At 38.4% G+C, this 144,179-nt stretch overlaps 3 protein-coding genes across 4 annotated transcripts in view; all 3 read right to left on the bottom strand.

Moving 5' to 3' along the window:
• CCNA2 (cyclin A2) overlaps positions 1-3,225 on the bottom strand; it is a 6,645-nt gene extending 3,420 nt beyond the window's left edge. Inside the window, exons 1-2 of the mRNA XM_079919200.1 lie at positions 2,206-3,225; positions 1,173-1,416 (exon numbers count right to left, since the gene is read on the bottom strand). Coding sequence (XP_079775326.1) covers positions 1,173-1,416; positions 2,206-2,418 — 457 coding nt within the window. The 5' untranslated portion in view covers positions 2,419-3,225. The remainder of the gene's footprint in view (positions 1-1,172; positions 1,417-2,205) is intronic.
• A 2,186-nt stretch (positions 3,226-5,411) lies between these two features.
• On the bottom strand, positions 5,412-47,314 carry BBS7 (Bardet-Biedl syndrome 7). Of its 2 annotated transcripts, none has more exons than XM_079920358.1 (19): positions 47,162-47,314; positions 45,492-45,557; positions 42,728-42,790; positions 41,167-41,342; positions 33,671-33,857; positions 31,191-31,263; positions 30,637-30,753; positions 28,710-28,840; positions 24,638-24,722; positions 23,790-23,892; positions 21,949-22,141; positions 20,651-20,725; positions 17,584-17,649; positions 13,192-13,331; positions 11,005-11,169; positions 7,920-8,029; positions 7,709-7,812; positions 7,434-7,557; positions 5,412-5,635 (listed from the first exon to the last, which is right to left on the bottom strand). In XM_079920358.1, exons 1-19 carry the CDS (start codon positions 47,195-47,197, stop codon positions 5,502-5,504), a joined length of 2,148 nt encoding a protein of 715 aa, XP_079776484.1. In that variant the 5' UTR covers positions 47,198-47,314; the 3' UTR covers positions 5,412-5,501. The 2 variants fall into 2 exon arrangements, with proteins under 2 accessions (XP_079776484.1, XP_079776485.1); XM_079920359.1 differs by having other exon boundaries at positions 22,114-22,141.
• An 8,020-nt stretch (positions 47,315-55,334) lies between these two features.
• TRPC3 (transient receptor potential cation channel subfamily C member 3) lies at positions 55,335-136,240 on the bottom strand (the record flags this gene model as incomplete). Its single annotated transcript, XM_079919072.1, has 12 exons — positions 55,335-56,346; positions 59,052-59,127; positions 82,342-82,425; positions 85,908-86,117; positions 87,439-87,634; positions 91,639-91,903; positions 93,801-94,034; positions 96,111-96,327; positions 99,067-99,231; positions 107,543-107,731; positions 115,999-116,770; positions 136,029-136,240. The coding sequence occupies 12 exons, from the start codon at positions 136,238-136,240 to the stop codon at positions 56,204-56,206; spliced, it is 2,763 nt and encodes a 920-aa protein (XP_079775198.1). The 3' UTR covers positions 55,335-56,203.
• Positions 136,241-144,179: the final 7,939 nt, after the last annotated feature.

Here is a 144,179-nt window from a genome sequence, read left to right as displayed (position 1 = left end):
AAGATTTAACTCTGATTTTAGTACCTATGTCCACTTAGTTTTGGAATGATTTTAATTAACAAGAAAAAGTACTGACAAACCATTAACAGGAAAATGAGTTAGAGGAGCAGGTATTGAAGTATCTTCATCTCCCATGACAGGAGTACACTGGTTTTGCTAGGACAAAGTTAAAATCCAAGTTTGGAGATATCTAGGATTTGTCAAAAGAGAGTTTGCAGACCCCTAAGTCTAACATTCAAAGCACAATCCAGGCAGTAACTAGGAGTAGGGCTAACAAGTGTGCTAAAGAGAAACTCAGATTTCTTATGGGCAGTTCAAACACATTAACACTAATATCAATGGATGATTCTTTTTTGGTAAATTTAAATTATCTTTGAAGGCAAAAAATATCCATTATTCTTTTTACTTCAAGGTTTGAGTTTAAAATTTGTTGCAGATTTTAAATAAAAATACACCAATTATTTTATTTCCATAGGACTTCGCTGCTATACCTCTCATCTACAGAACTAAAGCTGAGATTGAATTTAGTGAGCTGTCCAGTGACTCGATAGCCTGATGGTAAAGAAGCAGCACAAACTGTAGTCAGAGTTGTCTATAGCAGCTACTCTGACTCACAGGAGGACAATGTCCCTCTCTGGTATCAATCACTCAGACTGATTTTACAGAAACAAAGTTTTAAAGGTGGAAGAGATGTTGGCTATCTCAGTATTTAAAGCTGCATTCTCAAATAGCACTCTATTTGAGAATGGTATGTACAAAGTGAGTCTTAACACAACTGAAATATATTCTCCCAATCAAGCAAACATTTCCAGGGTCAGATTAAAATAAGTCTGAGATGTAATGAAATTGATGTGATTAGCAGTGTACCAGAAGGAGCACAGGATTAGGATCCTTTTGTAGGTCACTGGGTCTTGGCTTAGCTGTGAGGCCTGAGATAAGTCACACCCTTTCTAAACTTGTTACATTAAACCTAACTCATAATGTAGTTAAGGATCAGGTAAGATAATGTTTTGAAAAGCAACATTTCATTAATCCAGTCTATTCAATAATTATGATTACATTGATTTGATGTAATCAAATGATGTAATGATGTAATCAAATGATGATGTAATCAAATGATATGATTACATTGATTTGATACAAATTTGATACAAATTTTCTTTAAAACTTACCAAAACTACCATCCATTGGGTAATCAAGAGGTGCCAGTGGTTTTCTCGGTCCTGGTAAAGTAACAGCTGAATTAAAAGCCAAAACATCTTCACTTTCTGGTTTTTTAGATTCAACTGGCCTCTTTTGAGTCTCTTCTTCTGCTTCATCCACATGAATGGTAAATGCAGGCTGTTGACTGTTTGCTTTCCAGGTAGGAACGGTGACATGCTCATCATTTATAGGAAGATCCTTAAGAGGTGCAACCTAAAAAATAAATAACTGGCTTTGAGCCTATTAAGTGGCATTTTGTTCTGCTTTCATCCCCTTATACTGCATTTACTCCCAATTACTCTATCAGGAAAATTAAACTTTAGGGGGGAAAATCCAGACAAGGAAATTTGAGTAGTCAGTCGGAGAAAGAAGGGATGTTCCAATTTGTCACAGGCATTCCTGCAAGGGTTTTAGAGTCAGATTAAGTGGAATTGGGCAAAACTAATCAAGGCCACGAGACGGGTGGAGTGGCAGGGCGAAAAATGCCAAATTTAGGAGAGATGGCAAAAAAGTGGTTTACCTCTTTCGCCCCAGGGTGGAGCAACAGAGCAAATTCGGTAAGATGGCGGAATTGACCAAAAGCAAAGTATTTTTTATACCGTTTCCTAAAGCAGAGGTAATCTCTTAACCATATGGGGAGGATGAAGGAAGTCCGAGCAGTGCCTGGGGCTTAAAAGCAGAGAGAAAGGCGTGGAGGCGGGCAAAGGCCATACTCATGTTGTACGGCTTGGTTTGACTTCGTTATCTATAGAAAAATACTCCCAATGGAGGAGAGCGGACAGGCAGCACAAACGCAGAGTGCTGGCAGAGAGAGTAATGGGAGAAACTAATGGGAGTAATGTGGCATCCTACACTCCAGAAAACCAGGGATCAAGGGACTCCAGATCCTGGCTTCCCGCGAAAAGGCCAGGGGATGCTTTCTCGCCACTCTCCTCTGCCGGCTAAACCCCTGCAAAACTCCCGCTCGGCCCACCCTCCTGCAGATACGGCTCACTGCTTTACCCGTCGCGTCTTAGGCCTCTGCTGCGGCGCTGGTCCCCGCGAGTTCCCGGCCTTCAGTACCGCCAGCCCAGCGCGGGTCCGGGACTGCTGGGTGGGCGCCGCCTTCTCGGGGTTGATGTTCTCCTGGTCCTCCTGGAGCGCCGTCTGCTGCAATGTTAACAGCGCCGAGCCTGCCTCGCGGGCCCCAGGCCCGGGCGCGGAGCTGCCCAACATCACTGCTCCCGGGGGCGCGGCGGGATCAGCCTGCGGCGCCAAGCAGCGTGCACTGCGTCCCGCCGATCAGCCTAGGTACACTCCAGCTGTACCCGCCCGCCGCAGCTCGGGCCAGCCTACCCACCCGCTGGCCCGCTCGGGATCGTGTAGGACCGAGGAGGTTGCGAAAGGCGGAGGCAGGCACTGCCGGACGTGGAGGGCCAAAGACGCCCCCGAAATGAAGCGAGCAGCCCGCCGGAGCGGCGGCTGTTCATGCAGTTCAAGTATCCCGCGACTATTGAAATGGACCAATGAAAAGAGCCGAGGCCCGTGACGTCACTCGGGGCGACGCGGTCGCAGGCGAGTGAAGGCGGTGCGAAGGCAACCGAGCAGGGGCGGAGCGGGGCGAAGAGACGTCGAACGGCGGCAGGAGGAAGTACGCGCGCCCGGCGGGGAGGCGGGGCCTAAGTCTACTGTGACTTTAAATAGGGCCGCTAGGCGGTCCCTGTCTCGGGGCAAGGGCTGTCTCTAGGATAAACTGAATTAAACTTTAGCAATTAGTAGCGGGCCGCCCCGGCCTTCTGCCCTAGGACCTCCAGTTAGCTTGACTGACTAGTTTCTCAAGGTATAAAATCTGATCCGGCCACATACTGGCCTGGTGGTCTTGTTCAAGTTATTCAGTGTCTCCAATTCTCAATTTTCCTATCTGTTAATTGGGAATGATATCTACGCGTTATACAGTTGTCGTTAGTATTAAATAACGTGCATAAATCATTTAACACGCTGCTTATGTAACTGATATAATATTGAAAGACTATAATGTCATCTTACCATTTAGGTGTTTCTTCACAGTCTTATGCTTTTTATTTTTCCTAATGAAGACGCAATTAATTTAAAGTGCCACCTTGAACTACTGTTGATATATGTAACAAACAGTAATGTACTACAAGAAATTCAACTAGACAGTCATTAATTTTTATCTCTTTTTTTCCCCAAGGTGTGGCAGCCGACAAAAAGCTCGGAGTAAAATTCTAGTGACCTAGATATAATTATGTGTTCCATTTAGAAATGAAGGTTGTTTAAACATAGTAAAAACAATATGACCTTATAAAAGTAAAACTCTCTTAGCAATATGTGCCTTTAACAAATTTTCACATTTAATATACAACAAGGCTTGCACATAACTAATAAATATAATGGTATATAATTAAGAAGCACTGTTGTTTTCCAACAAATTCATAAGTGTGCCCTTCTTGAAAACACACAGAATAGTTTATTTTCTATTGTAATCCTTATGCTATTTTAAACAACCTTTAAGTACAATATTCACTTGAATATGAATAAAATATGAATTAAGATTAATGACTTCCATAGCCTTAAAGTCATATTTCCCTCCATTTATGATAAAAAAGAAATCAGTGGATATTAGTGCAGGAAAATCTAAGAAGCTGTCACTATTTCGACACTATTCACATGTAGTATACTTGTATAGCCCTACTGGTTACAGCACATCAAGTTAAGATCCCCCCAATCTGTGCAAATTCTGCTGATTTCCCTGGCCAACTCAAGTATTTTACAAACTGAGCATGGGTCACAAAACATTACCAAGCAACAGCAAAATCAATTGTAAATCAATCTCAATTCCTAAAAAAAATTTATGTTATTTCCCCTGGTTGACAACATACATAGTAACCAGAACGCAATCCAGGCACCAGAACTTGGGTTCCACCTTTACAAAATAATAGCATGTCCTCTTAAACACTTAACCTCACTGAGAATCAGTTTTCTTACATGATTTGACAAAATAATCAATATATGTTGTCAAGATCAAATGAGGAGGGACTTCCCTGGTGGCACAGTGGTTAGGAAGCCACCTGCCAATGCAGGGGACACGGGTTTGATCCCTGGTCCAAGAAGATCCCACATGCCGCGGAGCAACTAAGCCCCTGCGCCACAACTACTGAGCCTGCGCTCTAGAGCTGGCGAACCACAGCTACTGAAGCTTGCGTGCCTAGAACTCATGCTCCGCAACAAGAGAAGCCACCACAATGAGAAGCCCTCTCACCGCAGTGAAGAGTAGCCCCGGCTCGCTGCAACTAGAGAAAGCCCGCACGCAGCAGTGAAGACCCACCACAGCAAAAAAATTATTAATTAATTAATTTAAAAAATAATTAGCCAAAAATAAATTAAAAGAAAAAAGATCAAATGAGGTAACATATGTAAATACATTTTGAAAACCGTAAAGCAGTTTATACATATGTGTGTTAGCTTATTAAATATTTGAATATCTTTTTATTTTCCAAATAATAGTTCTCGATTATTAGAAACATTATAATTATTATAAAATAATTATTTTATACAATGATTATTATAAAACATCCACTTGAAAAAAATTCATTAAAATCCTTTATAATCATTCCACTTGTTTTAAAAATAAAAATTCTCTTTATTTTAAAAAAGTTCCATTTGTCCTCCTATCTCTCTCTCTCTCTCTCTCTCTCTCTTACTCCTCTTCGTCTTCCTCTTTCTCTGCTATGTGAGGACACAACAAGAAAGCAACCATCTGCAAGCCAAGAAGAGAGCTCTCACCAGAGCCCAACCACGCTGGCACCTTGACCCCAGACTTCCAGCCTCTAGAACTTACGTGGACCTCTCACTGCCATGGCCTCTCCCGCTGCAGAGCGCAGGCTCCGGACGCGCAGGCCCAGCGGCCATGGCTCACGGGCCCAGCCGCTCCGCGGCACATGGGACCCTCCCAGACGGGGGCACGAACCCGCGTCCCCTGCATTGGCAGGCTGAGTATCAACCACTGCGCCACCAGGGAAGCCCTGAATGCGGATCTTGATGTTTGAATATGTTTTAACCTTGCACGATGTCTATATTAACAATATATGGGTTGTTTGATAAATAAATATTTTAAAAATTAAAAAAAGTTCCATTTGTCAAAAAAAATAGACGCATTACTAAAAAAAAGTCATAACATATATTTTTAGATAATATTAAAAAACGCACTTGAAATAAAAGTATATAGTTAGCTTGCAATTCTATTTTAACATTTTTAATTTAAACATACAACTTCTTTGGAACTTTACCTTATTTATATTTCATGCAGCATCAAAGAAAGCAATCAATGCATTTTGGTCATAACTGTCCAGAATCTCCAGTAAAAGAGGCACTTTGGTTTTTACATTGGTGCCTTTGAATTTGAACTTATCTATGAAAAGATCGGTGATCATGCCTATAAAGAAAAAATGTTAATTTTCTGTCATTGATTAATTCTATTAATGACACATTATTTAATGAAAGTAAGCGACTGCTTGAGAATCTATTTCTAAGCACCTGTAATTCCATTATTTAACATACAGAAATCTGAAAGGATTGATGCATCAAAAAATATTTGGGGGGGATTTTAAGGCAAGTTTCAAAATATAAATCATTTGGCTAATAACCCTCTTAACAATTGGCTATAAGCTATTAATTCAGACAATCAACTGCTGGCCAGTTTTGAACTGCTATTGGTATATATAAAATTACAACAAGTGGGTTTTTTTTTTTCCACCAGGCTGACCATTTTGACACAGTGTAGACATATTCTGTTCATAACAGCTTTATCTGAATTAAAATATCCCATCTATATGTTGACCATTCTTAGGATTTGACTTGAAGGCAAATATTTCTAGTTTCAAAGATCTGGGCAAATTATTTCACCTTTGAGTTTTTGCATATATATAGTGGGAATAATTCAAGCTATCAATCTTTTATCCAAAACTCTTGATGCAAGATGTGTTTCAGAATTTTTCACATTTTAGGAAGATAATAAAAGGAATATACCATATATATGGCATAATACCCGTGGGAAGTGAGTGGCAGCATCTGATAACAAAACATAACATTTCTGCAACAAAATATATGAATATTCATACTAAGTGGAATAAAAAAACTATAAATAACCTCATATCAGTTTAAGTGAGGTTTTGTCATTAATTCAGATCAAGTCAGATTTATTGCCAAATGATTTATGAACAAAGTTTTTGATTTCAAAGCTCTCTGGACTGTGGAATTGGTGATAAGATATGGTGGTTCTGCACCACCCATCTTCTAAGTTGTAATGGGGATAAAAGATCATGTGTTTGCCACATAGTAAATATTAAGATATTAGATATTATTGTTACCGTTTATGAGCAAGTCTCTGGGCATAAAATAAATTCATTAGGTAGATCTTAAGGATCAATATGGACTGATGATACCAACTGACTCTACAGAAGACTCGGCACAGTGCAAACAGCTTGCATTTGGGGGCAAGGAGGTTCTAATGAAGGCTTTGCCACCACCTACCTATGTGACAACACATTCTTAAGCTCAGATTTCAGTTTACAGATGTGAAAACCAGAGATAACACTATCTACCTTGCTGAGCTGTTGTAAGGATTAAATATCCCCCCTAATTATAAAGATGTTATAAATAAATAGGCGTGCTATGCACAATAGGTCTTACATAAAGATCACAAAAAATGTTTCCTTAAGCTGTTCCTTCCTTCCTCCCTCTTGCTCTTGCTTTTTCAATACAACTGTGAAACATTCAACTTCTCACCACCAAAGCAGAATGAGTTTTAAACATAAACTGACACAGCACATATATACCCCCTATTAAATTCTGCATAAAAATATTAAATGCTGCATTTTGGTATTTCAGAATAGCAATAAAAACTGAAAATTATTTGTGTGAAATATAGCTTAAATTGTAATGCTTCATAGGATACATTCATTTCACACTGGGTTTCTTCATATATATAGATTAATTCATTGCATTAGACTTATTTCACTTCTTAATATTTATTTGTATTTTATCTAGTAAAAATATTAAACATTAAAACCAACTTGACAAAATAAATATATTGGGCAGTACATGGGTTGTTACTGGTTCATGACTGCTGTAATCTTTGCCTGTCTCCTTCTGCCCAGCTTCTCTCATGTGATCCTTTGCAAACAGCCAGTAGAAAAGAAATATGACAAGGTATTCTAGAATAGTTCACTAACCATAGAGTCTTTCAAGATGTGCAGGTTGCTTTTTGTATTCTTCCTGTAGGTGATCTGCCTCTTCTAGGATACAGCGATATTCTGGTATCAGAAAGTTTGTGTTTCCCTCATGAACCTGCAATTCCTTATTTAAAATTAAAAACAGAAGCACTTAATGTTCAAAATTTAATCCAGTGTAAAGTGGATTTAAAGTGGAAAACTTTAAGGTCTTTACAATTTTAGAAATCCCATCACAATAAAATAATGATCACGAGTCCCGTGACACAAATACTTACTTTTAAAGCATCAATTAATTGCACTTTCTTAGCCAAAAGCAACTGGTACTCCAGCTTTGGGTGGATTAGCTTTAATGTGTGTTTGACTGATACTTCATTTATCTCTATAAGAAGTTAAGTCAGGCACAATTAGATAAGTCACTTTGATCAGGAACATTCTTATTGTAACAACAACCCCCCCCAAAAACAAAGAATGATTCTTTTTTTTTACCGTATAATATGTTGAGGTTAATTTTCCTTTTTGTAGCTTCTTTAGAGAGCACATCTTTTAGGATGGATATAGTAGAAATGTTGTCAGATTTAAAAACTCCTTCACCTTTTCTATAAAATTAATATTTTTAAAAGAACAGCTTTAGAAGGAAATACATCCAATAAATATGTCCAATAAATACATATTTTGCAAATAGGACCTTGTGTCTAGACTTCATTTAATTTTAGATTTCTTTATATACACATCTCATTATTAATGTAAAACATATTTAAACATGTAACCTTTTACTGTTGTAGTGATTCAAGTTCTAAACATACTTGTAAAACTGAATAAAAGATGTTAGACACATGCCTCCGAAAGATATGACAATTTATATAAGTTCTTCATTTAAAACAACTTCTTTTCATTTTCACTAATAAAATTTCCAATAGCTAACCCCTATGTATAGAAAATGCATTTAGAATTGCTTGCTTTCATATAAGTTTTTTTTATGTAATCACATAAATTACAGCATGACTATACGCTTCATCCTTAAAAGAAAGCTAATATCAAACCTAAGAGTAACATCTTCTGTTCTTCCATGCCCAGCATCCATTGCCACTTCTTACGTTCACAGGACCCTTCTTTTTCTTTATGGAACCCCTCCTTCTCTCTCTCTCTTTCTCTCTCACCCTTTTCAATCCATATAGTTTCATTGGCACTGGCCCCAACCCCATTTCTGGGACTTCAGGAGGAAGTTTTCAGCAGCGTATTCCATACCCCTGAGCACAGTGGTTCACGACTCAACGATGATACTCAATCCTGGGACTTTTATTGGAACTAGTGGGAAAGAAAGGCTATGGTAGCTGAAAAGATACAAAGCTGGATGGAGCTGTTGGTGGCCACCATGGCACTACATAGGAAAGCCAAGAGAAGACAAAAACAGCTGAGCAATGGAAAGGGATAAAGTCTTGACAATATCAGTTAAGCCACTGATCCAGTTATGCTTGAGGCAGACTACTGCTAGTCTTTTAAGTTATATGAACTAATAAATTCCTTTTATTTGGTTAAGCCTGCTTACGTTTGGTTCCTTTTTATGATGACCAAAATTTTCCTAATTAATATATACCATCTTTTACATATTCAGTGTTGCCTTTTTGTTTGCTTTTATATTGACTGCTTTTTTTTCTTTTTTTCTAGAAAGATGAATAATACACACTTATTTTGATCCCAATTATGTGTTAGAAATCATGAGATTTTTTTCACTAGTCTTCAATTTTAATTAATAATATTTAACATTAAATACTTATGCAGTACCTGGCACTGCGGAATGACTCACGTGGTTTATCTTCCTTTAAGCATCACAATTCAGTGAAGTAAGTGTTACTATTTCTATTCGTCAGAAAAGAAACTGAAACCCAGAAAGTTAAGTAATGTAGCTAAGAGCAAATAGCTGGTGAGTCACAGAGCCAGATTCAAACCTAAGTATGTCTGTCTCCAAAGTACACGCTTCTATACTTCTTCCATATATATGTATTTTATGGAACAAAAAACCTTTACTGTGTACCACTATGTTCAAAGGCATGTGTTAGATACTTGGAGGATACATACAAAGTTAATTAAGAATAAACTCTGCCCAGAGCTTACAATCTGATTTACAGACAAGCTTACATAAAAATTATTATATACTTCAAAAAAATAACAATAAAAATCTAAGGCAGGTAAGAATAAAATGTTATGGGAACAGAGAATAGAATCAAGGAAGACTTAAAAAATGTACCTATTGAGTTGGGCCTTGAAGAATAAGTAGAGTTTTGACTATTAAGGAAAGAATATTTAAAGACACAGAATGGTAAAAAGCAAAGGTATGCTATTATAAAAATATGTAGTATGCCAGGGGCCTGTCAAATTGTCTGCTATGATTAAAACGTGAGGTTCGCTGTGGTACTTCAAAATTGAAGTCATGATTCCAGGTTTACACAGGTAAGATCCCCTGGAGGGTACAGTGAAACACCCCCATAGAACTGATGCTAAAACCAATTAGATTTCTGGAGAGTTCTTGGTCCCAAAGGCTATATTCAGAGGTAATATTATGTGCTCACTGTTGTTTCCAGAACCTAGCATCGTAAAGTCTCAGCTAGGAAGCAGAAAGTAGAATACCTCAGTAAACTGCTTAGGGAGAGAAGCTTTAAGAGACAGAGATACAGAGAAGATAAGAAACCTCCTCCCCTCCAAACAAACAAAATCAAAAAACAAAAGATCAAACAAACAAAAACAACCTGCAGATGTGAGAGAATGAGAATGCAAAAACCTTGCAGAAGTATGAGGGTACAAGCTCAAAGCATATGTAGAGAAACCAGCTTTACCCAACACATTCAGAAAAAGAACAAAAGAGAAGGAAATTTTAGCCTCTACTATATTCAGAAACAGAAATTAGGGGAGCCTATGGGAGATGAGTAGGGAGTGACAGTGAAGGGGGCAGGAGGGCAACTGGGAGCTTGAGAAGAGTGTCAAGGAATAATGACCTTCACCTCAATGTGGTCACTTCAAAAGCCTGCATGTTCTAAGCTCTCAAGTTCTTGAGCCATTTCCTATTTTTGCATAAAGAAATTCAATGGTAATTCTTCTTGTAATTCTTACTGGAATTAGGATAAATGTTCAAATCAATTTGGGAAGGACTTGCATGTTTACATTGTCTTCATATTGATAACTATAGAATATATTACTCCATTAAATCAAGTCTTTAATGTCAATAAAATTTTAAAGTTTTCTTCATGAAGTTCTATGTATTTCTAATAAAGGATATTCTTACAGATTTTACATGAACATTTTGTTATTGTTATCGCTGCTCTGAACGAATCTTTTTAAACAATTTATTTTCTAACTGGTTATGGCTGAGAATTGGAAAGGTATTGCTCTTTCGTATTCATCTTTAGTCAATCATTTTTTAAACTCATTAATTCCATTTGTTTTTCAAAGATTCTCTTAAACAGTATAGTTTTTCAATCATATTATTTGCAAATTATTACTGCCTTAAAACTTATGAAAATTTAGAAGTTCCATTTATATAAAAAACACTTGTGAACCAGGAATAAGTTTTATTTACCTGTAGGTACTTTCAAGTTGTGTATCCAGGAAGGTGTTCTGAAAGTAAAATGTCACACATTCTCCTGCTGGAGGTTTTTCAGGAACTTCAGGCAGGCAAAAAACCACCCAGGAGTGAAGTTCAGCAAAACTGAACTGGCCTGTCAAAGTCAGTGTATTCATGGGTCTGCAATTAAACAGTAGAGGTACACATATTTGTCTGGGAATACACAGAGGTATTATATGTACTCAACACATTAAAAAACAGAATTTTGCAACAGTAGTTACAAATAGAAAAGCAGCCATTTAATTTTTCTCAGATTTATCTTACCCATCAGAGAAACATTTTGATTTCAAGGGAAAAAAAAAAAGAATGCTTACCTATACCTGTACTTTTAATATTCAGTTAAGTGACATAAATAGCTTGTTTTCATTATAACATGCCTTCACAAATACAATTCAGTTTACTCAGGTAAATTCCATTTTTTAAAAGTTCATCTAGTGTTTATATTATAGGAACTACAAAACATAAGAATCTCCTAAAGGAAAAAATCAGCATAATGTGAAGGCAAAGAATTGGGTTTTTAAGTAAGATGGACATGGGTTTGAAACGCTAGCTGCACGCAACTGGGAAAGTTAGGGAATGATACCTTCTATTTTGCAGGGATATGGAATTAACTTTCTATCTGCAAATTACACATACACACAAAAGGTTGTAAACTAAATCAAATAAATTTAAAATAAATCAAATGGATAAAGAATTAAGAAAATGCAAGTTTATGGAATTAAAGGTACAGAAAGAATTTTAAGAGAATACAGAATAGAAAGGACTTTTGAGATTGCCACACCAACTCTATTTGCAGATGAGAGAACTAAAGCCCAGAGCTTAAATTATTTTCCCAAAGTCATGTAGGAACAGATATCAGGCTATATAATCTGAGTCTCCTGAGTCCCAGTTTGCTGTTCTTTCCAGAACACCACGCTATACCTCCTTTAACAACTCTGACTTTTAAGCAGGAAGACACCCTCAGAGAATCCATTCTCTTTAATGTTTTCCCAAAACCTTCCTTAGGAACTTTTCTCCTTACATCTTATTTAAATTACATACCTTTAAAATTACAAGCTGCAATAGAAAAATACATAGGCTTTGGCCTCAAATCTTCACTCTGTTTCTCATATCAACAAGTTACTTACTTTTCCAAACATTACTACTTGTTTTGCCGTAAGACTTAAATGGTAACACCTAAGCACTGAGCACAATGCATGGCACAGGGCAAGTATTCACTAATTGTTCATTTCTTTCCCTTCTTCATTTAAGGCCATGGTCTCTCATTTTCAGAAAAGAAAGTGAAAAACTATAACCAGGAGGATAATTAAGTTGGAATGGAAGTTAGAAATAATAGGGACTATCACAACTAATTGCTCTACCAGTATTCCCTGAGGTGAAGTAGAAAGGAAATATAATGTTTGAGGCTAACACAATAAGGTCCTGTTTACAGAGAACTCAAATGCTAAACAGTATTTTCTCACGATAGATGTTTGAGACAGAGAACTATTACTCTACTGATTTCAGAATGGTAAATATATGAGAAAGATAGGAAAGTCCAGCTCAAATCAGCCTCTAAAAGAAGACAAAGACGCTTACGTCTATTAGAAATAATACAGGTATCCCCTGCTTTTTGAAAGTTCACTTTATGCCACTTTGTTTTTACAAAAGGCCTACACGAGTGCCTATTTTCGGTAACCAAGAGAAATCCAAAGAGGATTTTTGCTTTTACCAAGAAAAGGTGAAAAGCAAAAACAGCCTCAGCGTTTGTTCTGCAGCGGCTGTTACCGAAGCAGCAAGTACCCCAGCAGCACTGAGAGCAGCCCCGCCGAGTTCCTTCTCCAGGAACTACACTCATCAGGCCACATAGCTTTGAACTGTCTGTGAGCATCTGTGCTTTATCCCAATTTATTTTGAGCATCCATTATCAAGATGTGTCCTACAGTAACTGCTTCTTCACTTTATGCTATTTTGGCTTATGAAAGGTTTCATAGGAACACGCTACTTTCAGATAGCGGGGGAAACCTGTACACAGCATTTAAATATTTATTTAATTTTTAAAAAGTACAACAAGCTACCAGAATTTACACTACTAAAATAAAAAGCAACTTTATCTGCATCATGTAATATCCTAAAAATAAACTTCTCCCTCCTTTGTCCTACCTGTCATGATCAATAAAGTGAGTTCTTTGATGGAGTGAAAGGGGTTTGATAAGGTACTGGCGGACCTGACATGTTTTGGGTTGAATTCTTGGAGTCACATATGCTTGAAGTGTGCCATACTGGCCTTCAATTGAGCGAATCTGAGCACAAAAGAGGAAAGAAAATAAGAATAATCTGGCAACATAAAGGCTATCTTTAAAATGTTCAACACAAGCAAGCAGGCACTCAGACCGTAATCTCTTCTGTAATATGCTGAAGGAAATAAGGACATTCTATGAAACAAGAACTTTTTACCTCTACCGTAAAAGAAAATTTTAAAAGATTTTGGAAATCAAAAGCAAAATTAATCCATCTATGAAAGTCATCCCCACCACATATTTTTTAGGTCTGTCATTCCAAAAGACAGACATTCTCACACACCACCCTATCACATCTAAAAGTGTAGGTGTATAATATATTGTATAAGATTCACATAAAAAAAATGGTTAAAATGTAGATATTTTTGTTGAAGGGATAAGTGGGTCAATAACTAATACTTCATTTTCTCAGAAATAGGGGTATTATAGCATATGGCTATTGTTATAAAAACCTACTGACAGAAAAAAAAAAGTTTCCAAGAACTTAATTCTTGACTTTCTATGAAAATAGAGAAGCATACTCACAATTTACTTATGACATATTTGGATTAGGAAATTCTTTTTAAGCTATTTTGAATATGGCTAGTTGGATATCCTGAGAATTTAAAACACTTACAGAAAACCCTAATTCATGAAATTATGAAGACCTAATTTTAGGAGTTAGAAAGCAGTCATGTTTCTCTCTCCTGTCCCTTTCAGCCCTTCTCTGTTCCAATTCATGAAGTGGATTGTAGTACCTGTTGTATTACAAAGGCAGCTTCTCTAATCTAACTGATACATCAGCTCATACTTTTCCTGGCATGTGAGGGGGGGGAAAAAATCAATGTTTTACCTAAATGGGAAACATAAATAAAAGTTTAAAGCAAGATTTTTTGCGAACTTTATACTGAAAATATTGTTCTGAATGGGAAGAGAGAAAAGATAAGGAAAAGAATAAAAATACAGAAGGAAAAGAAAAAATCGATCTGATAAAGCTCTATTTTAGGGTTTCTTTTTAAAGGGTAAGCTTACACTGGCACATAAATTTTTCCACAATAAGTTCACAATTAGTACAACATGGGGAATATAGCCAATATTTTATAATAACTGTAAATGCAGTATCAACTTTAAAAAAAGAATATAATTGTTCATAATATTAAGAAAAGTCATAATGCTTTCTCTGATTATATACTTCATATTCATTTTTTACAAACCCACACAATGAAGAAAAATTAGGATTAACATATAAGTAATCTGAAATCCTACCACCCAGAGATGATCATTATTGCTATTTTGATAGTCAACCTTTCTTTCATACATCTCTCTATGCAGATGTACAAAAATAAATGCATAACTTCACATGACTAAATTCTATTTATATCATAGACATCTTTGTTTTTATTTCTAATAACCAGATTTTTCCCTTATCTCTGCCTCTCCTAATACCATCACCTCCTTCCCACTCCCATCCCACCCATACCTTCCCCCTATTGTATGACCTATCATATCAGAGAGGTATGTTTCTTTTTATACATTTCTTCATATTATAGATAATATATATATATATACATATGTAGGACTTTTATCTGCATTTTGTGTTTTTCATGGAATTTGCTCCATGTTAACAGGAATTGACCAACTCATTCTTTATTGCAGCTCTGCAATATTCTATGAAATGGATAAACAGCTATTTATTCAAACATTAAATTACTGAGTGTTCACTTTGGTTCAACTTTTCTGCCTCTACAAACAATGCTGCAGTTAATTATATACATATCTGTGTGTACAATACTGTGATTTTATTGCTATGAAATAGATTCCAACAAATGGGATTATAGCCTATTTTACCAAAGTAGCAATAAGAATTTTTATTTCCTTCAGCTATGATTGAGAGTGTCCTTTTCCTCATCCTGCCACCTGGTAATTCTGCTTTTTCAAAATTTTTGCCAATCTGTTAGACAAGCGGAAACTGATTTTTGTTATTTTGAGTTTCCCTAACTGATAATGAGGTAGAATATGTTCTTTTAGTATTTGTTAGCTATTTTGATTCCCTCTTCTGTGAACTGCCTATCCACATTGGCCTATTTTCCTAATTGGGTAGTCTTTTTTTTTTTTTTAAGGAACAAGATTCTTTCTTTCTTTGGCTGCGTTGGGTCTTAGTTGTATGTGGGACGTTTCATTGCAGTGTGTGGGCTCAGAAGTTGTGGTGTGTGGGCTCTCTAGTTGTGGCACGTGGGCTTCAGAGTGCATGGCCTCAGTAGTTGCAGCACGCGGGCTCTCTAACTGTGGCACACAGGCTCAGTAGTTGCGGTGCACGGCCCTAGTTGCCCCGTGGCATGTGGGATCTTTGTTCCCCAAACAGGGATTGAACCCGCGTCCCCTGCATTGGAAGGTGGATTCTTAACTACTGGACCACCCTGGGTAGTCTTTTTAAACAACTTATAGGCAGTCTTCATATTCTGATATTTACCCACTATCTGGAAGACAGCTTCTTTTTGAAAATAACTAGGTACTTAATTCATCTGAATTTATCTTTTATAATATATGGCATAAGAATCCACTTAATATTCTTCCAGATGGATGTCAGTTGTACCAATAGCAATTTTTATTTTTTTAATTAATTAATTTATCTTTGGCTGCATTGGGTCTTAGTTGCTGTGGGTCTAACCACTGTGCCACCAGGGAAGTCCCACCAAAAGCAATTTTTAAATAAAAATAGTAATTTAATAGAATTTTCCCTATCTAAAAACGCTGGGCATTAAATTCCCATAAATATGTGCTGGGCTATATTTCTAAACTTTATTTTGTTGTGTGACCTATTTATTTAGGCCTTGTAAATACCACACATTATTTTTATTATAGTAGTTTGATAGTACATTTTACCATAGGGCAAGATAAGTTCCACCTTTTCTCCTTTTTCATAGTTTTGTTGGCTCTTTTCAGGCATTTACTCTTTCCTCTGAACTTTAAAGTTATTGTATCCAATTTTAAAAAAGAACATAGGTTTTTAATATTTTTAGGCCTACTTCCTAATTTATTGGCACAATCTAGCTCAGTGAATGTAATCTAAATGTTTAATTAGGTTACATAAATATGCTGAAGTATATTCCTTTAGAACTTATACCAGTTTTCAATTTTTCTTTCAAAATACATGAAAGGGAACTTATACAGATGAAAATAAATTGTTTAGAAAAAAATTACATTTTAACTGGAACTTCCTTAACTAGATATGAAAAAGTTATTGTGCAATAGCATCTCTCTTGAAAAAAGCATACTCTGATTTTCAGAACATCAGGAAAAAGTTATAGTGCTTAATTTTTGGATCATAAACATATCAAAAATAATTTTTTTTTAAATTTCACACTAAAAATTAAATAACCAAAATAAACTTATATGCTACAATCAGTATTTAATTATAAAAGTGATTATGTTAGTAAATTGCAAAAGGAAACTTCAAAGATTTTCCCTGGAATAGTTGGTAATGACATCACTGGAATGCAATCAGAAAAATCCAGATAATAGGAAAATATAGGACAAACGCTCAGATACTTCAATAACCAAATTACCTTATTTGGACCATGATTGGATCAAACAAACTAAAAAAAACACTACACTAAACACTTGATAATACTAAGGAATTATTATTATTTTTCTTAGGTGTGATAACAGTATTGTGGTTATGTTTTTAAAAAGAGTTCTTATCATTTAAGTAGAGATATGTATATGCATAACAGATTCACTTTGCTGTACACCTGAAACTAACACAACATTGTAAATCAACTATACCCTAATAAAAAATTTTTAAAAAATACAAATTTTACATAATCGCTTAGAAAAAAGAGTTCTTATCTTTTAAACATATGTACTGAAATATTTACTAATAAAATTATAAAGTATTTCGTATTTGCTTCAAAATAATTTGGAATGGAGAGTGACAGCATAAACAGGATTGTCATGAGTTGATCATCGCTAAAACTGGAATCATTACTTTTATGTATGTTTGAAACTTTCCATAATAGAAAATTATAAAAAATATTTCCAGTTAGAGGAAATTTAGGATTGGTAATTTTACAGAATGTGACTGGTTGAGTGCTAACAGAAAAGAGAGTGGTTTGGGCTGAATTAAAACGTAATAGGTCATTCAAAAGACATTATTCCAAAATGCTCATTTCAGGGAGAAATTTAATGCAAAGAAATGATATCATATTTTGCAAGATTTACCAAGGAAAAAAGAAAGTTCAAACTTTCAAGTAAAGGTAATCTCAAACAGTTTTACCTTGAGTTCCAGCCTCGTGGTATTTGCCTGGCACCGATAAGTGGCGAGAAGAAAGTTGTCATTTGACTAGGAAGAATTCAAAGTTGAGGAAAAGGATGAATCTATGTTTTTAACAATAACAACAGCACCAACAGTAATAATAATATTTATTTTTACTGAGCACCCATCATTTGGGTGGGACCATGCTATGAGCTTTATGCTTATTCCTACAAACAACCCTATGTGGTAAGTTTTAACAGATGAAGAAATTGAGGTTTGAAGGGTTAGGTAAATTTCCTAAATGCCAGTAATAACACTGGTATTCAAATTCGTATCTTTAAGACTGTAAAGCTCAGTGCTCTTTCCATATTAAATCTCTCCAATAACACTTTAAAATATTAATTGTTCTCCCAAAAATTTAACTGGCAGTGCAAACTCCTAATGTTTGTATTATAAAGGTAAAAACATCAATGTTCAGTGTTGAATGTATTTGATTTTCACACATACTTATAGACAACTGAGAAATATCTCATCTATGCATTCCCAGCAAATAGCATAGTGTCAGGTAGGCTGTAGGCATTCAACACATTTGTTGAACAGAATTGGAGAGGTTACTTCAAGTATGATAACTTCTTAAAATTGAATAATAAACTACTAAAAACAGAAGAGTATATCTGTGTGCATGAATTGCAAAATCAGACAAAGCAACGTGAACTATTTGATATGAAATTTTCAGGCACTGCTATTTCCCTATTTTTAATAAATACTGAAGAAATAAAAAGAATGCTAATGTTAAAAAGAAAATTCAAATGTTTTAATTTCAAATCATTTAAACTCAGCAAACACAGAGGATCAGTCAACTTAAAAATAAATATACTTGTGTGTAATTAAAAACAAAGGTTATATATTTAAGTATTTATGGATAAAATTATGTGTATTAATTAAAGGCGATAAAATGTCTGGAATTTGGTTTGGGATGGGGAGGGAGAGGGTAAAGAACATAAAACGAGACTGGCCATATGTTAAAGTTAGTGATGAGTACATGGAGGTTATTACAGTATTCTTTCTCCTTCTGTATATACTTGAAATCTCCATAAGATTTGTTTTTTAAGCCATCATTCTAGAAAATAGGTTTTAAATTAGTATGAAATACTCATTTCCAAGAATCCTGCAGTGATATAAACAGGTTAATCTTTCACTGTAACTTAGGAATTAAAGATCTGAAGTTCATACTAACTTGATTTTTTAAATGATCATAAAAATGTAGTTCTTAATCCTTTTATGTTTTATTCTCAAACAGGGATGACAAAGCACATATGATAAATAATACAACTGCCATAAAATCTCTTATCAAAAAAAAAAGCTTTACTCTGAAATTATTTTGAAAATTATTCCCTAATATAACTATCAACTTTGTTCTTTATCTACTCTTGTTATCCTTCCTTTTTTTTTTTTTTTTTTTTTTGTTTTTTTGTTTTTTTTCGGTCCGCGGGCCTCTCACTGTTGTGGCCTCTCCCGCCGCGGAGCACAGGCTCCGGACATGCAGGCTAAGCGGCCATGGCTCACGGGCCCAGCCGCTCCGCAGCATGTGGGATCCTCCCGGACTGGGGCACGAACCCGTGTCCCCTGCATCAGCAGGCGGACTCTCAACCACTGCGCCACCAGGGAAGCCCTATCCTTCCCTTTTTAATGCCAACTCCAGTCACCATTTCCTGCTCTGGCTTGCCTTCTCCAATGCAGCTGCTCCAGACCTTCTCTGAACCCTAACTTCTCTTCAGGAGCCACACCTAAGCTCTGAGATGCTAGTCAGCCAGTACCATGCAGAAAGAAGTGATACAGTAAGCACGTCCAAAAGCTCTGATATGGTCTCATCCCAGGTACTTTGCACACAGTAAGTGTTCAATAAATGTCTGTTGAATGAAGGTTAAGCAAGAGTCAACAAGAAAAAGTGAGGAAAGACAGGCAGATGGAACAGATCATGTTTAAATGTAGGAATGTGTGAAGCTGTATAGCATTTTCAAGAAATTTTAAGAACTTCAGTTTGGCAGAAATCATGTGCATGGGAGGGAAGGTAGCAGCTGGTGAGAGATTAAGTTGGAGATGTAATCAAGAGCTGAATTACAGAAAGTTTTTTATGCTACAGTGAGGAATCTTGACCTACATGCACCTCAGGAAATAAGGAATCTTTAAAAGGTTTTGAGAAAAGGAATGACACGGGGATGTTTGTCTTTTAGGAAGGCCTCTCTGGTGGCAGTGCACAGCATAACCTGGAGGTGACAGGCAACACTGGAGGCACAGAAACTGGCAGACAAGGAGTTCAAGCAAAAGCATTATGAGGGCCTGGAAGGTTAACAGAAGTGCAAATGAAGCAGAGTAGACGTAGAAGAGCAAGGAGGTGGAAATGACAAAAATTAGTGACTACAGCAGCACCCCCCCTTATCTGTGGTTTCGCTTTTCAGGGTTTCAGTTACCCACAGTCGACTGTGGTCTGAAAATATTAAACAGAAAATTGCAGAAATAAGCAATTCATAAGTTTTAAATTGCACACCGTTCTGAGTAGTGTGATGAGAACTTGTGACATCCCATTCCATCCTGTCTGGGACATGAATCATCCCACATTCATGCTGTATATGCTACCCGCCCGTTAGTCACTTAGGAACCATCTCAGTTATCACATAGACCAACCTTCATGGTATTGCAGTGCTTGTGTCAAATAACCCATGTTTTAGTTAATAACAGCTCCAAAGTGCAAAAATAGTGATGCTGAAAGAAACACCGTATCATACAGAGGTTCCGTACTATTCTGATTTCAGGCATCCACTGGGGATCTTGGAATGTATCTCCAGCAGAAAAAGACGGAACTACTGTAACTGGATTTAACAGATCAGAGAGAGGAAGGAATTTAGGACAACACTCCAGTTTCTGGATTTTCTGAGGATAGGGAAAGAGAGTAGAAGCAGATTTTGAGGGAAGGGTTATGAAAGGAAATACAGAAGAAACATCAAACACTAGTAGCATTTACAGGCTTTATACAAAATGGCATAATGGAAATGAAAGCATTTGAAGAATTTTTTATATTTTTACTCACCTCAGAATCACAGCTGCTAAAGCTGACAACAGCAGAATTTTTATCCACATCTAGTAAATCTATTGGAACATCACTCTACAGTCAATATTAAAAAAAAAAAAAAAGGTTTAGATGAAAAACTAAAAATTCTCACAACACATATTTTCTCTAAGGGTTCTCCTTAGCTCTAGTTTACGTTTGTCTCTAAATTTGACAGTATGAACTCTCTTAACTTGTATTTGATAATATGCACTTCTAGAAAATAAATATAATAAAGAATAAGAGTTATATTACAATGACCTATTTTTTTCTAATTTGGATTAATCAGATCACAGAATTTCATCTCTCATCACTCTCTTTAAAGTATACTCTTCCTACTTTTTTTTGTCAGTGCTAAAAATGTTACCATGGGCTGCAAATAATCATATGACCATTCTTGCTATATCAGTTCATTTTTATCATTTCTTACTTCACCTGTAACACAGAAAGGGGATAATTTTTGGTCTCCTCCAGAGAGGTAGCTTCTAGGACAATGCTGTTGCACTGTGTTCTGTGTGAATGGTGCTTCTGGAGTTGTTCAATGCAGTAGCCCTTGAGCTAGCATTACCTGAGAGACATTTCTGCCTCTAAGTTTTAATTAATAATCTGATCTCTCCCCCACATCTTTTAAAACTTTGTCTTCTTCCTCTTTATTCTTTTCTCATTTTCTGATGGGTTTTCCATCTTGCTTATTTCCCATTCATCCTACTATCATCCTTTTCCACTCCCTGAATATCTTCCAATTTAAAGAAAAAATAATTGTTAGGCACCCATACTCCAATGTAAAATAAAAATTTAAAAAAACTAATAATAAAAAAAGAAAAAAGAATTAAATACATTGATAAATGGAGTTATACATTATTATCCCTAAGTTTCACCTTTTGAGATTATCTACCTAGAAACTGATGGTTAATGAGCAGGCTGTATTATTTTAGTAGTTGGAGCTTAAAAAAGGTTCTAATAAGGATATAAAATACTGGAGTTTTCTAAGTCACATCTCTGTTAAGATTCTCCTAAAGGCTAACCAGAGAACAAATCTTTAATGTCCTTTCTAGGTCTTCCTGAAACTTAAGTCCATTGGTCTTTTGTTTAATATGTAGGGGATAAATAAAAAATAAAGACATAATTTAAATAATCTATGAGCCAACTGATTAGCTAATGCAAGATTAAGATAAACATTTAAAATCACCGTTTAAAAGTGTTCAATAATAATTAGTGCATATGACTTGTTTACAAAATAGATCCAGCCATAAAACAAAGAAATTAGACATTTTGCTTACTTGTATTAAGACATTATCTATCGCCGTCTGAACCTCTAAGATAAGGCTGTAGCTGGCATCATCTTTATTTAATGTAAACTTGTCATTTACACTAAATGAAGGTACTGCTGATTTTGCTTTGCTTGATTGAGAAGACTGTTGATATTTCTCTCTTTCCTGTAGTACCTTATATTGCAGATGTTCCAACTCACTCCTAGAGGAAAATATATACAAATTTGTCACCTATGAGTATAAACATTTGAGATCCTTAGAATATTTACAAAAGTCTGAGACATTTACTGCTGCAAAATACATTTTTATTGGTTGAGTCAGAACTATAACACTAATAGGAACAAAATTTTTACTTCTATGACTGACCTAATGGTTCCACATTATTTAACTCTGATCTAAAAATTAAAACATCTACTCAGCCCCACACCAGCAATATTAATAAGGCATTGTAAGAATCAAGGCAGGCTGCAAATAATCAATCTTAATACATGAATCTGGTTACAGTCACATATAGCACTAATCAGAAAAGAAACTGATTGTTCTGGGGTAGAGGAACATATTAGATTTAATAAGAAGAAACAGAACGTGTGAAATCAGTAAACATGTACCTTTCAGTAAGACATTAGGGGCAAAAGACAAAATAAGAAGGCTGCTGAGTATGAATATTTTGGAGACCACAAGGATAAAGACGAGCCAGAGGTACAGCTGAAGTTCTACCAAGTGTTGGAGATTGAACTGTGCAGGCATTGCTTAGAGCTGCTCCAGTTAAAGGGAAAGGAAATGAAGTCAATAGTAACTAGGGTAGAACAACATGAGGTTTAGCTACTAGCCCCAGTTGAGGGGGAAAAGTCTGGGAAGGCGCTTGGAAGGGATTTGTGCACTAAACGAAAGAAAAGATTCATTCGCCCAAGAAATATTTACTGAGTGACTCTATGTACTTAGGATCCGGGTGCTGAATGAACAAAAGAGACATAAGCTTCTCGTGAACGTACATTCCAGTGGAATCAGGAGGGGGCTGACTTGGTTATAAATATGAGGTATTGTACTGAGGACATGAGATAGTAGTTCATTAACTCTCCTTGGTGTCCTTGCTGCATGAACATTAGAGCTTTCTCTCTTGGTGACTTTGGTGAACTGGTTTGTGGTGAACTGGTGGTGTGGCTTTAGTGAACTAGTACTTGTGGCATTTGGTTGCCTCAAAAACTTCTGTAGCCATCAACTACCACCAAAAAAGGATCAGCCCTCACTCGTGAGGGCTGAGGGCTGAAGGGCTAGGGTAAGGAGAATAGTCATTAAAAGTTTCAGCGACTCCCACTTCTTCACTGTATGCAGCAATTTTCCTTGAGGCCATTTTCACAGGACTTGTCAAATTGAACAGGTCATGAAAGCAATCCCTGTGTCTAAGAGAGTCAACATTACTCATTTCCAGTAAGAAAACTTATAAACCAAAGTTACAGACTCAGAAGGGTCCACAAGAGCAGTAAACATGAGAATTAATGAGGAACAGAGCCATCTGTGTTGGTTTCTTTCTAATGTCTATGAAAACAAACAAACAAAAAAAAACACTGTAACTGTTTATAATAAATGAATGAAAAAATACAATTCTTGAGCTAAGAAAAAAACAACATAGAATAAAACATATAAAAAGTGTATTTCTAACTCCAAAATATTAATCAGCACTTACTGCTAATTTTCTCAAACTGATAAGCTTTTATTTAAAAAGGTCATAAACTAATTAAATGTATAATTCCTTCCAATAAAATATACTGCATTTATAAATAAGAAAAAAACAACAATCACACACTTTATGAAATGAAAAAAAAAAGAAGCAAACAAAAATCCAAAATTACCGTAATGAAGAAATTTTATTCTGCATCTCCTGATTAATTTTTAGTTCTTCTCCTGGTCCACTTTCCTTGTGAATAGGCTCTGTCGTCAGACCTGTAACCCAGCCTGCAGAGATGAATTACAATCGTGCACCGTTAAGTGCTGCTAGTGTTAAAAGAAACCCAAGATACATGCCCCTGTGTCCACCAACATCAACCTCACTTAGTCTTGGACTTATTCCTTTTCAAACAACAAGACAAAACAAAACGCAAAAGAAATCAAGCTAGAAGATATTCAAACCATAAAGAAATTACTTTGGATACCTTTTTTGTTTTGCCTGAAATACTGTAATACTACGATTAAGGAAATCTTTCACTTCTCAATTTAAAGTTTTAGTTTTCAAGTATGGAATAAGTCAACACATTCTAGGCAAATGCCAAAAACAGCTGATGAATAAAAGTTGTCTTTCAAAAATTATTTTCATGGCAAGTTAAACTCTCATATAACTATTGTGAGAATACAAAAATGACCTACTCAAAAGCAAGCAAGTTTTATAAGAAATGTACACAGTAACAAAACAAACTAAATTTCAGTAACTATTCTTTTTAAACCAAAGGATATCATTTAATTTTCAAAGATGCTAGAGATATACTAAGTACTTTTAAAAAGTATTATTCAAATATTAACTGTTTTATAAATCAATACACCTACTCCTTCCTTTCTTATTTTTTAACCATTAGAGCTTTTAATGCTGTAGGTAAGAGTGACTTACTAATAAACATTTTAAAAAGCAATCATCAAAAGCAATTTATTAAATTTATATTTTTTATTATTGATTCTTTCTTCAACTAGCTATTACCATTTACCTTACCTGAATATGTGGATACCACGATTTCATCATAGCCATCTTTCCCTACACAACCACCCTGGATAGATGTGACACTCTCAGACAACGTCTAAAATAAATTTAAGATCAAGCACGTCATTAATAAAATTTCACAGATATGTGAAATAATAAGCCACAAAACTTATTTTGCTGTCTCCCAACATTCAACATACATTTATTGAATACTTATTATGTGTAGACACTGAGATTGGAAAGGTGAAAATCCTACACAAATGGCTGAAAATTCCAGTGCTTTTTAATTTGGGGAAAGAAGATTGAAAATGATTCATATATTTGTGTGTACCACTCAGCTACAGTAATCATCTAATGAGCAAAATCATTTATTTATATAAAGAAATAAGTTTTTTTAAAAAAATGACATAAGCGGGAATTCCCTGGCAGTCCAGTGGTTAGGACTCCATGCTTCCACTGCAGGGAGCCTGGGTTCCATCCCTTGTCAGGAAACTAGGATCCTACAAGCCACGTGGCAAAAAAAAAAAAAAAAAAAAAAATTACATAAGCAAAACTCTCAATACATTTAGTTTATTACCTGAATTCCACAGACCACCACTCATGTGTTTTCTCCAAATAGTTTTTTAGAAGAATAAAGAAGACGCTAGCTTACGTGGAAACTTTAGACAACTTGCTACTATGGAGACCAAGTTTTTCAGATGCTTCAGGGTTTATATCTCTTTTAAGCAATACTTCCCAAACTTGCCTGACAATAATCATTTGGGTGAGTCAACTAGGAATCTGTATTTTTAACAAGCACTCTAGGTCAGTGGCTTTCAAGCGATTTGGAAAGCAAGCAATAAGTTTCATATTGCAATCTGGTATAATTCACACATGAACATACACAACAACAGATATAACTTAAAAGGTTTGTGTTGCACTCTGATATATTCTAATCTATTCTCTTTCATTTAAAAAAAAATGTGTTGGCAACCCATTAATGAGTTTGACCAGTAGCTCTGCCAGGTAATTATTATCAGGCAAGGCCCAGAACCATTGTCCTAAAGGGGAAGGTACAGGGAATGGACACCAGCATTAAAAATGCTAGTTCTCTTCATCCTCCCTGTAAGAGGCAAACCTCTGAGCTATTCTGCAAATCAGGCTATCTTAGCTGTTCCTGAGCTAATTACCTGAGAGATTCAAGTGACAAAGGTTTGATTATACACTTGCATGAAGTTAGGTTCATAGGTGCATTTTTTTTTCTTTTTTTTTTTGGCCGCACTGCACATTTTGCAGGAATCTTAGCTCCCCGACCAGGGATGGAACCTGTGCGCACTGCAAGGGAAGTGCAGAGTCCTAACCACTGGACCACCAGGGAATTCCCCAACAAGTGCATTTTTAACAAGTGTCCCACTGGATTTCATATACACTAGAATTCTTCAAACTTTTTTGTTCATGTTCTCGATAAAGTTAATTCTGAAAAAACAAACAAACAAAACTGCATCCATCCCTGTGTACATTTTTAAACTGACTTTCAGATTTTCATCACCACTTTAAATAGTTACAAAGAATGTAATATCTGGAAGTTTTAGAGATTATAATTTTAAAATAAAACTGTCACATAATCACACCCCAATCATACCCAATGAATCTAAATATCAAGACAAATTTATACACACAATTGACTTAAAAATGAAAAAACAAATCGTTCTTTCACAGCTGGAAATTTTACATTGTTCCCTAAACTTCTATTTTCACTCCACTTCCCCCACATACATTTATCTTAATGTAATGTACTCATATGCTTGAAATTCTTTTATACTTCTCTGCAACCAAGAAAAAATAGAATTTTTTTATCTTCTGTGATTAAAAAACTCTAAGAATTAGAAATTTCTATTGTCTAATTATTAGTATTTCACAATTGATCGACAAATATATGTTTTATATTTTTAACTAATAACTAACCACTAAAACAAAATTCTACAGGAAATGTATCTCATGAGACAATAGGACAGTTTTTCCTTCTAAATTATTCATGTACCACAATGAGTATTAATTATATATTGGTAGAATGAGACTGAGTTCAACATCAGTCCTATTCCTTTTTTTCATTTTCATAGATAGAAGCACTAATCGAGCTTAGTCCCATAAAGATATTGATGAGACTAAAAGAAATTTTGTTGTAGAAAGTTCACTCTATTGTATAAATATCTTCCAAGTTACATACCTAAAATCATCTGATCTACCACTGAAAATGTTTAATGATGTATCATCTGACACCTTGATTAGGTCCTCCTTCTATTTATTGAAAGCAAAACACTGGAAACCAGCTGACTACAGAAGAATGTTTTACTGAGTCAAAAGAGTCACACACATTCTCACTTTCTGAGTGGTTTATTGAGTGACTATTAATTATAACTTACTCTTTCACTTACTTAGAAGTACCTTATTTAACCTAATGTACTCAGAAAAAGTTATAAAAATTAAAAAACTTAATTTCTACATTTTTTTTGTCAATACAACATTTTAATGAAATTCATTTATCTTATGTACTTCAAGTACCTTTTTATAAAAGTCTTGGAGTTGTAGATTTAGTTAATTCAACTTACACCTTAAAAAAAACAGTCATAGAACCATAACACAGGAGATCATAGACAACATAGTATAGACATGCTTTATGTAAGTAACAACATGGAATGCCAATTAGGGGAACTCACAAGAAAAGACCTTGGTCACTGCTCAAAATATTGGTGAATAAATATATATTTATAAGTTTAAATTAAAATGTGATGTTTAAGGTATGTACATATTGTCTTTTTATGATCTGCTCCTTAACTCTTTTGATTAACCATCAGTCCAGACTATGTCAGATAAGAGGACTTCTCCTGATTAGGAAAACAATAAAGAGAGTGACGTCATGAATCAAGATGAGGCAGCATATTCGCAGCCTTAACACAACATGGAAGCAGTACCTCTATCATCAGACAAACAGAAGAAAGATTGGGAAGACAGGAATTCTTAGTGCCACACCTGGCAGAGGGGAGACATGCTATGTCATTACTGGGGTTTGGAATAGAAGTCAAAGAGGAAACTTGGGGTCTATATAGGAAAGTTTCTCAGGGGTCGATGATAAAAAAATGGGAGATCACCAACACAGGATTATTATGTACTTTTAAGCCTAAACTATTATTTGCATCATTAGCAAGGTAACTTTGTGCACCAAAGAAAGATGAACAAGTACAAAATAAATCCAGAAAATAAGTTGTATAATGTTTTTATCCCCATATTATCTAAATAATAATACACCTTATCTATGTACCAAAACATCTGTTATTTACTGATATGCAATTAAAGTAGGTACTGGGAGAAATTTACCACTATTAGAGAAATTAGACAAAGAAAGAAAAGTTCATACTGAGTTGTGGTTTTTTGTTGCTGTCGTTAAACAGCCTCAATACATCATGCATGAGGCAGGATGGGGAAACCCTGGACAGGAGAACACCACTTTATGAAAATGAAAGATTCAGTTTATGCCAGAATGCTTCTCCATGTGACTCTGCACCTTGGGATAAACAAGCTTAATTACACTTAAAATTTGTGAACTAAAAATTACTCTTATCTAGTATTTCTTCTCATACTGTGGATCTTGGGTGGCGAGAAGTGAAATTGCTACTTTTCCCTCTCTGCTTAAGGATATTTTTGATATTGTCTTAACAATACAAAGTTTATTCCTAAAACCTGATTACTTTAAAACAACACAATCTCATTTATGCTACCTAAACATATAAATGTTACTCCTGTAATCTATTATGCATTATAGAAACTAAGGTAATACATATAATAATTTGGATATACAGTATTTAGAAATCAAATAAAAAAGTAATTTATTGTTCAGCTTGAGGGCAATAGTCATTTATTCAAACATAAGAGTAGTCTAGAGAAGATTTTGATAATGCAGAGATATTTTAAGCCAAACACAAGCAGAGATATTTTAAGCCAAACACAAGATTTTAATATATTTCATTTAATAAAACACAAAGTCAGTCATCTCTATAATTGTTTGATGAATAATAAGCATATATAGTCTTTTTAAAAGTGAACTTACCTGATCAAATCGTAGAACAGGTTCATTTGCATTATCAAAACTATACACTTCCACCATTCCATCATCTCTTCCAACAAGTAAATCTTTAACCCCATCACCCACAATGTCAAAGCTGTCAATACACAAAATACCTTTAAAAAAGGTAAATGATAAGTTATCAATAAAATTGATATTATAGTAAAAAATATACCAAGTATGAATGAAAAAAAAATATATCAAATCAGAGTAGGAAAAAAAAACTAGGGTAAATTAAAACAACTATAGGGCTTCCCTGGTGGCGCGGTGGTTAAGAATCCGCCTGCTGAAGCAGGGGACACGGGTCTGAGCCCTGGGCCAGGAAGATCCCACGTGCCGCGGAGCAACTAAGCCCAGGCGCCACAACTACTGAGTCTCTGCTCTAGAGCTCGCAAGCCACAACTACTGAGCCCATGTGCCACAACTACTGAAGCCCGCGCGCCTAGAGCCCGCGCTCTACAACAAGAGAAGCCACAACGAGAAGCCCACGCACCGCAACAAAGAGTAGCCTCCGCTCGCCGCAACTAGAGAAAGCCTGAGTGCAGCAACAAAGACCCAACACAGGCAAATATAAAAAAACAAATAAATAAATAAATAAAAATTTAAAAAAACCAAAACAAAACAACTATAACAATAACTTCCCAATTGAACTCCATGCCTCTAATTTTGACCTGCTTCCCTACAAACCCACTCTCCACGGAGTGTTTTTGTTTTAGTTTGGTAAATTAGATCACATCATACCCTCACTTACAATTTTCCAATGACTCCTCACTACAGTTAGATTAAAATTCAAACCCCTTTACCAAGGCTCATGAGGACCTACATGAGTTGGCCTTATTCTACCTCTGTGACTTCATCTCATGCCATACGAACGTATTTAGCCACACTGGTCTTCCTTCTTCTCCTCAAATGAATCGAGTTTACCTCTGCCTCAAGTCCTCTGCCTTTATTTTTTCCTCTTCCTGGACATTCTTTTCCCCTAAATCTTATACATTGTTAACACGTTTTCTTGTCAATCAGATCTCATGCTGTACTTATAAATAGCCATCCAAACCTACCAAGTCAGATATAAATTCCCCTTAGAAAGGTGTAAATTCCTTAGAAAAAAGGAATATTCCCTGACCCAACTGCACTTCTTTGCCTCATACCAAGTACTCCCAAATTCCAATTAATTCCCTACAGCAAAAAACGAAAAATGGATTTGAGCATAGGTTAATGTTATAGATAGACATTAGTGCATAAAAGCCTATCCACCTCAATTTACTATTAGCATATCTTACTTTAAAAATTATGGCAAAAGTATGATAGACCTGCTAAATAAACAAAGAGTAAATAAACCTGAGGCGGCTCTGTAAATTGCTAAGTCTGCTATACATTATGAATAAATAAAACAGAATGAACTATATAATGTAGGTTGACCTATTTATCTATCTATCTATCGAACCCACACCCTTGGAAGTGAAAGCACAGAGTCCTAACCATTGAATCACCAGGAAATTCCCAGTATATTTTATTTAAAAATCACTGAAATTCAGAATCTGAATTACATCAAAAACATACCTCCCGACTTCCCTGGTGGTGCAGTGGTTAAGAATCCGCCTGCCAATGCAGGGGATACGGGTTTGAGCCCTGGTCCAGGAAGATGCCACATGCCACAGAGCAACTAAGCCAATGTGTCACAACTACTAAGCCTGCGCTCTAGAGCCCATGAACCACTACTACTGAGCCCACGTGCCACAACTACTGAAGCGCGTGCACCTAGAGACCGTGCTCCGCAACAAGAGAAGCCACCACAATGAGAAGCCCGCACACCGCAACAAAGAATAGCCCCCGCTCGCCACAACTAGAGAAAGCCCACGCGCAGCAATGAAGACCCAACGCAGCCATAAATAAATAAATAAATAAATAATACCTCCCCTCTTTTTCTCATTTCGAATTTCCCATTTGTGTATTGCTTTGGATGTAGTGATCTGAATAAGCCCAAGTTTTCCATCTGACGTTCCAAACAAAAGGTCTTCTCCAGAGTCACCTAGTTATATTTAAAGTCAACATATTATATTTACCCCACAACTCATACTGTTTCTTTAAAATTGAAATATTTTCAAATGTATTGTCTTTCATGTAAAAATCTCATTTAAAATATTAAATGAGAAGACAGATTTTAATTAATTTACTTAATTTAGAAGGATGGTTATACATTCACAGAATGTATAACCATAAGAGATAAGACCTTTCCTCATCAACTAATTTTAAGATGAGGAAACTAAAAAATTAAAGTTCAATAACACATTACTGTTAGCAACTGGCAAGTTAGAAGACAATTGTCTCTATTCCAGTTCATGTTCTTCCTACAATTTCCCATTTTCACTTAATATATAGTTAAATGATTAAAAACCCTGAAATATCTAAACTTAAATAACGTAACTCACTCCCTTATTTGATTGTCAAAAATAAAGCCCTGATTACCGCCATTTCCATTGTGTAGGGCTAAAACAGTAGGTGGGCCAGGAACTTCAATTTCATACATCACATCAGATCCCTGAAGGAGAACAAGTATTTTAAAACTAAAACAGAAGACAAATTTAAAATAATATAGGTATTCATAAATAATATCAATATTCATATAAAGAACCCTGGAATAAAACTACTGAAAAAAACTAGATTGTGAATATTAACTTCTATTTGTTGGCAATTCTGCACATGTCGACTCATTTTATAATAAAAATATACATATATAAAATATAAAGAGTGAGGAAATAAATATTTCAAATATTCTCCACTTTGTATACTTTTCACTTTAGGTACTTTGTTTGCCTGAAAACTTGACACTGGTAAATTTCCCTATCAAAACTTTCCATGAACAAGTTGTTTCTTCTGTCCTCTCTAACTCAAGGGCTTTAACTTAGAGCACATTCAAACAGACTCAGAAAACTCTGGCCTTGCCGTTGGGTATTTCGGAAACCCACTCTAGTAAGAGGCAGAATGACCTGCTTTTTAGATAAGAAAACAGTTAAATCCTTTTATTTGTCTTTTTTTCAATTTTGTCACTTATAATGCATAGTATTTGCATAGTATTTGTGAATAGTATTTGTGAGGCTGTTAAAGAATGAGGTAGAAGTATTAAATTCACATAGAAAAAATATGATAAATCACTCAATGAAAAAACATTGGCAAAATTACAGTAAATCTGGTATACCATTATTGTTTAAAATTTTTAAATATATATAGAATATATAAGAGCCATATGCTTTATATTTTATTTAGAAAAACATTAAAAATTCACAGATATCTACATGTAACTATATAAACACAAAAGAATACACACAAAACTGTTTTTTTTAAAAAGGCTACCTTTGAGGTAACGGATTGCCTACAAAGGCAGACAGAGAGTAGGGGAAAAGTGTGCAGGGCAGAGGAAAGACTTCAACTTTTTACTTTGCACAAATACTTAGTGATTTTTTTTTTTTACAATTAGCATATGGATCTCTTGTTAAACAAAGCAGAATCCTAGAATTCAGCCAGATCAATTTCTAAATGGGTATGAGCCAACTCGTTAAAAGCCTTATTCAAACAACTCATATTTGAGCAAAGGCTAGGGGAGAAATTAATCGTTCACCCCCCTAGAGTGAACCTTGAACATTACTTTAATTCCCCATAGAGGAAAAAAAAAAAAGAACTTCATAGAACCACTTGATTTCTTCTATAAAAGGGATGGTGCCGAGACAAGCCATCTAACTATGAAATTCCAAAGAGTGAGATAGCCTTTGGTGGCACAGAATAAACAGCTAGACTTTTTGTTCAATTGCACTATCATCCTAAATTTTGATCCAATTAATCCACTTGTTATACGTTATTTACATCTAAACTTTGTTTTATGGGTGTGTGTGTGTGTGTGTGTGTGTGTGTGTGTGTGTGTGTGTGAGAGAGAGAGAGAGAGAGAGAGAGAGAGAAAGAGAGAGAGGGTATGTCTATTTTATTGAAAGTCACTTTCGGAAGTTCCTGCTGGTCCAATGGTTAGGACTCAGTGCTTTCACTGCTAAGGGTCTGGGTTCAATCCCTGGTCTGGGAACTAAGATCCCGCAAGCCGTGTGGTGCGGCCAAAAAAAAAAAAAAAGTCACTTTCAAGAAGACAGTTGTAATTAGTACTACTAATAAGAATGGCCTTAAGTAGTTGTTTTAGCCAATCATGGTTTTTAATAGAAATATAAAGATAGTAGATGCTTTTTCAAATATTTACTGAGTGCTTATTCTGTTCAACATACTGTCATAAATGCTGGGTAAATTCAAATGATACAACCTTGATCTCAACTCTCTCCTGTTAAAGCCTAACACCCTCTCCCCAACCCAATTTCCTCCTTTAATTTGATTTTTCGGGAGAGGGGAGAGCGATAGAAGAAATAAAAAAAAAAAGGGGGGGCTTCCCTGGTGGTGCAGTGGTTGAGAGTCCGCCTGCCGATGCAGGGGACACGGGTTCATGCCCCGGTCTGGGAAGATCCCACGTGCCACAGAGCAGCTAGGCCCGTGAGCCATGGCCGCTGAGCCTGTGCGTCCGGAGCCTGTGCTCCACAACGGGAGAGGCCACAACAGTGAGAGGTGAGAGGCCCGCGTACCGCGAAAAAAAAAAAAAAGGAAAAGCTAGGAAGGGTTCCCTATAGCAAAGGCATTAGATTCTTATTGTACTAACTCACATATTATGTGTGGGGGGAAAAGTGTCCTTTCTTCCATATATGCCTCTCTAAAAACTTGTCAAAGATTTCTACACATTTGCCTCAAGGAAAAAAAATAAAAGTTTGTTAATTAAAATATTAAAAAAATTTTTCAAGATATAATTTTAAGATATTTAAAGTGGTAGTAGTCACTAAAGTAATTTATCTCAAGTATACACTGTTCAGCAATATTTTTTTACCTAAATTATGAAAAACTATAAAAATGCAAATAACAGCAACCTGTAAAACTCTGAGTACTCTGTCCTGGCAGGCCAACACCGGTACCTCACGAAGTACTCTTTCCACTGGAAGGCAGATGACGTCATTGATTTTGTCTCCAGAAAGGTAATAATGTTGGTCTTTGCAGTCACAATAATGGTTATAGATATAACTTGCACTGAGAAAAAGGTCTGAGCCAGATATGTGCCTGAGAATATTAAAAGTAATTTAAGATATCAATTTAAGATTCAGGAAGCTCCTGAATTATTTTCAGAGATGAAAATAAAAGTTTATTTATATACAGTTTACTATCATTTTATCACAGACTCAGAGGACACTTTTGGTTTGTTTTCGTTCCCCCCACTTAATTTCTAGCCTTTTGGTAAAGCATTGATTTTGAAAGCTGAAAATGAGGTCCTACAGGCCTCAGGCGTCTCAAAAATTGAGCTCAGAAAAACTGAAAACAAAGACAAGATAATGGTAATATTCATTGTCTATATCTGAAAACAATTACTATATCAAAAAGTAACTTTTTTGAATGTGTAATATGTGCCAAGCACTGTCCTAAGTGACACATGTATTAGCTCAATCCTCATAACTTTATAAACTAGGGACCATTATTATCCCTTTTTAAGGAGAATAATAAAATGTTAAGTAACTTGCATAAAGGCACGGAACTAGTAGACAGTAGACTGGATTGCAACTCAGTTTTTAACTCTACAGTTAGCTTTCTTACTACCACATTGAATAGAATAAGGCTATTTGAACTGAATCTACTTGAAACTAAATAACAAACAGTGGAAAAAATGACTTCACTAGAATTTTAACTTGAAAAAAGAAATAATAACTTCATCTCAAATTATATTTAACAAAATTTAGATAAATAATCTCAACTATGTTATAATTCTTATAATGAATCAAGTTTCCACTGGGGAGCTAAAATTTTTGACAAAAATTATATACTAGTATATTATCTTCACTTCTAGATAGCTATCACCATGTGATCATAAAGAGGGTATTTATTTGATGGTTTCACCTATTTTTCCACTTCTCCTCTAAGGTCTATTTAAAAAATTTTTGATACTAAAATTATTCCTTATCCTATAATGATCCTCATTGATTTTCTCTTCTTCAATTATTGTTCAAATGGCTTCACTTTGTGGCTCTGCATATGATTTCAGAAGTTCTCTTAATAGAGGGCAGACAGCAGAAGCAAGAAGAACTACAATTCCACACCCTGTGGAAGGAAAACCTCATATATAGAAAGATAGACAAAATGAAAAGGCAGAGGACTTTGTACCAGATGAAGGAACAAGAAAAACCCCAGAAAAACAACTAAATGGAGTGGAGATAGGCAACCTTCCAGAAAACAAATTCAGAATAATGATAGTGAAGATGATCCAGGACCTCAGAAAAAGAATGGAGGCAAAGATCGAGAAGATGTAAGAAATGTTTAACAAAAACCTCGAAGGATTAAAGAACAAACAAACAGAGATGAACAATACAATAACTGAAATGAAAAATACACTAGAAGGAATCAATAGCAGAATAACTGAGGCAGAAGAACACATAAGTAACCTGGAAGACAGAATGGTGGAATTCACTGCAGCGAAACAGAATAAAGAAAAAAGAATGAAAAGAAATGAAGAGAGCCTAAGAGACCTCTGGGACAACATTAGACGTAACAACATTCGCATTATAGGGGTTCCAGAGGAGAAGAGAGAGAGAGAAAGGACCAGAGAAAATATTTGAAAAGATTATAGTTGAAAACTTCCCTAACATGGGAAAGGAAATAGCCACCCAATTCCAGGAAGCGCAGAGAGTCCCAGGCAGGATAAACCCAAGGAGAAACATGCTGAGACACATAGTAATCAAATTGGCAAAAACTAAAGACAAAGAAAAATTATTGAAAGCAACAAGGGAAAAATGACAAATAACATACAAGGGAACTCCCATAAGGTTAACAGCTGATTTCTCAGCAGAAGCTCTACAGGCCAGAATGGAGTGGCACAATATATTTAAAGTGATGAAAGGGAAGAACCTACAACCCAGATTACTCTACTTGGCAAGGATCTCATTCAGATTCGATGGAGAAATCAAAAGCTTTACAGACAAGCAAAAACTAAGAGAATTCAGAACCACCAAATCAGCTCTACAACAAATGCTAAAAGAACGTCTCTAAGTGGGAAACACATGAGAAGAAAAGGACCTACAAAAACAAACCCATGACAATTAAGAAAATGGTATTAGGAACATACATATCGATAATTACCTTAAACGTGAGTGGATTAAATGCTCCAACCAAAAGACACAGGCTTGCTGAATGGAGACAAAAACAAGACCCATATATGCTGCCTACAAGAGACCCACTTCAGACCTAGGAACACATACAGACAATGTGAGTAGATGGAAAAAGATATTGCATGCAAATGGAAATCAAAAGAAAGCTGGAGTAGCAATTTTCATATCAGATAAAATAGACTTTAAAATAAAGAATGTTACAAGAGAAAAGGAAGGACACTACATAATGATCAAGGGATCAATCCAAAAGATATAACAATTATAAATATATATGCACCCAACATAGGAGCATCTCAATAGATAAGGCAACTGCTAACATCTATAAGAGAGAAAACCGACAGTAACACAATTATAGTGGGGGACTTTAACACCTCACTTACACCAATGGACAGATCATCCAGACAGAAAATTAATAAGGAAATACAAGCTTTAACTGACACAACAGACTAGATATATTTAATTGATTTTTAAAGGACATTCTATCCAAAAACAGCAGATTACACTTTCTTCTCAAGTGCACACAGAACATTCTCCAGGATAGATCACATCGTGGGTCACAAATCAAGCCTCGGTGAAATTAAGAAAATTGAAATCATAACAAGCATCTTTTCCAACCACAATGCTATGAGACTAGAAGTCAATTACAGGGAAAAAAATGTAAAAAACACAAACACATGGAGGCTAAACAATACACTATTTAATAACCAAGAGATCACTGAAGAAATCAAAGAAAAAATCAAAAAATACCTAGAGACAAATGACAATGAAACACGACAATTCAAAACCTATGGGATGCAGCAAAAGCTGTTCTAAGAGGGAAGTTTATAGCTATACAAGCCTACCTCGAGAAACAAGAAAAATCTCAAATAAACAATCTAACCTTACATCTAAAGGAACTAGAGAAAGAAGAACAAAAAAAACCCAAAGTTAGTGGAAGGAAAGAAATCATAAAGATCAGAGCAGAAATAAATGAAATAGAAACAAAAAAAACAATAGCAAAGATCAAGAAAACTAAAACCTGGTTCTTTGAGAAGATAAACAAAACTGATAAACCTTTACCCAGACTCATCAAGATAAAGAGGGAGAGGACTCAAATCAATAAAATTAGAAATGAAAAAGGAGAAGTTACAATGGACACCACAGAAATACAAAGCATCATAAGAGACTACTACAAGCAACTATATGCCAATAAAATGGAAAATCTGGAAGAAATGGACAAATCCTTAGAAAGGTATAACTTTCCAAGACTGAACCAGGAAGAAATAGAAAATATGAACAGAACAATCACAAGTAATGAAATTGAAACTGTGATTAAAAATATTCCAACAAACAAAAGTCCACGACCAGATGTCTTCAGAGGTGAATTCTATCAAACATTTAGAGAAGAGCTAACACCCATCCTTCTCAAACTCTTCCAAAAAATTGCAGAGGAAGGAACACTCTCAAATTTATTCTATGAGGCCACCATCACCCTGATACCAAAACCAGACAAAGATACTAAAAAAAAGAAAATTACAGACCAATATCACTGATGAATACAGTACAAAAATCGTCAACAAAATACTATCAAACAGAATCCAACAACACATTAAAAGGATCATACACCATGATCAAGTGGAATTTATCCCAGGGATGCAGGGATTCTTCAATATATGCAAAGCAATCAATGTGATACACATTAACAAACTGAAGAAGAAAAACCATATGATCGTCTCAATAGATGCAGAAAAAGCTTTTGACAAAATTCAACACAGATTTATGATAAAAACTCTCCAGAAAGTGGACAAAGAAGGAACCTACTTCAACATAATAAAGGCCATATATAACAAACCCACAGCCAACATCATTCTCAATGGTGAAAAACTGAAAGCATTTCCTCTAAGATCAGGAACAAGACAAGGATGTCCACTCTTGCCACTATTATTCAACACAGTTTTGGCAGTCGTAGTCACGGCAATCAGAGAAGAAAAAGAAATAAAGGGAATACAAATAGGAAAAGAAGTAAAACTGTCACTGTTTGCAGATGACATGATACTATACATAGAGAATCCTAAAGATGCCACCAGAAAACCACTAGAGCTAATCAATGAATTTGGTAAAGTTGCAGGATACAAAATTGATGCACACAAATCTCTTGCATTCCTATACACTAACAATGAAAGATCAGAAAGAAAAATTAAGGAAACAATCCCATTCACCACTGCAACAAAAAGAATAAAATACCTAGGAATAAAGCTACCTAAGGAGGTAAAAGACCTGTATGCAGAAAAGTATAAGACACTGATGAAAGAAATTAAAGATGCTACAAACAAATGGAGAGATATACCATGTTCATGGATTGGAAGAATCAGTATTGTGAAAATGACTATACTAACCAAAGCAATCTACACATTCAATGCAATCACTATCAAATTACCAATGGCATTTTTTACAGAAATAGAACAAAAAATCTTAAAATTTGTATGGAGACACAAAAGACCCCGAATAGCCAAAGCAGTTCTGAGGGGAAAAAAATGGAGCTGGAGGAACCAGACTCCCTGACTTCAGACTATACTACAAAGCTACAGTAATCAAGACAATGTGGTACTGGCACAGAAACAGAAATATAGATCAATGGAACAGGATAGAAAGCCCAGAGATAAACCCACACACCTATGGTCAACTAATCTATGACAAAGGAGGCAAGGATATACAATGGAGAAAAGACAGTCTCTTCAATAAGTGGTGCTGGGAAAAGTGGACAGCTACATGTAAAAGAATGAAATTAGAACACTCCCTAACACCATACACAAAAATAAACACAAAATGGATTAGAGACCTAAATGTAAGACCGGATGCTATAAAACTCTTAGAGGAAAACATAAGAAGAACACTCTTTGACATAAATCCCAGCAAGATCTTTTTTGATCCACCTCCTAGAGTAATGGAAATAAAAATGAAAACAAACAAATGGGACCTAATGAAACTTAAAATCTTTTGCAAAGCAAAGGAAACTACAAACAAGACAAAAAGACAACCCTCAGAATGGGATAATATATTTGCAAATGAATCAACAGACAAAGGATTAATCTCTAAAATATATAAACAGCTCATGCAGCTCAATATTAAAAGAACAAACAACCCAATCCAAAAATGGGCAGAAGACCTAAATAGACATTTCTCCAAAGAAGACATACAGATTGCCAAAAAACACATGAAATGATGCTCCACATCACTAATTATGAGAGAAATGCAAATCAAAACTACAATGAGGTATCACCTCACACCAGTTAGAATGGGCATTATCAGAAAATCTACAAACAACAAATGCTGGAGAGGGTGCGGAGAAAAGGGAACCCTATTGCACTGTTGGTGGGAATGTAAATTGATACAGCCACTACGAAGCACAGTATGAAGGTTCCTTAAAAAACTAAAAATAGAATTACCATATGACCCAGCAATCGCACTACTGGGCATATACCCAGAGAAAACCATAATTCAAAGAGACGCATGCACCCCAATGTTCAATGCAGCACTATTTACAATAGCCAGGTCATGGAAGCAACCTAAATGCCCATCAGCAGATGAATGGATAAAGAAGATGTGGTACATATGTACAATGGAATATTACTCAGCCATAAAAAGGAACGAAATTGGGTCATTTGTAGAGACGTGGATGAACTAGAGACTGTCATACAGAGCGTAGTAAGTCAGAAAGAGAAAAACAAATATCGTATATTAACGCATATATGTGGAACCTAAAAAAATGGTACAGATGAACAGGTTTTCAGGGCAGAAATAGAGACACAGATGTAGAGAACAAACGTTATGGACACCAAGGGGGAAAAGTGGCGGGGGGCTGGTGGTGGTGGGATGAATTGGGAGATTGGGATTGACATATATACACTAATATGTATAAAATCGATAAATAAGAACGTGCTGTTTAAAATAAATAAATAAAAAGTTCTCTTAATGTAATTTTTATCAACTTAATGAAATTCTAAATCTCTTACAAGATTTGAAATTTCATTTTCAAATCCATCTGCATTATAAGCAGGGAAGGATTAATGAGTGGTAATTAATTTTATAAGTGGTCAATTTTCTTACTGAATATTGTCAAGTTATAATCTTGTTTTCCCACGCAACCTTATCAATGTGGTGATTCAGATAATAAATTTTCAAAAACTGAGTAAAGAACTTTTCCATCCTACCTCTGCCACTCCAGTAAAAACATTTAAGAAACTAGCTAAAGAGACTATTGGCTGGGAAACTCCTTTCTGAATGTGGAGGTATGCTAATAATTAGCTACTTTGGTTTTAGTATTTCACAGTTATCACTGGCCATGTCTATCTAGAAAAGCGTTTCTAGAAATGAATGATATTCTTATTAAGCCACTGAAATTACTTCTACTTGCCATTGTTTAATTCTTATCTAATCTCATCAAACCTAAGTTTTACAGCCCAGACATCAGGACACATGCTGTGCATTATACAGAATTACACAGTACAGCTATACATTAACAGAACTCTGGATCAGTAGTTTCCAAACCAAGGTCTGACTGCTTATATAACATGGCTGCATAGGATTCAAATGAAAAACTGTTCTTTTCACCCACTCCTAATAATTCTGATTCTGCAGGTATGAGGTAGGACAAGGAATCTATAGTTTAAGTCTTCCAAGGGATTCTCCTAAGTAGCAGGTTTAAAGGACAGTGGATAGATAAACTTTAAAGCCTCTTCCAGTTCTCCACGATTCAAAAACTAAAATTTTAATTGCAAAATTTCACATAGCAGGAAGCCATTAAGGAAGCTATTTTTCACTTAGAGTCTTACCTGACTCACCTCAAATTATACCTTTTTGGTAGTCATTAACTTTGATGGCCAGGCTTTTAACAAAATGATGCTACCTCAAAATCAGAACTACCAGAGACAGCAAAGCAACAGGAACCTAAATATCTGGAGATTTCCTTTCACTTCTTTTATACTTTGATCATGAATCATAACAGAACTAACTAGTCAAAAATGAAGCTATAAATACTATAAATGTCTTAAAAAGATAAGATTTCAACACCCAATTGATTTTGTATTGACTCCAGGTCAAATTTAATTTCCGACTAATAAAGTATCTTTAATTATTTCCCAGATAACCTACTAAGATGTGATACTTAATCTGATGTTTGTCACCTATCCAAAATATTGTAAATGGATATGTAAAAATAAAAAAGAGAATAAACATACATAGCTTTAATGCTTTCAGTGAGGTTTGTTTCAAAAGAGAGAAACTGTTTTCCTCTCTTTGTGAAGCCTCTAATTTCAGATCCTGCAGCAATAAAAATTTTCTCCTGGGGCGTGTTAAGAACCCCTCCTAGTTCCAATCTGGCAATCTTCTGCCCAGGTAAAGTCTTGAAGACTGTCTGCAAAAATCATTGAGGAAAAAATTAAGTACACAAATTTATTCTAAGTATTTTCTTTTACCATAAAAAATGCTGTGATTTTAAACTTACAATATATTATAGTTCTAAATAGGAACACCTTTAGATACAAATGTATCCAGTGGCCTTCTGGGTTTTTTGCTAAATATCTTCAAACTTTGCAACGTTTATTCCCATACACATTGCATTTCAGTGACATTATTAAAATCTAAACTCTTGCAACTCACAGTAGGGTTCGCTAAGCAGCAGCACTAGCATCACTTACCTTATTAGAAATGCAGACTCTCAGGCTCAACCCGAGATCTACTGAATGAGAATCTGCATTTTACCAAGATTCCTCAGCTGGTTCCAGTGCACATGTTTCTATACCTTAATCATCTTTTTAAAACTAATCTCTCCTGGTTCCCTTACAATTTTATAAATTTTAGTAGTATAAATTAAGGACTGTAGAATTTACTGAAAACCTGAGCATATAACTTCATATCTCTCTATTTAATTGGAAATATTTGCATCCTTAGTTTATTCCTCGTTATTTTCTATATTATTATTGGCATCAGTTTCTTCCCTTCACCGCCAATGACTTATACACAGAGAATAAAATATCTGGAAGGATATATGAACAATGGAAACACTGAGTTTCTGATAGTTTTTACCCTCTTCATCTTTTTGCAAATTTCATAGAATGTAGAATGAATATAAGAGTTCACATCTCAGACCCATCACTTGTAAACTATGATCTGGGAATAGGATGACATAAAACTCACTTCCTTGGTTAGGCTATATTAAGTGGCAAAGGTGATGTGACGGTCACGTCCATGTTACCCTGTTATATAAGACTCCATCTTAGCAGACTGGACAGATTTCCCTGTTGGCCTGAAGAAGCAGTTCACCATGTTGTGCGAGGGCCTGGGAGAAGAGCGCATGGCAAGGAATTGTGGTGGGCCTCAGGACGCTGAAAGCAGGCCCTGGCTTACGGACAGCAATAAAGTGGGGACCTCAGTCCAACAACAGTAAAGAACTGAATTCTTCCAACAACTACCTGGGCTTGGAACAGGACCCTGAGCTCCAGAAAGAAATAGAGCCTGGCTGCACATGTGTTGCAGCCACGTGAGGTCTCGAGCTTGGACTCCTGCCCAGTGAGATAATAAATGTGTTTTGTTTTAAGCCCCTAAATTTGAGGTAACTTATTACACAGCATAAAAAACTAATATATCACCCTAGGCTGTCAAAGATGTTTTACAAATGGCTAGCAAATGACTCTCATGCTGCCTGTAATCTCATACTTCATATGACTACTTCCCTCAACCTATTTTTCATTATGCTTTAGAAAAAATTTTAATGTAGGAGTATTCAAAAGGTACACATACCACTGCTTCTCCCTTCTTCATGCCAAAGCACATAACTACTCCATCATGATCTCCAACAACCACCTGTAACAGATTGAAGAGAATATAAAATTACTGTTATTATGCCCTACTAACTTATATGGGGAAAACAAGATTCTCAATATATAAATTATGATTTTAAAAGTAGAGACCAGAAAATCTAGTAAAGACATCCCCACAAAAAATATCCACCAAAGAATTGTAAGAAAGGGCCAAAGAGAAGGCTATGAAGCGTTGTTATGGAAGTAGCTGGCTTTCTGTTCTGTTCCTACAAGGTAAACAGAACAAGAAAATAGAGACAGAAATGACAAGGAGGCAATTTTCTTTCCTTTAACTGGAGCATAAGAACATTTTAAGATTAACTTTTAAAACATTATCAGGCACTTCCCTGGTGGCGCAGTGGTTAAGAGTCAGCCTGCGAATGCAGGGGACATGGGTTCGAGCCCTGGTCCGGGAAGATCCCACATGCCACGGAGCAGCTAAGCCCGTGCGCCACAACTACTGAGCATGAGCTCTAGAGCCCGCAAGCCACAACTACTGAGCCTGAGTGTCACAACTACTGAAGCTTGCGCACCTAGAGCCCATGCTCCGCAACAAGAGAAGCCACCGCAATGAGAAGCCCGCACACCGCTGCGAAGAGTAGCCTCTGCTCACCGCAACTAGAGAAAGCCCACACGCAGCAACAAAGACCCAATGTAGCCAAAAATAAATAAATAAATTCATATATTAAAAAAAATTTATCAAAATGAGGTTGTGACAGACCTATCTAATATTTTTTAAACTTTTTATTTTTATTGACGTATAGCTGATTTACCTAATTAAATTTAAAAGCTTTCAGGGCTTCCCTGGTGGCGCAGTGGTTGAGAGTCCGCCTGCCGATGCAGGGGACGCGGGTTTGTGCCCCAGTCCGGGAGGGTCCCACATGCCGCGGAGTGGCTGGGCCCGTGAGCCATGGACGCTGAGCCTGCGCGTCCGGAGCCTGTGCTCCGCAGCGGGAGAGGCCCGCGTATCGCAAAAAAAAAAAAAAAAAAAGAAAAAAAAAATTCAAAAGCTTTTGCAAAGCAATGGAAACCATCAAAAAAACGAAAAGACAACCTATCGAATGGGAGAAAATATTTGCAAATAATAAGACCAATAAGGGGTTAATATCCAAAATATGTAAGCAGCTCATACAACTTAACATAAAAAAAAACAAACAACCTGATTAAAAAATGGGCAGAAGTCCTGAACAGACATTTTTCCAAAGAGGAAATGCAGACGGCCAACAAGCACATGAAAAGATGCTCAACACCGCTAATCATCAGGGAAATGCAAATCAAAACCACAATGAGATATCACCTCACACCAGTCAGAATGGCTATCATCAAAAAGAACACAAATAACAAATGTTGGCAAGGATGTGCAGAAAAGGGAAACCCTCGTACACTGTTGGTGGGAATGAAAATTGGTGCAGCCACAGTGGAGAACAGTACGGAGGTTCCTCAAACAACTAAAAATAGAACTACCATATGACCCAGCAATGCCACTCCTGGGTATATATCCAAAAAATCCCAAAAACATGAATTCGAAAAGGTACATGCACCCTAATGTTCACAGCAGCATTATTTACAATTGCCAAGATATGGAAGGAACCTAAGTGTCCATCAACAGGTGATGGATAAAGAATACTACTCAGCCATAAAAAAGAATGAAATTTTGCCTTTTGCAACAACATGGATGGACTTGGAGGGCATTATGCTAAGTGAAATAAGTCAGACAGAGAATGACAAACTGTATGATAACATTTGTATGCAGACTCTAAAAAATACAACAAACTAGTGAATATTTTTAAAAAAGTAGCAGACTCACAGATATAGAAAACAAACTACCAGTGGTTACCAGTGGGGAGAGGGAAGGAGGGGCAACACAGGAGTAGGGGATTAAGAGATACAAACTACTATGTATAAAATAAGCTAAAAGGATATATAGTATAACACAGGGAATATAGCCAATATTTTATAATAACTAAATGGAATATAACCTTGAAAATTATGAATCACTATATTGTACACCTGTAACTTATATAATATTGTACACCAACTATATTTCAATAAAAAATAAATAAAATGATCTTTTTAAAAAGTGTAAAAGAGTCCTGAGACCAAAAAGTTTGAGAAGTGTTGCTCTAGTTGAGTGAATACAATAAATGACAACCAAAAATCTGTTGATTTATCCTGATAAAATGTTAATATATAGGAATATTATATTTATTTTGCAGCTATTAAAATATCCTACTAGTCTACCAAGAAATTATAATTGTCTTATGGAAATCACAGGATTAATATTTCTATAAAAATAATCAATATTGTTAGTTAAATGTAAAGATTAACATCAATATATTTAATTACTCTTAAAATTATGATAAAGTTTTTAAAAAGCATTTTCTCTACAGTCTATTGTGTTTTTTATTTCTTTTTTCATATACACAATCTGGTACACACAGGGTAAATTATTACCAGAAAAATGGAATATGGTTTTCAACTAGTTTGCTTATACTATTTACTAATTGTACATAATAATTATAATGTCCAAGAAACTTACTGTCTATAAATGTCCCTTGGTATTCTAATCTCTGTTCAAATGAAAAGAAATTCATTTCCATTTTAGCCTTGGAATTAAAAAAAAAACTTATCAATAATGAAGGAAATGTAAACCTCTCCTCTGTCAGAGCTAAAGAGATATGGAGAAATCAGTATCTCTACGTTACCTTTTGTGTGGCTCTATATCTTGAAGCAGGAAGTAGCTTCATAGTCTTCTGAGAGGTCACTCCCACCTAAGGAAACACATCAGCTGCCTGGTGAGTGATTTCTGATACACTAATTTGAAGTTATTAAATCAGAGATTAAAAGGACCCGCAGATTCTAATCATAGTAAGCCTCAGTTTTTTTATTGCAATTAATTAGTGATATGAAATAATTATTATCAGCAATGAACTTATTTTCTAATGAAATATACTACAAAAGTCAGAATACAGGAAACAATCAAAAATAGTAAAATTTATGCTATAAAGTCAAGTCAAAAATAATAACGTGGCATTACTGGCAAGATACTTCACACCAAAAAAATATTTCTATAAGCCTTCTTTTACAACTTCATACAGTTGTTAAAGTGTGTTTGTAATTTAAAATCTTTGGTGATAGATTATTATTGAAAATGCAACATAAAAGATTTTAGCTAAAATACCACCATGCTGATGAAGATTATTTTACAAAAGTTACAGAAGTTGGAAACAGCATGGTTTGCTCAGCAGGGCACTGTCACTAGTGGTGCACGGTTAGGGGAGGAGAATGGGACCAAAGAGAGAGAAACTGGTGGAAACAACAGACAATGCAAGAATTTACATATAGTATAGGTCTATCCTTTAATTCTGTATTCTAGGGGGTAGTATTAAAGTTTAATCTGTTTAGATTCGTATTTTTGAAACATCAATCTAGCAATGATATGAAGGATGTCTTGGAGGGAGGTAAGCTGGAGGCTAGGAGCTATTTCAATTATCCAAGCAAGAGAAGATGAGGACTGAACTAGGGGTAAGAGAGATGGAGGGAGCAAATGGGACAGATTCGTGAGATATTTAGGAGATAAAAGCAGCAAAATGTGGTGACCAGATGGATAGGGAAGATATTAAGGTGGGAAGTACCTAGCATGACTCTCAAGGAAAGTGACAGGACAAACATTTGTACCATTAACCAAAATAGGATTACTGAAAAAGGAGATGGAGAAAGAGAGAAAGTCTAGGGCTGAAATATTGAGAGGCAGGGTGGTGTACCAGAAAGAACACCAGCTCTGGAGTCAGAGGCTTTGTTTCAAATAGGAACTCCATCCTTTCCGCTATCACGTAAATCACCTTCTCTGAGCCCCTTGATCCTCATGTACCTACTTTAGGAATTTTTATGAGGATTAAATATATGTACGTGTGTTAAGATCTGAGAATAAACTAGACGGTCGAAAACGGCTGTCATTGCTTTTATTATGATCTGGCTCGTGGGGTCCGGCTCACAGTAAGAAACAAGTATCTGGCGCTCGGCAGAAGGGACTGGGTACAGATGGAGATCAGGGAGTTAGAAGCTGCAGCCGGGGAGGAGGAGAAGGGCCGCGGGGAGGAATCCGGGAGCGCATCAGGACATTCGGAGCATCTTCAGGACCTGGCAGACGCCAGCACCGCGGAGGCGCGTGCTCCCTCTTTCCAAGTCCCCGTGGACCGTCACCAACAAGCCGGAGTTGCCCGTGAGCAAGGTGTTTGGAGGGTGGCACCCAGATCCGCTCCTGTGCCGCCGCGTCGCCGCCGAGACACCCCAACAGACGCCAGTGGAAGGATCGAATCCCCTCAAGGAGCGCAGCTCACCCCGCGCAGCGACCGCCCCAACCCCTCAGGTTTACCTGTAAATAATCCGCTCGGTTTAAATTCAGATCCATGACGGAGGCACGGACGCGCTGGGCAGCGCCAGGCCAGGCCAGGTAGGATAGAGGCTGCGGGACCCCTGGCCTCCGAAGGGAAAAAGCCTGCTTCCCCACTGAGGGCCAACGCCAGCTACTAAGGGCTCAGTGGGGGATGCAAAGGCGGAGCGTCAGGGCAGCGGCGTCCTGCGTGACGTCCGTACGTTCCTGCGAGAGGGCCCCGGAAGGAAATGAAGCCCCACCCCCCTCCCGACAGACCGCCCACTGACTTAACCCGCTCCAATGAGAGGCGGAGAGGAACGGAGGGCGAGCTCCAGGAGACCTGGGAAGGGTGGTTTCCAGGGAGACCGGAGACGCAGTCTTGGCTATGCCTCCGCCACCGCCCTGAGCCCCAAGTCGTAAGTCTTTTCTGTGTAGAGCCTTGACTTGAAGCCCTGGTAGATTCTGACCTGTTTCACCGCCACTAGAAAGGATCCCTCAAAGAATTAGGTTTCACCGCCATAAGAGTTAGCTTACAGCAGCATAGGAGTTCTCAAACTTTTGGCCCTAGGACCCCTTTACAAAACTCTAATAACTGTTGAGGACCCCAAAGACCTTTTGGTTATATGAATTATCTATTGATATTTACCATATTAGAAATTAGAACTAAGTTTCTAAAAAATATATTGAAAAAAATGAACTCATTATATAAATATTTTAATGAAAAATAACTATTTCCAAAATAAAGAAAAGTAAAAAGACTGGCTTTGTTTGCAAATCTATTCACTGTCCACCTGAACAGTGAACAGGGGAGTCCCAGATCTACTTCTGCATACAATCTATTGGTATATGTTGTTTTTTGTTTCTTTGTTAAGTATATGAAGAAAATGTGGTCCAAACTCAACAAGTGGTAGTTTTTGAAAAGTTAGTTGCAATGTGGCTTCATTATACAACATCTCCAGAAGTCCATTTGTTAATATCATCACAGATTCCATCAGAAAAGTTTTGAAGTGTTGGAAAGTTGTCAACCTCAGATGGCGGATACAAATTTTTGAAAAATTCTAATTTGTGCTTAAAAGCTTGAATTTGAAGCATTGGCAACAAATGTCAATTATTTTCCTTGAAATGATAGTTTTCCTTCTTGAATTTACAAGAAAGTGTATGCCAGGTATCCAAGTCTAAATAATCAAAATTTGTCAGTCGTGCTTTCAAAAAAAGTTCCATGAAAAAAAACAGTGAGTTCAGCTAGCAATTCAAATAATCATACAAGTGCTTTTCCTTGAAACAACTAATGTACTTCCGTATTCAGTAGAAATGCTTCATGCATACTTCCCATGTCACCCCACAGAGTATTAAAAAGGATATGTACTCGGACTTCCTTGGTGGTCCAGTGGTTAAGACTCCACCCTTCCACTGCAGGGAGCCCAGGTTCGATCCCTGGTGGAGGAACTAGGATCCCACATGCCACGTGGCATGGCCGAATTAAAAAAAAAAAAAATGATATGTACTACGAGTAGAGGCTTAAAATCAACAATTTTCACTGCTTCATAAAGAACATTTTTACATGAAACTTTGTTTCCTGTCAATGTGTGGCCTTGATCCATGCTTAAGTACCAGCAGTATTAACCAACCTTGCTTTTGTACCATTAGTACAAATGTCCACACAGTGAAAAAGGCAAGTAGCATCTTATTGTTATGAAAATACCAAAATCACAGACCCCCCGAAAAGGCCTCAGGGACCCTCTGACTATTGCTGGCCTATAGTGACCCATGATCTGATTGAGAGCTGACCTTACTTGACTCACTTTCATCAGTCCTTCCTTTGTGCATACCACACTCTGCCTACAGAAATACTACAGATGAATAAGTGGTTTCTGTGGTCTACTGGGGAGAGTTCACAAATGATTTCTGTGGTGAACTAGGGGAGAGTTCACAAATGTTTGTGAAACAAGAATTAAGTCCTTGAGAAGAGGTTCTTTTTTTTTTAACATCCTTATTGGGGTATAATTGCTTTACAATGGTGTATTAGTTTCTGCTTTATAACAAAGTGAATCAGTTATACATATACATATGTTCCCATATCTGAGAAGAGGTTCTTAAGAAAAGAAATTATTTCCTACACAGAGATCTGAGAAGGTTTTGCCTAGGTCCCAGGATATTCCAGACAATTCTTTTTTTTTTTAATTTTTTATTTAAATTTTATTTTTATTTTTGGCTGTCTTGGGTCTTCGTTGCTGCACACGGGCTTTCTCTAGTTGCAGAGAGTGGGGGCTACTCTTTGTTGCAGTGCAGCGGGCTTCTCATTGCAGTGGCTTCTCTTGTTGTGGAGCACGGGCTCTAGGCATGCGGGCTTCAGTAGTTGTGGCACGCGGGCTCAGTAGTTGTGGCTCACAGAATCTAGAGCGCAGGCTCAGTAGTTGTGGCGCACAGGCTTAGTTGTTCCGCAGCATGTGGGATCTTCCCGGACCAGGGCTTGAACCCTTGTCCCCTGCATTGGCAGGCGGATTCTTAACCACTGCACCAACAGGGAAGCCCCAGACAATTCTTTTGCTGAGGCCAAAATAACTCAGTATTGAAATAGACAACAATGCCTGAAGATGGTTTAGCTGTGTAGAAATTTGGAGAAAATATCCATTAAGACTCAACAAAAATACAGATAAATTTTAGAAGTAAATTGAAAAAATAAAGCCATAGAGGAGATAAAATAGAATTGTAATAGAATTTTATGGAGTTTAGGGGGTTGGAAGGTGTATTAGTTAGATAGAGCCACTATAATAAAGTAGTACAAACTGAGTGGCTTAGACAACAGAAATTTATTTTCTTGTATGATCTCACAAGCTAGGATTACAAAATCAAGTTGTCAGCAGGGAACCAAACCAATCCTCTGAGGCATTTCTCCTGGGCGTGTAGATGGCCATCTTCTCCCTGTTTCTTCATATGGTCTTCCCTCTGTGTTCATCTGTGTCCTAATCTCCTCCTCTAATAAGGCCATCAGTCATGCAGGATAAAGGTCCACCCTAGTGACATAACTTTAACTTAATTATTTCTTTAAAGGTCCTTTCTCCAAATACAGTCACATTCTGATGTACTGGGGATTAGGATTTCAACATATGAATTTGGCGGGGGCTGGGGGTGGGGGGGAGGCACAATTCAGCCCATAACAGAAAGGAATTTGTTTCATCTTAAAAAGAATAGAAGAAACCACAAAGAAAAAACAGATATGAAAAACAAAGATTAGACATTTCAATATGTCACAAAAATTTTAAAACAAAATAATTTAGGACTTCCCTGGTGGCACAGTGGTTAAGAATCCGCCTGCCAATGCAGGGGACACGGTTTCGAGCCCTGGTCCAGGAAGATCCCACATGCCACAGAGCGACTAAGCCCGTGCACCACAACTACTGAGCCCATGTGCCACAACTATTGAGCCCACGTGCCACAACTACTGAAGCCTGCACGCCTAGAGCCTGTGCTCCAGAACAAGAGAAGCCACCACAATGAGAAGCCAGCGCACCGCAACAAAGAGTAGCCCCCTGCTCAATGCAACTAGAGAAAGCCCACACACAGCAACAAAGACCCAATGCAGACCCAAAATAAATAAATACATTCATAAAAACAATTTAGGATAAATATGTGTAGTTAGTATCTTAATAAACAGTTCATACAAATATTAAAAAAAGAAATATAATTATTCCAATAAGAAAAACATGAACAGACAATACACAAAGAAGGTGGCTACTGAACAAACATATAGAAATTTGTTACCTTCACTTGTAATCAATAATAGTAAAGCAAGATACATTTTTTGCCTTTCAAATTAGAAAATAAATTTAAATGATACCACTATATGCTGTAGAGAGAGCGCGTGCTCATCATCCATGATGCTTTAAACTAGTAATAAAAACCCTTTTCAAAAGCAACTTAGTAATGTATATCCAAATCTATAAAGTATGTGGTGATATTTTTAACCTATAACCCCAATTCTGGATATTTAGTCTATGAAAACAACACAAAATAGGTTAGAAGCCATGATCAAGGCATTACTTAAAGTAGGAACCTACGTGTCCAATAATAGGGGAGTATTGCATCCCTCCACTTTCCAGGCTATTATGCAGCCATTGAAAGTGAAAATAATGAAGGCTGTATAGCAATGTGGAAAGGGCTCAGGACAATTTTAAAAGAATATCAAATTGTGTGTATACTATGACTTCAATTATAGGAAAAGACTGTTAAGAAATATACCAAAATAACTTTAGTCGGTTATAAATTGAAGAATTATGAGCTTCTCCTCCTGTTTTTTTGTTTTCCATAAGGTGTTTAAGAGTCATCTGTTTAACTGGGCATAGTTTCCAAAGTATGCAATCCGCTGTCCCAGTGATTGCAAGTTTCTGATAAAGGGTATTCTAAGACGGTGAGTACCGAATCTTCCCACCGTCTTTTTCTTGTTTCCCTTTTTAGGTCCTGGCAGTGCATGTTAACAATTTAAGGAAAATGGTACCGATATCAATATTGTTATGTTTTTGTACTATAACAAACCATCAAAATGTCAAAAACCTGGTGCACAGGCTTAGTTGCTCCATGGCATGTGGCATGTAGGATCCTCCCAGACCAGGGCTCGAACCCGTGTCCCCTGCACTGGCAGGCAGATTCCTAACCACTTTGCCACAAGGGAAGTCCTGAAGATCAACTTTTAAAACATAGAAATGAGGCTATAACATATTATCAAAATTAAATAAAAAGAGCTTGTATGATATGTCACTTGGAATTCTTTCATTCTGCATCTAGAAAAGGCAAGGGATGTATTTTTTATTTTTAAGTACTGTGTTCTGTTTCAAAATGATGAGCAAAGGTTTCAAACTACTAATTTTAAGCACTTCTCAAATAATTAGCAGGGTGGGGAGTTTTTATTCACAATAAATGAAATACAAAGTTAGACAAAATTGCCACTATATTTTCACTTTTTAAACATGTCTTAAGGTAGTTGCGACATCTTGGTGGGCTACATCAAAAAGAAATATAAGTCAAAACAAAACGAAACCCCCCAATAGAACACAACACAACAAAACCCCAGATGATTGCATCTCAGATGTGATAAAAATTGCCATGAGACAAATTTACTGAATTACCATGCACTTCAGTAACTTATAACCTTATGTTGTGGTCTTAAAGCAATCATTGTAAGCATAAATTAAAGAACTCATTACTAAGAATAGGAGCATTAAATTCATTATTCATGAATTGTGTTAAAACCATCAACACAGCTAGCGGTGGTTGGCTGAGTGACTGAGTCATGAGTATACATATTGGTCTCCACTAATATGTGGTACCAATTTGGAAACTCTCAAACTCTTGTTTTAAAAGAAAAAAAGAAACATACAATGGAAAAAGAAAAATAACAAATAGCCCTTTTAGGCTGACTTTAAATAAAAGCAAGATATGGAAACAGAGATCATTACCACCTTGGAAGATGATATTAACCTTCTGAAACACCTCTACAATGCCCAGAGACCAGGAACCCCTGGTGTAGCATAACCCTGTTTGACTGGACAATGTATGAGACCAGAGAAGTTAAGTGATTTGTTTCAGGCCACACAATTAACAATTAATGCGGCTTCAGTTTCCTTTAGACATTGGCCATATGACACTTTACCATCCCATTTACAAAAGCTGCTCTCATTTGGTTTACACATTTGAATTGAAATATGGTGGACATGATGGGGAAAGAGAATTATCCTAAATTATACTAACTTTGCTTTTTTTTTTTTGGTTGGAGCAGTGTGGCTTGTGGAATCTTATTTCTCTGACCAGGGATCAAACCCAGCCCGCAGCAGTGAAAGCAAGCATGGAGTCCTAACCACTGGACCGCCAGGGAATTCCCTAACTTTGCTTTTAATAATCACAACATATTTATGTCATTTCTAAGTTTCAGTAGTGCACAGAACTTTCTGAAGACACTGGATACTATTTTGCATAGTCCCTTCTTTGATTTCAAGTCTATGAATCCAAGGTTCTCAACATATTGTGAATTCCAGCAAGTCAAGGGTCCTCAGTAAGTTTAATACAGCAAGCACTTACAAAGTGCCAAACTTTTTAAACAATAAGCCTAAGAAGCCAGTTGAGTGTTGTCTCCTTTCCTTGATCTTATCTGTAACAGAGGAAAAAACTAAGCATAGCAAAGAGGTCAAAAAATAGGAGATATTGGACTTTGATAGTCCTGTAATCAATCATAAGCACCTAAATGTCTTTTGCTAGACTAGTTGCTTTTGGTCCTGTTAAAGTGTTCCCTTCTCCAACTTCTTTGAACTTCTCCCTCCACCAACTTCTTTGAACTTTACTTTTAAGCCCAATGTGCCTGTTACAATAGTAAGTGGGTCAAGGACTTGGTGGCCCAGGCCTATCATTAACCTCAAAGAAGTATTAATTCTCACGGTAATCCTCTAAACTAATCTTCACCTCACCCTTAAGTTACCACAGTAATACCTACCTCTTAGGGTGGTTCCCTAGACGCAAATTCTAACAAGATTTGGACGTGGTGATTTATTGAGGGGATGCTCTCAGGAGAAAGGGAGGGAGGGAGGAAGGATAAAACAGGGAAGAAGCTAAGAAAAGATTTGGTCTCAGCTGGAGTCTAGCTGCAGCCTAATCCTATCCAGAGCTCTGAAACATGAACTGCACCAAAAGAGTTGGCCCTACCTTGACACAAGGGGACAGCTTTTTGTGCGACCACGCCAGTTGGTCGTTTATTGGTGTGAGGAGGGGAGGTCATAACGACAGGGCTGCTTTCTTTCAGCTGAGGGCAGTTCCCTGGGGAACAGGATAGTTGGGAACTGTTAAGGAGCCGACACTCTGGATCTGAGAGATGCATGCCCTGGTCCATTCAAGGCAATGTGGGCAGGGCACCCATAGTATCAATAGCACCTACCACACCTTGGTATCACATCTTCCTCTGGACTACCACCCAGAAACTATAAAAAAAGAAAAAATGTGAAATATCAAAAACATACTAGTTTTACACAAGCATAGTAAATAAAGGAGAAAAAACCCTATGTTGAGAGCTCTAGAGTTGTGAAAGGTATGGACTGAAAAGATGTATGTACTCACGTGGCATAGATGACGTGAGTTTTATCTTCACTCAAGACTCCAAGAATCCTAAACCAGCTGCTTTTAACACTTTTACATTCAACATTTTTCCAACCCCAATCAAAAATATTACTTATTATTCTGCTCCATAGCTATAAACAAAAATACCCACACTTGGAATCCTAGACAATACTATGGATAAGACTGAAAGTGTTGTCTATTATGGACACTCCATATCTTTACTGCTGTAATATAAAGTATAGTAACATATAACAATGAAAAATTCAGTCTTTCATTCTGTTCTGAGGTATAACATAACATACATAAAGTTTGAACAATGTTTAAGACAAAATACTATTAGCATAGCACAAAAGCTAATGAAATATCCTACAATGGTAGCAAAAAATGTATAAAGTTCTTTTCTTAATTAAGTCCTCAAAAGTAGAAACTAAGAAATAATCTTTAAAGAGCTTTATGTAGTTCCATTTAATGTTCATTTTTGTCTTCATGTCTAGAAAGCCTTCCTGTGTGATAGCAATGACTCAAAGTATTATGTATGTAATTGGCTTTTAGAACCTATAAAACTATCTATGATCTATGATCATAATTTGTATTCTGGTAAGATTTGAGAGGAACAGACTGAAGAGAATTAGGATGGTAAGCATAACTCTATGAGAGATTTAAACCTAGCTGGTTAAAACAAATACTTTGACGTTTTATGGTCTGTGAAGAGAGGAGGGAACTTACCAGTCTGTATCCCCTTTCCTAGTAAAGTCATGAGGCGTTGTGGATATTACCAGTGTTCAGCTCAGTTATATAGTAAGTCATACACATACATCACAATCTATTTTGTGTAGCAAGTGTAAGTGAAATCCCTTGATAAGGAAAAGGATGTCAATCATTGTAAGCAATGATGGCAAGAGATGCCTCAAAGGAAAATGAAACCCACCTGGTGATGCTTGGACATGGCTTTCCAGGTACACAGCCATTGCTCCTTCCTATTCCTCCCCATAGCATACCCTCCAAAACTCAGAGTGGAGCTAACAGGCAAGATATGAAGTCAGTTGTTGATAACTTATTTAGCATTAAAGCACCAGAGGCAGAAATTAGGAGGTTATAACAAACTAACAACCCTGCATAACCCCCGACCCTACAAAATTCACCACCCCACTGACTAAAGTCACATTACTTAAAAAAACCAAATGAAAATCTAAGACAGTAAGCAAAAAGTATATACTTTAGAAAAATCTTTAATGTGTTGTTCTGAACAATTCTATGAAACAAATATGTAATGTAATTATATTTTCTATTAACCCATTTCATTGTGAAATTCTTCATTCAGGGCTCAAAGGTTCTAGGATTATCAGTGATGTCAAAAATTCTAAGAAAATCTGACCAAGTCATAGCTGTTTGTAAAATTTTTTCAGTTTATATTTTTCAAAAAAAAAAAAAATCTCTTTAGCACTTGGACGAGGGAATATATGCTACATAGTGATGGCCTTTTAATTTTTATTTGTATTTTGTTGGCAGTTCAGTTCAGTTGGTTTTGACAACATTTATTGAGCACCTACTATGTACCAGGCACTGTACTAGATGCTGGAGACACAAAGATGAATAAGACATGGTCCCTGTCCCCAAGGAGCTTACAGTCTCTTAGAGGCAAACAGGTAGTGCAAAGACACAGAGTTTATTCTAAAATGGACAAAAATATCAATAATGTAGTAATATCGGGCCTTTAAATACAATGGCACGTCATTGTTTGTAATGTCAAGGCAGACAATTAAAATGAAGACCATTTGCATGTGATAAAACAGTAAAATCATTAAGACCTAACTTTTAAAGATTCACATGATAAAGGTAGTTAACACTAAAAATTTACATCATAGTTTTTCAAGTATTTCATACTTAGAAATATTATTGCCCACAATTGTGCTACAGTCAAAGCCATAATTCCAGGTTACTGAATCATTCACATCTCAGCACGCTGGGATTCAGTTTCTCACTGAGTTTATGAATTAGAATGGCTAATTCCTCAGTCGCTTGGCTCTTGTCCTCCAAAAGTTCATAGCGAAGGCTGGAGATATCTTGCTTGATTTCTTTTAATTCACCTACGGTATTTGTATTAAAAAACATATAATTGGTAATTTGCCCTTCGTATTTAGAAAAAAACAAAGAGTGAAATTTATACATGAATGCATTTGTCTCATAACATCTCCAACATAGTTACTTTAGGTGTTTTCCTTTAGAATGTTTAAGGAATGTCTGCCTTTAAAAATGTACCGGCTTTTGAAAAAAAAGCTATAAAAAGTAGTTCAGCTATGTTTTAAAAGTAAAACTCAGCTAAAGTATTGTCCTGTGGCTCAGCCGATTTTTAACACAGGGTGATTTCTCTGTTAACTGGTCTATAATCAGAGTATCTCCTTTCTATCTTCAGGGAGTTTGTCTGGTTCCCTGAGCCATAAGGGTTGACACCTATATGGATCATCTCCCATTGCTAGGCTGGAAGGAAATCCTAGTAAAATGAAACATTTCTAAAAATGAATCAATCTATATAACAGGCAAATACTCACATGTAAGAAGTAAACTGAGGTCAAGTTTGAAGTAAGGGAAAGGAAGGAAAAAGAGTAGGGGTATTTCTTAGGGAAGGCAGTGGCAATGAACATGGAGCTAAGGAACAAACAAATTAGTTTCTGTGGCACAGGGGATGATGTATAAGGAAATAACAAGCAATGGTGAAATTAAGGAGTTTAGATGTAGTACCACTGGCAATGTTTACATACGCAGAAGTCTCCATAGGAAACTTCTGGCTATTAAAACACAACTATTCCCATAATTTAGCTTGGTAATACTTTGAGCGTGTGTAGATTGCAATTAACAACTGGATTCTCTTGCAAATAATTGTAATGTAGATAAGCCATTGACTTTGAAAGGTAAACCTTGGGGCATGAATTTATCTTGAATCCAAGAAATGATTCTTTAAATCACTGGCACTTTAATAGCTTTCTATAATAGAATCATATGTAAAACATATCTTTCATGGTATTTCCTGGTATCTTTATGATGCTTTAAAGTATAATCTATGTTCTTTTATTATATAAACGTCAGAACCTTTTATTTTAAAGAATTCTAGCTCTTCCTCAAGAATACACACAAAACATTTGATTCTTTTTGTGGCAAAAAAAAGGTGTGGGGGGGGCTTTTCCTTTCACATTTGGCAACGTAGAGGAAATAAACTGATCAAATTAGAAATCGCGAGGCCAGTCTTTGGTGGAAGAAATGGATTCTCACAGCATTTAATATCATATTTGGACCATAAGCCCAGTGGGCCCCCTTTCACCTCCCTACTACTACATTCTTCTTCCTTGTTTTTGAGTTACGGGAAGCCTACACACTAAGTGTTGTACTTAGTTTGCCAATAGAGGAAACACAAATTACTCAACCTCTTTGGAATTTAGCTTCTTCATTTATTCAGTGAACAGGTTAAATTATATGATATACTTTCTTAGTTAGAACTTTGTTCAAAACTCCAAATTTTCCTTAATTCACTTTCCTCTTTTGTATAAAAGGACTTGGAAGATGACTCCTTGTTTTTGATGCTGTCATGGTGGCCCATTGCCCCCTTCACTTAGTTTTTTTGTTTGTTTTCAGGGAGGTTATGGTACAACAGATAAGGTTTCTGCTTTCTAAACTAAAACTCAATTCCAATCCTGTCTCTCTGAGACTGTTTCTAGGTCGACATGATTGGGTTTTTGCTGGTTTCCAATCACACATTCTTAGATTTCTACAAACACATACCATTGTATTGACTCAGATTTGTAAGAGATTCCTTGTATTAATCAAGTAATGGCTTCAAAGCTCAACAGTTTAGTTTAGCCTTTTCTTATCAGCGTAGCTCTATCTAGTAGCATCTCACTGGTGTTGAAAGCTATAGTTTCTATTTTTAGGGCAACTTATTTCTCCCTGGTTGAATTCTTTCCATCTCTGGACCTGTACTTTGTCTTATACCCCAGCCTTTGATGAAAAAGTGTTACAGTCCAGACAGACGTGCTGCCTAGGATATGCCTGGAAAACAGGTGCCAAGAAGAAAAGTGAAAGGCGAAAGAGAAACACCAGATGAGAAAAATGGGTTAGAGATTTCTTTCTGGACAACAAAGTAAAGATTTTTCTACAGAAATGTGGATTCTGTTTGAGCCAACGTTATTCTATCTGCATCACTGGAAAAATGTTAACACTCAATGTGAACTCCCTGAAACAGAAGTGAAACTACAGACAACTTATGTAATAGGGATTAAAAACTCCTAGAAAGATGGCAGACTTTACATTCTAAGAAATCAGGGCATTCTGTAGTGATAAACTGTCTCTGATTGACAATTTAAGTGACGGTTTCTTTAAAAAGAAAGAGTTTTAGAAATGTAGCGTAAGATTCTCCTGTCAATCTTGGAGGAACCCAGTTACCTGAGATTGGATTTTTTTTTTTCACACGTTTTAATTTTAATTTATTATTAAAATGTTTTGTACTGAAATCAGTAATGCCCCCGTCTTTCCTACTGGGATTAAGTGGCTTAGTCTTGCTTTGATATATTATGATGAGTCAAAATACAAGGCAACTCCAAAATCAACTTAAATTTGTTTTCTTTTTTTTTTTTGAAAGCAGGGTAAGAAGGAATTGCACTAACAATAGTTATTTCTGGTTGACTTTTACTTTCATTTCTTACTCTCCCATATTGGATTTTTAAAGTATCCTTCAATATGAAGTTTTCCAAGTTTATTAAATTAGTTGTAAAAGGATGTTTCTCAAGTTGAAGGTGCTTACCTTCATTAACTTCATCATTTTCTTTGTCTACTTGTGCTTTCAAAACATACCGCTTTATAAGTCTTTTCATTATCTGCTGTTGGGCCAAAAAAAAAAAAAAAAATTGTATCACCAATGATACACATAAGTAATCTGGATCCTATTTCCCAAAGAGCCTTACATACCTGTAAAGCAAAGAACCCAGGGGAGAGAAGCTGTATGTAACTATTTACAGAAGACTCACCCAGATTTCAGAGCCTCATCCCTTTTCACCTTGTACTGAGTTTTACTGAATGATCCACAAACATTGCCCTGACCCAGCCTTCATTCACCCTCACTGCCACCCCACTCCGGGGATGCAAGAAGCTTCAAAAGAAGTTAAGCTAAAAGACTTCAATTCATGGCTTCTCTTTCAAATAATGATTTCTCTTTAAGGCGCATTGACACTAAATTATCATCTATAGATACCACCTTATTTCTCACTGTTTAAAAAATATATAAATATATGTTCAATACGGAGAATTTGGAAAATACAGAGAACTAAACAATAAACGAAAATCATCAATGATCCCACCGTCCAAAGATAATCATTGCCGTTATTTTAGTGTATGTCTTTCCAATATCTTTAAATTTTGTATATATACTAATTACTATATGTATTACATTTTATGTTGTCTAAATACCATATATTCTGTTATATGCTTTCCTCTCATAGCAATATATATTGTGAATATATTTCAAACTAAATAAATGCTCTTACAAGATAATTGTTTATCCATATGGAAAAAATTAAATTGGAGCCCTACTTCACACCATGCACAAAAAAAGGAACTCCACATGCATCTTAAATATGAAAGACAAAGCTTTTAAATCCTTTAAAAGGAAGTATAGGAGAATATATTTATAAATTCAGTGTATAACTGGATGTTTTTTAAACAAGATAAAAATTCTAATTATAGTATTTCTACTATAATTATAATTCTATTATAATTTCCACTTTTCAGATTTATAAACTCAACTTCATTACAATTAAAACTTCATTAAAACTTCTGTTTATAAAGGTACCATAAAGAAAGTAAAAAGGCAAGCCACACATTGGGAGAAAATATTGATGATACTTACAACTGGTAAAGAATCTGGATCCAAGATATATGAAGAACTTTAATAAGAAAAACTCAAATAATCCAATAGAAAAATGGGCAAAAGACAAACAGACACTTCACTGAAATGGAACTGTGAATGGCCAACATGCATATAAAACAGTCTCAAAATCTTTTCTTGGGGAAATACAAATTACAATTAAAAGGAGATACATGGGGGTGGGGAGGGGAATTGGATGAAGGCAGTCAAATGGTACAAACTTCATTATAAGATAAATAAGTACTAGGGATGTAATGTACAACATGATAAATACAATTAACACTCTTTTATATTATATATGAAAGTTGGTAAGAGAGTAAATCCAAAGCGTTCTCATCACAAGAAAAATTTTTTTTCCATTTGTTTAATTTTGTATCTATATGAGATGACTGATGTTCACTGAACTTACGATAATCATCTCATGATGTATGTAAGTCAAATCATTATGCTGTACACCTTAAACTTATACAGTGCTGTATGTTAATTATATCTCAATAAAACTGGAAAAAAGCGATACAATTTTATATCTGAAAAGAGAAAAATTAATAAATCTTATAATGCCAAGTGTTGGAAAGGATATGGATCAATGGGACTTTTGTACTTCACTGGCATGAGTACAAGTACAGTAGAGCACTTTGAAAAACAAGTCGGCATCATCTTTTTGTAATTGAAGTACAGCTGATTTAAAATATTATATTAGTTTCAGGTGTACAACACAGTGATTCAATATTCTTATAGAGTACACTGCATTTAAAGTTATTATAAATCAATGGCTATCTTTCCCTCTGCCATACAATATATCCTTGCCGCTTATTTTATTCATAGTAGTCTGTATCTCTTAATCCCCTATCAATTTGGCGTTATCTTTTAAAGTTGGACACTTGCATATCCTTTCACTCAGAAAGGCCACTCCTTGGTATAGGCCCTAGAGAAACTTAGCACATGTGGACCAAGAGACAGACATAGACAAGGTTTATAGCAATCTTGTCTGAGACACCAAAAAACCTGGAAACAGTCCAAACAAATACCAACAGAAGAATAGACAAATAAATCATGGTATGTTACACAGTGTAATGTCATTCTGTTCACTAATGAAATTAATTAATGCAATTAATGAACCATGGCCACACACAACAGTATGGATGAATCTTAGAAGCATAAATGTTGAATGACAAATTCAAGTTGCAGACTTCACAAAGTATGAAACTATCCTTATAAGGTTACTAAATAAAAGTAAATCCACAAAATGCATTTTTAGGACTATCTATATTTGTGATAAACCTATATTTGAAAAGAAAGCCAAAGCCAGAGGATGAGAAACCCAGACTTCCAGATAGTGACTACCCCTTAGGTGGAGGCAAGGGTGTGGCCTAGGGAGGGGCACCCATGCAGAGGCAGTGGACAGATAATGTTATCCCTCTCACGGAAGTGGTGGCTTCCTAGGTATGCATGTAATTATACTTCATAATTGACGTGCTGCACATATTCTTGTGCATATATCAAGCATTAAAAAGATAAGAAAAGAAAAAAAAGTTCTAACTGAAATGCAGATATAGTAAGGGTGAAAAATGTACCTCAGTTTTAAGAAAGTATGAATTATGAACCAAAGTGACCCACTAGATGCCAAGGTCAAGTAAAAAGGAGAAATCTAGGATAATTCAAAATGTCTGTCTCAGAGAATAATGACAGATTGAGAGGGAGCCCATGCTATCAAAAAGGAAAAGCCCATTTTATCAGTCATAATAAAATATGTATAAAACTTGTTGAGTTGTGTGGAATCCAGACCCCAGGACAGACCTTAGGCAGGACTCATTCATTCATTCACCAAATATTTTTAGTGAGCGCCAGCTCTGTGCCAGGTACCATACTAGGCACTGGAGATGCAACAGTGAATACAATCCCTGCTCCAACGAAACCTCACTGGGACAATTCACTGTGGGTGGGATATAATTAAGTTTTGGGGACAATGCAGGCATATTCCTATAGAAAGAAAAAACAACGAAGTGTTTATCAGTGAAAAGCAGCTTGAAAGGCGGTAATACAAATCAGTGGGAAAGAAAAGACTGCTCAACAAATAGGGCCTAGACAATGGACTATCCTTACAGGGAAAGTTAAAATTAGACCTTCCTCACACCATATATTAAAGAAGAGAGCCAAATGGACGAAAAATCTAAATGTGAAAAGCAAAAACTTTGAAAGGAATATGGTGATGTTTCTTGAGAAAGCTAACAGAAAGGATAAGCCATAAGGAAAATGTTGATACATCTGACCATGTTAGGACAATTTAACACTTTCATACAAGGAAGAATATCAATAACATGTAATCTTATGTCAGATGGGATTTTTCCTGCTGTCCTGGAATTGTTGATAAACCCAAGACTGATGAAAAAGGATGCTAAGTACCAGGTCAGCCACCATGGTCTAAGACCACGTTGGCCCCTGCAGCTGGAGCCATCCACCTCCCCTCAGGGCTTACTGAGACTCACTAGATCAGTATTGAACTTACCAACTACTTTCTCCTCACCTCACATTAGGAAAGAGAGTGAGACATGGGAGGGATCATGGGCTTTGCGGGGAGAGAGGTTATTCTCTCCCTTACCTGTGTGGAAGGGAGAAGGTGCAGCCCGCCTCCTAGAAGCGAAGGGAAGAAGGAAATCCAAGGCAATGTAAAGTTTAGGGTTGCCTGTACGAAAGGGAGCCTGGCATCCTGCTTCCAATTAGATGGCTGTTCCAGCAGGCTTGCTGGCCTGATCCTGGTAATTTAGTCAGAAAGGAAAAAGAACTGTGATAAGAGAGGAACAGCCATTGGGTCAACCTGTACTCTCAATATTTGACAAACAGAGACAAATGTCCACTATGTTGGATGGAATACACATCAGTGGGAAACGATAATCTTTTCAATAAATGGGGCTTGGACAATGGGCTCTCCTTATGGGAAAGGTGAAAATTAGATCCACACCTCAAGTGAGAGCCAGATCTCTGCATCAGGGAGCTGTGCATCGCCTTCTCAAACCCTTTAAACGTGCCCCCGCCCAGTTAGACAGGCAGCAGTTTGGTGACGGCCACAAGCAGGACATGAGGATTTGATCAGTGTTAGAGCACTAGTGACGAACAACAAGGAAGAGACTGCAACCTGCAGTTAACTCAAGGGAAAAATGTCTACCTTTCAGCTTCTTCCCCTTGCCTCTCCACATAGCACAGGATGAACACCTAGAAGAGCTAACAGGAGGAGGTGTGGACAAAGCAGACCACAGCCTTCAGCCACTGGAATCACCTTCAGAGGTTTAGCTTGTGCTATAGGAGTGAGGAGAAGAGTGCTAGATTGATTTGGAGAGGTTTTCTTTCTTTCTTTCTTTCTTTCTTTCTTTCTTTTTTTCTCTCTCTCTCAATAATTTTTATTTATTTACTTATTTATTTACTTATTTTTGGCCCTGCAGCATGGCCTGCAGGATCTTAGTTCCCCCACCAGGGATTGAACCCCGGCCCTCAGCAGTGAAAGCACCAAGTTCTAACCACTGACTGCCAGGGAATTCTCAAGTTTCAAAATAAACATAACTATCTCTTTAATTACAAACATGAGACTTTCTAATAACCCAAAGTCACTGGAAAGTTATGGAGCCTTGACAAGGTGTTGTAAAGGGCTCCTCCATTCAGTGGAAAAGAAGAGTTCAAAAGAAGACAGTTAGTGGGAAATTATTGAAAACAAAGTCACTTTCATACATTCACAGGCTGCGACTCCTTAGTGAACCATTACATGAAGTTAAAAGACAAACCAAAGAGGGAGACAGGCTGCTTGCAAAACATACTGACCAAGGATCAGTATCCAGGACATGATAGAATTTTGACAAGTCACTAAGGTAAGGACAAACAGCCAAGTAGAATTAGGAAAAAGAATTTAAATTCACAAGAAAGGAAAACTGAATGACCAACAAATGTATGAAAAGATGTTCAATCTCATTGGTAATCAGAGAAGAGTACATTTAAAAAATTAATACCAATTCACACATATGCGTTTGGCAAACGTTTTTTCTTTTGAAAAAAATTCAAACGCACAGAAAAGTTGAAAGTAAAATAAAGGGACTTCAGACTTTTCACCTTGATTCACGAATGTTAGAAATTTGCCACATTTGCTTATCTTGCTCCCTGTGTCTATTATGATTATATTGCTAAAGCATTTGAAAATAATTTTCAGACATCATGTCATTTTATCCCTAAATATTTCCATGAGTATTTTCTAAGAATGTTCTCTTATATAACCATGCTACAATGATCAAACTTTAGAAAAATTAACATGGATCAAACTGTCTCATTTTCCCAATCAAGGATCACATGTTGCTTTTAGATGTCATGTATCTTCAGTCTCCTTTAATCTGGAACAGCTCCTTGGCCTTTCCTTGTCTTTCATGATGCTGACGTTTTTGAAGTATAAAGGGAAGTTGTTTTGTAGTTTGCAAAATTTAAAAATTCTGATAATACCAAGTTCTTGTGAGAACATTGGGAAACTCTTATACCCTGTTACTGGAAATAGAAATTGATATTACCACTCCCAGGTACACAACCCAGAAAAACACTTACAAATGTGCAAAAGGAGACATTTACTAGAATGTTCAATACAGCATTATTTATAATAGGCAAAAATGGAAAATAAGCTAAATTTTCGTCAACAGAGGAATAAACAAAAATTGTGTATTCATACAATGGGATATTATAGAACAGTTAGAATGAAAAACAAGACATATGTGTATCAATATAGATAATTCTCAAAAATATAAAGATAAGTGAAAAAACCAGAATATGTAATGTTATTTATATATATTTCAAAACCACATAAAACTAGTATCAATACATAATGGTATGAATATACTTATGTAAATAATAAAGTATACGTGGGAAGAACATACAAGAACTTCAAGATAGTGAAGATCGTTGGGGAGGGATGAAAGCCAATGTAATAGAGTAGGGGTATTTTAGTTGTATCAAAATTTCCTTACAAAAAAGATCCGAAAAGAATATGGCAAAATGTTAATATTTATTAAAGTAGGATGGTAGTGACATAGATGTCCAACAGGACATTTTGTGATACCTTTCTGTGTTTGAAATAGTCCATAATCAAAATTTAAAATATAATAAAATAAAAACAATTAAAATACTCTTATAAATAGGTTTTTAATGCTGCCTAGCAAATCGATGTGCCTCGCTAGCCTGGGCATTCATTCCATCTTCAGTAGCCAACAGTCATTCAGTCATGATAAACAAATATTTTTCACTTTTACAAACAAAGCTGTAAAAACTTCATGTTGTAAAGAAACTGAGAATAACTCAGGGCTTATAAGGGTCTTATTTAGTACCATTCAGAAGTGCATTATTTAGAAATACTATCTCCAGAAAAAATGAAACTTCTAAAAATGGAAATGAGGCAGAAGTTTGGAGTAAAAAACTTAGGAATTTGAGGGGCTTCCCTGGTGGCGTAGTGGTTGAGAGTCCGCCTGCCGATGCAGGGGACGCGGGTTCGTGCCCTGGTCCGGGAGGATCCCACAGGCCGCAGAGCGGCTGGGCCTGTGAACCATGGTCGCTGAGCCTGCGCATCCGGAGCCTGTGCTCCGCAACGGGAGAGGCCACAACAGTGAGAGGCCTGCGTACCACAAAAAAAAAAAAAAAAAAAAAAAAAAAAACCCTATGAATTTGAATGTAGGCCTTTATTTACTAGCTGAGTGAATTAAAGGTGCTTAAACTCTTTAAGCTTCCATTTCCTCATTTATAAAATGGGGGTAATAAAACTCAACTAATAAGTTGTACAGATTAAATAATCAAATGCATGTAAAAAGCATAGTTCCTGCTTAGAAAAGGACAGCTCTTGTTGGTATTACTTATAAAGTTTGAGGACTAAGATACTGCTACCCATATTCCCTAGCATAATACTCTAAAACATTTATGTAACATTATCCAAAACCACACTTAGAAAGTCTATGAAAACTTACATTTACTGCCAGAAGGGACAATAACAGGAAAATAAAATATTTTAAACATTCATATAGTGTTCAAGTTCCCTAGAAATATCCTGAACAAAACTATTCAGATTAAATTCCCTCATTGAAGGGAAAAGAAGAGGGCATATTCATCTCCATTTCATCTTTAACCCACAGGGAAAATGGTAGTTATAGGCTTAAATTTTTCCCTTCAAAATTTGATGTGTTTTAAGCTTTCCGTGCATCCCACAAAAATGTTCACCTTAATATTTGTAGCTTAAATATACTTTTCTACCACTGCACCAAGTTGGAGTCTCTCTAAAAGGCAAGAAGACACCTGCTATTGGGCTGAAATCAGTTTCCCCACATATGACACTACCTGGTAATAGTCCATCCCTTAGTTCACGTTGGAAAGATAACTGATGTGAATTCCAAAATGATTTGCAGCTCAGAGAAGGTGCAAAGTTTAGCCATTTCCATTGTATTAGGTAGCTTGTCTGGTGAGCCCAAGGCAGTATTGTATAGCAGTTGAGAAAGTGGGCTACAAGGACAAATAGCTTGGACTTGAGTGTGTTTTGAGCTATTTACAAACAATCAAATCTTGGTGACAATCTGTGTAGTGGAAATGTTAGCGTCTATCTTATAAAAGATAATACAAGTTAATTACATAGAAGGTGCTCAATTAATGTAACTATTATTCTTATTATCATTTATGTTTCTTTTATAAAGAAAATTTTGATTAACCCGTCTTAATAATGCTGGTACTATAGGCAAAGATCATGAAACTTGTGAGTAATAAGTAAAAGTATCATTTAAAATATTATCTTTACCTCAATTTCTGATGGATTCTTTAATCAAAGCCAGTACCACAAATTAAATCGATCAATAACAGAATCATCTTCTTTCCCTCTTGGTCAAATTGCTAACTAATGCAACAGAAGTCTATAAATTAACTTCCACATTCCACATACCTCCAGAAATTATCCATATTTCTCAATATGAGCATGTGAGTCACTGTTTAAGGAAGACATTGTAATATTATTGAGTGGACTATGGATTTCCTCTATCCAAGGTGTGGAAAGCTTGGTCCTAGTTACCTCAAACATTATCTCCTGCAAACAAATCCAAGTTCATTTCTCAGCCCTCCATTAAGACTGGGAGAAGGAATGAGATTCGGATGGTTGCATATGTGTGCATGCCCTGCCTTTCCAGAAAGCATCAAAGCTTTTCTTTGCACGTGCTTATTTTTTACTGATTCAAATTCAACTAACAATTGTTAAGTAATCTATCAGATACTTTTACATTTATTTCCTCATTTACTCCTACAGAGAAACCAAATTTGACTGACATTGGCAGATTCTATAATCTGAATTTTAGCAACCTATAAAGTGTGACTATAAGGTAATAAGATTGATTTGGACGAACACAAAGAACTTGGAAGTAGAGAGCAGAATTTTAGGGAGGGAAGGGTCCTTGGAAATCATGTGTTTTTCATTCTTTCTTACCACTCATTGTGACATACATACCCTGACAGATCACCATTGCACAGCCTCTGAATAAACATCTGTGATTCAGACCCTGCTACTTTTTCCAGACAGTTGGTTTGGTCTATTTTTGGACAATTGTAGCTGTTAAAAAATTCCTTTGTATTGAGTCAAAATCTGCTTCATTGTACTTTCTAACTACTGGTCCAAGTTTTGTTCTTTGGAGAAACAGAGAATAGATTTCCGTCTTCTTCTACTTGATCAGCTTTCAAATATTTTCCTCCTCTGGGTTTCCCTGGGTTCCCATACCATTTTATATATATCTCACTTATACCACATAGCCATATCCCAAGGTTGTATGAACGTTCACCTACTTTTTTCTTTCCTTCCCTTCCTTCCACCTCCATGCTGCCCTTCCACTCCAGTGGAGAGATCCTTGAAGCCATGGACTGTATATTTGTAGTCTTACAACATAAGACCATGCATAACAGAGGATATCCTGAATGGGTCATGAAGCTTAAGGTGAATTCCTTATATTACCATGTACTTCCAGTAAAATCAAGACTACATGAATTAGATCAGAGACCATCATGTGGGCCGAAGACAGTCTAACACTATCTGAGCCAGAGGTGTTCCCAAGCCAAAGAAGGTTGTTAAAGCAGAGCTGCCACAGAAGAGAGCAGAGAGATAAGAACCTACAGCCCAGCTTTGGTGGAGGCTTACAATATATTCTCATTTCTCAAGGTCATATTAGCATATCTATGTACTTTTAACTTGAATTAACACAGGTATTCATGAGCAGAATTCAATCATAGCTATCCCTCCAAGTCTTTATGTTCTACAGAAAAATCATTCCCAGTTTTTCAAAAAAATTCTTTATATACATAAAAATTACCTCTGCATGCTTGTAATAATTAATGTTAATATAAATAATACTGCCATTAATTAAGGCACCTAAAAATTTTTCCTTTGTTGCCCTTTGAGACACATCTGAATCTCTTGTCTTTGAAGTAATTGTCATGGAGAGGAAACATTCATTTGAATGTAAAACATGTAAGATGATGACCTGATTGGTGATGGCCACATATTTTTTGAAGGTGGATGTAACTTTTTTTTTTGCCGAGCCCTGCGGCTTGTGGGATCCTAGTTCCCCAACCAGGGATCAAACCTGCGCCCCCTGCAGTGGAAGCGCAGAATCTTAACCACTGAACCGCCAGGGAAGTCCCAGGATGTGATTATTTTTGAAAAAATGTGAAGTCAGATGGCACTGTCTTGTTAATAAGGTGAATGATTAGCTGAGTTCAGGACTGAGAAAGTAACAAAGCACTTTTTTGTGTCTTATAAACTAATTATAGACGTAACTCTTTAGAGATATTCCAGAAATATTCTGATCTGTGATATAAACCATTAGAATTAGTGTATTCCAAAGGTCACCCCTTTGAAGGAAAAATCCCCATTTAGCAGATTAAGATTTGGAATTTCTTTAAGGTAAATCACATAATCATACTACATGAAACAAAAATTCATAACAAATAAACCAATTGTTATCACTCATGGAGTTCATAACAGGTAGATTTTTATCTAAATGTAATCAAGACATTTATATGAAGTTTGGGGTATATATAGATGATTGAGACTTTTTCCCTCAGTTTCTCTTTTTCTGCTATCACTTTTGGGGAGCTACAGAAGACTATGCCACAGGCACAGGGAATTCTTCTCTTTAGAAAATACGAAATATACAGGATTCTGGAGTCTCTAGGCATTTAGCAAGGATCATCTCATGCGGAGGCATAGCCATTTTCAATTTAACAATATACTTAGAAGTTTCTCCACTTCTTCCAAATCACTCAAAAGCAATAAGGAGAATAGGAAACAGAAACACTAACTCCCTCATTAATGAGACTTAAAGGAATCCATATTCTTTTTTAGAAAGGTTATATGTAAAGGTCAAATGGGGATATGGAGAAATGCCAAGAGCAGACATTCATGGCTGAGAATGTCCTTGACCTTTTGATACAAAGGCTACAGAAGCTTAGAATTATAGGGCTGAAGGAGAAATTATAAAGAAAAGCCATAATTGCTAGAAGTACTTTGTGAGTGAGGTGGAGAGGGAGAGTCTGCCTTGTGAACAATCCTGCAGTGCTATTTTTGACAAGAGATAATAAAGAATAAGTTGAACTCACATACACAATGCTGTGCCTAAAGGCAAATTCCTACTAATCTGGGACGGGTGCCCTGGAATTCTCTGGCCCGACTCCAACCTCCTGAAACCAGCTGGTCCGAGAAGAACTTACTTCATTCAAAACTGAGTAATAGTCAGTAAGGAATCTATAAAACATATACACTAAGACAGTCCAAGGAAAAAAGGAAACTAATAAATAGCAAATAGAGAACACTCACTAGAAAAATGCTAAAGAAGAGATGAAAACACATAACACCATTATTGAAACATAATCTTTTAAAAATAGGGACCAATCATGTCTTCAAAATAAGAGCACAAGGAAAATATGGTAAGTCAAAGTAGGAAATGATATATAAGTTGGAAAATCTCAAGAAGAGGAGGAAGAAAAAAATTAAATCATCACAGAAATGAAAGATATATTTGAAGCAGCACATATGAAAACAGACAGGAATAAAAGACAGGATGGGAAAAAAAGGAGCCAAAGAGAGAAATGGATGAAAAATTCAAAAGGAATAGAGAAAAAAAGATTCAGCAGGCATCTAATTGGTATCTCTGAAGATGAGACCTCAAATAATGGAACAGAAAAAATATTTCAAGGTATAATTCAAGGAAATTTTTCAGAAATAAAAGAAGACTTGAATGTACAATTTGAAAGGACATACTCCATGCTAGGAAAAATTCATGCAGATCCACCTACAGAACAATCAATTGCAAGTTATTGGATTCAAAAGATAAACAAAGAAAATTTGGGCATTCAAATCAAAATCTCAGGTCAACTATATGAGAGAAATAATCAGGCTGGCCTCAAACTTTTCCATATCAACATTCCATTCTAGGAGCATTGGAGCAATGTTTACAAATACATCAAGAAAATAAAGTCATATCTAAGAATTTTACAGCTAGTTAATATGAATATATAGAAAATAGGAAACAGTTTAGGACATGAAATAACTCAGAGAACGTAGTTCCCATGAACTCTTTTTTTTTTTTTTTTTTTCCCCGGTATGTAGGCCTCTCACTGTTGTGGCCTCTCCCATTGCGGAGTGCAGGCTCAGCAGCCATGGCTCATGGGCCCAGATGCTCCGGGGCATGTGGGATCTTCCCGGACCGGGGCACGAACCCGTGTCCCCTGCATCGGCAGGCGGACTCTCAACCACTGCGCCACCAGGGAAGCCCCCCCATGAGCTCTTTTTGAAGAAACTGGAGGAAGACAAACTTTACCTGACAAAGAGATTAATGGAAAATTAAGGCCAAAAGACTGGTGGTGAGTACTGACTGTTTAGCTGTGGGACTAAAACTAAAACAAATGTGAATTATAATCTAACAAGGTAGTGAAGGGGATCAGAAAATATCACCCTCAAATATATCACTTTGACATAGGATTACTTTGAGCTGAAAGCAATTAAGAAGCAGAAGACACAGAAGGAGCTCACTGCCTTCTTCCCAACTGCCCAAGAACAGGACATAAATTTCCCTTTGTGAAGGTCTTCCCCCTCCCCTCTCCCATACCAAGAGGAAGAGAAACAAGCATCACCACTAGAAACAGAAAGTTGGCTCAGAGATGGCTCTGCACAAACACAAACCTTACTACAGTAACCCTAATCTTCCATTAATTTCCCCATATATATACTCACGTTCCCACAATTTACCACCCCTGGGAGCCCAAAGACATCCTCTTTCCTTTGTCTTGTCACTTCTCCACAATTCATTGCCCTTTTTAGGATGATATACAAGCCTCAATTTCTAACTACCCCTTTGAGTTACTCATCACAAAATTCTCCCATGTGTTTGCACTTTGCATGCATAAATAAACTCTGTTTTTTTTTTTCTTCTGTTAATCTGCCTTTTGTTAGTTTAATTCACAGACCCCAGCTACAGAACCTAATGGGTAGAGGAAAGGTTTTTTTGTTCCACCCCTACAATTCTAATGATTTAACCAGCAAAAGCTGGGAGGAGGAGGGGAAAAATGGTGAAAGATAAAATAAATATACTGATTTTTTCATATTTTACAGCTGGAGGGTCAAAAGATAAAACTTGAAACTTATAAATCAAATAACAGATATAAGTATGTGTAAAGCACCAAGACAAATAATATAATCCACTTTGGCAGAGACTGCCAGTTCTCTTCCCTGGTTTTTTAGCTCAGCACACGGCCACTAGGAATTAAGAATTATTTTGTAGCCTCCATTGCAGACATGCTGTTTGTGTAACTTTACAGAAGTTCCTTACAGGAAGGAGGCATCTTTCTTCCCTATCACTGTCTGACTATATTTTGGAATGCAGATATAATAGCCAGAGCTCCAGTAGCTTTCTTGGACTGTAAGATCATGTTAGAATGAAAGCCAATCATGACAGAGTAATATTATAGAAACAGCCTGGGACCCTGACAGTGGTGGGTACCATACCAGCCCTGGAATGACCACCTCCAGAATTCTTGAAGAGAAGAGAGAAGCACATTTCTATGTTCTTTCAGCTACTAGTGGTTGGTATTTGGTGGTTCTGTGTGATTTGCACCACTTAATCCTAATTAATATGAACACTCTGAGGACTACTTTAAAGTGATATTGGGTACACGAATGAAGATCTGAACAAATGGAAAGGTGTGTCATATTCTTGAAAAGGAAGACACAACATTATAAAGATGTCAATTCTTCTTAAGCTAACACAACCCGTAAAATACCAACAGAATATTTTGCAAATTATACAAGCTGACTCTAAAGTTTAAGGAGAAAAATAAACAAGAAAGAATAACCAGGAAAATTATGCAATATAATTTGAGTAAGAGTCTCTTCACGTAAGAGTCTTGAAGTAAGGACATATGTATGTGTTTCTGTGTATTTTGTTTGATTTTGTTTTAAACTATAGTAATTAAAACAATATGGTTCTATAGCATATTGAAAGCCCAGAAATAAATCTAAGTAGATATGGGAACTTAGTAAATGATAAAAGTGATATTTCAAATCAATAGAGAAGACAGATTATTCAACACACCCAGTTCTGTAATCATCTAGAAAAAAAATATATTTGGATCCCCATCCACACATTGCATCAAACTATATTCTACACAGATCAAATATTATCATGTAAAAAGTGAAACCGTTAGTGTACCAAGGAAAATATGGGTAAAACATTTCTTAAATATCCTCATATAGGACAGGAGCTTTTGAAATAGGACACAAAATCTGAAGCCATAAACAATTTGTAATGTTGACTACACACAATTCTAAACGGTTGGGAAAAAATACCCACAAATATTAAAAAGACACACAACAAACTGGGGGAAAAATTCTCAACTCCTATCACAGATAAAGGGCTGATTTTCTTAAAATTAATTCTTAATTCTTAAAAGAATTCTTCCTAATTTATAACAAAGAGCCCATCAAGAAAAGCAAATAAATATTGGGTCTTAAGCATATAGAAAACTAAGTCTAAAAAGATGGTCAAATTCATTCATTACAAAGAATGCAAAGTAAAATGTGACACTGTGGTCTCATTTTCACCTATCAATTTGGACAAGACAAAAACCTTTGGTAACATACTATTGGTATATTAAGGAGGAAACGGGCACTCTTGTACGTTTATTGTTAAGAATATAAACCGGGCTCAGACGCCGGCCGAAGCCCTCGATGGCGCACTCGGAAGCAGAGAAGGTGAGTGTCCAGCGCCCCACATGACTCAGACCCCAAGCCCGGCCCTCAGGTGACTGCACCTGACTGGGAAGCCCCTGACAGGAGGCCACCGCTCAGGCATCTCTGGGACCTGAGGAAAGGAGCCCCAGGACAGGACGCCCGGCCCTCAGGTGACTCTGTGACAGGACGGCTGCCCGAGGAGTGAACTTCCATTTTGGAGAGGGGCCCACATGTGAGGGAATAGCAGATGGTCTCTATCAGCTGAGGGCTTGAGCTCAACAACCAAAAGGAAGCGAATTCCAACAACAACCATGTGCCTGCTAGAGGATCTGGAGCCTTAAATGAGTCTCCAGTCCTGACCAGCAGCTCCCGTGCAGCCTCCTGTGTGAGGCCCCGAGCAGAGGACCCAGCTCACCTGCACAGGTACCCACAAAGAAACGGTATCCTGGCAAAATGAGGCAGGAGCAAAAGAGTTGAACATGCATGAAAAGGAAAGTGACTCATAGTCCCTTCAGTCTAGTATAAAACGGGAAAATTGTTACAATCATTTGAAGACCCAAGAGGATGATAAAAGGCACACTATCAATAGAGAACTGTTTACTCATGAGAAACTGCTACCGTGTAGGGGAAGGATAATAAACATGACTTGGTCGTCTAAGAGCACTCAAGTACTTCCACCCAACCTCGGACAGAGTTAAAGACAGCTTCTTTGTGGCTGGCAGAGAAAACCAAGCAGCTTCACTGGCGAGAGGATTCTAAGGGAGGAGGAGAAGGAGAGTAGCAGGAAGGAAAGCAGACATCAAGAGGGTCTTGGTGCTCTGGCCTGGTGTCAGGCCTGAGCCTCTAAGGTGGAAGAGCCGAGTTCAGGACACTGGACCACCAGAGACCTCCCAGCCCCATGTAAGATCAACTGACGAGAGCTCTATAAAGAGACCTCCATCTCAACACTAAGACCCAGCTCCACTGAACGGCCAGCAAACTCCAGTGCTGGATGTCCCATGCCAAAAAACTAGCAGGACAGGAACACAACACCACCCATTAGCAGAGAGGCTGCCTAAATTAATACTAAGTTCACAGACACCCCAAAACACACCACCAGACGTGGATCTGCCCACCAGAAAGACAAGATCCAGCCCCACCCACCAGAACACAGGCACCAGTCCCTTCCACCAGGAAGCCCAGACAAGCCACTGAACCAATCTTAGCCACTGGGGGCAGACACCAAAAACAATGGGAACTATGAACCTGCAGCCTGTGAAAAGGAGACCCCAAACACAGCAAGTTAAGCAAAATGGAACGACAGAGAAATATGCAGCAGATGAAGGAGCAAGGTAAAAACCCACCAGACCAAACAAATGAAGAGGAAATAGGCAGTCTACCTGAAAAAGAATTCAGAATAATGATAGTAAAGATGATCCAAAATCTTGGAAATAGAATGGAGAAAATACAAGAAATGTTTAATAAGGACCTAGAAGAACTAAAGAGAAAACATACAATGATGAACAACAAAATATATTAAATTAAAAATTCTCTAGAAGGAATCAATAGCAGAATAACTGAGGCAGAAGAACGGATAAGTGACCTGCAAGATAAAATAGTGGAAATAACTACCACAGAGCATGATAAAGAAAAAAGCATGACAAGAATTGAGGACAGTCTCAGAGACCTCTGGGACAACATTAAAGGTAACAACACTTGAACTATAGGGGTCCCAGAAGAAGAGAAAAAGAAAGGGTCTGAGAAAATATTTGAAGAGATTATAGTTGAAAACTTCCCTAACATGGGAAAGGAAATAGTCAATCAAGTCCAGGAAGCACAGAGACTCCCATAGAGGATAAATCCAAGGAGAAACATGCCAAGGCACATATTAATCAAACTATCAAAAATTAACTACAAAGAAAAAATACTAAAAGCAGCAAGGGAAAAGTGACAAATAACATACAAGGGAATCCCCATAAGGTTAACAGCTGATCTTTCAGCAGAAACTCTGCAAGCCAGAAGGGAGTGGCAGGACATACTTAAAGTGATGAAAGGGAAAAACCTACAACCAAGATTACGCTACCCAGCAAGGATCTCATTCAGATTTGATGAGGAAATTAAAACGTTTACAGACAAGCAAAAGTTAAGAGAAATTGGCACCACCAAGCCAGCTTTACAACAAAGGCTAAAGGAACTTCTCTAGGCAGGAAACACAAGAGAAGGAAAAGACCTACAAAAACAAACCCAAAACAATTAAGAAAATGGTAATAGGAACATACATGTCGATAATTACCTTAAAGGTAAATGGGTTAAATGCTCCCACCAAAAGATACAGACTGGCTGAAAGGATACAAAAACAAGACCCATATATATGCTGTCTACAAGAGACCCACTTCAGACGTAAGGACACATACAGACTGAAAGTGAGGGGATGGAAAAAGATATTCCATGCAAATGGAAATCAAAAGAAAGCTGGAGTAGCAATTCTCATATCAGACAAAATAGACTTTAAAATAAAGACTATTATAAGAGACAAAGATGGACACTACATAATGATCAAGGGATCAATCCAAGAAGACGATATAACAATTGTTAATATTTATGCACCCAACATAGGAGCACCTCAATACATAAGGCAAATGCTAACAGCCATAAAAGGGGAAATTGACAGTAACACAATCATAGTAGGGGACTTTAACATCCCACTTTCACCAATGGACAGATCATCCAAACTGAAAATAAATAAGGAAACACAAGCTTTAAATGACATATTAAATAAGATGGACTTAATTGATATATATAGGACATTCCATCCAAAAACAACAGAATACACATTCTTCTCAAGTGCTCATGGAACATTCTCCAGGACAGATCATATCTTGGGTCAAAAATCAGGCCTTGGTAAACTTAAGAAAATTGACATTGTAAAAAGTATCTTTTCCGACCACAATGCTATGACACTAGATATCAGTCACAGGAAAAAAGACTGTAAAAAATACAAACACATGGAGGTTAAACAGTACACTACTAAATAACCAAGAGATCACTGAAGAAATCAAAGAGGAAATCAAAAAATACCTAGAAACAAATGACAATGAAAACACCATGACCCAAAACCTATGGGATGCAGCAAAAGCAGTTCTAAGAGGGAAGTTTATAGCAATACAATCCTACCTCAGGAAACAAGAAACATCTCAAATAAACAACCTAACCTTACACCTCAAGCAATTAGAGAAAAAAGAACAAAAAAAAACCCCAAAGTTAGCAGAAGGAAAGAAATTATAAAGATCAGATCAGAAATAAATGAAAAAGAAATGAAGGAAACAATAGCAAAGATGAATAAAACTAAAAGCTGGTTCTTTGAGAAGATAAACAAAATTGATAAACCACTATCCAGACTCATTAAGAAAAAAGGGGAGAAGACTCAAATCAACAGAATTAGAAATGAAAAAGAAGAAGTAACAGCTGACCCTGCAGAAATACAAAGAATCATAAGGGATTACTACAAGCAACTATATTCCAATAAAATGTGCAACCTGGAAGAAATGGACACATTCTTAGAAAAGCACCACCTTCTGAGACTGAACTAGGAAGAAACAGAAAATATAAACAGACCAATCACAAGCATTGAAATTGAAACTGTGATTAAAAATCTTCCAACAAACAAAAGCCCACGACCAGATGGCTTCACAGGCAAATTCTATCAAACATTTAGAGAAGAGCTAACACCTATCCTTCTCAAACTCTTCCAAAATATAGAGGGAGGAACACTCCCAAACTCATTCTATGAGGCCACCATCATCCTGATACCAAAACCAGACAAAGATGTCACAAAAAAAGAAAACTACAGACCAATATCACTGATGAACACAGATGCAAAAATCCTCAACAAAATACTAGAAAACAGAATTCAACAGCACATTAAAAGGATCATACACCATGATCCAGTGGGTTTTATCCCAGGAATGCAAGGATTCTTCAATATATGCAAAGCAATCAATGTGATACACCATATTAACAAATTGAAGGAGAAAAACCATATGATCATCTCAATAGATACAGAAAAAGTTTTTGACAAAATTCAACACCCATTTATGATAAAAACTCTCTAGAAAGTAGGATAGAGGGAACTTACCTCAACATAATAAAGGCCATATATGACAAACCCACAGCCAACATCATTCTCAATGGTGAAAAACTGAAAACGCTTCCTCTAAAATCAGGACCAAGGATGCCCACTCTCATCACTATTATCCAACATAGTTTTGGAAGTTTTAGCAACAGCAATCAGAGAGGAAAAGAAGAAGTAAAGCTGTCACTGTTTGCAGATGACATGATACTATACATAGAGAGTCCTAAAGATGCTATCAGTCTTAGAGGAAAACATAGGAAGAACACTCTTTGACATAAATCAGAGCAAGATCCTTTTTGACCCACCTCCTAGAGAAATGGAAATAAAAACAAAAATAAAGACATGGGACCTAATGAAACTTAAAAGCTTTTGCACAGCAAAGGAAACCATAAACAAGACCAAAAGACAACCCTCAGGATGGAAGAAAATATTTGCAAATGAAGCAATTGACAAAGGATTAATCTCCAAAATTTACAAGCAGCTCACGCAGCCCAATATCAAAAAAAACAAACAACCTAATCCAAAAATGGGCAGAAGACCTAAATAGACATTACTCCAAAGAAGATATACAGATTGCCAAGAAACACATGAAAGGATGCTCAACATCACTAATTATTAGAGAAATGCAAATCAAAACTATAATGAGGTATCACCTCACACCAGTCAGAATGACCAGCATCAAAAAATCTACAATCAACAAATGCTGGAGAGGGTGCGGAGAAAAGGGAACCCTCTTGCACTGTTGGTGGGAATGTAAATTGACATAGCCACTATGGAAAGCAGTATGGAGGTTCCTTAAAAAACTAAAAATAGAACTATCATACAACCCAGCAATCTCACTACTGGGCATATACCCAGAGAAAACCATAATTCAAAGAGTCATGTGGGCTTCCCTGGTGGCACAGTGGTTAAGAATCTGCCTGCCAATGCAAGGGACATGGGTTCGAGCCCTGGCCCAGGAAGATCCCACATGCCACGGAGCAACTCAGCTCAGCTCTAGAGCCTGCAATCCACAACTACTGAGCCCACGTGCCACAACTATTGAAGCCTGTGCACTTAGAGACCATGCTCCGCAACAAGAGAAGCCATGACAATGAGAAGCCTGCACACCGCAACGAAGAGTAGCCCCTGCTCACCGCAACTAGAGAAAGCCTGCACGCAGCAGCAAAGACCCAACACAGCCATAAATAATTAATTAAATAAATAAATGAGTCTTGTACCACAATGTTCATTGCAGCTCTATTTACAATAGCCAGGACATGGGAGCAACCTAAGTGTCCATCGACAGATGAATGGATAAAGAAGATGTGGCACATATATATATACAATGGAATATTACTCAGCCATAAAAAGAAATGGAAGTGAGTTACATGTAGTGAGGTGGATGGACCTAGAGTCTGTCATACAGAGTGAAGTAAGTCAGAAAAAGAAAAACAAATATCGTATGCTAACACATATATATGGAATCTAAGAATGGATCTGAGGACATAAGGAGGGGAAAGGGTAAGCTGGGACGAAGTGAGAGAGTGGTACTATCAAATGTAAAATAGGTAGCTAGTGGGAAGTAGCCACAAGGCACAGGGAGATCAGCTCGGTGCTTTGTGAACACCTAGAGGGGTGGGATAGGGAGGGTGGGAGGGAGACGCAAGAGGGAGGATATATGGGGATATATGTATATGTATAGCTGATTCACTTTGTTATAAAGCAGAAACCAACACACCATTGTAAAGCAACTATACTCCAATAAAGATGTTTAAAAAAAAGAAGATGCTATCAGAAAACTACTAGAGCTAATCGATGAATTTGGTAAAGTAGCAGGATACAAAATTAATGCACAGAAATATCTTGAATTCCTATACACTAATGATGAAAAATCTGAAAGAGAAATTAAGGAAACACTCCCATTTACCACTGCAACACAAAGAATAAAATACCTAGGAATAAACCTACCTAAGGAGACAAAAGACCTATATGCAGAAAACTATAAGACACTGATGAAAGAAATTAAAGATGATATAAACAGATGGAGAGATATACTATGTTCTTGGATTAGAAGAATCGACAGTGTGAAAATGACTCCACTACCCAAAGCAATCTACAGATTTAATGCAATCCCTATCAAACTACCACTGGCATTTTTCACAGAACTAGAAGAAAAAATTTCACAATTTGTATGGAAATACAAAAGAACTTAAATAGCCAAAGCAATCTTGAGAAAGAAAAATGGAGGTGGAGGAATCAGGCTCCCTGACTTCAGACTATACTACAAAGCTACAGTAATCAAGCCAGTATGGTACCGGCACAAAAACAGAAATATAGATCAATGGAACTCGATAGAAAGCCCAGAGATAAACCCACAAACATATGGTCACCTTATCTTTGATAAAGGAGGCAAGAATATACAATGGAGAAAAGACAGCCTCTTCAGTAAGTGCTGGGAAAACTGGACAGCTACATGTAAAACAATGAAATTAGAACACTCCCTAACACCATACACAAAAATAAACTCAAAATGGATTAAAGACCTAAATGTAAGACCAGACACTATAAAACTCTTAGAGGAAAACATAGGAAGAACACTCTTTGACATAAATCACAGCAACATCCTTTTTGACCCGCCTCCTAGAGTAATGGAAATAAAAACAAAAATAAACAAATGGGACCTAATGAAACTTCAAAGCTTTTGCACAGCAAAGGAAACCATAAACAAGACGAAAAGACAACCCTCAGCATGGGAGAGAATATTTGCAAATGAAGCAACTGACTAAGGATTAATCTCCAAAATTTACAAGCAGCTCTTGCAGCTCAATAACAAAAAAACACACAACCCAATCCAAAAATGGGCAGAAGACCTAAATAGACATTTCTCCAAAGAAGATATACAGATTGCCAACAAACACATGAAAGGATGATCAACATCACTGATTATTAGAGAAATGCAAATCAAAACTACAATGAGGTATCACCTCACAGCAGTCAGAATGGCCATCATCAAAAAAATCTACAAACAATAAATGCTGGAGAGGGTGTGGAGAAAAGGGAACCCTCTTGCACTGTTGGTGGGAATGTAAATTGATACAGCTACTATGGAGAACAGTATGGAGGTTCCTTAAAAATCTAAAAGTAGAACTACCATATGACCCAGCAATTCCACTACTGGGCATATACCCTGAGAAAAGTGTAATTCAAAAAGAGTCATGTACCACAATGTTCATTGCAGCTCTATTTACAATAGCCAGGACATGGAAGCAACCTAAGTGTCCATCGACAGATGAATGGATAAAGAAGATGTGGCACATATATACAATGGAATATTACTGAGCCATAAAAGAAATGAAAATGAGTTATTTGTAGTTAGGTGGATGGACCTAGAGTCTGTCATACAGAGTGAAGTAAGTCAGAAAGAGAAAAACAAATACCGTATGCTAACACGTATATATGGAATCTTAAAAAAAAAAAAGGTTCTAAAAATGGTTCTAGGGGCAGGACAGGAATAAAGACGCAAATGTAGAGAAGGGACTTGAGGACACGGGGAGGGGGAAGGGTCACATGGGATGAAGTGAGAGAGTAGCCTTGACATATATACACTACCAAATGTAAAATAGATAGCTAGTGGGAAGCAGCCACATAGCACAGGGAGATCAGCTTGGTGCTTTGTGACCACCTAGAGGGGTGGGATAGGGAGGGTGGGAGGGAGACACAAGAGGGAGGGGGTATGGGGATATATATATACATATAGCTGATTTTCTTTGTTATACAGCAGAAACTAACACATCATTGTAAAGCAGTTATACTCCAATAAAGATGTTAAAAAAAAGAACATAAATTGGTACAAGCTCCATGAAAATCAGTTTGATAATAGCTAAAAAATTAAAATGCACATATACTTTAACCAGACAATTCTATAGGCTTGCACGTTTCAAATATCATGTATAGAAGGTTACTTACTTGTATTGCTTGTAATAGCTAAATATTGGCAATATCCTCTATTTCCATCAATAGAAGGCTGATAAATTAAATACAACCATATAATGGGACATAACGTAACCATTACAAAGTAAGACTTTGACAGTCAGTGTGCTAAGCAATTTTGCAGAATGTGGTGTTTCCAAGAAAATCATATGAACAGGAGTACACCCATTAATTGACATTACCATTCATTATAAATTCTTTGATCCTCATTCTTGTGATCTTGTACTCAACAGAAATCTAAAGATTTGGTAGTCAAAGTGATCAACCAGATGGGAAGGACTATACCCTCTTCTGAGTTGGAAAATAGTGTTGAAATGTCACATCCAAGATCAAAGGGAAACAGGTATTTTAAAGTAGTACTGATGCAACAGTATAGCCTAAGATTCCATTTGAAAAACAGATTATCTGGCAAAATGTACCAGGTTTTTTTGTACTGTGAGAACATTATTTTCCTAATATACCACATCTCCCACTGCGTTCTCCAGCTCAAGGTGTATGAAAGTGATCTTCGGAAATTGTGGCAACACTTTGCTTTCAATATCACAAAGGAACTCTTCTTCCTCAATCAAACAAACAAATAAACAAAACAACAGCAAGAAGAAGAAGGAGAAGAAGAGGAAGAACTTGGACTCTGATTTCTAAAGCGCCCTCTAACATACCATTTTCTCTGTTCTGTTCTACCCTCACAGCACATCTGAAGAACAGAAGAATATAATTCTACTCACTTTTCTCACACACACACACACATGCACACACACACACACATGAACACAGAGACATATATGGAACTACATACAGATAAAGAGATATGTCTAATGAATGCTTACCTGATAACGTGTTGGCGGATTGAGAATGCTGTTAAAACTGTGTGATTCAAAAACTCTTGAGTTAGACTGAGTGAAGAGGTTTAACTAGGAAAAAATACAATTAGCCTAGTAAATTAGAATACATTTATTTGGAAATCATAAATATAATCTACTTTATTCTCCCTCATAACTTTTCTGGAGTCAACATTTCCGAGGGACATTTTGTGGAAGCTGAGTTTTATGAATGACTTCATATATTTCCAAAGGCAAAAATTAATGTGAGCAACACGCTCACATTTATCAAAATGTTGGACAGATGTACTGTAATAGAACTGTTTAACTGAAAAAATATTTTTTAAAGTTGTCTCGTGTTAAACATAATTGTTCCTGGGGTCCTTGTACACTTTATCAAAATGTCTTCATGGCATCTAGAAGGAGAAATTGCACAGAAGCAACTCTATCTGCTCCTGAGCCTGTGTTCCTCTCCTACACTTGAACAGATACACACTACAAGTTCAGAGGGTATAGGGTATCATTTGGTATTTTGTAATCCTAAAACATGAGCCAAAACAAAACGTCTTCCTAAGTATCTTGGAAGTACACTGTGCCAGGTTCAACACTTTGGAGAGAACTGGACTAAGGTATTTTGGCTTTTTTTCTTTTCTCTTTCTTTTTAAGGTTTAACTTTTGAGTGGGTAAGAACAGAAAGCAAGAGGAGACTGTCGTTACTGTCTACCCTTCACGTATGTGAACGGGGCCTGCATCTTATTCACAGATAAGCTGCTACCTATACAGTGTGATTCAAAGGCAGGGCCCTTTATCCAAGAAAATGTATTCACTCCACCACCTGTCTTCCCACCATCATAACTTAGGAAGCGGTGGGACACTAGAAGGGAAGGAAGTGGCACTTATAGGTAAGGATCCTCCCGGTTTTGTCCTCTTTCGATTGTGGCAGGAGAAAACCTCAGCTAACAAAGTTAATTTTCCTATTTGCCACTAGAGGTCAGTCTCTGACTGTTGACTGAGGTTAGAGGTAAACGTTAGATTGATTTCTTGAGGTTCCTTCCTGTCCTCTAAACAAGAAAAGCAGAAACATAATTTCTCCAAATGTTTACTAAATTCAGGAGACAGAGAGTATCTATAAAGATTAATAAGATTAAAGAGATAAAAACAGCTCATGAACAACTTAAGAAATAAAATCAAAGCAGCAGGGCTTCCCTGGTGGCGCAGTGGTTGAAAGTCCGCCTGCCGATGCAGGGGACACGGGTTCGTGCCCCGGTCCGGGAAGATCCCACATGCCGCGGAGCGGCTGAGCTTGCACGTCCGGAGCCTGTGCCCCGCAACAAAAGAGGCCACAACAGTGAGAGGCCTGCGTACCGCAAAGAGAAAAAAAAAAAGGAGGTTTTTTTTTTTTGGCCACACATGCGGGATCTTAGTTCCCTGACCAGGGATCAAACCTGTGCCCCCTGCAGTGGAAGCGCGGAGTCTTAGCCACTGGACCACCAGGGAAGTCCCCAAATGGCAGTTTTTAACCAGATATGGGCAGACTAGGAAGCCAAGCAGCATGGCTCCTGAAAGATCAGTGCTCAACCTTCTTCTGTTTCCAGCAACGTCTCTGAAGAAAGCTATTCTTCCTGCCGCTGTTGCAATACAGGCAGGAGAGGACACCCTAAACAGAACACAGCTGCCCCCCTCACATCCCTGTGAGCAAGCTGGGTTTTTTTGTTTTTGTTTTATAACAGGGGTCTAGGTAGCCACAGCCAACTTGAATGTGCTCCTCTCAACCTGTTAGTGTTTCTCCCCTTCTACATTATGACAGTATCAGGAATGAAGTCAAATGTCAGTGAAATCATTTGCCTACAGAAAGAAAACTTGAGGGTGTGAAGTGCTGGAGCTGTGAGTTCCCATGCTTGAACAGCTTCCCTTTTAAATAATAAAGCCTCAGAGAATAATAATCAATCCCCAGAGAAACAAACTGCCTTCCAAACAAAGTCCATCTCAGCAGTAGCAGGAGCTGCCCAGGATGGCAATTAGAACCCAACCCCTTTAAGACACCAGCTAAGCTGCAGCTAAAGGCATAGCCCGTGGGGAGAAGGCGGGGCAGTAACCAAGCCAGAGCCACAGCTGCTCTGGGCAGGAGCAGCCAGGTGGGCAGGAGGCAGCCAGGTGCAGCAGAAGGAGTTAGACCTCTGAGGCCGGAAAACGCCAATTCCACGACTACCCCCACACTGGCTAGCTCTTGTGACCTTGCATAGGTGAGTTGTTTTAATGGCTTCAGTGGTCTTATCTATAAAATGGGAATAATAATACCTACCTCCCAGCGTTGCATGAGGTTCAAATGTACGGCAGAGCACTTTGTAAACTGTGAATGAGGAAGGGCACTGATATTTGTTGAGGCTGGAATTTTGTGCCTCTCGTATCCTCCTCACAATAACCCTGTGAAGTTTTCTCTCTTTCAGGTGAGACAACTATGGCTTAGGGTAATGAAGTGATTTATCCATGTTACTTTCTAATAAGCCTTAAGCCAGAATTGAAACCCAGGTCTAATGCCAAGGCTCTCTTCCTTACATTATGCTGCTTCTCACAGTATACAGTGAGATATTATTTGAAATCATAGCCAATCACTGTCTTAAGAGCCTTAAGAGCCCATATTCAGGTCAAACAAAGAAGGTTTAAAAGGCTACCTTCTTAAAGAGTAAAATGTAGAGTATTACAAATCTTGGAAATGCACATCTCTTTTAAAAAATGAGAAATTAAATTGCACTAATCCTGTCTTTTTCCCCAGCATCAACTGAGAAAAAATATGAACTTCGTGGAGGTAACATTGCTATATTGTGGGCTCCATTTTCACAACTTTTAGGCAAAATTATATTTTAATTTTGCTCCTGTCTGCTTCACTCCCTATTATTTGAGGTTCTGCCAATATCCTTCTGTCTCCTATACCAATTCTACCTCTACAAATTAAGTTCCTGATTCCTGATACTAAAGAGCTAGCATGGAACTCATCTTTGTTAAAATACTTTGACTCAATCAGCGTGACTCAAGAACAAACCATTCTTGATTATTTATAAAAGGGAGCATTTATGGTTAATATTTGGGGGTGCTCTTAAGCCTGTATCAAGTTTATGATATTAAAGGAAAAACGATTATTTAGCCCAATAAAGGGTTTCTACAAATAAGAATAATATGTTGGTGGTGAACTATATATACAACCAAGAGAAAAATATGAGGATAGAACTATCTAATTTCAGAATAACAATTGAGAAGCATGGAACACACACACAAAAAACAAAGTGTTTTCTAGCAATAACTTTTCTGTTTACTTTTAACAAGTTAAAGAAGTTTTTTGTTTGGTTGTTTCTAATTTGGTAGTTTACATGAAATTCTGACCAAAAACAAGGCATAGACTAAGTGACTTCTTGATATATTATGAAGACATTAAGTATTAGTCTATGAAAGACTATGGAATGGACGGTTACTTTCAACATCTTCTAAGTTCACACATAAAAATTATTGAACAAACGTCAAAAGACAAGGAGAAAGACAAAACATTTATCTTCAGGTCTCAGAAAGCTTTTGATACCTACCCTGGACTTTGAGTTACCCATTCCCATTTCTATATCCTTCTGTAGCCTTCTCCTTCTGCATCTGGAAAAGTTAATGATCCGCATGATGAAATAAACAAATGACTTTGGACTAGGAACCAGACTGAAGGGTGGAGGTAATGTTTTTCCATCATCAAAATACGATAACCAAAGTTTTGAGCGAGCAAACTTCCATTCTACGTCACTGTCATCCTGTGTCACAAAAACAGAAAAAATATAACAACTGATTTTAAAAACTAAAAAGTCTAGTAATTGATTTCAGTAGGATCTTAACAATGAACATACATTATGCTTTTGAAATACAAAAGTGGCATATATACATTTATCTGCATATTATCTCTATTGGGCTATATAATATCTAAGTAATATCATTTTCATGATATTTAAAATTTTTTTCTCTTCCATATGCCTCTGTCTGTACCCACTGAAATTTAACCAGAATTTCCTGTCCCCTATCTAAAAAACAAAGCATAAGCACAAGAAAAATTCAGGGTCGAGGAAGGATGAAAAGATTAATTCCTCCCTCCCTCCCCACCCCCTCCAATTCTGTGTATTCAACAATAGTTCTCCGTTCCCCTCCTCATCTACACCCATCCAAGCCAGGCTGTAGACACAGCATATTATAAAGGGCAAAGGAAAAAGACAGCAGCATTCAGATGAATTGCACTTTGGAGTTTATGTGTCTGCCATATGTACTCAAATGTCACATAAGGCCCCCAGTGGCCTGTGTCTGTCTTAATCTCCTTTTATCCTCAGTGCTGCCCCTGGTGGTGGGCATAAACATTCTATCTGGTAGGAAGAATGGAGAGAAGAAACGGAGCCCGTCCATGATTGGAAGAAGTTGGCTCAGTCATTTCACACTGCCAAGTCTGCCATTGCTACACCCAAGCAGGTGTTCAGAGTACCAGTTTTCAACTCTGGAGGACCTAACTTCTGCTTTGAGAACACTATCTTATGTGTTTCTAAAACACAGATAGAAAGACTCGATGGACTTAACAAACAGTAAAGCACTAAAGAGATAAAGCACACTAAACTGGAGTACATAAGAAAATATATATACAGTGATGAAGAAAGGCACCAAATCGAGCCCAATCCCAAACAAAAATAAAGTGATTTCTAGAATACTAAAAATTCTGACTAGATAAAGAACATCATCAAAGTTTACCAGGCACCTAGTAATTCCTCTACTGGGATCTTTCAGATGGTTGGCTGGCCAAAATAGGAGAGAATAATTTCCCTATGGCCAATACTTCTTCTAGACACTAATTCAGCAATATACCCTGAGAGAAGGCAGAGTGATGGTAAATTCATGAGGACCCTGCTGTGCTCCTAGAATATACTAGAAGGTGTATTACCACCTATCCAGATGGAAAACACAGAGAAAGGCCCTGCTTTGGTCTAAGCCTCTTTGTTGACGAGATCAGGAGCTCCAGCACAGGGCACAAAAGCAGACACAGTGTGCTATTAGAACGAAATGGCAAGGACAGACACAGTGGGTAGGAAGCAGATTTACCTCAATTTCTTGATAGGAGCTATTAATCATAGCAATGAGCATGTTGAGTAAAACAACCACCATAGTTACATTGTATATTCCATAAAGAACGTATCCAATATTCTCTATGAATTTGTGATCATATTTGAGCACAACGGAAGTCACTTCAGACAACCCAAATATTGACCAAAACAAAGTCTTGAAACTTTCTTCTACACTGTTGAAAGAATAAGGTACAAAGTAAATAAATAAACAGTTTTCAGTATGAAAAAGTCAAAAGTAAAAACAAGTTAAGGTCTGAATACTGCACAGACGTAAAATGCTATTGTATTAAACTATCATCATAATACCCCGATCATAACAATTTGGTTATAATATTTAATAGAAAATTTTCTCTCAGGTTTTTAGGAACTGGTGATTAAATGGTGCCGATACCTAGTTTTTCTTTAAGTTATCACCAAGTGAAAATTTTCCGAGCTTGGCAGGTGAAAGTTGAAGTCATGCCCCAATACCCATTCCTTTTTCCTAGAAGGATGGAAGTTTGGGGTTTGACTTTGTAGGTGGTTTAGGAATTTAAGTCGGGTTTTCTGGAGTAGAACAAGATTAGGATTAAAATTATATACCCACTTCAAAAAAGAGTATGTACAAACGTATTCCTTGCAGCATGGCAGCAGGGAAGAATGAAAACTAACAATATCTATCAATAGAAGAGTGGGTAAATAATTCTGGTACATCTATAAATGGATTGCTAGGCAGCCACTGGGAAAAAAATGAGACCTATCTGGCTTTATGTGTTTATATAAAATGATATCCAAGATATATAAGAGAAAAAATGAGATGTAACAAGTGTGAAATAGTCTACTGTTTTAACAACAAAGAGGGGTAAACAAACTCTTATATTCTTGTTTATGCAAAAACCATCTCTGAAAGTAACCAAAAGAAACCATTGCCTCTGTACCTAAGGAGAACCTAAGAGACTGGTGTCCAAGGCTGAGGAAGGGGACAGGCTCTTCACTGTAGATACTGCTCTATGTGTATTTTTCACCACAAGAATATATTACCTACCTAAAAGTTTTACTTAAGTGGAAGTGAAGAGAAGGCAACAGAATTAAAGATTCCTATTCTTTTCCCTTCATTTATATAGTCTACTTCCCGATTCTTCCATCACAGCAGTTAGCACTTAAGCCCTCCCCAGACTAATTACCTACTTGTATCCCTTAAATGAACTATGCCGACTGAATTTGGCTGGTTTTGTCATACAACCGAGTGGTAGTCACTGATCTGTGAACCATGAGAATAATCCTTAAACAGTTACACATGTAGAATTCCAGTAAAAAGGAGGGTTCCAAAGTAAGCCCTTTTTTTTTCAAGGAAATAGTACTTTTTTTGGTTTGTTACAACAGATGCTAAACAACAATTTTATAGATTTGCAGGTTTTAGTACTAGTTTAATTCAATCATTCAACAAGTATTGAAGGAGCACCTATTACGTTATAGAAATTGTGCTAGGCACAATTTCTATAGAGGGTTCTGTAGAGGATAGAGGGTTCAACAGAAAGGTTCCTGTTCCTGTAGAGTTACTCTCGATTATGAAACATCTGATGATGTGACGTTAAAGCACAGATGCTAAAGGAAGAATAAGAAAGACTATTAGCCTCTTTGTTCCTGCCGTGAATTTAACAGCATCACAAAGTGTCCCCACTCCCTCCTCTTCCTTTGCAAACCTTCCCACCTCTAACGCTGGGAATATAGATTCCCAAGAATCCACACGTGTGGGGAGAGCGGGGGAGGGAAAAGGAGAGGACACTGGCAGTTCCTAAGCTCCTACTACGGGCAAGAGGCTTTACATAAATTACCTTCCATATCCTTACAATGACCTGATTCAAACCTTATTGTGCTTTTTTTTTTGGCCTCACCACGGGGCATGGAGGAATCTTAGTTCCCCGATCAGGGATTGAACCCGTACCCCCTGCAGTGGAAGCACAGACTCTTAACCACTGGACCACCAGGGAAGCCCCTACAATACTTATTTTGAAAACAAGAAACTAATACTGAGAAATGTTAAGATACTTAACCAAAGACCACAGCTAGAAAAGAGCAGACGTTGCATTCACAGCCAGGTCTGCCTGATTTTCCAGCCTATGGTCTTTCCACCATATCGTGTTGCCAGGTCCTCACACAAAGCAGTGACGAAATGTAGTGTATAAGATGAGTTCTCATAGAGGTCAAAGGGGTACTACTGTGTGCAGGATCTCTCTGTCCTTCCCCCCTGGGTTCAAACAGAATTTTTTTTTTCATCAATAAAGTGAGTTTCAGTTCTCTTTCACCCCTACGATCTGCTCTATATTAACTACTTGGAAAAATTCATTTCAAAACAATTTAGATGCCTGGCAGGGCTGGATATTCTACTTTCGTCCACAGGGAACTTACTGAAGGTCTAGTTTGTTTTCAGCTGTGGCATTACAGGGCACAGAGGGTACAAACGGAGGCACGGAGGACCTTCTGATCTCCTCACCTGGAAGGACCACAGTACAGACGGAGGGCCCGCCTCCCTGACCGCTAAACAGCAATGGGTGACAGAGGATCTGGCAATGTGGACTTCTCCATGCTGAGGGAACTTAAAGGGACAATAACTAAAAAAGCTTATTCAAGGAAGACTTCATGTGGAAGGTAGGCCTCCAGTGCAGATGTCAGTATGATCAAAGGAAGGAAGTGGTACTACTGTATAGTGGATGGTACAACGTTTAGTTATAATTTCTTCTTCTTCAACTCCCTGTACTGATTAATGATACATTAACATAAGAGCCAATGCTCCAGGACTTCCTTTGTGGTGCAGTGGTTAAGAATTCACCTGCCAATGCAGGGGACACGGGTTCGATCCCTGGCCCAGGAAGATCCCACATGCCACGGAGCAACTAAGCCCGAACGCCACAACTACTGAGCCTGTGCTCTTGGGCTCTTGTGCCACAACTACTGAGCCTGCGTGCTGCAACTACTGAAGCCCACGCACCTAGAGCCCGTGCTCCACAACAAGAGAAGCCACCACAGTGAGAAGCCCACACACCACAACGAGGAGTAGTCCCCACTCGCTGCAACTAGAAAAAGCCCGCACGCAGCAATGAAGCCCCACTGCAGTCAAAAAAAAAAGAAAAGCCAATGCTTCTTTTTGAAATAATAGTAATGGCTACAAAATGATGAAACTAAATTTAACATCATACATAATGTAAGAGATATCCAGTATTAAAAATTTGCTACCCAATTCTCTTAAAATAGCTAGTTTTATCTAGAATTTCCCTGAGTTTTGATCCACTCTGTGATCAAACATTCACTAAACTCAAAGAGATGAGCCTTTGGAGCAATGTAATCTCACACAAGCACTGTTTTTGTTTTTTGTTTTCTTAGGTTTTCTCCATCCCTTTCCTTTTTTTTCTTTTTTCGGTATAGCTGATGTACGATATTACATAAGTTTCAGGTGTACAACACAGTGATTCACGATTTTTAAAGGTTATATTCCATTTACAGTTGTGACGAAATGTTGGCTATGTTCCCTGTGCTGTACAGTACATCCTTGAGCCTATGTTACACCCCACAGTGTGTGCCTCCGAGCCCCCCCCCGATTATTACACGCCCCCACTGGTAACCACTAGTTTGCTCTCTACATCTCTGAGTCTGTTCCTTTTTTGTTATATTCACTAGTTTGTTGTATTTATTAGATTCCACATATAAGTGATAGCACATGGTTTGTCTTTCTCTGACATTTCAATTAGCGCACTCCAAGTCTATCCACATCTTCTTTATCCATTCCTCCGTTGATGAACACTTAAGTTTGTTTCTATATCCTGGCAATTGTAAATAACGCTGCTATGAACACTGGGGTGCGTGTCTCTTTTTGAATTCGTGTTGTTTTTTTTTCCTTATATATACCCAGGAATGGCATTGCTGGATCATATGATAGTTCTATTTTTAGTTTTTTGAGAAACTTCCATACTGTTTTCCACAGTGGCAGCACCAATTTGCATTCCCACCAACAGTGTACAAGGGCTCCCTTTTCTCCACATACTCGCTAACATTTGTTATCTGAGGCACTAACTATGTTTAATGGATTATTTTCCTGCTCTTAAAAACATCTTTATGACAATCATTGAAAAAAATTTTTTTGCTTCATCTAGACTTGTTAGAATTTCCCTTCATCCTACCTTTTTTTGTAAAATGTTTTACTTACGTGGTAAAAGCAGCATTTACTTTAGCCCCAAGGTAGTAAGAATAAAGTATGAACATGCCAATCATAAAAGCAAGAAACACCATAATAAAGAGGACCATGAACTTAAATATGTCCTTCACAGTCCTTCCAAGAGAGATCTGTAAGGGGCCGAAGCTCTCATTCGCAGGGAGGATGTAGGCGATCCGAGAAAAGCTGAGCACGACAGCTATGGCATAGAGACCTTCAGATATGATCTGAGGGTCAGAAGGGAGCCATTTATCTCTGGCTGCAAGAAAAGAGACAGAGATTAAAGATGGAACTTTCTATTCATTGCTAACTACGTGGAATACCTTAAATAGGATCTACCTTGTAGGTAGGTGGTTATTATCTCAATTGAAACTACTCTACATTTAATGAACTGTCCAGGCACTATTTTTCATGTTAAACCAGGAACATATGAATTCTACATTCATATGTTTCTTTTAATGGAGGAAACACTATTATAAAGATACAATGCTGACTTCACATTGAGCAGAAGCAGAATATAGTACAAGAGATGAAAAAAGAGGTGAAAACACTTCGTTAGATACAGACTGTGTCCAGGATGACAAAACAACTGACCTGACTGATTTGTCCCCTCAGTTACCAGATTTATTGACCGGCTATTTTATCATCCTATAGGCTCAGTTGGCACAAATCTTCTTTTCCCTAGTTCATGGGAAAACTAGGTCATCTATCAGTTTATGCAAGTAAAATGTCATATTATAAGAAGTGAGAATGTCACTGAATCACAATGGTGCTGTCAATGTGATGTCTGAGCAACACAGCTGGTTCCTGGAAAGTATAAAATGCTACTGAGGTGCAAAAATCTTGGCAACAGATTCTAGATGAGGACCCCCAACACCCCTTTCAAGGTTATTTTAGTAAGTTCACAGCAGACTACTGGGTACTCATTACCCTGGAAGATCAGCAAAACACTATGTGGTTAATTCTGTGAGAACTGGGTCACTCCCAGAAGGATGGTGCACTGCAGACATTTCCAACAACAACAAAAATGAACATTTATTGAATGTTTAATATGTACCAGACACTGTGCTTTCAATGACTCTATGGATCTGAGGTTATTATTCTCTTCTCAAAGATGCAGAAACCAAGACTTAGAAAGGTTAAAAACTTGATCAAAGTCACAGTAAAGAGTGAAGCCTAAATTCACAAATTTCCATTCCTCCCGATGACAGTCATTAGACACACACAAGTAAATCTAAATAAGAAGGTACTGAAATAGTCAAGATATATGTTACACACAAATACAATCTAAGCTATTTCCTTAATTATAAGTGGTAATCACTTGCTCATTTGATCCTTAGTATGTAAAAATCTTTGCTTGCTGACAATAAGAGATAATGTGTTTAAATTTCACAATGTGTAAAACGTGCACCTTCATTTTAGAGCATGCACTCAGCCTTCTGCAATAATGTTAACACGCTGCTGGTACGTATCACAGTGTACTTATAAAGAGTTATTCCTTACAATCAGAACGCATTTAAACTCTGTGCCTGAGTTTCCTTATCTGTAAAATGAGGGTTAGACAATGATTGCTAAAATCTTTTCCAGGTTTAAGATTTTGCAACTATATGAAAATTTGCTAATTGCGGCTTCCCAATTTCGCCTCAAGGGAAGGGAAGCTAACATTGCTTAATATCGGTTTGCAGTGGGCAAGGAAGGCATCGGTAACCATGCACATCTGATGTCACTGGGGTCTCCTGCTCTCATGATCTACAGAAGCCTGGCTTCTCCATCCCATGTCGGTCGTAGGAGCACAACATCCTTCCCAGCATTTCTGCTGGTTCTGCAAAGCTTACATTCTCACTGTCACTTTAGCTCCTATTTCCTGCCTCTGCTGAATTTTTGTTCACCTCCCTCTACAGCAGTTTAGCACCTTTTATTATCTTCTCTAACCCAGGCTCTCATCTTCCACATCAAACAATTTAGCAAGCTATTTTTCCCCCCAATTAAAGACAATTTCACGTCCTAAGAATATATAATGTTATGTCATGATGTTAGGCTTAAAGGTAATTTTCTCCCACCTTGCAATACCTCCTTTTTATAGATGTGAAAACTGAAGCACAGAGAAGTAAACTAATTTGATGAGACAAAAGAGGACTCTGCAGCTGATAACTTACCATAAGTGAAATACTGTATCTCTGGTGGAAGTGTAACTTCACTGAGGTCGCTCTCTTGGACATAACTGTCCACATAGTGTTGTGCTTTTGTCGCCTGAAGGAAAGCCAGGAATCTGGCTGTGAAAGCAGCAATGAAGATGGAGAGCATCCCAAAGTCTAGGACATTCCACAACTGCAAAATGTATTCCCTGGGTCCTTCCAGCCAGAGCTCCTTACACTCAGACCACATCATTCCTGTCACAAGGTACACAGATTACAGACAAGAGTTTACTGCTTGGATAGGGAAGCTACTATTTCACCCACCATCTGTCCCCACCTATAAAATGCCCCAGTGTATAGCTTGCCACTGGGCACTGTAAAGCACTGATGGACTACAGCTTGGGAAGGGAGGTGCTGGGCAGAGTTAAGTGAAAGAAGAAGCTTCGACCAAAGGAATGATTCACTCCATCAAGTTAGATTTTGGTGAAACATAATTCTACATGTGGCACCAGAAATGGTGCTACTCTTATGGGGGTAGAGGAGGGAGGGAAGGAAATAAGCAAGGAAGGCTCTTCACATCAAATGATTTTGGCCCATGAAACACTTGGAGGAGAGGAGAAAATTCATCTTTATAAAATGACAATGGTTAATTATCAAATCATGGTGATTATTAGAGAAATAAGCCCCTAATTGAAAACCCTACTCTACACTTTTTTTTTTTTTTTTGCGGTACGTGGGCCTCTCACTGTTGTGGCCTCTCCCGTTGCGGAGCACAGGCTCCGGACGTGCAGGCTCAGCGGCCATGGCTCACGGGTCCAGCCGCTCCGTGGCATGTGGGATCTTCCCGGACCAGGGCACGAACCCGTGTCCCCTGCATCGGCAGGCGGACTCCCAACCACTGCGCCACCAGGGAAGCCCTACACTTTTAACAAGAACAGTTTTCCAGTCATCCAGGAACACTTACCTCATTCCCCTACCCTCTCTCCTCATTTCAGCTTCATGCTGAGAAGGTGAGGAATGTCATTGGAAGAAGAAGAAACCCTTAAGCAGGAGGCCCTAGGACATTATGAAGAAACTGAAAGCAGAAAATGTCCTTCTGGGAGAAGAGGACAAAATATGCCAGTTTAACAACTTGTCCTGACTATGTAAGGGGAAAATATTGTAGCGCTTTTAAAAGACATGTAGTGGGGCTTTCCTGGTGGCGCAGTGGTTGAGAGTCCGCCTGCCGATGCAGGGGACACGGGTTCGTGCCCCTGTCCGGGAAGATCCCACATGCCACGGAGCGGCTGGACCCGTGAGCCATGGCCGCTGAGCCTGCGCGTCCGGAGCCTGTGCTCCGCAACGGGAGAGGCCACAACAGTGAGAGGCCCGCGTACCGCTAAAAAAAAAAAAAAAAAAGACATGTAGTGGCTCAAAATAAAATTTATAAAATAATTGACCCAGGTTAAGGCTACAGGAGTGAATGAGGAGGAGAACCAACCCATTAATTTGGGAACTGAGAAGATAATAAGAAACATTCTGTGTGAAATAGAATATCCAAAAATGACTTTGGATTAGTGATCAATAGATAAACTGGTTCCAATCTTTATTTTTTTCTCATATTGCTTAAAATGTTTACTTTAACATAGCTATTCAAAATGAGCTATTGTGAGGTGAAGTAACAAACATTCTGAAAATGGAAACTCTCCTTAAAAAAACCTCTGAAATGGAAGCAATAAATGTTCTTTAATCATCAGTTAATAGCCACTAGGTTATTTCAGAACTATTTCAATTAAATATTTGATCATCACAATGAGTCACATTTTATTTTTTTTAATTTATTTTTTAACGTCTTTATTGGAGTATAATTGCTTTACAATGGTGTGTTAGTTTCTGCTTTATAACAAAGTGAATCAGTTATACATATGTTCCCATATCTCTTCCCCCTTGTGTCTCCCTCCCTCCCACCCTCCCTATCCCACCCCTCTAGGTAGTCACAAAGCACTGAGCTGATCTCCCTGTGCTATGCGGCTGCTTCCCACTAGCTATCTATTTTACAGTTGGTAGTGTATATATAAAAATGGCATTTTATTCAGTAATTGAAGTCGGATTTCTGAAACATGGTATATTTATAATTAAGCTTATGTTACTCATAAAACTTTTGTTTAGTGTTAAGGGATACCTTTCAGCATTATCAAGCTGCCACGTTATTCCAGTATTTGCTATTCTGCTTATCTTACAGTGGGGATGTTGTCACCATATAACGTACCACAGCATTTTAAATAGAACATGGCAATCATTATATGGATGTTATTTTGGTAGAAATTAGAATACTTGAAATAAAAGGCTTACCAAGAACCCAGACCATAATTAGCATTTCAGTCCATGTGAACTGGGTGGTTTTCACCCTGAAGATCTGTTTGGGATAGTCAATAACAGTGATATTTGGCAACGTGGTGATTCCTTCGAATCTGTCTGAGGCATTGAACACAAGCAGGCACAGGAAGATGATGAAAGAAGCAGCGTGTGCCACAAACTTCATAAAAGGGCTTCGCAGAATTTTCCCCAGCTGTAAGAAGGCAAACAAACAAACAAAACAAACAAAAAACACCAAAACCTTTTACTTTAGGAAATCTGGCTTCCACTTATGAAAACTACTATACAGGATTAAAAAAAAACAGATAAAATGAGAACACTCTCAAAATTCTGCTTTTGTTTCTGAAGAGTTATACATTGTAAAAATTACTCCTTTTAGAGGATGCTTCCTCTAAGTATAATTTAAGAAGTCTTCAAACTTCATTGTTTCTAAATATCCAATTTGTCTTAGGATGTACTTCATTCACAGATGCATTTCTGGAAATTACAAGGCATATACTGGTTATTCTTATTTTTACGTGAAAGATTATGCAGTGTCAGGATTTTAGAGTCTAGGAAAAGAAACTCCAAATTTGTAATATGTAATTCTTTATAATTGAAATGTTATGATGAGTTTGTGGACTCATTCATTTATAATTGAAATGTTATGATGTTTTTGTAGCACATTACAGAGCCTTTGAAGGTTAAAAAAAACTTACAACTACAGAAGTAAATTTTTGTTCTCACTTCTACATATTCCAAAATCAATTTGTACTTTGTATGATATAAAAAGGCAGAAAATATTATAATAAACATAAATATTTTATCTGTTGCTATCCAATAAGAGCAGAGAGATACACAATAATTAAAACCTCTAGGTAGGTTAACTTAATGAAAAGTCATCCCTGAGTTTGGAAAATCATATAAGTAGTACAAAAGCACTTTTAAAATTCAGATTATAATGATTTTAAGGTAACTCTTTTTAAATCCCATGTGATATAATGTCCTTAAAAGCCATATGTTCTAGTAGAAATGAAAAACAATTCTTCCTGTCCCAAGAGCTTCTGCAGTCTAAGAATCAGGTATATTTGGTAGATTTATCAGAGAAGTTCTCTATTCTGCATACTCAGACCCTACTTTCAAACTCAGTCTGTGACCTTAAAAAGTACCAAGGTTCACATGTAAAAGACTGTCACTTCAAACAAATGTTTTTGTACGTCCAGAAACTTAATTTGATGTCAACAAATAACCAAAGAATGTCAAGCATTTCTGGGATTGGACATGAATGCACACAGACAAATGTCACATGTTCCATATTAGACACAGAAAAATAAACCACTCATTTACATAACAATGTGCTGTGCCCCAGCTGCCAAGGAGACACACTGGGGTAGCTCATCCACAGCACATCGTGATCTGGCGGGAGCTGCCAAGTCTGTCTCTCCTAAAGGTTGATCTTTGAAAATGTTAAATAACATAAAAAAAAAAAAAGCAGCATGCCTATCTTAAAAAATGGGACACATGTGGAGAATTCTTACTATATTGTCCTTTCACCACAGGATAAGTGGTATATGGCAGGTATAAATGTGGGCTCCAGAAACGACTCAATTCCCTCCTTTCCCTTCTCTGCTGGGCAGAGTTCACCACATCATTAGCTGCACTTTTACAAGTGAAGAGAAAGAAGAATAGACTTCAAGATGCCTACTTCAAACTCAATATGTTTTAACTGGGTAAGCTGCCCTAAGAGACAAACATGTATAAATCTGAACATTGCAATTCATTTCCCCCAAGAAGGGAAATTATTTGGGTGGGATATGATTTTTGCTTTAATGAATGCTCTCTCCTTATTTACAGTTTTCAGTTTTTAGTGTTTATGTATTAGCAGAATCTTGAGGTATTTGCCCATGATATATAAAAAAGGAACTTAGCTGAGTCATCAAAATTGATCAAAATGACATTTCTGCCTTAAACTGCATGGGCAGCTCAACGACGAAGTGAGATGGATGAATATTCTTACACGTATATGGGCCTGCGGAGCAGGACTCTGCAGGGGGAGACAGATGCGCCAGAGAGATGACGGATTTCCAGGGTCATTTGTGAGTGGCCTTGACTCATTTTGCCTGAAACTGCCTCTGATTTTAACAAAACCAGATTGTAGAATATAAAAATAAGACTAAAGGATCTCAGAACTGTTTCTTCTCCCTGGCAGTGTCCTTTATTAACCTAATACAGATTCTGTTAGCATGACTCCTATGCCTTTCCACATCTTGTTTAGAGGACCTCTTAGGCACAATTAAAATTGACTGTAAACTGGCAAAGTTGAGAGAGGGATAAAGGTAGTGAACAAAATGATTCAAACAAAACTAAATATATGAACAATCTAAAAAATCCAAAGCCCCCAAACCCAAATTCAACACTTTTTAGAATCTCCTGAAGGAACAAAGGGCTAGGGGCACCTGACTTGTGCTTTCTTAAAGACTTTGGATAATACCACTGTTCAGAACCTAGCTTAATACACCCAGCCTCAGATCTTTTTGACAGGTTCAACCGAGCTGCCTTTTCAGTTCTCAGGTTAACTGTTTCTTGGAACCACTGCAGTAGGGCTCTTCCTCTTCCACAGGCCAGCCTGGTAGACTATTTATTAAGCTGGCAATAGAATCGGTACAATTGCTACTTCACTTAAGCAGCTTTTCCTCCTGCTTACCATGGGGATTTAATCTTAAAAGCCTAAGTATTATATGCCTGCAAATATGATCTATCCCACTAGTACCAAATTCTTTTCATCCCTTATTTGAACTAATCCAGTCATTAAAAAGCAGAATTCGTATCCTTGAGTCAATTAACATTCAGGGTAAAACTGATAAGAGCCTTAAGTAGGAAGCTTTTTCCTTTTTCATCCTCAAAGGACATGGTACACCAACCACAGAGGAAACAGAGGTGGAAAAGCCGGTACCCTGCTGCAAGGTGCAATCCAGTAGCCGATGGCAAGGAACGGAAGGCCCAAGGCCACGACCAGAACCACCAGACACTTGATAGCTACCGTCTGTTCCCGCAGGCCTGAGAGGTTCTCGTACCAGATTGTCAAGAGCTGCTGCTGGCAATTGGGGTGAGCCACAAACTGTTGGTCGGAACAGAGAGAGAGGGAGAAAGAGAAGTAGGTTACCATGCCATTGTCGACAGCTGGGCTACCGAATGCATGTGCATCCTAAAGATATTAGGCGCTGGATATAGGCACTGGAAGGTTTCTGGTAATATTCTTTACTTTCCCTTTGTTTTTCAAAATTGCTTCAGAACTATTACAAGAACTAAAGCGGAAACATGAGGGTAAAACTGACGTTGTCCTTAATCATAGTTCTTTCTCTCTGTATTTACAGACTCCTCTCTGGAATCTGGGTGACATACGCTTTCCTTTGCGGAAACGTGTCCCATGTTGCTGTCTGTCAGCTTACTTGCATTCAGTTCAAAATGGAAAAGAAAATAGTTATTTGGTTTACTGGATACTACAGCTAAAAGAGAAATGTTACTGTTTCATGAGCAACTCCTAAAATGATACATCTATGAAAAATATATACATGATATGTCCCATGTGGATGTATGCCCTACCATAGCAAATATGCAAAAGATTTGCAAAAACTCAGTGAACCTCCAAGTGTTATGCTTGATCCACGTTTGCTCTGCTTCCAGGAATTGGCATCAAATATCATGTCCATCCTATTCTAGTAATCTGTACTCTTTTTGTTGTTTCCTCTATCACAGGTGACAAACACACAAACATTTATCTCTATCAATTCTTTTATAATTACAGCTCTAATCAGGAAAAACATGAGCAAATTATACTTATTTTAGCCCTGCTATTTTATTTTATTATTTTTTTATTTTATTATTGCCATCTGATTTTGCTAAGTCATCTGCCTACATCTATATAGAAGGACTGGGATTTCATTAAGGTCCTGTCTTCATTAAGGTAGCAGAATATATTTGTAGTCAGGCCCATGTGAAAAGGCCCCTACGTCAAAAGGTGCCTATCTGCAGCTGGATATGCCTTTCTTTGAACGGCCAGCTGCACTTTGCCCAAGCTTGGGAATTATTCAGGGTCATTCACAAATCAGCGACGAGTGTCAACATATTTTTAAAAAAGAGTGCTTAGCAACACAAAAATCAAGGTATAACTGTCTTCTATAAAATGCTATAAACAACAAAGAACCTGCTAGGAAGTACCCATGAAATGTTTTTGCAAATTCTGAGAGGCAAAGGAAGCAGCCGCAGTTCCCACTAAGCAAAGGGGTCAACTTTAATCAAGTTCTAGTTAATGAGCTGAATGCTTCTTAGTAACTCTAGGCAATTCCTCAAGTTACCTGGCTATCTATCAATAGCTTACTTATTTCTTCAAGGAAATGAACAGGATTCCACTTAGTGGTGTAGAGTTTACCATCAGCTGTTCTAATTTTTTTAAAAAAAGAAAAGAAAAAGCAAAAGTAAAACCTCATCTCCCAGGTTGGGCAGTAGAGGCACAATTTTCCTCAAATTCTCACTCTTTTCCCCAGTGTGCACCCGCCCTCTGGGAAGTCCACTGACTTTGCTATGACAGCTGCCACCACTGTGCAGAAGGAAAACTTGACAATCCATTGACAGAGGTGGTGAGGATGAGTTTACAAATATCAGGTTTGAAATACTTAACTGAATTTTTTCCCAATAATACAAAGGAAATGAACAGCAGGATTTGGGAGATTGAAAGTACTAAAAGGAAGATGCTATTTTTTTCTTGCTCGATGAGTTCAATGTGAAAAAACATATTTTATCTTGTAAGTTCCTTTTAATTTAGTTATAAAAATCCCAGGTCCTGAGGCTCATGGGTCATTGCTAGTGGCTAAGTATACATTAGATCTTCTTTCCAAATTCAAGATTCTGTCACTCTTCCAAAGTTCTGATTTTTGAAAACAGTATTTCAAGATCAATGCAGTCATTATTTGAACTCATGATGAAATAAAATCAAGGTTGAAGGCTTCCTGGGGTCTATGTAACAATTTCCTAGGAGTCTTACTGAGAATTTCTCCAAACTTCCACTTGTGCCCCTGTACTCTATTGGATCAATATCTTTCTGCTTCACCCCTCCTTTTGTGTTAAGAATCTTCATCCCCTCTACGGTTCTTCTTCTTTTTTTTTTTTTTTTAAGATTTAATTTTATTTAATTTTGGCTGCATTGGGTCTTCATTGCTGCGTGCAGGCTTTCTCTAGTTGCAGCTAGCAGGGGCTACTCTGTTGTGATGCTCGGGCTCTAGGCATGCAGGCTTCAGTAGTTGCAGCACGCAGGCTCAGTAGTTGTGGCTCACGGGCTCTAGAGCACCGGCTCAGTAGTTGTGGCACACAGGCTTAGTTGCTCCGCGGCGTGTGGGATCCTCCCGGACCAGGGATCCAACCTGTGTCCCCCACATTGGCAGGCGGATTCTTATCCACTGCACCACCGGAGAAGTCCCCGTTCTACGGTTCTTAAATGTCTGTCTCATTCATTCATTCATTCTTCAAAATGTCATAAGCCCCTCCTACACGCCAGGAAGGTATTTGGTACAAGAAAACCAAAACGGGAACATCAGTATTGCAGTAAGTGATAAGTGGTCCCTGTTCTAGAGCACACAGTAAGCTCTGCATAAATGTGAAGAAGTTATTATAATGGAGACTTGGATTCCATATGCTTGCCAAGATAAATAATCAGCATTTAAAATACTCTTAATTTGAAAGTTGGTCCAAATGTCTTGGTGTTTGGAGGATCTGCATTTGTGGGAAGTTGGAGAGATGTAACTAAAAGGCAGTCCTGTGACTCCAGGTAGGCTCAGCTTAGGAATGGGAATGTTGCATTCAGAGAAACCTACAGGTAGAGCATACACTGTCATCAGGTCAGATTACCACTTGGGAAGCCAACACGCACTTGTTTATAGGCCAAGGGTTTCTGTAAAACAGAAAATCCGCATGAAGTTAAGAGACACTTGGACACGTGTCCCTGTGAAATTGATGGACAAACTTCCCTTTTGTGGTTGTCCAGCCTTTCTCAGGTTTTAAACTCTTGAGTACAGAAATAGTAATGTAGTATGGCTCCATCTTCTTGCTCTTCCTCCTTGAGCTAATCTTTAAATTTGAATCTTTAAATGCTTTATGGGATTAATTATACTGTATAAAGTTTACAAGGCCCTCAAAGACTTGGTGGAAATCAATCCTTTCCATATGGCATTATGCAATGATCAATCTTTGACCTGGTGTGACTTGTACAATACAGTGCAGACACTTAACATATGTTAAATACCAGCCAAAATCATGGTGTTTGCACTTCACTTGTTACACTTTAAGATTCAACCTAACAGGTATATCTCCTATACCATTAATTCTACCCTCTTCTTAACTGAGATCACAATACGGCACCATATGGCATTTAATCCACGGAAAGCAAACACAAATAGATATTTTCCTCCAATGATTTAAAATCCTAATACAAGTACACAAGGAACATTTTAAAAAAGAAAATAAAACCAGTATAATAGTAGCAAGTGAGGGCAAAAGAGCTAATCCTTCTAGGAGCTGAGTTTTGCTCTTTTCAATGACTTCAAAATAGGGCAGTAACCTTTATCTCTTAAAACTGATTTACCTCCTAAAAAATGTCCTTATGCTGCCACACCAGTCACGGCCAGCTGGATAAAATTTGTATGCTGTTTCTTAACTTCAGTGGACCAACAAATTGAAACCATTACAGAAATAATACCCTTATTTGAGGTTTTCTGATATAAAGGGAAAATGCTTGACACACAAGAAAATCTCAGTCTTTCAATGGAACAAAACGACTGGAGCATAGAGAACAAACTCTATTCCCTACCAAATGACTGACAGATTGTAAACTGAACCACCAATCAGGGCAGCTGATAAATTTCAACCTAAAAAAATTACACTGTCTTTTTATCAGATTAGCTTTTCCAAGAACTATCTTCATGGGAATACTGTTGTACAAAAACATGGTAGGAACACTCTGTTTTTGTTTTTAATGACATTGCTGGAGCCACAGTTTACAATATTTAAAAGAAAATATTCTTGTGAATAAAAACTAGATCAGTCATCTTCTTTTTAAAGTTCTTTGAATTGTGAAATATAAACTGAAAACTCCACTGTGCTGCACAGCAGAAACTGGCACAACTTTGTAAATCAACTCTACTTCAATAAAAAAAAATATTTTTTAAAACCCCTGAAAACTTACATTGTACACGTTTTCTGGATTTCAAACCCACTGAGTGCAAAGTGCTGTTACCAAGACCTAACCGACTGTTACCTTTCAGGTGCCTGAGCACAAACATGGCAGAAGCCCTACAGTGCAGGACCCCTTCCCGTGCCGGCTGCCACATGCACGCCAAAGTCTCTGCAGTGGATTTACCACTCTTTCATTGTACTGCTCACTTTCTGGGCTTTCTTTTCACACTTTCTGCCTACACAGTGGATAATTTTATGTGTCTATATTGCTGCATGTCTCATTTCTAGATGATCTTTCTACGGTTAAACCTAATCTCTCTCTGGAGGAAATAGAGCAAGGAGGAAGAACTCAGGAAAGGATTTCCTCTTTCTCAAGAGCTCGGTTTTCCAGATTTGATGATCCATCCAGTGCTAGTATCTTTTATCTCTGTCAGGGGCTTTCTTACAATAGAGAAAGCTCACTTGAGATAGGTAGGACTCCCGTTACTTCTATGGGGGGAGTGGATTGATATTTATCCTCAAGTCAGAGAAGATAGAGGTACAGTCATAAATAGAGCTCAGGACTTTTTGGAGGGCAAATAGTCCATTATTCTAATTGGAAAATAATGAATGGTTTGCCTAAAATTTAATTTTCTTGTACTTATTTTCAAAAAACCAAATTTCACCCTCCACTCTATTCCATTCTCTTTTGTAGAATAATGTGGGTAACTCTACAAACGGTAATAACATTTACTATCTTTCCAGTTTTATTATTTACCTTAAAGACCCCTCAGAAGTGAATCTGGGATGAATAAGCTTCAACATCCACTCCCTGATAGAAGATACATTATTGTTTGTTCCCCACTAGTAGTGTATGATTGCTCATTTCACCAACAGCACTGAGAATTGTAATTTTTTATTCTTTAATAATTTGAGTGAGAGGAGATGGTATCTGTATGTTAGCATGCATTTCTTTTATTACTAGAGGGTTTGAAATTTTAAAATATGTTTGTTAGCCATTTGAATTTTCTTTTCTGTGAATTACCTATCCAAGCCTTTTGCTTATTTTTCTACAGGGCTCTGAAAATTTTCCCTATAAATTTGTTTGTGTACTTTGGATATTAAGAATATCAATCCTCTGTAACTTATGGTAAAAAAAGGTTCCCAGTTTGCCCTTCACCTTTTTTGTTTATGATCTTTCTGATGTACAGAGGTTTTAAGTTGCATGTGGTCAAACAATTTATATTTTTGTTTTTTATATCTTCTACTGCTTTTATATTAAAAAATCCTTTCCCACATAAACATTAAATTCATGTTCAGACCTCTCCTATTCAGATCTTTTATATTTTCATTTTCTTCATTAACTGTCATTGAGCCTCTAAGGCCTAAGGTGAACTCATGGTTATTCCTAGGGAAGACCTGAGCCCAGAAAGAACCCAACAGACTCAGAATCAGAGTTGGGGGTAGGTCTTGGGCAGATGGCAGAAGAGACATCCTGAGTTTCTTATGGGACCTAAACAAATTAACATTAATCAAATTGGCTTCCTTGGTGGAATTATGGGTTGATTTGAACATATACAAGTTTATTATATTATTAGGGGGGGAATTCCATAACATATAAAGTATTTTGAAATCCCAATGCCATGCATATAGCTATGGGCTACTTCAGTGTCACAGTGGGTAGGGTTCATGAATCATTATAACCCAAGAGGTTATTTTACTTGGGGACTAGAAATGAGATGATGGAAAAAGGAAGCAGCAGAAGTGGGTGGGGGTATTTTTGATCCTTGCTAGATGGAGATGGGTGAGTATTGAGTGAAGAATGAAGGAAGCCTTGGAGAGAAAGAAAGAGGAACTAGGGCTTTTGGGGGAGGCATTCCAGAATAAAGTTCTTATATACAGTTATTGGGTGAAGATTCCAAATCAAATATTTTAACTAATATTCCTTTTATAGCATAAAACAGACAAAACCAGAAATACCTGCAAAGTCATAAATCTCCTTTCAGTTCCGAATACATTTTTGTTGTTGCTGTTTCCTGATAGTTGACGGATAGCAAATTTATTATTAATTGACACTTCATACATTGTAACCTACACATCAATTTATTTAAAATCAACATGCAAGAAGACATTCACTCTGCAAGACAGTTTGGTTAACAGAAGCACATCTGTAGATGAGCTGTCTCTGCTAATACGACACTTTCAAAGCAATAATAAAGAACCAGTGACAACTGAAATCAATTCTCTCCTCTCAGGTGCTAAAGAGGAGAGATGCCTATTGCAAGATCTGTGAATAAATGTCCAGACAGTTTTCTAAAAACAGTTTAATATCAATCTTATGCAAAACTATCTTTTTCTTCCAATACAGCAAAACTTCAACTAGCAAGAATACTCTGAGAGGAGGGCAGTTAATCCAATTCATTTACCTTGTAACTGACACTTCCTTGAAAAGTTATTTTACCTCAGCATTTATTGAGAATCTTCACATTTCACTACCTTATAAAGTAGAGGGGAGATCTGTCATTAATGGCTGGCTATAATCTTGTGAACACTATAATGTGGAAGTTTTCTACATTGTGGTAGAACTGTGTATGTGTGTGTGTACACACATAGAAACACACACACACAGAGAGAGAGAGAGAGAGAGAGAGAGAGAGAGAGAGAGAGAGAGATTCCCCCATCCTCATTTGCTACCAGGGTGCAAATTTTGGCCTAGGTTCCACGGGTCAGAGGCATATGTGCACACCTCTGATTTGGAAGAGGCTTTTTATAACAGGCAGCACTCAGCACTCAGCACATCCTTTCTGTTGGTGGGGAGCTGGCCATCTGCAGCAGAGGCAGAATTGTTCTGTTTGGGCCACAGAAACTCCCTTACCAGGTCAGTTCTGGGCCTGGTTCTGGGCAAGCTTTCTGCAAGCACAGCTTAGATAAGCTTGTTTCTCCACCTCTCCTAATGATTCTGTGAGCCTCCTAATATCCTTTACTGAATTATTTTCTGTTTAAATTGGCTATGGTCTACCACTAAGAACCAGAACCAGCACAATAAACATGAAATGTCGTTGATGACTAAGAGCTGAACTTGTTTAAGAGCCATCATTCTGAGAATGAATTTTCAAATGCAGAAATGTGATTAGCTAACACTTATTGAGCAATCACCATGTACTATGCCTGTGCTAATTACTTTACTTGCATTAGCTCATGTAATCCTTAAAACAACCAAAACAGTAGTTGTCCCCACTACCAACGAGCAGAATGAGGTTTAGACTGATCAAGTGACTTGCCCTGTCACACACAGAAGACAAGTCAGGACTTGAACCCTTGCAAGTTGGCTCCAGGGCCTGCCCTCTTATGCACCATGTCACACTGCAGGAAGGACAGAAGATTCCATAGATTGACCAGTTCATGAAACCAGATCTATTCCCGACAACAGCTTACTTCTTCGTGATTTAAAGAGCAAAAATTTAAGTTGTATAAAATATGTATAAGCGATTAGATTCTGGATAACTGAGATTTTTATTATAAGTGAAACGTCCTAACTACAATTTACATGAATTATTTCAAAGGCCCATACAAGTAGCAAACACATAATACATAACTGTTCTATCTGCAGTAACCAGAGTTAAAAAGTAATCATAATTTTTTTTTTTTTGGCAACTGCATAAAATTCCATAGCTGTGTGATCTGAGGCACGTCTTTTAAGCTTGGTGAACCTCAGTTTCCTTATAGAATAGAAATCTCATCATCGAACATTTATTTTATAGGTGAAATGGATAATAACAAAGGCTTACTGCAAGATTAACATGCGAATGTAAGTAACAGTGCCTTACAGAAATGTTTACAAGTAACAGATTTTATTATCATTAAATGCATTTTAATGAGCAGTTTACAAAGCTCTTTTGCATATCTTAATCCACTGAAATCCCACCAAGACCCTGAGACAGATAAGAGGTATTATTCTCCTTTTATATGAGGAAAAAGAAATTTAAAGAAGTTTTATGACTTATCCAAGGTCCAAAAATGGATAAAAAGTGGAAAGGATCGGAGCTAGATACTTGACTCACAACTTTACCATGATACTTCATTTAATCTCTTTCATGAAGTGAAATAAATCTTCTTATCAATAACATCTATTACTGCTATTATTTTAAAATCTTTCCTGGGATTATGGCATAGTTGATATTACATGTTTATTCTAATATGGAGCTGGATGAAAGTAGGCCACTCACCTTTTTGACTTCATACTTAATGGCAAGTTTGACACGACTCAGTGAAGCTTTATGCCTGTGCATCTCCAGAGGCTCTGCTGATTCCAGATCTCCGTTCAGAATGGCTTCTACCTCTTCCGAGTCTCGGCAAAGATCCAGCACACCCACTACGAAGTCTTTGCATTGCATGGAGAGCTTGCGATAGTCATTCTAAGACCAAGAGGTTTAGAGTTTAATGCAGAGAATGTGCTTTAATTCAATGGAAAGTGTTTAGGGGTTTTGTGAATTAGAAAAAAGTCTCCCTACCTCTGGGTAGGAAGTTGCAGCCCCCAGGTGGGTGCAAGTTTTTTTGTTTGTTTGGGTTTTTTTTTTTGCTGTACGCGGGCCTCTCACTGTTGTGGCCTCTCCCGCTGCGGAGCACGGGCTCCGGACGCGCAGGCTCAGCGGCCATGGCTCACGGGCCCAGCCACTCCGCGGCATATGGGATCTTCCCGGACCGGGGCACGAACCCGTGTTCCCTGCATCGGCAGGCGGACTTTCAACCACTGCGACTCCAGGGAGGCCCTGGATGCAAGTTTTGTTCAGTTCGATACCGGCTGGATTTGCTCCCACCTACCCCCGTAGCCAGTACCTTCCACAACCTGTACAACCATAGGAGACAGTTGTGAAAATGGTGTGCATGTCAGTGATTGATTTATATTAAGAAATGTTGGCTAAATGCTAATGCTGAAAGACTAAAGAATCAAAAGAATCTTTCTTGTACAGATGAACCATAGTTTTCTTGAAGCTCAAACAAAACCATTTCTATGATGAAAGTTCTTTAAATTAAGTGGCATTTTGGCATAGAAGATTGACTATGTATGAAAATAACCTGCCTGATTTACTATCCATTGCCTCTTTGGAGACAGTGCTTCTCAAATTGTAGTCCTCGGACCAGCAGCCTCAGTAGCACCTGGACATGTGTTAGAAGTGTAAATGCTCAGGTCCCACCCCAGGTGTCCTGAGTAGAAACCGAGTTGAGGGCCCGCAATCTGTGTTAACACACTCTCCAGGTATTCCTGACACACATTTATGTTTGAGAATGATGGTTCATAGTGAAGGCAAAGAGAAGGATAGGTACCAACATGGAGGGTATTTTTTCTTGTTTGTCTGAAGGGCACATTATAATGTCCTGCAGAGCTTCTAGAGAGAGAGAAATGTCTGATTATATGTAACTGAATTCTCAAGGGTTGCAGAATATCAATACCTGAGAGAAAAACTTTCAGGCTACTGGAACTAACACCTTGCTAAAAATAATCTGTGAATCTTTAATTTCACTAGCATATTTATATAGTGCCATGGACTAGTATGAGGAAGTCAGGTGTCAGCATTCCCTGTACCTATTGAATGGAGCCCTATTTCTAGCCCATTGATTCCGGTCTAGGTGTCAATGGCCATCTCTTCGGGAAAGGGCCTTACTTTTGCAACCCCCAGCCCCACTTCTATGGCTTTCACTAAAATTTTAGCCCATTAAGAAAATTAATCAGATGATAATCTAATTTGGTGCACTTGAGGAAAATAGAATCCCTCATTCCAACATGTCCTGAGATACTGTATATGTCTAATAACTGAGTAACATTTAGCACAGCAGAATTTCTGGGCTTCCAAAAATCATACTTTAAAAATGATGTATAAAGAATTTCAATTTTTTTCCCCTTAAATGATTAATTAACTTGATTTGATGGGCAAAAATCATGTCACCAACTAAAATAAACAAGAAGAGGAGAGACTGTTTAAAGGCTACACAGACTAGAATAGTTTCCATTTCAGATATCAGAAATCCAGATAAAGAACAGTTGCAGTTAATCCTTTTCCCCTCATAAGGGAACAGATAAAATGAATAAAAACTTCAATCTTTGGTTTCCATTCAAGTTGGTACCATGCAACTGATAAAATTAATAAAATGTTCAGTCTCTGGTTTCTATGCAGAGTGTCAGTTAAATATCCATCTGCCTTCCATTCCTGAAAGACTAATGAAATATTTTATTATAGCATCCAGAAGAAGTGTTATCCATGTCTGTTTCCATATAAAGCTCCCCTTTTAATACAATTTTTTAGATGAAATTTCCTCATGTTACTCGTCAGTTCAGACTGTTCTGTAAGATTTGGTGCAACACAGGATGGCCAATCCTCCATCGATCAGAAATAAAAGAGACTATTTTCTATTCTTGAAGAAGACATAGGAACCAATTTTGCAGTAATACCTGAATAATAACTCATTATTTTAAAAAATTATAATCTGTAAAATTATCCGATCTTAAGGAAAGCTTTGTGGCCTTTTCATATCCACTAAAAGAACAGTCAAGAAGCAAAAAACAGGTAACCAAGTTGCAAGGACAACACTGTTTTCATAACAATTTAAACATTTCCTGCTGGAAGAAGTCTGCTATCCAAGTACAGAAAATAATCAGAGCTGGAGGTAATAGCGATTTCTTCTACTGGGGTTGTGGGATACCATTTGCCAATATATGCAGAGCTCTCAGGGAAAGATGGAGAGCACCACTAAAGACGGCCTTTCCTCAGCTGCAAAAGGAACTATCTAAAGTCTGAATTGCATCATGAGCTGACTCTGTCCGTTCTACCATGAGGTCCTGTCTCATGTTGCTTCACAACTCAGACCGTTTATCTGCTCTGAATTTTCTAATGATGCTGTCTTAATTTAGTTTTGCTTGATCATCTTCACTGTGCCGCTTTTCCATTACCATGGCCTTCCACAAAGTTACCAGATGGATCTGCAGCCCAGAGCAGGAACTCAAAACCTGGAAGAACTGCTCAAGCCAGAGGAAGAACAACGAAGCTCGCGCCTCATCACAACCTGTCTACAGGTTTCAGCAGGTTTTTAATGTGTATGCTTTAATCGTCATTCTAACCCCTTTTTATCCTTAACAGGAAAATTGAAATTCAACTCTAAGCAGGCGTGGTCCCGTCAGATCCTTTCCCTAATAATAAAAGAGGCAGGATAGTGTAGTGATTAAAAGGATAAATCTGAAACCAGACTTCCTAGGTTCAAACACTGCTTCTACCACTTACTGCTTCTACCACTATGTGATCTTATAGAAGTTACTTAGCCTCTCTGATGAGAATAAGCCTATCTAATATTGCTACTATGAGGATTAAACGCTTTGAGTGTGCTTGGTACACATCAAATACTATAGAACTGCTTCAGTGTTACCAGGTACAGCATGTTACATAGAATAGCGAGGACTGGGACTCAAGGCACCCAAATCTAGGCTTAGCAGATGGGACCTAGGCTACAGTCTTTGTTTTCTCATTTGTAAAATGAGAGGTGTGTATAGTCAGATGATTCCTAGAGTATTTTCCTGCTATAAAATGCTATCTTGCTTTTGGATTACATTCATTTTCCTCTTCCTTACAGTCCTACTGTGATATAAGTTGAAATTGTTTTTCTGCTTTAAAGAGGGGAAATTTGAGGCATGGAGAAAAAAAAATGGCTTTTTTTTTTTTTTGCAAAAAAAGTGCATCATTGATTCAGAATTAGGAAATTAGTAAATTTCAGCTTAATAAATGACCAGCTTCCTTGCCACTGACATTTGAAGGATTAGACATGGAATCCATCCTGTCCAATATTCTGTTTCTCAAAATAGCTTCAGATAGCATTTGCACATCGAAAATACTTCTTTAATAACCTGTCACCAAGCTGTCCTCCATTAATCTATCTATATCTATATCCTAGAATGTTCAACCCTTGGGGTAATGACCTTCACATGTTTTCGGCACCATGCCTCCTGCACTCTTAAAGGAACTTTGAAAACTGCACGGTGGCTGAGAACCTTCCGTGAAGCATCTAAGTGATGGCAGTTTGAGGGATGAGATACTGGATCTTACAGGCCATTGATAAGATAAAATAGTCATAGGTGTCTGAAACGGAAAAAAAAAACAAGTGTTTTTCACTAGGGAACACGTTGTCTTTTTTTTTTTTTTTCCATTTCAAGGCCAGTACTTTGAGCTCAAAGCCTCTATGGAAAGAATATAGTGAACACCATGGAATAGGGTAAATTAAGTGACCCTGCCACAGAAATAAGCTTCACTTCCTGCCCTTTCAGAGCTCCGAGTCTCTGGGTCAGTGCTGTGAAAGCACTATTTTCTCTGTCTGTCGAAAGCCCTGACGGGTGGACATGAGTGTGGGATGAGAAGGCAAAGAGGTGAAAGGAAGGCAGATAATAAAAGAATAACAAGGAGTAGTGAGAATGGGAAAGAAAAGGAACATTTAGTCAGGGGAGAGAGACCTGTAGTCCTTAGAGACTGTAACTTCCAAAGAAGTGTCTGTATTTTGGCTCAGAGATGGTTATGCTACACGACTGCTTTCCATATAATTCAGAAAAAGGAAGTGTGAGATTTAGATGATTTTTGCATACCCTTAGATATATGGCAGCTTTATGGATGCCCTCTTAAACTCAGCTGTGTTTTCTCCTCTTTTTGCCTCTTCACTTATAATAGTTTCCCACCTTTGAAAGGTTATCAAAGGTGACTCTTTATGTCAGGGTAAAGGAGATTCCAAGCATTATCAATATGGGTTTAGCTGGCTTCAAGGGGAAAACTATGAATAAATTTTCTTAACATTGCTTCCCTGAGACTACTTCTCTGGACAGAATTGCATACGTCACCATCTTTCGGAAATTATTAAAACATAATCTAACCACAAAGCTACAGTAATCAAGACAGTGTGGTACTGGCACAGAAACAGAAATATAGATCAATGGTACAGGATAGAAAGCCCAGAGATAAACCCACGCACATATGGGCACCTAATTTACAACAAAGGAGGCAAGAACATACATGGAGGAAAGAGAGCCTCTTCAATAAGTGGTGCTGGGAAAACTGGACAGCTACATGTAAAAGAATGAAATTAGAACACTACCTAACACCATACACAAAAATAAACTCCAAATGGATTAAAGACTTAAATGTAAGACCAGACACTATAAAACTTTTAGCGGAAAACACAGGAAAAACACTTTTTGACATAAACCACAGCAAGATCTTTTTTGATCCACCTCCTAGAGTAACAGAAATAAAAACGAAAATAAACAAATGGGACCCAATGAAACTTAAAAGCTTTTGCACAGCAAAGGAAACCATAAACAAGACAAAAGGACAACCCTCAGAATGAGAGAAAATATTTGCAAATGAAACAACAGACAAAGGATTAATCTCCAAAATACACAAACAGCTCATGGAGCTCAATATAAAAAAAAACCAAACAATCCAGTTAAAAAATGGGCAGAAGAGGGCTTCCCTGGTGGCGCAGTGGTTGAGAATCTGCCTGCTAATGCAGGGGACATGGGTTCGAGCCCTGGTCTGGGAGGATCCCACATGCCGAGGAGCAACTAGGCCCATGAGCCACAGCTACTGAGCCTGCGCGTCTGGAGCCTGTGCTCCACAACAAGAGAGGTCGCGACAGTGAGAGGCCTGTGCACCGTGATGAAGAGTGGCTCCCGCTTGCCACAACTAGAGAAAGCCCTCGCACAGAAACGAAGACCAAACACAGCAAAAATAAATAATAAATAAGTTACTAAACTCCTACCCCCAACATCTTCTTTAAAAAAAAAAAAAAGGGCAGAAGACCTACATAGACATTTCACCAAGGAAGACATACAGATGTCCAAGAGACACATGAAAAGATGCTCAACATCACTAATTATGAGAGAAATGCAAATCAAAACTACAATGAGGTATCACCTCACACCGGTCAGAATGGCCATCATCAAGAAGTCTACACATTATAAATGCTGGAGAGGGTGTGGTAAAAAGGGAATCCTCCTACACTGTTGGTGGGAATGTGAATTGATACAACCACTATGGAAAACAGTAGGGAGGGTCCTTAAAAAACTAAAAATAGAACTACCATATGACCCAGCAATCCCACGACTGGGCATATACGCTGAGAAAACCGTAATTCAAAAAGAGACACGCACCACAATGTTCACTGCAGCACTATTTACAATAGCCAGGACATGGAACCAACCTAAATGTCCATCGACAGATGCATGGATAAAGAAGATGTGGCACATATATACAATGGAATATTACTCAGCCATAAAAAGAAACGAAACTGAGTTATTTGTAGTAAGGTGGACAGACCTAGAGTCTGTCATACAGAGTGAAGTAAGTCAGAAAGAGAAAAACAAATACCGTATGCTAATGCATATATATGGAATCTAAAAAAAAAAAAAAAAAGGTACTGATGAACCTAGTTGCAGGGCAGGAATAAAGAGGTAGACATAGAGAATGGACTTGATGACATGAGGTAGGAGGGCGAAGCTGGGGCGAAGTGAGAGTGGCATCAACATATATACACTACCGAATGTAAAATAGTTGGCTGGTGGGAAGCAGCAGCATAGCATAGGGAGATCGGCTTGGTGCTTTGCGACCACCTAGAGGGGTGGGATAGGGAGGATGGGAGGGAGGCTCAAGAGGGAGGGGACATGGGGACACGTGTATGCATATGGCTGATTCACTTTGTTGTGCAACAGAAACTAACAAAGTATTGTGAAGCAATTATACTCCAATAAATATCTAATAAAAAAACATAATCTAGAACATTCCCTTTTGTAGAATCTCTTCTACAGACTTTCAGTATATATCAAGCAAAATGCTTAAAAACAACGTTTGAGTGAAACTTGGAATAGTGAATTAACAAATTTAGAATTATATTTTTTATTACTTTGTTGAAATAAAGTGACATTTAGACTGAATGCTTTTCTATTCTCTTCAAACAGAATTTGAAGTTTTAAATTTGCTCTACATGAGTTCTGTCAAAAAATAATTCATTTTAGGTACAAGGAAATAAATCTTTTCAAATACCACATAATGAATCTTTTCAACGGGAGTAGATATCAGTGAGATTTATTTTCTTCTTTTTATTTTCCCACATTTTCCAAAAATTTTACAATAAATATGTGTAGCTTTTATATTAGAAAAGTATGTAATGGAATAACAAATAAAATTATACTAAGGCCAGATCTCCAGAAGGACAAGATGTGTGTTGATGGATGTAGAGGGAATGTGGCGCATACAAAAGGGAAACCCCCCCCACAAAATTTTCCTACCATTTTCTTTCAACTACTTACCTTGAATTATATTGCTAGTCACATTTGTGTAGCTCACACCTAAGTGTGAAAAGCTGCAATAATATCTGAAAAGCAGAATCATCACTTTTTCTGTGATCTGATACCACAACACTAAATTAAAAAGATTAACTCAGCATACAGAAAATAATTCAAGGAATCTATGCCTAGAATCATCCTCTTAGGTGGATAACGGGAGGCAAGAACCTGCTGAAAAACAGTCTGACTTGGACCCGATCTACGAAATCTCCTTTTGCCCCAGATTTAATAGGTAGAACCATCCAAAATGCACGGCAGACTGTAACAATTAAATTTAAAAAATGTTCCACTATTAATGTATAGGTTTTATAAAAATAAGTAATTCTGCTTGACTGGAGATGATGTCCAGAAAAAAAGTTCACTCATAAAAAAACAAAAAAATCTATTAAAGCAAATCACTCTGCTGTCCTTATTATTTCTGGGTTGACCTCATGTCTAAGGCTCACCATTTTGAATACTGTGGATTTCACTTGTGGATTTCAGGTACAGCCGTTTTTGTCACAAATAAAATGACTTTAGTCATTCATTTAAAATTTTATATTAGCCTTTTGACTTTCAGTCTAAAGAGACACACAAAGGGCTTCCCTGGTGGCGCAGTGGTTAAGAATCCGCCTGCCAATGCAGGGGGCACGGGTTCGAGCCCTGGTCCGGGAAGATCCCACATGCCGCGAAGCAACTAAGCCCGTGTGCCACAACTACTGGAGCCCGTGCGCCTAGAGCCCGTGCTCCACAATAAGAGAAGCCACCGCAATGAGAAGCCCGTACACCACAGCGAAGAGTAGCCCCCGCTTGCCGCAACTAGAGAAAAGCCCACGCGTGGCAACAAAGACCCAATGCAGCCAAAAATAAGATAAATTTAAATACAATAAATTTTTTTAAAAAGTGATATACAAATGTTTGGGCCAATAAACAGTGCATGCAAAACTAATACTATTTCTATATTTTCTATATTGGGTGCCACCATACAATCAACTACAAAAGAGGAAGAATTTGGAAGGGAGACGATCACACCACATCCCTCCTTCAACAAAAGAGAAGTCTTGTGTACTACTTAACGCTTATCCAGAACACAGAGCAGCACCGTAATTACAGCTCTCTGATCTAGTATATACCCATCCTCAGAGCGAATTTATCACAGCTCCGTGGTGAGAAAGGAAAATCATCAGGTCGTTTCTGAACGACGCTCCCAGTCCCTCGTGGTTTTAAATCCGCTGGGCGAGACTGATTCGGGAGCAAACTACGGAAGGTGCCTGGTGGCAGCCTGGAAGCGGAAGAGCGCGCAGGGCAGCCGGGGTGGAGCGCACAGCTTACCTTGAACTCCTTCTCTATGTTGGCCAGCTTGGCCAGCTCGTTGCTGAGCTCCAGGGCGGTGAGCACGGGGTCCTCGCTGGACAAGGACAGATACGCTGGGCTGGCCAGCCCCTTGTAGGCATTGATCCTCGAGCGCGAGTGGCTGAAGGAGTCGTGCCTCTGCTTCTCCGTGCAGTCCCCGCACTTGCAGAAATAGTCGTGCGGCCGCTCGATCCTGGCGCCCTTCATCAGCAGCATGTGCACCACCTCGTACTTCTGGCAGTGCGCCGCCAGGATGATGGGGGTGATGTCGGGGGAGAAGCGCGTGCCGTCCTCGTCGTAGGCGTAGAAGTCGTCGTCCTGCAGCTCCTGCTCACAGGGGCTCAGGGTGAGGCGCTTGCTGGCCGCGAAACCCGGGTGGTTGAGGATGGCCTCCACGATGCGCACGTAGCCCTTGCTGATGGCGAGCAGCAGGGCGTCGCCGATGCGCGCCAGGTTCTCCTTCTTGAGCAGCAGCTCAGTCACCTCCAGGTGCTCATTGCCCACCGCCAGCTGCAGCGCGTTCTGGCCCATGTAGTCCACGCAGTTGACGTTCAGCGTCCTGGATTCCTCCAGCATCTTGCGCACCACAGGGATGTTACCGTACTCGGCGGCGTCGAGGAAGCGCTCCTCCTCGGCGGTGAGGCTGGTGCCCCGATCGTTGAACATGAAGGCCGGACCCCGGACAGCCTGGCGCCGGCCCTTCTCGCGCATCACTGTCTTGCGCCTCAGGGAAGGGCTTTCCTCCATTGACCTAATCAGCAACAGCAAGAAGAAGAAGAAAAAGAAAAAAAACCCAGATGTATAATATTAGGGCATATTGCTTCCTCCCAGATGTCGGGCCATTTCTGGAGTACACAGCAGCCACCGCGCACATCTGTGGCCCCAGGACAGCCAGGTCCGTTGCTGACACCCGCCTGAAATTTACACCTGTACCTAACACGGGGTGCTAGAACCCAGAGAGGGGCCGGAAGCCCTTCAGAACAAGAGTTCCTGTTCCATAGAAAATGACATTCACAAGGAATAATAATATAAACGATTTCCAGACACCCCGCGTCTCCCTTGAGACCCTGGCAAAGATGGGACTCATCATACCTTGTGGAAATAACCTTACTACTGCTCTTAAAAGCCTTGAAAATAGGGGCGAGCAGGTACCTGGCACCAAAGCACTAGGCTTGAAGGCTAAAGAAATTAAAATTTTCAAGAATTAGGCCAGAACAATCCTCTCAAGTCACTGCATATTTTTAACTAAATAAAATCATTGACACACACACACACAAAGCCCAGTATTTAGGCCAAGTATTATCTTTCAGGATCTTAGATTTGCTATTTTTTTTCTCTTAAGGGTATCCCACTCCACTCCCACACCCCTCCAAAAAACTTACAAGATTCATTTTTTTTCAGTAACACAGACAAGATTTAGCAATTATAAAATGAGAATATCAATCTAGATTTATTTTTTTGAAAATAACTGTGTCTTTGTAATGAGTTGTTTAATTACCAATATTATATAGTTACCTCTTTGAACTAAAAGGATATGGTATGATTTATGGTTTAAAAATCACTAGTATTACTTTATGAATAAAGCAACGACCATTGACAAAATAGCATTCACATAGTCAGGGGTTGAAAACTAACTAGAGAGGCACTGTCCTCCGCAGGGCACCTGGAGGTGGGCATTAGGGAGCATCTCTAGCAGGTGAACTCAGAGGCGGGTAGCAGTGTCCACTCAGTTCTCAGTTCTGTGGGCCCCAAATTAAGAAAGGAGCACTGAAGCCACTGGCAGAGGTTTCCCAGATAGAGACCAAGGAAATGTGGCCAGGCAAACCTACAGAGGTAAGGAAACCAAAGAAATCCCCCGACAAGCTTGTAAACTTGTCCAAGGGCAGAGGGTGCTGTGACTGGCCCCCCATTCTAACGACTCAACTAGTGTCAGGTGATCAACTTTAAAAAATTAAATATAGTATTTATATATACACACACATTTATATGAATATACTTATATATACACATATGTACACACACATGTATCTATGTGTAGGAATTTCTAGAAAGCAATACAAGAAGCCTTTCATTGTATTTATACCTGGGGCTCTGGGGAGTGGAACTGAGGAGCACAGGGGAAGGGAGATTCTTACTTTTCACTTACAGCTTTTACACATTTTGAATAGTTTTAACCAGAGTTTGAATATTTTTATTAAAAATAAAATTTGTTTGAATTTTAAAAAATCTTAATCCCTTAGTTGACAAATTTTTTTAAATCTAGGTACATACTGCATTATACATAACCATTACACTATACTCTTTCTGAAGCTAAATAAATGCCACGTGTTTGACTATTATTAGTAGGTGTGGTGTGTAGAAGAGTGTGCAGAGTGAGGTGTGTAAAGTGTGTGGTGTGTGTGTGTGGGAAACAAGGAGGTGCAAGGCTGGTTGGGGGCGTGTGTTTTTTGTGTGTTTTTTTGTGTTGTGTGTGTGTGTCTTTGTTTGTAGAATGATGATTTTTTAGGTGGACAAGAACTGGGAAATAGCATTCACTGAACTGCATAGAAGAGACCTTTGTTTCAAGATCAAACTCTATGACAAGGGTCTTTTTAAAAATCTTAAAAATACTGTCATTGTAATAAATTGACATACTTATTACATTAGTAGTACTGACTTCATTAGATTAAATATTACTATTAAGCTAAAACCCGGTACTCTTCAAATGGCTAGAACTTCCATATTGTATAAATGATGAATTTTGTGCTTACCATTGATAATATATTGACATTATTTACGACTACAGAATATGTATGCAGAATATGTAAGTCTGCAGAATTCCAGTCTATCTCAGACGGGTAATCTTTGGGGAAATAAACTCATTATTCAAGTGTCACATCTTAATGGAATAGGGCTTTTTATCTAATGATTGCTACCTACAAAGAAAATAACTCATAAAAACCCTACCTTTTCTCCCAAAAGAGAGTGATCTGAAAATACCAGAAAGTGATTCTTTCATAAATTTTTTCTTTGCATTTCTTAGTATTTTAAAGTTTTTTTTCTTAGTATCTCTTCTTCTTTTGGAACCTATACCTACGTTTTGTGTATTTGAGCTGAAATGTGGGGTTTTAGTACTATACAACACAAGTGACATGAGCCCTTTTGATTTTGTCTTTAAAAGATTCTAACACTGAGTTAAGTGTGAAGTAAGATTTTTCAGTTAGAACAAGTTATACTGCTATTTCAAAATAAAAGTACTGACTTAGTGCTACTTGTCTTCATGGTGAATCCACATAAGAAATGTCCTTTTTTTTTTTTTAACTTTCCTTACAGTATTAAGATAAGCTTCATGAATCTGGACTGATAAAATGGTATGAGTCACACAATCAGTTCATCCACAATGCATTAGCATGGCCTCAATCTTGGCTGGTCTTGACAATGCATCTCCTCTGGCATGAGAAATAAGGAAAGAGTGAGGGTGAATGGGAGAGGATGCCTAACCTTAGTAATGCTAACACTAAAATCACTTTGCCAGACATTTTCTTACCTTTAGATCCTCACCCAGTGGGTCAACTCATTCAGCACTGCAAGGGTGCATTGGATAGTAGAAGCATTGGAGAACCACTGACCTAAATCAGTTGCCCTACAAGCACAGTGTGCAAGCTCCTTCATGGCTGATATGGATGGCTGGTAATATCTGATTGCTATGGACTGCACTCTGTACCACCACAAATCCGTATGTTGAAGCCCTAATCTCCAATATGGTATGTGGAGGTGAGGACTTTGGGAGGTAATCAGGGTTAGATAAGGTTATGAGTGTAGAGCCCTCATGGTGGAATCAGTGCCCTTGTAAGAGGAGAAAACAGAGAGCTTGCTCTCCCTACCCTCCCACCACCCCCTCCCTGTGAGGACACAGTGAGATGGCAGCCGTCTGCAATCCAGGAAGAGAGCACTCACCAGAACCTGACCATACTGGTACCATGACCTCAGACTTCTGGCTTCCAGAACTGTGAGAAAATATGTTTCTGTTGTTTAAGCCATCCAGTCTGTGGTACTTAGGCGTGACAGCCCAAGCTGAGTAAGACACTGACCATACATCTTAAGGCAAAAGAAAATGTTTTCGTGCTTTATGAAACAAACTTTGGATTCCTAGTACTTGTCCAAACACTTAAGCGGATAAAAAGTTCTTCCCGAGAAATATTTTTGTGCACCCAAAGGCAATCCTTTGCTCCATTCTATTCAGAGGCAAAAATATAAGCAATGCTCCTCAGTTTTCGTAACTTTGCCGTCCACTCATCTGACTTCTAACAGTGTGACTTGAGGCCCACCTGCCTCAAGATCACTTGGAATACCTGTTAAAATTGAGATTTCTGGGCCCCATTCTAGATGCACTAAATCACTCTCAGGGGTGGGGCCCTGGAATATATATTTTAAATGAGCATCCTTTGCAATTCCCGCACACACTGAAGGTTGCAAACCTCCAGTATAAAAACGGCGATATCCTGGATCAATGACCCCAGGCTCAGAGGCCTGTAAACACTTGTCACACTGGCCCTGCCAAAAGCAAAGTTGGAATAACATGTTTGAGCAGCGCAGGCTAAGAGACAAGCAGCCTTACATTCACTTAGGTTCCCTACCCTTTATTACCACTTAAAATTTGATCTTCAGGACGCTATTCACCTGAATCACAGTAAATGAGAAGCCTGTAAAATGCCTTCACCAGTGACCATTTAAGGTCATGCTCTTTCTTTTACCAAGGATTGATATTTTTAAAGGGTTACTATGTTTCCTTCCAAACTGCCTTTAAAGGGTTAAAGAGGTTTTCCATTATAGTATCTATTGTACCTTTTATGAGGATTCAAGTGCTAAAATCATCCTAGAATTGTGTATCAAGAAGCCTGTCTCTCCAGATGAATTTGCTTCCCTTGATCTAATAATATGAACTGTATACCCTTGTCTTTTTTTGTGGCCCAGGGTACCCAGGAATTTAGCTTAGATCTAAAAATGCTCAATTACCATCAGTATCCTAACCCAGGTTTCTGGCACAGTCTTTCTCCTTCTCCTAAATCATTTCTGACATAGATTTTAAATCAGTTATCCTGTGTTCCATGTGTCTTAAACCTATTTTATGGTTATCTAAATTCTTTTCTGAAAAGCAGAGTATTAATAAATACCTCCTCATATAGGCCACCCCTGCCCACATTCCTGGATGGTAAGGTCATGCTTTATTTGTCATTACCCAATGCCCCACAGGGAGTAGATACTCAATAAATATCTATTCAACTGAGTATTCAAATCTCTTCCTGGGCCCTATCCTCTCCCTTGGCTTCAGCTCCCACATGTACAACTATCTGTCCTCTGGTCATTCTAAAATGCCCCAACTCACGTTCTCCCTTAAACCAGCTCCCCTCCTAACATTTGCATCTCAGGTTAGATATTCAGGCTTAGCAATTGCAAGGTCATCTGTGACTCACTGTCTTGATCCTGTCAGTCACGAAGTTCTGAAGCTTCTCCTTTGGAATGTTGCCTGTGCCTGACCTTTCCTTCCAATTCTCATTGCCAACGCTATCCTCCAGATCTTTACCTCGTCGTGGCTGCGTTATTAGGACAGCTCTCCGGCAGAGATGGCACAAGGGAAGGCAACGAAACTTTACTGAGGTCCTGGTATATGTGTCTGTTTCTCATGCACTCTCATATTTAATTCTCGTAACATTGCTAGGAAGCAGGTATTATTTTCTGTTCCATAAATAAGAAAACTGAGCTCAAAGGAAATTGCCCAAGGTAATACACAGAGTAAAATGCAGAACTGGGATTCAGCCTAGGGTCTGTCTGACTCCTATGCTTCCTGGCATTTCGTGCTGCTCCTGATTTCCTCTTTGTATCCCCACAGACATCCCCAGCACCTTGCACTTCTTAAATTCGGCTTTTACTGTCACACTTCTCTCTCTTTTTTTTTTTGCGGTACGCGAGCCTCTCACTGTTGTGGCCTCTCCCGTTGCGGAGCACAGGCTCCGGACGCGCAGGCTCAGTGGCCATGGCTCACGGGCCCAGCCGCTCCGTGGCATGTGGGATCTTCCCGGACCGGGGCACAAACCCGTGTCCCCTGCATCAGCAGGCGGACTCTCAACCACTGCGCCACCAGGGAAGCCCCACACTTCTCTTAAAACCAAACCAAAACCAAAACCAAAACCAACTAGGTCCTCCAGCTGATTTTCAGGGATGCTGACAGCCTGCCCCCCCATCCCTAACCAACCTTCTCCTCCCTGCGCTTCAGATTCATTCTTCACTGTCTTATAAACATATTATTCTGCTTATTTCTGTACTGTAAAGGGTACAGGTATAAAATATCCTATACCATCAAGGATATTTTTTTGAAAAATTAGCAAGGTGCTTTTCGATTTTGCCTTTCCAAATACCAGATCTTGACCCTGGTTAATTCAGGGACATCTTGCTTCAGCCTTGGGGTGTGGGAGGGATGCAGTATAGAGTTGCATGAGTTTAGGGGGAAATAAATTTTAGAGGAGGAGTGCACATAGAGAGATCAAGGAATTTTTAGTGGTTTTTTTTTTTTTTGCAAGAAAAATGGGGTTTTGTAAGCAGAATTTGGGAAAAGGGAAATTGTCTTGAGGAAGAATTTGCTTAGTTCCTTTATTTCTCTAATTAATTCCAAAAGAACCTGATCGCTGAGTGCTCTCGTCACACAGACAAGATAATTCTCCCACTTTTGACACCAAAGCAATGGTGCTTACTGTCCTGGGAGAAGAAAGAAATAGCAGAAAGGAAGTAAAAGTCAAGATGTGGATTTAGTAAGGTGAGGAACTACTGAGGGTAGGGGGATTCTTGCCCTGCTTGTTTGATTTGGAGGTCTGGAACAGTCCTGCCTGGTTAAGTAGGGAATGGTCTGGGCTTTCTCAAGCCACCCTCAGCTTCCATGTAGTGTGGACCCTGCAATGAGAGCCAGGGAGCCTGCACCCAGACTAAGGATGACCAGCTGTGAGCTGGATAGAGGATGTTGCAGGCACCCAGCTTTGTAGCCCCCAGGAGCTGAGCTGAAACCACATATGCCAGCGAGCACATCTGGGTGACAAAGTCACGTCAGCCAAGATCAAGTTACTGCCACTGACAAGCAGCACCCAGCAGACAATGAAGACTGCCCAGAGACCACAAGAGTCAGAGAATAGCACCCTTTCCTCCCTCCAGGGGACACGTAAGTTCCCCTCCCCCAATGCCCAAATGCTACAGAGAAGAGCAGGGGAACCAGCAGCTTTCCAAGAGCCTGAGCAATTTTATCCAAGTGAGACAGTATTTCTTAAAAAGGAAACTTACTTTATATTATCAAACTAAGATGAGTGAAATTGGCCTCACAGCATCCCTCCACAGTGCCCTGAACCGGGGGTGGACATGCGGACCAGAAAGAGACTCCAACCCCTTATGGAGATTGCAGAGAGGAATCAGTAAGCAAAGGTCCCTTATACACCGGCTCGCAGCACAGGGAGACACTGTTCTAGTTGACTAGATCCCTGCGATAATGCAGGTCAAGGATTCCCTTCTTATTAACCCACATAATTGCTTAATTGCTTAATTAACTTAATTGCTTAATTTACTGATTGCTTAATTCACTTGCTGAATGAGAATGAATGTCTGTTTAGCAAGCAAAAAACAAAACAGAAGTTTAAAAATTAATTTAAACCGCAGATTGAACATTTGGTCAACTTTTCTCCCCACTAGTCAGCAGGTAGGAGGCTCAGGGGAAAGGTCTGTTATGAGAGCTACATGCTGCCCATACAAGTTGTTCTGGTTTCTTGTTCCTGCTACACCTGCCTCTGGGATGTTCCTTTTGTTTCTATCCCTGGGCATACTCTTATTCTTGCCCTCTGCCAATTCAAATCCTTCCTACCTTCTGTGGCCCAGCTTACATTACACCTCTGGAAACAGAGGGTAAGGCTTCACTTGGTAATAACTAGAAGACCTGCAAGGTTCCGTTCATTCTGAAATGTTGTCTTCTGAGAACCTTTCTGAAACCATTCCTGACCACTTCAGCCTGACCTTTTGCAATATTGCTAGTCTGCCCATAAATCTATACACTTTTTTTTCCCTCTCCTTGATTCTGTCTCCTTGATTATTGTCTCCTATGATATTCATGTCTCCTAAATCTGGTTGAGAATAAATGCCCCATGCTTCCTATCTTATTTTTCATACTTCTTAGCCACCTCTACAGTGCCTAATATAGTGCAGTATATGTTCAAAAATACTTGTCAATTGATGCTAATTCTACAGATAAAGTGACTCAGTCAGAATGTTAACGTCCTTAAGGTCACTGAAAGGAAGAGAATTAGAAAGTGAGAGCTCAGAGGTTCTCTCCTAGAGTCTCTCTACTTTACCATGCTGTCTCTAGGGAACAAGAAAAATGAATAACAAGTTGCAAATCAAAATAGCACTATTAAAATATAGGCTGAGCTTATGTATTGGAATACTTTGGTTCTATAATCACAAGCTCCGTAGCACTCAGCAACAAATGGACATTATTAAAGAAGTCCCCTCAAATCTTTTATTGAAGTGAGGTGAAGAATTCAGCAGCTACTCAATCTATCTAGCAAGCCAGCCAGCAGCCAGGCAAAGTAAACACCACCAACAATGTGAGCCAAAGCAGTAAGAATAACAGTCAAATTGCTTTGACTAATCAGTTCACCACACTGAAGGAGGCGCATGTGCCCACCGGCTAGGATCCGGTCCGTCCTTCTGTGAAGGGCAAGCAAAGCAGGAGGAGCCGCGGAAGATAAGTAGCGAGAAAGGCACAGAGGAGGGGGAGAACGTGTTGGAGAGCCACCACCGCATTAGCTACCGTATTAGGGTTGGTGATAATCGGAAGTGGTAATGAAGGTGGGAAGCAGCAGGCACCTGACAGAGGACAAGAAAGTCAGAGATGAAAAGTCAAAAAAGAGACAAACCCCACAGTCCCCCAGGGAAGCAGGCACCTGTCAGTCAGTGTGGTCGCCTCTGGAGACATCTGGAGACATCTGACACTATGCCTACGTGTGAGTGTGCTCGGAATGAGGAGAGGGCATCTGACAGCCTCGATAATGTCACGTTTTGAAAAATCTCTCATATGTGTATTTGTGGAGGGGAAGCAGTAGAGTGGCGGGGCACTCTGAGCTTGAGGAGCGCCGACGGGCACCAGCGTGCAAGGCTAGAGAGCGGCAGCCCAATCAGTCCGACTGTCTGGTGTACCGGGGACAGCGCTCTGGGTAGCGCCGCTTTCCACACCACCTGCTGCTGAGCCTGCCTCTACCATCACCACGCACAGTCCAACAACACGCTGTCACGACCGCGGCCACAGCAGCAAGACAAGGCACTCCGCTTCAGAAACAGGAACGCGTCACTTTCATGCCTAAAGAGTCCCACCCCAGAAAACGGTTAGAATGTAGAGATTCCAGAACTTCTAAGTCTGGGGAGGGATTTGGATCTCCACAGTAATTAATTTCCTGAGAGTTTCTGTTGGCCAGGGTTACATTCAGAATTCTCCATGCATCATTTTCATAAATCTATTAGACATCTGCTAATTTTGATATATGCCCTAATGACTCAGTCGGAGACAAGAAGCCGTTGTTGGAGGGAAGCTCCTGTCTCTGCTCTTCATCGCTTTCCCCGTCATCCCTCTCAGGAAAGTTCTGGAGACCCTTTAGCAGCTAAGACCAGAAAAGCAAAAAAGCTTTTAAGAGTGCGTTGTTCCCTCTAAAAGTCCACTGGGAGCAGAGGTGAGGACCCCTAACCACTGCCTGCATGAGTTCTTGGTGATGCTTCTTAAACGTACGTGCCCAGAAAAGCGTTTAGGTAAATGCCTTCTAGAACTTAGATGTTTCTGTTTCCAGGAACTGCATTTTGTGTGTAACTCCATTGAGCTGACTTATTATGGTTTTGTGAGTAACTGCTTTCATGCCAGTCTCCTCAATAATACTGTAACATACTTAAGAGCAGAGACTGTCTGTCTATATCTCTATATGCCTGGCTGTTAGTACGTGGCTGATCAATATCTATCTCTTGGAGGCACAGATGTGTGTGTGCTTAAAGCGTTAAGACTGAAGACCTAGGGAACAGACACTTTTCCCCTTCAGATTCAAGCATACCCTTGGTCACATAAAATAATGTGTGGAAGTAGTGGTGGAGGGGAATTTGGAGTAATTCTTCTATAAAAAAGAATGTCATGAATACATTAATATAAGTTAATTATCAGGAATTAAAGTAATATAAACAATCATTCTTCTTTCAAAACAGATTTCTGCTTAATCACATTCAATTCTTAGTTACACCACAAAATAACTGACAAATCTTACAGCTTGTGATTTTGATCTTACATAAAGTTACATTTTGTCAGGATAATCTGAGGGCAAATGGAGGATACGTCTTAGAATTTATAAGCTTTTAGAGTTAATAATTAAGCTTGTCTTCAAAAACAAACTCATTTATTAAACTCAGTACTTTCTAAAACTAATTTTTATTATTTCAGGAAGATTAGTGACAATGAAATTAGAAATGAAGTACAAATTCAGTCTATAATTGATCAAGAACTTGAGATAAAATGAACTCAATAATAAAATCAAAAACCTCTACTGACCCAAGAGAAGTTCCTATTCGGCTATTTAAACATATTAGTCACTATCAATTAGATATATATTAACTTCTAATGTTATTAAAAGCAAAAGGATCTGGTTTTCTATCATTGTCATCCATATCTGAAGTCAAAAGCCTGAGGTTTTTAGATTCTTGTTCCCATCTCATCACCCTGCAACCTATTTTTCAACAGAGAACCCATATGCATCAGTCCTATTTGACAAAATGTATTTAGAAATGCAAAACTGGTGTAAAATATTTAGTAATGTCATGCTCTTTCCTTAACACGTCATGCACTTGTGGACATTTAAATCTCATTTTTTAAAAAAAGGTCTAGGGCCAAATTCATATAATCACCTATTATTTGAATAGTGCAAAAAAAAGAGGGGCGCTTTCTTTTGAATAGGGGAAATTTTCTGACTAGATAAGTGTAGACAAATACCCCTGACCTAGATACTAAATTAAAGACAAAATGCTATAACAATCCTAATTATTCTCATAAAGTCACTGCTGAGCCCCTTATGCACAAGTGTGAATTTGGCACCCATAGCGCCCAACTCCAGACCTTCTATCTGGGGCCAGATTCCTCTGTGTACACCCTGAACAGGCCACTCTTCTGGCTCCCCTGTCAGACTGATAACTACGTAGTGTTGATTGCCTGAAGGGGGCTATATCAATCCTGAGCCAGGAAGTTGAAAGTATTCCTTCCTATGGAGAGCAGAGAGCTCTGCAAAAACAGTTGTCTTCCTCCCATTACATTTCCTGTGAAGTTTTATAAGGAGAAAACATGAACAGACAGACGTTTGCTATCCTAGCACAGTAATGAAAAATTCCTAAAGTTCTAACCTACTCTTCAGATGTTGTCCAGGATCCATTTACCTCTTTGATATTAAGAGAAAACCATAAATGATATTTGGCAGGGGTCAATTGTTCCTTGAGATATTCTTATCTCCACCCACCCACCCCCGCCCAATTCTTTTTTTTTTTTTTTTTCCGGTACGTGGGCCTCTCACTGTTGTGGCCTCTCTCGTTGCGGAGCACAGGCTCCGGACGTGCAGGCTCAGCGGCCATGGCTCACGGGCCCAGCCGCTCCGCGGCATGTGGGATCTTCCCGGACCGGGGCACGAACCCGTGTCCCTTGCATCGGCAGGCAGACTCTTAACCACTGCGCCACCAGGGAAGCCCCCCTCCCAACCCCACCCAATTCTTAATCCTCCTACTTAGTTTAAAACTTTCTCAAGTTGATCTGCCATCAGTAGTCAAATTGAAATGATGAATTAATTGAATCTCATAAATGAGTTAATACTAATTATTAGTTTCCTGTGTTGCTCCTCCTAGGAGTAAGTGCATCTAAAATCTCTTTGAGGAAGAGAGAAATGCTTAACCCAAACTCGGCCACAGTGTAAACATTACAGTCAAAGGAAACTGGAGATTTCACACGGCCTGGGGCTGCTGTGAATTCAATGTCAACCTTCAGCTTCAGTTTCTCAACTGGACTAGATGAAATCCTTTTCGACTCAAACATTCTATTCTTCATCATATTCTACATCAGTTAAATTTAGGAAGTGTGATTCTAAGATGATTTTAGTTGGGGGACTTCAGATGATCCTCAAATCACACTGTACAGATTACTATCTACTTCATTTGCCTAATAAGATCAGTCATAATTAAGAATAGTCTTCCTTCTGCAACCTTGGTTCTGTTAATAATACTGTCTTCATCTGGGCTTAAATGAATATCTAAAACACAATTGTAAGCATGTTTGGTTTCAAGATGATGGAATAAAGGCCTTTCTCACCCCTTCACCTCTCAAAAATTACCCCCTAAACAACACAGAAAACAAAGAACACAAATTTCATCTTCCATGAAACCAGAAGTATTTGTAACTGCACTCCACAATATATGAAAAGGAGATAAGTTGGAAGAATGGTGAATGATTTAACAGAGAGAAGGAAGGTCTAACCAGAGTGCCTGCAACAAAAATAAGCTGATCCACCCAATACCGGAAAAGACTTGGAAACTAAGGGCAAAAGAAATCTCAGAAAGCAGAGACAAGGCAGGAGCCTAAAATGGAGGAATCCGCTGAAATTTTGTGTAAGTGGTGTGTAGTAACCCTCCCCCTAGATTGCTAACCTCCAGCTGATATGATCAAGTGACAACCCTCCCACATCCCTATAAGAAATATAGGATACGAAATCTCTGGAGAAATAGAAACAGAGATTCTCTAAATGCGGGGATACCAGGCCCAGGGGAGGGTAGGAACTAAGAATGGGGGGAACCCTGGCCAGTTCCAGAATACTAGCAGCCAGGTTTATTATCTCCCAACCCCTACTCCCTTGTGACATTAAAAAAAAAAAAAAAAAGATACTGCATCTCTGAAATAAGAAAGAATGCTATAACAAAGGAATACTCATAAGACAAAAAGAGCTCTTAGAGATTAAAAATATAATAGATAAAATGGAAAAAAATTCAGTGAAAGAGTTGGGAAATATAGCCAAGGAAATATCTCAGAAAGAACAGAAAAGACAATCACTGGAAAACAGGATAGAAGAGATACAAAAACTAGGGGATCAGCCCAGGAGATCCAAAGTCCAAATAATAGATTTCCAGAAAGAAAGAAGAAATATGAAAATAACAGGTAGGAAATAATAAAAGAAATAATACAAGAAAACCTCCCAGAACCAAAGGGCATAATCTCCAAATACTGAAAGGGTTTACCAAGTATCCAGTTCACTGAATGAAAAAAAAGACCCATATCAAGGCATATCATCTAGACATATCAGAACAACACTAATGATGAGATTATTCTAAAAGCTTCCTGAAGAAAAAAAAAATTAAAAACCACAAACAAAGGAAGTCAGAGGGTTTTGGAAGGGATGTCTTCAGGAAAACACACACAGTAAGAGACTGTAAAAGGTTTTGCTAAAGAGGCAAGAACAAGATGGAACACATATTTACTCCATGAAAAACAACTAATTATAAAAGAAAAGAAATGTAATCATACTATACTACTTGACTCAGCAGTGAATAATAGTTACATGATCATAATAATGAAGACTTTAAGTAAGATATTAACCACAAATTGTACCAAACCATGTGATGGAGGATGGGGGAGAATAGAAGGTATAAGTGAGTGAAAATTGTTTCCTGAGAATACTGATGACATCTAAAAACATGAATAACAAGATAGCTATACCTGAAGGAGTTTTAAGTGGAATGAAATGGAGGGGACAAGCAGAAAAAAGGAGAAAATCAGGGAACTGCTATGGGTTTGCTGTTGTTCTTATAAGCCACATTTTTTAGTATTAAGTTTTAAAACTATATTCTTGCATTATTTTGAAACTATATAAAATAATTTACAACAAACCAACAAAAATGACAACTCTCTATTGTACATAGTGAAATTACTACTCTACAGGATAAACTAAAAATACAATTCAAAGTTTCAGATTATTAAAGGTCTCAAGTCTAATGCCATGCTGTACTATTCTTGAAAATTATAACTATGGAGAAACCTGCCTCTTCCTTAATAATGCTAGTTTGACTTCAGTCCTTAAAGTCCAAATTCCTATCCCTGGAGATTCAACAGTGACTTGGCAAATCTCTGACTTCCACTCCAGCGGTGGAAGGGAAGTGCTACTTCCAGTCTGAAACACAAGCCAACATGCACAGCACTGCTCTCAATCCCACAGCCAAGCTAAACCTAGACTGGAACATTTTCACAGGCCAGTACCATAGAAACTAACATCCAAGTAGACAATTTGGGTTACGAGGCATTGTGTACTCATCTTCAGATCCCCTATCATACAAAGTTGAGCATCAGAAGCTCTATTATTTTTTTAAATCTTCTAATCACTCTGTGGATTTATTTTATATAACTTTCAAAATAAAAATTGAATATATTTATGGTATATAATATGATGATTTGATATACATATACAGTTGACCCTTGAACAACACGGGTTTGAACTGTGCAAGTCCATTTGTACACATATTTTTTTAACAAGTATATTGGAAAAAGTTTTGGAGATTTGTGACAATTTGAAAAAACTCACAGGCAAACTCTGTAGCCTGGAAATATTGAAAAAACTAAGAAAAATTTAGGTATGTCATTAATGCCTAAGATATATGTAGATACTAGTCTATCATTACATAGGCATAAGGTGAGTGACATTTAATTATAATGTTTAAATAATTAAATAATATATTTTAAATATATTTAATAATAGCAATAATGTTAGTTTTCTTACTGCTTTGTAACTTTGCTTTCAAAGAATTACATTACCATATAGTATGCGTCTCTCTCTCTCTCTTTCAATTGGAGAAGACGTGTGTCAGCCTATCATCACAGGTAAGTGGTTTTAAAAAAACATAATTATGTTTCCAATACTGTATTATGAATATGGCATGGTAATAATACCATATGCCACAAGAATTTTATAACGGTTCATTCGTTATTTATAGGCTACTGTGAAGCAGCCATATTGATTACACCAGGCTACCATAAAGCAATCATATTGCTGCTTCTTCGTTATCAATGCATGAATCATTATACCTGCAAATAAATATGAATTTCTTTTTCACATAATTTTTGATGTCTAGTGTTAGTATCAATAATACATATAATGTCTGCAGTGTTTTGTATCATATAAGACAATATCGTTGTAGGTACTGACAGATGATTCATTTTGTAAACAGATGACATAAGCATGGTATCAATAGATACAGTACAATACTGTAAATGTATTTTCTTTTCCTTATGCTTTTCTTAATAACATTTTCTTGCTCTTACTCTATTGAAGAATACAATTATAAAATATGTACATATAACATACAAAATCTGCGTTAATCAACTGTTTATGTTATCGGCAAGGCTCTGGTCAACAGTAGGCTATTAGTAGTTAAGTTTTAGGAGGAGTCAAAAGTTATACATGGATTTTAGACTGTGCGGGGAGTCGGCACCCCTAACCTCTGGGTTATTCAAGAGTCAACTGTACATAGTGAAGTGATTACTGCAGGCAAGGTAATTAACATATCCAGCTCCTCACATAGTTACATTTTGTGTGTGTGTGACGAAGAAACCTGAAATCTACCCTCTTAGCAAATAGTCCAAATATGGAAACAACCTAAGTGTCATAGACCCATGAATGTTAAAAGAAACTGTGGTATATATATATATATACAATGTAATATCAATATTATTCAGCCTCTACAAAGGAGATCCTGAGATTTGTGACAACATGGACGAACCTGGAAGACATTAGGCTAAATGAAATAAGCCAGACACAGAAAGAAAAAAACTGCATGATCTCACTTATAAGTGGAATCTAAAAAAGTCAAATACATAGAAGGAGAGAGTAGAACTGTAGTTACCAGGGGCTGGGAGGTGGGGAAACTGGGGAGATGTTGGTCAAAGGGTACAAAGTTGAAGTTATGTAGGATGCATAAGTCTAGAGATCTAATGTAGAGTATGAGGACTATAGTTAATAAGACTATATTGAATACAGAAGCTCTATTATTGATTTACTAAATAATCTTTAGAAATTGACTTAACTTCACTGTGTATCAATTTCCTCATTTGCCAAATGGGAAAACCTGCTTTAAAGAGGTGTGATTCAAGTTAATTCATTTAAATGACAGCATGAGGTATAATATAAACACAAATTACTGCTTTAATTATGACAAATTTTTGGCAGCACTTCCTCAAGAAAAACTAAACAGAATCCTCTCTCTTTTTTTTTTAAGTACGTTTATTATAATTTTTTTTTTTTGGCTGAGAGGCTTGCGGGATCTTAGTTCCCCAGACCAGGGACTGAAGCCAGGCCACGGCAGTGAAAGCACTGAGTACTAACCACTGGACCACCAGGGAGTTCCCCAGAATCCTCTCTTCTAGAAGCCTTTCTCTCTTAAAGATAACACTGCTGAGAAATCTAATGACTTCTTGCATGTATGTTAATGAGTAAGGATTGAGTCTTCTTACTAAAAGTAAGACGAAACACAAAGTTTTTCCCTTTATTTACCAAATATTTGCCAACTATGGGTCAATTCTTCCCTTTTCTTGAACCTCTTCTCTCTAGGCAGCCTTGTCTTAGTACCACCTACTCCTTCGTCTTTTTCCGTGTCTTCTGCTTGCTACTCTTTCTTTCTGCCCCTCTAAACAAAAAAGTTCCCCTCAGAAAACTAGCTCAGGCTCCCTTTGTTTCTCTCTTCGCACTCCCTCCTTGGGTAATATCATGAACTCACACAACTCTATAACAATTCCCATTAGACGCTCAAATTCTCCCAAGCTTTAAATGTGCATCTTCCTGCTTGACACTTCTATCAAAATTATCTGAAAACCCAGATTCTACTCTGTTTGTTCTTTTCTTTTCAACAATGACATCACGATCTTAGTCATCTACATCAAAATCACCAAGTCATCTCTGACCCTGCTTTCTCTTTAAACCCCTGATGGACAGTTAGCTGCAAATTCCCATAGATTCTTTGTGTATTCTCTTTTCCTATCTCTCCCCATTCCATCCCACCAGTCCTACACGATTACAGATCCTAATCTCAGCCTGGAAAGCTACAATAGCCCCCTAATTTATTCATTCACATTCTGCCAATTGCCACTTCAATCCATCCTGTTCTCAGAGTGGCTTTTATCAAACTGTTGCCGCTTTGAAACAATCAGTGGCTCCCTATTGCCTCCCCTTGACATACAAGATCCTATACATTAATGCCCCAAATAAGCTATGTTTCAGTAAAACTCAATTAATATTCCCTGGACATGCCTGGCATTTTGGAAGTGGGAGGGCTTGAATTAATTGCCCATCCTGTCTCTGCCTCCTATCCTATTTACTTTTTAAGGCTCATAAAGGTTTTCTTGATTTCTCCACAACCTCGTGTTGTCTATTTCTTCTTTGCACTTGACTCATCAGAGCTCTATTCTGTGTGTATGTATTTAAGCACTTATTTTACTCTAACTTACAGCATAATTGTTCATACGTAGTTTCATTTCCATCTCTCCCTTATGAGATTTTAAACTCCTTGAGTGCAGTAAAGTTGGCGTACTCATCTTTGTGGCTTACTGTACCTAGTCTGCACTTTGCACATGTAAACGCTTAAGAAATGCCTTTGAATTAAAACTCATAAGAACTGCCTTCAAATGCTTTTGGAGTTCATCAGACAAATTTAATAACTAAAAACTTCGAGAATGAGTTAATCTTGCCAGTGACATACTACTTGGTCCTAGATTTGCAAACAATTGGGAAAAAAGAAGTTTTGTTTTGAATCAATGGTTGGATAAAGAGTTCTATTAAAGGATTAAAAAAAAAGTCTTCTTAGTGATATAGTAGATGACACTTTTCCTCCTAAGTCAGTCTGTTTAAAATTCCCAGATGTAATACTGGAGCATGGAGCAGTGAAATGAGCAACAGGGTTATGCTAAGGAATCCTTTTGGTAAAAGTGGGATTCTACCCTCGGCATTCTGCTGGATGTTAAATTCGGCTATTCTATTCTGCCTACTGAAAATGACCCTGGGGCTTTGGTAGACTGGGTATCCTTCTCCAATTCCATTCTGGGGCTGTATGCTTACTTTCTGAGCTATTAAACTGTGGCCATATTCTACTCAAAGGTGGAATAAAGAGCTAATCTCTGCTACAGATATCAAGTTAGTCTCTGCCGTTACCAAGTGACAGGCCTCAAAGAAACAAGAGTTTGCTGCTCTACCTCTAGAAGGAACCTTTATTAATGGATATCGCCTTCAAATGACTGGGTCTTTTCAGCCAGCTGTATTTACTTTACAAAATAAGTACACTACAACATTTACCTGTTGAATTATGTAAAGTCAGAAGATAGATAGGATAGATGTTCTCTTACGAGTTAGACATCGAGGCTACATTGAATTTGTCCCAGTGCTTTGTGTAATTGACCTCAAGCTTCAAAAAGCAAAGTGTGTAATCTCTGCTCCCCCCCCCCTACGTTCTCAGATAAGAGTGCTCTGGTGTCCCATTTATTGTGGATTTACGATAAAAGGAAAAAAAAACTAAAGAATCAAGAAGTTGAGCTGGGTTATAAAAACCAAATTGGCAAAAGGAAAAATGGACAACGTCTTAAAACCTTAGGGAGGCGGGGAAGCGAGCTGGCCGCGCTTTAATCCGAAAGGACCTACTTTCCCTCCATTTCCTGGGCCATTTCCAATCCAGGCTAAACTTCAGCAATAAGTGAACCACACTGGGAAGCGTCGCTCGTTTTAAATCAGAAACCTTCCCTAGACGACCTACTCCCAGCCAATGATTTGCGTTTTTAATAGACAAGTCCGGCCGAGCCAGGTGCGGGCTCTGACCAGCCGAGCAGTGCGCGACCCGACCGGTTCGAGGTCGTCCCAGAAACCTCGCACCCCGCCTGTGGGCAGCTTGCGGGCAGCAGGGGGCGCTGCGGAACCTCCGTCCCTTCCCGGGAGAACCCCTTCCCCGGCCCAGGCGGTTAGTCCAGCCCGTCACGACTGGCCCCAAGTTCTCTACCTCCTAAAAAAGACGCCCAAGGTACGTGACAAAAGAAACAGCACGCTCCCTATAAAACGTCCTTATCCTCTCTGAGTCTCGCGGCTGGTTAAAGGCTGTTTCCAAGATTTAGCAATTAAGAAAAGTTGTTCTTTCTCACACATTAAAGCGCGGGCCTCTACCTTTCTTTAAAAAAGAAACAGCTACTGACCCTGAGCCGCCTGGGAACCACAACTAAGTACCTCAAAGCGGTGCCGGCGGCCGCCCCGCGGCCGCTCTCTCCCCGGGAGACCCGCTGGGGCTTCGGCTCCAGTTTACCCCCAAACTGTGACTGGACCGTCGGGAAAAGAGGTGACAGGGCAAACCTTCACCCCACACTCTGTATCGCACACCGCCCCCTCCTTTCTCCCCACGCCCGACGGCCGGGAGCGTCGGAGGGGACTGAGGCTCCCAGGGTGGCTTCACGCTGAACGCCGGGAGGAAGCCGGGGTTCGAGCTCGCGCCGGTGTCTAAGCACCCTTCCCCTTCTTTGACCTCCCGGGGTAAGCTCCGGGACCCCGGGGTCTATCTTCCGCGAGGTCCCCTGACCACAGGCTGGGGCACGCCGGTCCTCGCTTGCTGGAGAGCAGGCGTCTGCTTACTGGAAAGCGTGCCTGGCGTCCGTTGTGTCAGTCCGCGGGGCTGTTCCGTGCGCTCGAGCCGGGACGGACACCCCGGCCACGCCTTCGGCACCCCCAAGTCCTCTACAGAACAGCACCAAGGGTGCGAGACCCCGCCCTAGGTCTACCGTACACCCGAGCCGCCCCGCATAGGACTGCGGTGGAGGGTGGGCTCTGAGGGTCCGGGGCACATCGCGAGGCGGCTGTGGGCGCGCCTTCCCGCACCCCACCAGGCGCGGTCCTCCCGAGGCGCGGGCCGCGGGCCGGCCGGGTACTCACATGTCGGGCCCCGGCGGGAAGGGCGGCAGGCAGTAGTCGTGCGGTTCCCGCTGCAAGGGCGCCAAGCGCGGCTCGAGCCCCCCGTTGACGCCCCTCCAGCCCCGTCGGCGGCGCTGCGGCTCCGCGCCTTCGTCCTCGCCCTCCTCCTCCTCCTCCGGCGCGGGGAAGGTCACCCTCGCTTGCTCCTTGCACTTGCTGACCTTGGTGGACATCGCGCCGGCCGCGGTCCGAGCGCGGGGATGCCGGCCGGCGGCCTCCTTCTCCACCGCCGCCGCCGCGCGGTCTCCCCGCGGCGCCCCTTCCCTACCTTCCGCGGCTCCAGCAGTCCCGGGCAGCCCCGGGCGTGGAGGCAGGAAGAGGGAACGGCGCGGCCCGAGACCGAGCAGTTAGAGGCGGGAACCAAAGCCGTGTCGCCGCCGCCGCCGCCGCCCACCATCAAACCGTGGGGGAAGCCGCCACGCCCGTGGCTGTGAGGAGGAAGCCCGGGGCCGAGCGGGCCGCTGGTACTGGGAAACGCTCTCCCGCCCCGCGGCGGCGGCGACGGCGATGACCCCTCCGTGCCCGTCTCCTGTTTCCGACAGCATCACTTGCTAGGACAGTACAGTTACTCAGGGTGAAGGAGAGAGAGAGAGGGAGGAAGGGAGGAAGGGAGGGAGGGGGAGGGAGGAAGGGAAGGAGGGAGGGAGAAGAGGGGAAGAATCAATTCCTTATCAGACAGTGAGAGCTGGAGAGGAAATCAGACAGACCAGTAGGTAGGGAGTAAGGAATCAGAGAAACTTCCCTCCCCAATTTCCCTTTCTCTTCCAAAAGAGCCTTTCTCCACTTAGAGATACAAGTTTCCCAAGGAAGGGAAAAGGAAGTCGTCTGGCTTGTTGATTTTCCTGCAGTTGTATTTACCCTGTTCAACTTTATATTTGTTTCAACAAGCACCGTTGCTTCGTTGTGTTACTTACTCTAAGACTTCGTTGAACCTACAGAGGTTTAAGTCCATTTCCCCAAGTGCCAAGAATGGTAATGTTTTAATCGTGCGTGATGCTTCAGGGGTTTTTTTGTTTGTTTGTTTTAAATGAATTTCAAAACATCTAACAAGATTTATATACTTTCCAAGAAATATTTTCCAGCAAAATTTAAAGTATTCTTTTTAAAACTTAAAAATTGCATTTTAAAATTCAAGAGCAGTATTTCTTCTGGGAGAAAAAACTTGTGGAATTTTAGTCAGAATGAGTTTTAGGGATCAAGGAATTTATCACTCGTTTTAGAAATAAGAAAACTGAGGCCTAGAGAGACTGAGTAAACTACTCAAGGTAGGTAATAGAAAACTCAGATGAGACCTAGGCAAGTGTATTTTCTAAAGTTTTCTATTGCCTCAAATAAACAGCTTTCCAGCAAGTCCAACTTGGAATAATCACAGAAATACCAGGTACGCTACTATGAAATAAGATACTCATTTTTACCGTTGTCCAATTATACTGTATTTTTTTGAAGAGCAATTCTTCTCAAATTTAAAGAAAGCACAAGAAAATTTAGCTCTTTTGAACTACGGTCTTAAAAAGTAAATAATATATTGTGTGTTTTATTAAGATGATAATGTCTGTATGTTTTAGGAAGCAATGATGTTTATTTATACACCTGGTACAGAAAAAACAAATAATGTCTGGTGTTTTACAGTTGGAAACACCCTTCCCATACCAGCACATATAGAAGTAGAAGTGTCAAAATCCTCACAATGCAAGTTTCCAGACCCCTTCAATTCCACTTCTGAACGATCTCTAAAGCAGGACTGCTTTCCGTACCCCCAAACCACTGCTTCAGTTAAGGCTCCCATCATCCTCCCTGCCATCTAGTCTTTCTGCAGCCCACCTCTCCCCACAGCATTTCATTCTCCACGCTGCTAGAGAGACCATGCTCAGAGCAAGTCTGATCATGAATTTTCACTGTAAAAATCTCTGGTGGCTTCCCACTGCTCTCAGGTTAAAATCCAAATTTGACATGCCCAGCCCTTTGTGGTCTGACCTTAATTCTTCAGTCTCTCCTCCCATCCTCCTTCGTATACATCCTAACTCCAGTTACGCTGAACTTCTCACTCATCACCCTACATTCTAGCCACTTTCCTGTTTCCCTGCCTTTGTCTGTGGTATTCCTGTCACTGAAACATCTCTCTCCCCTCAGCCACCTGGCACACTTTTACTTTCCCTAAAGACCTAGATTAGGTACGGCATCCAATCTGATATCCCTCCTGCCTCCCAGTTAGTTCCCACAGCTCATGATCCGCACCCATGGCACTCTGTGCATACCACAATCTTACCAGTAGTCATAGCACTTTGAAATTAACTCCTTATATTCCTGTCTCTTTTAAGACTGACTTCCTTGCGGGTGGTTTGGGGTCTTATATACCTTGAGCTTCTTGAGAGTTTATCTTTTCGTCTTTGCATTTAGCTCAGTACCTGATGTGCAGGAGAAGCTCAATAAATGTTGAATGAATTCAGGAAGTCTACAGGTTCTTTATAATTATGTTAACGACTGCGTGAACTGCTCTTATGAGGCTCCGGATAGAAGCACTGTGGGAATGCTGGACTCACGAGGGTTTACTCTTACATACGGTGTTAGTTTCCTAGGGCTGCCCTAACGAAGTATCACAGACTGGGTGGTTTAAACCATAGAAATTTGTTTTCTGATAATTCTGGAGGCTGCAGGTCTGAGATCAAGACGTTGACAGGGTTGGTTTCTTCCAAGGCCTCTCTCTTGACTGTCTTCTCCCTGAGTCTTCACATGGTCTCCCCTCTGTGTCTGTGTCCTAATCTCCTCTTCTTATAACAACACAAGTCAGATTGGATTAGGGCCCACTGTAATGACCTCACTTTTAGCTTAATTACCTCTTTAAAGACCCTATCTCCAAATACAGTCACATTCTTAGGTACTGGTGGTTAGGACTTCAACATATAAATGAGGGACAGGGGCACAATTCAGCCTATAACACAAACTAACTCTCCTGGGCTGAGGGAACTGTTTCATCCAGAGACTGCCAACATTTTTATTCTTAAGAAATGCATTCATGGGCTTCCCTGGTGGTGCAGTGATTGAGAGTCCGCCTGCCGATGCAGGGGACACGATTTCGTGCCCCGGTCCGGGAGGATCCCACATGCCGCGGAGTGGCTGGGCCCGTGAGCCATGGCCGCTGAGCCTGCGCGTCCAGAGCCTGTGCTCTGCAACGGGAGCGGCCACGAAAGTGAGAGGCCCGCGTACCGCAAAAAAAACCCAAAAAACAAAAAACAAGTGCATTCATGAGATTAACAAAAACCCAGAGGAGAGGAAATCTAAAGAAAGTAGGTTCTTACAAGAGAGAGGAAATAGGAACCTCCTTGGCATAAGCCAGCTTTGTCTTTTTGGTTTTCTTCTTTTGTAAAAGACGGTCTATCACTGTATGTATGTTGTTGGCTGTCTGTGTACTCATGAAATAAGTGCCTAACATGCCTTCAAAATCCATTACTCCTTTGGAGAAAGACAACAACAAAATCAATATTCAGTATTCAGAAAATCAACTGTTGAGGCTGGTTATTTTCAAGTAGAGGTGGTCACTGAGGCAGAAGAGAAGCATAACTTTCATGATAAGTCCAAATTAAATAAAAGCAAATTTTTTAAAACTGGTAGCAGAAGATGGATTCCAGTTTTCCCCCTGAATCTCTAAGAAATGCTATACCTTCTTTAAAATCTGTTTCACATACTGTGGAAGGCTCTGTTCTCTGTCTCTCTGTCTCCTCTCTCTCCCTCTCTCTTCTTCCAGGGTTGTCTGTAACACACCTAATAAGAAGACACTGTTGAGCAGTAATTCTTACACCCCAGGATGAAGTTTAGACTTAGCAGTTTTCTCAAGGGGGCAAGAGCATGGAAACAGGTATAATGTTCCAAGCAGCGCACATTTTAGAAAAAATTTTTATTATCATTTATTTTTGGCTGCGTTGCATTGCTGCGTTCATTGCTGCATGCAGGCTTTCTCTAGTTGCGGCGAGCAGGGGCTACTCTTCATTGAGGTGTGCGGGCTTCTCATTGTGGTGGCTTCTCTTGTCTCGGAACACAGGCTCTAGGCACACGGGCTTCAGTAGTTGTGGCACGCGGGCTCAGTAGTTGTGGCTCTTGGGCTCTAGAGTGCAGGCTCCATAGTTGTGGCTCTCGGCTCTAGAGCACAGGCTCAGTAGTTGTGGTGCACGGGCTTCGTTGGTCTGCGGCATGTGGGATCTTCCTGGACCAGGGCTCAAACCCGTGTCCCCTGCATTAGCAGGTGGATTCTTAACACTGCGCCACCAGGGAGCTCCAGTGCACATTTTTTTCCTCTTTAAGAATAGAAGTTCTCTTCCAAGTGGATTTTGCTTTGCTTTAAAAAAAAAAACTTTATTTTTTAGAGCAGTTTTAGATTCACAGCAAAAATGACTGTAAGGTACGGAGAGTTCCCATAGACCCCCTACCGTGACACGCACAGCCTCCCCCAATACCAACACCCGCCACCAGGGCCGTATATTTGCTACCACTGATGAACCTGCATTGACACATTTTTATCAACCGGAGTCCATAGTTTACATTAGAGTCCACTTTTTGTCTTGTACATGCTATGGGTTTGGACGAATTTATAATGACATATATCTATCACACAGAGTAGTTTCGCTGCCCTAAAAATCCTCTGTGCTTTGCCTATTCATCCCACCCTTCCCCCCGTCTCTGGCAGCCACTGATCTTTTTACTGTCTCTATAGTTTTGCCTTTTCCAAAATGTTATATAGTTGGAATTATACAGTATGTAGCCTTTTCAGATTGGCTTTTTTTCCCACTTAGTGAGATGTATTTAAGTTTCTATCATGTCTTTTCATAGCTTGATAGTTCATTTCTTTTCAGCACTGAATAATATTTCATTATCTGAATGCACCACAGTTTCTTTATCCATTTCCCTACTGAAGGACATCTTGGTTGCTTCAAAATTTTGGCAATAATGAACAAAGCTGCTATAACGATCTGTGTGCAGGTTTTTGTGTAGACATAAGTTTTCAACTCCTTTGGGTACACATCAAGGAGCACACTTCAGTGACACAGATCTAGCACTTTATGCGTTACAAACTTCTTTATAAAATATTTTAGCAGTATTTTGATGGATTCAAAGGTTGCGAAAAATGTCAAATGGAGATTTTCTTTGCACCATCAACAAGATGAGACTAGGCCAATGAAACATGAAGTCCGAAGGTAATGCTTACCTGAGAAGAGTTTGTGGTAGGAATGGCATTAGCTGTCTATTGTTTCTTAGCAGCTTAAACAACACACGTTTATCATCACGTCAAGGAAAAAAAACGTGTTCTCATAGTTGAGTTTTAAGAGTTCTTTGTAAATTTTGGATAACAGCCTTTTATCAGATATGTCTTTTGCAAATACAGTAGCCCCCGCTTATCTGCAGTTTCATTTTCCATGGTTCAAAAATATCAAACGGAAAATTCCAGAAAGCAAACAATTCATAAGTTTTAAATTGCACGCTTTTCTGAGTAGCATGATGAAATCTCGCTCGATCCCACTCAGGACGTGAATTATCGTTACTCAGGGTGTAAGGTATCTGTTAGTCACTTGGTAGCCATCTCAGTTATCAGATCCACTGTTGTGGTATTGCAGTGCCTGTGCTCAAGTAAACCTTATTTTACTTGATAATGGCCCCAAAGCACAAGAGTAGTGGTTCTGGCAACTTGAATATGCCAAAGAGAAGCCATAAAGTGCTTCCTTTAGGTGAAAAGGTGAAAGTTCTTGATTTAAGGAAAGAAAAAAAAAAGAAATCGTATGCTGCGTTTGCTAAGATCTACGGTAAGAATGAGTCTTCTATTCATGAAATTTTGAGGAAGGAAAGAGAAATTTGTGCTAGTTTTGCTGTCACACTTCAAACTGTGAAAGTTATAGCCACAGTGCATGATAAGTGCTCAGTTAAGATGGAAAAGACATTAAATTTGTACAATATTTTAAGAGAGACAGAACACATTTACATAACTTTTGTCACAGAATTTTGTTGTAATTGTTCTGTTTTATTAGTTATTGTTGGTAATCTCTTACTGCGCCTCGTTTATAAATTAAACTTTACCATATGTATGCAAGTATAAGAAAAGATGTAGTGTATATGTAGGGTTGGATACTGTCCGCGGTTTCATGCATCCACTGGGGGTCCTGGAACATATCCCTTGAGGATAAGGGGGAACTAGTGTATTTTCTCCCAGTCTGTGGCTTGTCTTCTCATGCTCTTGATTTTTTGATTTTTAAAGGAAACATAAGTCATTAATTTTTTTAGCAGCATAAACTGGTAAGATGGGGAATGCTGCATATCGGGATAATTGAACCAGAAAAAGGAGGATCCCTGAATGTATGATGTGGTAATTAGTACTCTAGTGCTTTTTACACAGAATTGGCAGGGTTCTATTAACAGGGTCTCACTAATGCTTGCAGCTCTCTTACAGGCCCAGGAGGCCTCAGGGAGTTTCCTACCCCTTAAAACGTTTGTTTTGAAAATTTGTTCATGGGTCACAAGTTTAGAACTCCACATTTACTTTATCACAGAAATAAGTTGTAAGTGATGGGTATAGTTCTTGGACAGCTCACAAAAGCTTACTTAACTTAAACTTGTTTCAGTGACAGTATAGAGAGGTATGTAAGAACATATACTCTAGGCCAGAGGCCTGGAGTCCAGTCCCACCTCTGCTGCTCTGTGACTTTAGGGAAGCTACCTAACCTCTCTGAGCTTCAGTTTCTTCCTCCATAAAATGAAGATATAATCATAGTACCTATTTCATAAGGCTGCTAGAAAGATTCTAGGTGTTAATGGCATGGAAAACTGTGCCTTGCACCTAACAGGTACTGGTAAGAATTATCTATTCTTAGTTCACTATTGTAAACTATAGAACTTACAATAGAAGTCTGAAGTCTGGGTCCTAAGGCAGGGAGCTGCCATGTCTGACTTAGATGCCCCTCCATATAAAAGCATTTACTAAATTGTATAATTGTATTTAGTAAATAGCATTTACTAAGCTGCATAACTGTTGACTTATTTGTCTGTCTCCCCCACTGGATGGTAAGCTCTATTGAAGGCAGGGACAGTGTCTTATCTGACACGGTCACACTGTGTAATCATAAACCTGAAGACAGCAAGTGTTCAGTAAGTGGTAACTAGTAATAGTAGCAGTGGCAGTTGCAATAGCAGATGCTCGATAAATATTTATGGAATGAAAATCCAGGTACGAGGAGAAGGAGGGAGAGAACGTCCTCTGCTTTGGGCACAGTGCCAACTTCAAACAAAATCTGGGAATGGGCAAAATTCCTCTCTGGTATCTTTCGACTCTTTCTCTCACCTCATCTTTTCCCACCTCATGGTGCCTGCCTTCCCTGGCATCTATGGACTCAGTGACTTCACATTGCTTGAATTATCCCACAATGTTATCTCTCCGGCCTGCTGAACCCAAAAAGTGCTCCGTGCTTTACAATCACCCTTCTATATGCTGCCGGTCAAAATTGCTCGTCCTTCAGGGCAACCAACCCTAGCTAGCTATTAAAGGGAAAGTGTCTTACACAAATTCCCACTAATGTGTGTGAACATCTAAGAGCGCTTAATGCTCTGAAGGATTTACGTTTTTCAAAAACTGCAGTGAATGTCCATTTAGTGGAATTACTAGCTGTGTATTAAAGTGAAGTGAAAGGAAGATACTTTTTACAGGGGTGGGGAGGGGTGAGGAACTGCCAAGTAGCGAGCTGGCCAAGGAGGAACTTTCCTACAGGGTTTCTGACTTTTATCTTCCCTGTTACTAAAGTTACCATTCCCAAACATTTTACATTCACCCCCTCAGCCCGCTCATCAGCATCTTCCCACAGCACTGTCAAGAAAGGGTGCAGTTTGAGGAGGGAGTGCAAGAAGGGCTAAGAGGCAGAGCTCGCGACTTCATGTGTAGTCTCAATCTTGAGAAAATAGGAACAAAAGTGTATTATTTTTGGAAGACAGTTCTCCATGAGTGCCTCCCATTTCTATACATCTTGCAAGCAGAGAGAGTCTGCCTTTGTTCTGGAATATCTTTTCAAGGGTGTTTGTAAGGCTAACAGCTTAGGAAGGCAGAGGGAGTGTCCCTCTCTGGAGCAAAGACTAGGTTTGTAT

This window comes from Stenella coeruleoalba (genome assembly GCF_951394435.1).
Source record: "Stenella coeruleoalba genome assembly, chromosome: 4".
NCBI classification, from domain to species: Eukaryota; Metazoa; Chordata; class Mammalia; order Artiodactyla; family Delphinidae; genus Stenella; species Stenella coeruleoalba.
The sequence above is the reverse complement of the archived record's forward strand: the minus strand, read 5'-3'. Positions and strand labels throughout refer to the sequence as shown.

Excerpts from the sequence above, each read along its gene's own strand:
- BBS7 (XM_079920358.1), bottom strand. The coding sequence starts at position 47,197 with ATGGATCTGAATTTAAACCGAGCGGATTATTTACAG. Across the intron at positions 13,332-17,583 it reads CCACGAGGCTGGAACTCAAG|ATTCGCTCAATTGAAGGCCA; the intron begins GTAAAACTGTTT and ends TTTTGTGCTCAG. Across the intron at positions 8,030-11,004 it reads CAACTTGAAAGTACCTACAG|AAAAGGTGAAGGAGTTTTTA; the intron begins GTAAATAAAACT and ends TTAATTTTATAG.